This window comes from Maniola jurtina, chromosome 13 (genome assembly GCF_905333055.1).
Source record: "Maniola jurtina chromosome 13, ilManJurt1.1, whole genome shotgun sequence".
Lineage (NCBI taxonomy): Eukaryota > Metazoa > Arthropoda > Insecta > Lepidoptera > Nymphalidae > Maniola > Maniola jurtina.
The window spans coordinates 8,715,009-8,859,187 of NC_060041.1; the positions used below are offsets into that span (position 1 = coordinate 8,715,009).

The 144,179-nt window shown below is 37.3% G+C and overlaps 3 protein-coding genes and 2 long non-coding RNA genes across 5 annotated transcripts; 2 read left to right on the top strand and 3 right to left on the bottom strand.

Annotated features, from left to right (window-relative positions):
• Positions 1 to 4,349: 4,349 nt before the first annotated feature.
• LOC123870838 (TWiK family of potassium channels protein 7-like) lies at positions 4,350 to 82,692 on the top strand. The gene is made up of 3 exons (XM_045914296.1): positions 4,350 to 4,685; positions 80,423 to 81,074; positions 81,486 to 82,692. The coding sequence occupies exons 2-3, from the start codon at positions 80,543 to 80,545 to the stop codon at positions 82,223 to 82,225; spliced, it is 1,272 nt and encodes a 423-aa protein (XP_045770252.1). The 5' UTR covers positions 4,350 to 4,685; positions 80,423 to 80,542; the 3' UTR covers positions 82,226 to 82,692.
• On the top strand, positions 27,003 to 31,141 carry LOC123870994. The gene is made up of 2 exons (XM_045914511.1): positions 27,003 to 28,552; positions 31,138 to 31,141. The coding sequence occupies exons 1-2, from the start codon at positions 27,003 to 27,005 to the stop codon at positions 31,139 to 31,141; spliced, it is 1,554 nt and encodes a 517-aa protein (XP_045770467.1).
• LOC123870995 lies at positions 34,244 to 35,687 on the bottom strand. The gene has a single exon (XM_045914512.1). The coding sequence runs from the start codon at positions 35,685 to 35,687 to the stop codon at positions 34,629 to 34,631; it is 1,059 nt and encodes a 352-aa protein (XP_045770468.1). The 3' UTR covers positions 34,244 to 34,628.
• On the bottom strand, positions 80,095 to 110,589 carry LOC123870840. Its single transcript, XR_006797162.1, has 3 exons — positions 110,574 to 110,589; positions 108,878 to 108,883; positions 80,095 to 80,144 (listed from the first exon to the last, which is right to left on the bottom strand). It is a non-coding gene; the product is annotated as an uncharacterized LOC123870840 (long non-coding RNA).
• Positions 87,838 to 105,981, bottom strand: LOC123870839. Its single transcript, XR_006797161.1, has 3 exons — positions 105,970 to 105,981; positions 102,149 to 102,152; positions 87,838 to 87,935 (listed from the first exon to the last, which is right to left on the bottom strand). It is a non-coding gene; the product is annotated as an uncharacterized LOC123870839 (long non-coding RNA).
• Positions 110,590 to 144,179: the final 33,590 nt, after the last annotated feature.

Genomic DNA, 144,179 nt, shown 5'->3' on the forward strand with positions numbered 1-144,179 from the left:
ACTTTTGTGCAAATTATCTTTCGTACAAACGACCAGTCGAACTTTCGAAGCTTAGCTCGTATAGTTTGAAGTATATAGCGTAGACTTCATTATTGCGTCTGCCTTTATTTATAGGTAAAAGTATTCCCATTTGCCGACACGTAAATATTACCTACTCTAAATAATTATTGAATTTGACGTATTAATATTTCGAAAATCCATACTCAATACTGAGAAGTCAATTTTTCATTTCGATAAGAGGAAGCGACGAGCGGCGGCAGATGGACGAGAGGTTTGTGCAAAAGGGGCGGTGAGGTGGTGGGTGGAGGGGGAGGCTTACAGTATTGGCTTCGACGGATGGCTTGGATTCCCGTGAAACAAACTGAGGATTGCTTTTTTTGTTCGCGTTCTGCCCCGGAACGAGGAAACGGAACGGAGAGGCGCAGTGGAGCGCAGTTTATTGCATTTCGCCGGCAAGTTTGTAAGTGTAAGATAAACAGGTAGCGTTGGTGTTTGCGCTTACCATTTTTACTGCTATTGTAACTGCTTCATACGTCTAGTGGCAAGCTTATTCAGTTGCAGGTCATAGATTAAGCCAAAAAGCTAAGGTTTCTGTCACGGAATTCTTTAGGTATTTATTATTGGGAGCGTACATTATTATTCTAACAATATACCCTTTTTTTTTTTTTTTTTTTTTTTTTTTCCGCTGGTAATATACCCTGAAAATTACGTGCTTGATAAAAGGGTTTTTAAAATTAAGGGTTGAAACATTCAGCAATGAAAATATGACGCCGAGAAAGTTAACTTCATATTCAGTGCAACTATACTTTCTTGCATTTTTTTCAACGATAAAATATAATAACGAATGGCGATATTATAATTTTTTATGTCAAAATTTAAAAAAACTCTGTGAGAGAGCATAAAAAGAAATTACCACATAGTACATAGGTACAAATATAAAATATATATATCCGCTGAAATAAACCGCTGTCTGTACGTTTCACATGTAAAAACCGCGTTTTAACTTCGGCTGAGTTTGTGAAAAAAAACCCGTTAAATCGAAAGCATCGGCGAAAATTTTGCAGGCCGAACAAAATGACCCTTATTTATCTTTGATAATTGCTTTGCGTTTGTTTGTTTGTGAAAACCCCGCAGGCATAACATCGTGGCCCGAGAGTCCGAAGTAAATGAGGAGGTGTTTGATTGAATGTAAATTATTTATTTATTTGCAGTAACATTATACACAGGTATATACTATTGGTTCACCCTGAACCGAGATTTCGCGATCCATACTAATATTATAAATGCGAAGGTGTGTCTGTCTGTCTGTCTCTCTGTCTATCTGTCTGTCTGTCTGCTACGTTTTCATAACCCAACCGCTTAATCGATTTTAATGGGTTCAGACTTTGGATACATCCCGGAGAAGGACATAGGCTACTTTTTATCCCGGAAAATCAAAGAGTTCCTACGGGATTTAAAAAAACCGAAATCCACGCGGGCATCCCCTAGTATTCCATAATTGTCATAAGATATTGTACTAATAGTTAACTTTTAACGTAAGATGCAAAAAGAGAGATGATGAAGAGAGATTGGAGATGGTTGAATTTTGTAATAATGCTTCACAATAATGTTAAAAGCACCATCCATTGACTGAAGTTATGTTAAAAATTCATCAAAAATGAAATAATTTCGTTTCTTTTTACAATAATATTTATTTAATTTAGTATAATTATTGTTCAAGTACGGGATATAATTGAAATTATACACAAGTTTCCGTTTCTAATATGTGGCCGTTTTTGACACAATACAGGGTTGATTTCAATCTCCACTAGAAGGCCGATTTGCACCGGGCGACACGTGCGTAGTGACGCGCGTAAACCCCCAATACACCGGGTTACGCATATGTCCACAGTTTATGCAAGCGGTGTGCCATGTTTCATACAGTTCCATACATTACAACGCACGCTACGTCTACGCTTACGCAGCCTGTGTGAATCAGCTATAGCCCCATTTCCATTTTCACAGAACCACCTTTCCATTTTTATTATGAGCTCTTGGATCTTGCCGGAGGCAACGATAAGGATTATAAAATATGGGTGTTTTATAATAATTAATTATTTACAAAATATTAGGGGGTTTCCCGCATTATTATGCGTTGTAAAGTGAATTTCCATGAGGAATTGGTATTGAATGAAAGTTATTTAGTAAATAGTTGTGTATCTCGGAGGATATGTGCAGGTGTGACTATCGGTACAGTAGGTATATCGTGATGGTGGTATTTACGTGCTTGCTTTTCTTGAATGTGTATTAGTGGCAGCACATAAATGCATGTTATGGCGTCACAGATTTGTCTCGTTTAGCGTGTTATTTCTTGTGTTCTAGAAAATATACAAAATATGAAGGCAGTAGGTAAGGTTGAACAGTTACCGTCAAAAGAGACGTGGTGTGGAAACAACTGATACCAAGTTTCACCGTGAGCTGAGAGCAAGTTCTACAGCTGGTGTCATGTAACACGATGCATTGAAAAGACATTATCTATTGTCGTTACCTAAGTTCTCAGTTGATGATGTAGGTACTTATGCAATTATGCATGTGAGCGAGAACATATAAACATTAGATATTCTTTTTAACCCCCGACCCATAAAGAGGGGTAAGTTTGACGTGTGTATCTGTGTGTCTGTCTGTGGCATCGTAGCTCCTAAGAGAGTGTTCTTAGCTATAATCGAAGAAAATCGGTTCAGCCGTTTGAAAGTTATCAGCTCTTCTCTAGTTTTCTTATAGAGGTTTTCGTGTCGGTGGTTTTTTTTAAATTTTGAGTTATAATAAAAGGAGTACTTGACTGACTGACATAATATAAATGTGCAGCTGCTGATATTGCTGGGTCTTGAAACTTATGTAGGTATACAAACCGTATTTTGTATAGTACATTTGATACCGAAGATACTAAATAAGAATTGAATTTCAGCTTCTAAGACGGGACGGTCATTACTACCCATATTACAAATGCGAACTTGTGTTTGTTTATTGGTTTGTCCTTCAATCACGCCACTACGAGGCAACGTTTCGATATGATTTTTTTGCATGAATATAGTTTAAGACCTGGAGAATGACATAGTCTACTCTACTTTTGCCCCTAAAATGAAGAGTTCCACGGGATAATTATAAGTCTGAAAGTTGTTGGTTTGTGGATTTGTTGCAATGCAATGAAAGAAACTTAAATCCACGCAAATGAAGTCGCGAGTATCAGCTAGTCTAGTAATAATTATAAATTCATACAGCATTTGTAGTTATTATGCGAATAGTTAAGCTCGTGCAACGTTAAGCTCTGAATAAATATAACGAGTCCACAAATAAACAACGGAGCGTAGTTTGCAGTGGTGCAATTTACCACTTGAATCTTTAAGCGGCTAGACTTGAGCAAAGCTTAGTTGTATCTTAGTGTTTCCAAAGGATCTATGATAACAGTTACTTGCCGAAATACACCGAAGTAGGTAGTAGGCATCACACGATGGGTAAATCATATACGATTGTTATACTTAGGTAACAACAGATCTACTCACACAGAACTGTAAGGAGATGGTGAACAAGTCATGTACCTATTAATATTTGCACGAATAAAATTTACACCAGGAGCAAGACTAAGGAGCAAGTAATTGTACTGTTTTGAGCAAAATCACGAAGGTTGGACTCTATTATAGCACAATTTTAGGCCAATTTTAATAACTAAACTACTTTATTGAAAAATCTGGAAAATTCTAAAAATTAGTAATGGTCTTAGTATGAATGGAGTTATAAATAAAAATATCACGACAATTCTGATCATTATCTAACTAGATAAAAGATAATGCAGTCGGTGTGGTTAAAATTTCGAATATTCAGTGAGTAGGTAGGTACTGTAAGAGAAAAGTTCACAACAAAAATAACTTTGCTTTATTCTGCTTTTTAATTTACGGTAAGACTTTGACATTTATAACTTTAGTATGTTCGTACTTAACGCGAGTTCTCTTGTCTAGTAGAGTCTTTGGCCGTGGCTAGTTACCACCCTACCGGCAAAGACGTGGGGCCAAGCGAATTAACGTTCCAGTAAGATGCCGTGTAGAAACCGATCAGAGGCACGGATTTAATGAAATGTCATACACCCCTTCCAAGTTAGCCCGCTTCCATCTTAGACTGCATCATCACTAACCACCGGGTAAGATCGCAGTCAAGGGCTATCTTGTGTCGGGATAGAAAAGTTATTTAAAAAAAAATATTACTTGTCATTTTTCTTACACTCTGATGATAGTATATAAAGAATTATTCGTATACCAGGGCAGTAGGATATGCGCGCGCATACTTCTATAGATACAGTACTGCCAAAGCTCACGCGGTCGTCCCCTGCAGCGAACGTTCGCTGTCTCAGATACACCATTTCCAACTATAAGTCGCGTTCATGCTATGAATCCGAATTTCAGACTCAACTTTTAATGAACTCAAACTTACAAAACAGCAGAGAACTTCGTAAAAAGTGATGTTTATTTTTCTTAATAGTAACGTGTGTGTAAAATATTAAAAAAATATTAATTTTATTTGTGTAAGAGACTGTAATACTGTAGTTTTTAATGCTCCTAATATTGGATGACTATACTATGTTGTGAGAATATTAGTTTAGTTTAGTGTGTTTTAGAGGAGTGAAGTATTTAGCTGCCGTGGCGATTGATGGTCGTGTAAGTTTAATGTTTTTAAATTAACACTTTTTTATGATTACTTGTAGTATACGTAAGTTAAGCATGTAAGCACATATTAAATAAACTAAGGTAGTGAAACACAGTGGCTACTATACGAGTACGTGTGTCATCTCTTGGTCTCTCGTCCGCTAACAGCTAAATTAAAAGCTAAAGGTTCATTAGGTATAAAATGGTCAATTCTATTTGGACACTAATTGAGCCAACATCGGGCGTCTTGATGGAAGCCGGCTACATACTTAACTTATATTTTTTAAACTTCTGAGAGTAAAATACAGCTTACGTCACAATATAGAACAATTCACGAGTAAAGTTTACATGTATAACGTATTTACACTTAGTTTAAATAGCATAGATAAAAATAATAACCAGCAAACAAATCTCGGATTCGTATACCACAACTGGCAACACCTACTGTCCGAGGAATTTATGGTCTTCAGGCACTGAGGAATTTCGGATGAAACGACCGACAAATGGTAGTATAACTATTTCGAATTGGCTCAACTACGTAACGCCCATGTCGGATAACGGCGATGACGTGGTGCGATCAGCGTAGGCTTGCTTGCCTTATAGGTCTTATGTGCCTTGTAGGTGGTGATTAATAGCTTTGTACCTTCAAGTCAAGAGTGAATAGGCAACTTCTAGGCAAGCGCGCTCCATCTTAGGCTGCATCATCACTTGCTAGCAGGTCTGATTGCAGCCAAGCGCTAGTCTATATAAAAAAAAAATACGCCCAGCGTGGTAGTTACGGGAAAAACGTTGTATGGAGAAAGAAACAAGGCCAACAAGGACCTTGAAGATAGGATGGCCGGAGAAGGAATTCAAAAACGGAGTTGAGACTTTGTAGATAAAACTGAAAAAATCGACCGTTAAGGGAAGAGGAATACCTTAAGAATTGTAAGACGTTAATCGAACAAACCGACCTGGTTTGAGTGTGGCCCCGAATAAAAGCGTGGCAATTCCCGAGGGACCGGGGCCGATAGCGCTACCTGTCGCACTCCATTATGGTTTGATAACTTATTTATTGGCTGTCCAACTGCTTGCTATTGAGACGTCTTCAAATATCGAGCGGCTTTGGGGAATTTTACCTCTACAGTGGGTATTACTCGTGATACTTCCACACCAATAAAAGTGCGGTGAGTTGCAGCATAGCTATTTATTTTCGCCGCATATTCAGTTAAGCCTAGTACTTAAGATGTTTTACACGGAAGGTCAGGCGTTCGATCCCGAGCACGCACCTGTAACTTTTCGGAGTTATATTATGCCTTTTAAGCAATTTAATATGACTTGCTTTAACGGTGAAGGCAAAGACCGCGAGGAAATTAATGTGTCTGAGACGTTGAAGTTTGCCAATTTGCACTGCGCCAGCGTGGCGGACTGACCTAAAACCCTTCTCATTCTGAAAGGAGACTCGTGTTCAGTAGTGGGCCGGTGATGGGTTAATCATAATGTTAATGAAATTCAGTTTATGTAAAAATGTCTATACTCCATATTTTCGCCTAAAACGACGGATGTGCAAATTTCGATATTGGTGTCGACGCGGTTAGTATGAAAATATAACTTTGCCTTATTTGCTCCAAAAACAATAAAATGTTCATGAATTAATTGAAACTGAAAGAATGACTAAAGTATTATTATTATTTACCACATTCAAATGTAAATGAAAATTTTGTGGAATTGAATTCAAAATCAAACACAATAAAGTTTTGTTTAATTGGAAATTCATGAAATATTGTTTCCCTGAAATGACGACACCTAAAGTATCACACTATGAATTGCTTGTTATTAAATTCTGAATGTGGTTTTGCTATTATTAATTGGATTAGTGAAACTATGCAGGCCAAACCGCGGATAAATTCAGTGAACAATAAATGGCTATAATGTTTTTATTTTTGTACCTACTTACATCAAAGCAGATATTCATGACTTTTTACGTGATCTGATTATGGGTTTACTTAAGTCATTTACAGTTTTATTTAACTTCGCTTTAGTAACATACGTTTTTAGTAGCAGTTACTAAAAGTAGAAGTACCTTATCATCATGTACCCATTGTCATGTAGGTACCCATTGCCGGCTCATTGCAGAGCACTGGTCTCCTCTCAGTATGAAAAGGGTTTGACCAGACTTCACACTACTTTGAGAACATTATGAAGAACTCTCAAGCATGCATGTTTCTCACGATGTTTCCCTTCGTCGCTAAAGCGTGTATTAATTTAATTTCTTAAAGCGCACATAATTCCGAAAAGCTAGAGGTGTGTGCCCGGGGTCGAACCCCCGAGCTCCCGAATCGAAGGCGGACGTTTTAACCACTACACTATCACGGCTCTTGTGTATGACCTACCTTGAAGTACCTGCTTAGCTAAAAATCCATTGGCTACTTCTACTAAGTAACCGATTCTTTTGAAACTTCTCAAATATTTGTTCCAATGGGAACAAAACTCCTTTGCGATTCTCGGAGTTATTTTACATATTGATTTAAACTTTGGGTGTCATTTGTAATGAAATGCATGTTTTAAGTAATGCCGCTCACGAATATTTGGTGCACCAGAGGAACTACAAATACATTGACAGCTTAGGTTTTTATTGATCCTTTGATAACCTCATGTAAAAATCTAGTGGGAACACCGTTGAAGGGAGTCAGATGGTTCTACAATTTGCATGCACGTATCGCAAGAGTCTTCATTCAAAGTAAACGTGTTTTTTTTAAAAGAATATTAGCCTTGCTAATCATGACTAATACTCCCCTTTCTCCTCCAATTAAGCGTAAAGCTTGTGCCAGGAGTGGGTACGACAATAGTGCAACGGGTGGGGTTTGAACCGCCAACCTTTCGGAATTCAGTCCGCTCCTCAACCGTTGAGCTATCGAGGCTCTGTTGAAGGAATATTATGCAAAGCAAGTCGTATGCATCACGAAAGCAATAACATACGACATAATCTAAAGAATAACTTGCGTGCGAGGCTGAGTACAAAGTTATTGTTTTACGCCAGGCGGTTTCAAGTTTAGGAATTGTATGTGGGGAGAACGAAAAATTGTTGGATGTTGGAAGTAATTTTAAGGAAATCTTTTCTTTATGCGAAGTTGGAAACAATTTGTTTCATATTGTAGCGGAAGTGTGGAATGCGATGTTGTATAAAGCCGTGTTGTTCAACGATATTTAAGTACCTACGTTGGGTATTTAATCTGGTTTCAATTTGCGCTGTTTTTAAACGACTTCAAAAAAGGAGAAGGGTTTTTTTTAAATTTCTTTATGTATGTTCCTCGATTACTCAAAGACGCCTGGACCGATTTGGATTTTTTTGTTTGAAAGGGTGTCATACTTCGCAGGTAGTCCTATAAAAATTTGGTGAAGATCTGATGAGTATCTTCGGAGATGGAGAACAGAACTCCTCAATGGATAAGAGTAAATTGCTCGAAATCAGTGTAATAACTTAGTAAACAGTAGGTTTTTAACTAGGCATAACATATTTTTATACAGTGGGGCCGTAAAAAATGTGAAAAGGTTCAATAGTTTAGGAGCTACGATGCCACAGATAGATACACAGATACACACGTCAAACTTATAACACCCCTCTTTTTGGGTCGGAGATAAAAAATTTAACTTTTCGAATAAAAAATAGATTATAGCTGCTGGGAATAGGGATTAGGTATGTTACTTTCTAGTTTCAGTCTCAATCTATCTATCACTAAGCTTTTGGTTCACGTTTAAAAATTGGAACTGTATCTATACCAGAACTGTTAAATATTATCCTTAAAATTTATTAAAACAATGAACCTAAAACTAAAAACCTTAAAATATATAATATAATAACTAAAATAAATTATTAAAAGAAGTCCCTTTAGGCAAGGTTCCGAAGATACTGGCAGCGTTCCCCCTTTGAATGGCTAGACTAATTCTTTATCCGAGGCAGCTGCCAGCTCTTCGGTCTCCTGTGATGTCGACTAACCTTTTTTAACTGTAAAATTATATTATAAAATATCAATCCCTCCTGCTGTTATTACTAATTAAATATTCTATATGGATTCAATTTTAAAATTTATAATGAATTATTGGATAGTAATCCAATCACCGTTAATGAAATATGAGCAATGCTCATAGTATAATAATAATTAATCCGCTTGGTAAATTAAAAGCACGCATTGCTTTACCATCCATATTAAAAATATATTCTTTTTAACCCCCGACCCAAAAAGAGGGCTGTTATAAGTTTGACGTGTATATCTGTGTATCTGTCTGTGGCATCGTAGCTCCTAAACTAATGAACCGATTTTAACTTAGTTTTTTTTTGTCTGAAAGGTGGCTTGATCAAGAGAGTTCTTAGCTATAATTCAAGAAAATCGGCTCAGCCGTTTGAAAGTTATCAGCTCTTTTGTAGATACTGTAACCTTCACTTGTCGGGGGTGAACATTTTTGCTTTTTTTGTGATGTAACCACAAATTCACAGTTTTCGGATTTGTCCTTTAACTCTTGTGCTATAATGACATTGTACCTTATAGGTTTTTATTTCCTCAACGGGTCTTGACTGACATGACAGACAGACAGACAATAATCCCATAAGGGATCCTTTTTCTATGGAGATACGGATCCCTAAAAAGCCATTTATAAATAAATGATTGCCAACATTATTATATGGGAGATAAGCATGAATGATAAGGAATGCGTGCCCCTACATTACTCATTCGAATTTATCGCTACATGGATAAAGGTATGCGCCATGGACCCCGAATATCTACGGTTGCTGTTATTATGGTTATAACAATTTGTAACAATAGTTTGTACCTAATATCACATAACAAAATATTGAAGCTGTGATAGCCTAGTGGTAAGAACGTCCGGCTCCTAATCGGAAGTCGGGGGGTTCGATCCCGGACACACACCTCTTACTTTTCAGTTATTGCTTAAAGCAATTAAATATCACTTGACTTAACGGTGAAGGAAAACATCGTGAGGAAACCTGCAAGCTTGAGAGTTCTCCATTGTGTTCCTGACTAAAAAGATTTTTTAAATGCAAGTTAGGCTTGCGTTTAATGCCAATCATTTTTGGTATATGATGGTACGCGCTAGCCTATATACTGTACACGGAAAGATGTTAGTATAGCGCTCTCTCTGTTACGTAATCCCATACAAATGACAGAGACAAAAATATCAGTGGGTGCTAAGCATTTTGAGACATCAACCAATCACAAACGAAACTATGTTTTCAAATTAAATTTCAAATGTTTTTTAACATGTTTGTGGTTGGTTGGTCAAACGCAATTGCTACACCAACTCACACGGAAATGAACCCAGAATTTCGTCATCTGCAGTCAAACACCGCTAGACCAGAGAGGCAGTTGGCTCTACGAAAATATTGCTTGGCTGGCGCAGTCACTAAGTAATATAGATCAGAAGATTATATACTGTATTGGGTATACAATGAAATCAGTGAGCATGAGCAATGGAGCGTGCGGTCCTTTATTGCGTATGGTCCTGTATAAACATCCACTTGTAGGTATAAGTACATACTAAACCTACTTGTTCAATGGAATGATGTGTCTCTTCATTCTAGAAAGCGCAAGACTGCGGCTATAATCTGCTCGTATTTAGAAAAGATCAATTTGTAAGAGTAAATCCACATGTTGCGTTAGCGGTGCGGCACCTAAGCGATACCGCTACGTCATCTTACATAGAAATCGCTGTACCATGCCACACGATGCGTTACGACGTCGTGCGGACCGCACCGCGCGCGCAACGGGCTTGGGACCAGAGAGACGAGGCGGGGAGGGGTGGTGCGTTGCAACGCCATACATTTTGCCGGATCGGCAACGCATTGCCCATGTGCCACCCAATACTCGAATGCACAGCGCAGAAACGCATCGTGTGGCCGCAGTCTAAGATGACCCATTCTGAAAAATTAATCCTAATAAGCTATTTAAAGACCTTCTGTTCCTCCACGATATATATTGTTTGTGAGTGATATTTACGTTTAAGTTCTTAGACCAAATGGTTTGTGCTGGGTCCAATAAAATAATATAGTCAGGATGGGTAGGAATTAGTTTCCAATCCTTTATTAAAACTGAAACATTTCTTTTGAGTAATAAGAGGTCGAATACTTGAGGCACAATGATCTTAATGGCTTCTGACCCTCGGGCAGAATGCTCTACTATAATGTTCACGTCATTACCGCCTAAATGTTTCCGTTGTGGGTAGGTAGCTACTTTGTGGACATCCTTCCTCATTTCTTAAATTAATTTCTCCCTACTCGAATTCGAAATTGTTACTGAATGATTGCTGTCGTATCGATTTAGTGGGATTTAACAGTGCGTGACTGCGAGGAGGTTTTGTGTGTGTTGAAAATTGTCGCTTAACTCTAGTCAACTGAGGGCCTACAATACCGATGAAACCAACATGCTTGAATCTTAGATTCGGGGATTTAAAAAAATCGGAGTAGGAGTTGGTTCACACGTTCACTAAACACTGACACATTTTTTTAAATAATAACTAGCCGATGCCCGCGACTTCGCCCGCGTGGATTTAGGTTTTTTGAAATCCCGTGGGAACTCTTTGATTTTCCGGGATAAAAAGTAGCCTATGTGCTAATCCAGGATATTATCTATCTTCATTCCAAATTTCAGCCAAATCTGTCCAGTAGTTTTTGCGTGAAGGAGTAACAAACACACACACACACACACACACACACACACACACACACACACACACACACACACACACACACACACACACACACACACACACACACACACACACATACAAACTTTCGCCTTTATAATATTAGTGTGATTAGTGTGATAGGAGGTCAGATACTTGAAATGCAATGATCTTAATGGATTCTGACACTCAGGCTGAATGCTGTACGAGTATATATAATGTTGACGTCATTACCGCCTAAACGTTTCCGTTGCGGGAAGATTCTTTGTGGACGTCCTATCCCCATTTTTTAAATTAATTTCACCGTAATCGAACTCGAACTTGAAACTGAAGGAATTGCTGTCGTGTCGATCTATTGGAATTCAATACTTCGTGACTGTGAGGAAAAAGTATCGGTTTTATTTTATGCGAGAGGAAAATTGACACTCAAGCCTAAAGAAATTGCATATAAATGGCCTTTCTTGAATGTGCCATCATGTTGCTATCTGGGATTAAACAATTTTGGCCAAACATTTTATAAATTTCTAAAAGATTTGCTAAAAAATATTAATTTACTTACTTACCTACAGTACCTAAGGTCCGCATTATCAGACAAACTTTTTGCAATAATAATTCTCAACCTCAAGCTATTCCGCGTCTATAGGACCGGCTAGTGTTAAAATTTACCTACTCGTAGTTTTTTAAACTATTTTAACCAGTGGATAGAATGTCTCCAAAAGGAATTCTCTCATACACTTAACTACCAATTTCAGACACCTACTTTGCGTTACCTATATTTTCCTCATACTTAAGCTAGATTTAAATTAAATATCTCAGACGTTTGACTGTGATGGGCGAAAGTGCGAGAGGTGTACCTACTTATATCTCAGCAAAAGAGCGAGAGGCGTCATTAATAAAATGATGAATCAAATGAGTGAGTCCAATTATATTATTGGCAGGGACAAATTCTACATTATCGCAAAAATGGGCAAATAGAGATAGCTATTTAACACAGTTAAATTATTCTTGGCTAGGATCTTACCAAGACCTTGATCTACAGCAATGATGAAATGTCTAGACAAAAGGGACACCAAAAGCCACCCATGCGAAGCAGAGGCGGGTCCTCTAGTTAATATAATTTGGCTGGATCATTTGTGATTACATAAGCTGCCCAGCGCGCCAACAAAACAAAATCCATTCTTTGTTTGTTCCATAAATCCCCACGTCAGAATGACGGACGTTAATAAAATTAACGTAGTTCGCCCATGTTCACGTAATATAAATAATAGAATACAAGTCATATCTTATCAAAAACCAACATGTTACGTCCGCTGGCAAACAGCTAGGTGTATAAATACTGTCAGGCGAAGTAACGTAATTGAATTTACTGGATTACTATTACTCTCTGTGTTTATTACTAGCGACTGTTCGCGGCTTCGCTCCCGAGGGAATTTCAAAATCGGCCTTATTCCTTGTTTACACTATAAAAGGACCGTTTGTGGAAAATTTCAGCATTTTCGGTTCGAGGGCTTAGGTTGGGTAGTGGGTAATAAGGTCATAGCTTACTTACACGACACAGCTCCCGCATAGTAAAAGAATAACTATTAAATCCTATGAAAGAAAACCCTGTTCACCCCTTAATGCATCCTAACAAAAATAAAAAATTGTTTATCTTAGATTTATCTCTCTTCTCTTTTATTATAATTTTGTTTAGATTTTAATTCAAGAGTGCCGATCTCAGTATAAACAAGAGAGAGGAAATCGTATTCATTTATTCAACGGAGAGCCAGTGGTTTCCTTACTCGCCAATAAAATGCGTTTCCTAAAATTCACGAAGGAAGCCTTTTCACTTCGGATTTTATTTGACTGAAACGAGACTATGTAAATCAAATACATTTAATATTATGTAAATCTTTTTTTAGGAGGAACAAACGATAACTCGTAATGCTTAATATAAAGAACTTGTGAGCAAATTTTTTTAAAATAAACTTTTCAAAATTTCTGAGAGTTCTCCATGAAATTTTCAAAGGTGTGTGAGGTCTGCCAATCCACACTGTGGCAGCGTGGTAGACTAGGCTAAACTCTTCTCCTTTTGAGAGGAGACCCGTGCTCAGTAGTGAGCCGATGATGGGTTAAATATTAAGTGTCAAGGATTTTTTTAGGTAAAGAAATTGACTTAGTTTTCCCCATATATCTTAGCGTCAAAAATTGCCAAGGAAAGATTGCGCAGGTATATTTTCATAGACGAGACGCATAAAAGCTTTTCAGTGGAAATACACATGATAGTTGTCCACAATACCTACCCCTAATCGCTTTAAGCTGCGCACATTCGCGGGACTCGCTATTATGTTGACGTCATTACCGTCCAAGTGCTTCCGTCAAGGGATCGTTCTTTGTAACCTCTCGACCATCATACTTCCCATCCTTCCTTTGTCAGTTCCCACTATTTATAACTTCTGTATCATTGTAGAGGAGTTGTTAGAGAAAGTAGCCTCAGAATAATATGCTAACATATTTAGGGAAAAATATTTTGCCCCCCCTGGCTTTTCACAAAAGTGGAAGTCCATGTACAATCAATTGCAAGCGAAGTGAATGGGAAGTTTTATCTCAATCACAAAATCAATCTCAAAGCATTTATTCAAAGCGGGTTCCAAACGCGTCCTGGTCGAAGAGAAGCCCACAACAAACTCAATCTTCTAAGAATATAATTAATTCCTGGAAGAATGCTTACAGATTTCTAGTTTGGAAGAATGAAACCCCATTGTTCGAAAAAGTGAAAAAGTCATTTAAATAACAATAGAAAGATGTTATTATTCAAATAGACTTTTAAAAAGTATTTTTGAATACACTTGCAAGCAAAACCTGTTATACAAATAAAAGTTAGAACCAGACAATATTTAGAATAGGCTCTCTACTTACAAATGAGTCGATACTTCTACCCACTTAGGTTTCAACATCCAATAAGAGAAAATTGATTTCTGATTCATGTCGCTAATGCTCATAATATTTCTTTATCTGCCCCGTCATTTGGTCACGTTTTATTACCCTATTTTAATTCAAGAGGACGGTCGTGAGATTACGAGAGAAGGAATAAATCGAATTCATTTATTCAGCAAACAGGGCAATGGTTGCTTTAGTCGCCGATAAAAATCGTTCCATAAATGACTTCGGCTCAAAGGAACTCGGGGTCTTTTCCCGTCGATTTTTATTTGACTTAAATTACGTAAATGTAAATCATTTTCAATGGATGTGGCGACTGTTGAGTAGAAAATGTCTCTTAAAAAAGAAATAAAAATTTTATGATCTATTGCTGGTGTTCTTATGTTGAGGTTTTTAAGGTTTTAATGTGTGTCTGATGGTAAAAATCTATCATATTATCAAGGATTTTTTCAGTACCTAATCGTAGCTTTAATTTATTCTTCATCTAATAAACCGTCAATTGGTTTGTTCTTCAATCACGTCGCAACGAAGCAATGGATCGACGTGATTGGGTATAGTCAAAGAGAGTGACATAGGCTAGTTTTTATCCCGGAAAATCAAAGAGTTCCCACGAGATTTTTCCACACGGATAAAGTCACGGGCATCAGCTAGGAAAATATAAGTTACAGTTAAATGGTATTGTTAATTATCCTACGTCTAGTATCTGTCTAAAGGTAACGGGGTGCTACCAAAGAGTGTTCAAGAGTTGAGTAAGGCCTTTGAAGTCTTTGATGTATTTCATTTGTCAGTTATTGATAACTTTACCATTCCCGTAGTAAAATCATCGATGTATATGGATGGGCCCTTCGAAGATAAAAAACGCGCTCAAAAAGTCAATAGAATTTGCAAAAGTCTCTTGACTTTGTCAATGCCGATGACGTAAGATTCAAGCGTATTTTTGCGGACGGAATTGTATGGGAAAGGCTAATCCATATACATCGATGAGTAAAACAGTTTGCGTTTGTACAATTTCTCTGTTCAATTAGTTGAAGGATTCCTTTAAAACATACTGTTTTCTTTATAGTAGGTATTATTATTGTTGGTTGTCATAACTAAGCATTAGCTGATCATCGCTACGCAAAATCACAAGATGTTCACGTCAAACTATTTACTGGTATTTTATAGTTTAGGTATCATCCTAGTTAATGGGCCGCCATGTTTTGAAGCATGCTCGTAGGTGTCGTTATACCCAAAGGTTTGTAAACAGCGCATCAATGTATTATATTGTAGTCTGTGTTGCTACGCCGTAGCGGTCAGACATACTCGTAGATACAGACGCGCGCGTAGCTGCTACGTATATTCGTGTCACTCAATAAGCGTACATACATTGTAAACACTTTTTACCCGACTACGGCAAAGCCGAAAGGAAGGGTTATGATTTTTTAACTTAATGTTTTTTTGCTATCTGGAGTTTTATAATATCTTTTTTTTTTTTTTTTTTTTTCTTTAAATCTGGCTTTACTCTGATTAGCCAATGTCAAGTTTGTGATATTTTCAAGTTATTGAATTTATACAAGTATGGACTCCGTCTGCGCCGGCGCCTGCCGACATACGCGCGGCGCCCCTTTAGAGCGCTTCCCAGTCAGTTCCACCACCAAAAAACACAAAAACCAGCCACTCTTAACAAAAAAAAACACTCCAAACAAGCACAGCACGCGCGCCAGCAAGCGCCATCACAGACGAAGTCCTTATAATATCTTTGTGTAAATATATATTTTTAGTAAACCTTTGCTATTTGGCTTCATTATAATTCTACTCATACAAACTAGTTTGAATAGCGTCAATTATTGTTTTACCTAATTAATCAACCCGTGTTTAGTACCTAACAGTTTGAGTTTGAACATAACAATAACTAAACTTACCTTGTCTTAACTAATTTAAGTTCAAACTTATATTATTAACTATGAATTGATATTATAAAGTTTCCGACCGACATTGAGGTGGTTAGAAATGCAAAGTGGCAATTTTCACTGAGAATATTTCTTGATAAAGCAGGCAATGATTCATGATTTATAAAGTGCCTTAAAACTACGACACTTAGATCATGTTTGTAGAGCGATGTCTATTTTAATCTTGTGCGTTTTTAACCCCCGACCCAAAAAGAGGGGTGTTATAGATTTGACGTGTGTATCTGTGTATCTGTCTGTGGCATCGTAGCTCTTAACTAATGAACCGATTTTAATTTAGTTTTTTGTTGTTTGAAAGGTGGCTTGATCGAGCGTGTTCTTAGCTATAATCCAAGAAAATCGGTTTCGCCGTTTGAAAGTTATTAGCTCTTTTCAAGTTACTGTAACCTTCACTTGTCGGGGGTGTTATAAATTTTTAATTTACACTTGGATTATGTATCTTCTGTCTTACTCACGCAATATAAACCGTGAATATACCACACCGTGTGCACTATAATATCTCCCGTGCAAAAGGCTAATCTATGTGAAGATTGGCCGCCATGGTTAAAATTTGGTCGAGAAGAGATAATTATTAGTTCAAGCTTAAAAGTTCATGAATTGAGCATGTCGGTTAATTTATCGCTAACAAGTGTTACATGTGGTTTCCGGCTCTTAAACAATGTAAAGTGAATTAGGTAGGTACGTCCTCTGTTTATCTATCAACACCTACTTTGTTTACGTTAATAAAGCTTTACTTGCAAACTGTTTCTAATTCAATTCTCTTAAAATTCAGGCGTTTTAAGCCCCCAGGGTAAAACGACTTGATGTTATTTAAGACTGGCGTTTTCTGAATTAGAATTTAATTAAAAATATTATAATTTCTGAAGTGAAGCTTTATTTTGGAAGGTCTGTCCGCGAGCTTGATTTCGTAAGTACAGATTTATGATTTCAAAATTGTGTATAACCGTAACTTGGAAATATGGAAGACTAGCCGATGCCTGTGACTTCGTCCGCGTGGATTTAGGTTTTTCGAAATCCCGTGGGATCTCTTTGATTTTCCTGGATATAAAGTAGCCTATATGCTAATCCAGGATATTATCTATCTCCATTTCAAATTTCAGCCAAATCCGTTCAGTAGTTTTTGCGTGAAGGAGTAACAAACATACACACACAAACTTTTGCCTTTGTAACCTGCTTGATAATGAGTTTAGACTTGCATGATAATAAGTTGAGGTGCAAGTTTATAGGTATTATCTGCAAAAATTATATCAAAGGTACCTATAATATCTCAACCGGTAAAAGGAGTGGACTGAAAACCGAAAGGTCGACGGTTCAAACCCCGCCCGTTGCACTATTGTTATACCTACTCCTAGCACAAGCCTGACGCTTAGGGGGAGTGTTAAGAGGGCTCTCTCCTTCACTCGTTTCATACAAACGTAGTTCCAACTTCATTTGAATATTAAACAACCAAAGTCCATGAAATTTTGCAGACATATTCTAGAAACTAATATCTATGTCTGTGGTTTTCCATATTTCTGTTAAAATATTCGGTTTCAAAGTTACGCGGTTTTAAAAATTTTCATACAAATCTTTGAGCCCCTGTAATTTTAAAACTACATATTTTTATAAAAATCTAAAACACCACAGACACAGATATTAGTTTCTAGAATATGTCTCCAAAATTTCATGGACTTTGGTTGCTTAATATTCAAATGAAATTGGAACTACGATTGTATGAAACGAGTGACGGAGAGAGCCTTGTTAAAGGGGAATATTAGTCATTTAACATGGCTAATATACCTACTTAGAGTATAAAAAAAAATATGAGGAGCTCTCCTAATTCGTAATTGCTCGCACGAACATGCAATGCGAATTGATCATACGAATAAACTGTTCGAAGAAAACTAAATGAATGGTCTGTAGTTGCATTATACTCACATCATCGTAGGCTTATGATAAAGTAAGCATAAGATCTATGAGAATGTGGTTACATCAAAAATAAAAACATTAATTTTATTATTATGAAATTAAACTTTGTTCATTGATAAAGTCAAATATCAATTTAAAATTAATGGTGCTATAAATTCATCGTGGATATTACAATGAGACTACGAACGTTGTGTGAATAATTAGTGCCATCAAGTAATTAAAATGAATATAATGCAAACGAAATTTTCGAATTAAAATGTTATACTATCTTTTTGCAGTTTGATGATTAACTACGTGGAATTGCCAGCAAAACATTAGTACGAAACTCACTCATACCCGTATTCACAAATCATTGATATGCTCATAGTGCTCTTAAATGCATAGTGAAGGTTCCACCATTCAAATTACTGTGTCGCGTTAATTTACAACGATCAGCTGATTGGTGGAACCTATATTATGCTTTTCAGTACACCTCATAGTAATGATTGTGAATACGGAATAATTAATTGTATGTGGGGGATGTTTGGCCGCTACAAATTTGTATAGGGCCTTATAAAAAATTTAAACAGTTCTCTGAGTATCATTTATATAACAAGTGTAAATTAAAAATTTATATCACCCTCGACAAGTGAAGGTTACAGTAACTAGAAAGACACGTCAATCTTATAACACCCCTCTTTTTGGGTCGGGGGTTAAAAATACGAGTGAGATATGACTAAGTTTGTAAATATATTATTTTTTGCGAGTTTTAAAGCGTTTTGCGGAAATAACCGTTGACGGGAAATGTCTGGCATGTAGATTATAATGCGTTAACAATAATAATTTACAAGAGTAAATTAAAAATTTATAACACCCCCGACAAGTGAAGGTTACAGTAACTAGAAAAGAGCTGATAACTTTCAAACGGCTGAACCGATTTTCTTGGATCTAAGAACACTCTCGATCAAGCCACCTTTCAAACAAAAAAAAACTAAATTAAAATCAGTAAATTAGTTTAGGAGCTACGTTGCCACAGACAGATACACCGATACACACGACAAACTTATAACACCCCTCTTTCTGGGTTGGGGGTTAAAAATCGGCACTCAGACTTTAAGAAAAGGGAGTACCTTCTACCTACCTTTAGCACCTGACACTCATAAATCTGCCGTCGCAGCGTACGTTCAAAGTACATACTAACACCAGTCTACTCTATTCCACACATTTTGTTACTCAGAAAAAACCGGTCAAGTGTGAGTTTGACTTGCACGCGAAGGGTTCCTTAACATCGTACAATACATATCACTATGTACTTTTTTAATTTGCATGGTGGTAATTTTGAAATTTTACATCTGAGTTATTTATTATTTGTTGTTATGGCGGCAATAGCAATATATAATGTGAAAATTTCAAATCTCTACATAATATTACGGTTCATGAGATAAAACCCAGTGACAGACAGGCAGTCAGGATGGATACCGCAGTAAAGGGTCCTGTTGGCACCTTTCGGCTACGGATCCCTAAAAAATAACGTCTGAGACCCTCGGATCTTGGACTGTAAGTACAAACACAATGGCGTCAGTCTACGGGGCTTTTTGTAATGCCGTGGAAATGTCAGGGTGATAGACGTTAATAAAATTAGCGTAAGTAATTTGAAATTTAGATGGCGGTGGAAGTATTTCAGCTTGAGAGATGCTTGTATCTTATTAGCATAATTACTCTACACAGCCAACTCTCTCTCTTTCGGGTTACGGTCAAAGCATATTGCACTTTGCATATCAAGTTCATGGTGCGTTTTATATTATATAAGTATAGGTTGTTACGGCCATACTCTCGTATATAGGTACATTTTTAATCCATACTAATATTATAAATACGAAAGGGTGTCTGTCTGTCTGTCTGCTATCTTTTCACGGTCCAACAGTTAACCGATTGTGATGTTTGGTACAGAGTTAGCTTACATCCCGGGGAAGGACATAGGCTACTTTTTATTCCGGAAAATCAAAGAGTTCCCACGGGATTCTTAAAAGCCCATCTTTTTAACCGATTTATGTGAAATTTGGTACAGAAATAGCTTGCATTCCGGCAATTGACAGTAGCAAAGGAAAATCAAAGAGTTCCCACAGGATTAAAAAAAAACTAAATCCACGCAATCGAAGTCGCGGACATCATCTAGTTTTTTAATAAACGAAAATTAGAGGTGCGTGCCCGGATCGAACCCTATATGAATAGGATGTGGACGTTTAACCACTAGGCTATCAAGGCTTGGAAATATATGTTACTATACTATTTACTATAGTAATATTGCTTAGCAAGCGCAGACTTTGTAACTCTATAGTGCATACTTGACCTTATTTTAAAGTTGAACGTGTTATTCATACAAAAGTGCTGCGTAAATAACGTGTGTTATTTTATATGAGCACAATATGAAACCTACATTTTGCCTTTCTGTTATTTTAAAGGTTTTAATAAACAAAATAAATTTCAGATAGCATTTAAAAAAAACTGTAGTCGTATGTTGTATTTTATAATGTTGAAAGTACCTTTATTTTGGCGGGTACATTAAAAATATTGTTGAAATAAATAAAGTATTTACTAAATTGATGTAAAAGGCAACGTTGAGCTTCCAATTCGATTGGATCCCTTTGTTTGTTTATTCACATCACTACCCATATTATTGTAAAGCGAAAATGTGTTTGTTTGTTAGACTGCTAGTTTGTCCTTCAATCACACTGATACTGATATAGTTACCTGGAGAGTGACATAGATTTTTTATTTCGGAAAGTCAAAGAGTTCCCACGGGATTTTTTAAAGCCTATATCTACGCGGGTAGTACTGAAATAAAAATGCTTAAGTATCCATTTAAATATAGGTGTTGTTTTCGAGCCGTTCTAAAGACAAAATTGAAATTTATAATTTTTGCTACTCTAAATTATTGCTAGAACTCTTCAAGTTTTCAAAAAAATTAATAAAGGTCTTTCCACCTGGAAAGTTTGCTAATAATAATTTTACTAAATATTCTAAGGCGTGTTTTGTACAAGAAGTTAAGTCTAATAAAAATGTTTTCGTAAATCTTCCATCTAAAATGTGAAATCCCTCGTAAGGAATCGCTTCAATATACTAGGAACTTCAAAGACACGGGATGATTGATCTTCGGAGGGCTGAGATGTACCAATTAGGTATTGTCGGGGCTTCGACGCTCCCATCTGATTGTGGGGCGGGGGATAATTAATGGTGCCGAACAATGCGCGGAGCGACATCACTAGTCTTTTCATGCGTCTTTCTGTACCTCTATCGAGCTATATCGTGCCTTTGTTCAAAAACCGATTTAGCTAATGGAGCTCTTTTGGAAATTTGGATTTTCACTGCTGTCTTTGTTTCGAATTTGTTAATTTGAATTTTTGGGGATAGCCTCAATTGATAACATTTAATACATTTTTTTACTGTTACAGAAATAAGGATATTAATATTTTAGGCATAAGTTGGGTAGTAAGCTGGACAGGCCTCTCTGAAGGTGATGGGATGGTGCACACGTCATTACTAGAAGGACCCACCGAGTGTTATATTCTAACTTTTAGGTGTTAAATAGGATACTAACATAAAATGGGATGCATCTAATAAGGACTTATTTATATTTTATAAGTAGGCGGCTACAATTTTACCCACTTTCCGATGCAAGGTCGTCATCTATTCATCGTCTATAGTTTTTTGAACTATTTTTCGTGTCCATTACGCTTTGCAATCCATTTAGTTATGTCAGTTACTAAGGTCTTCATAGGGAACTCCTCATTTATGATTCACGTAGAGAGTCTCCAAGCATAGCTCTCTTCATCGCCGACTGGGTGACTCTGAGCTTTCTTATATCGCCCATAGTTTGCGACTATGTTTCGTATCATATTGTCCTTACTGACAACACGCACATTTTTTTTATTTTATTTTGTTTATTCCGATACAAGTAAGCCCTTGATTGCAATCTCACTTGGAGGTAAGTGATGATTCAATCTAAGATGGAAGCTCAAATCCCTTATTGGTTTCTACGCGGAATCTTACCGGAACGCAATCACTTGGCGGTCACTAGGGAGGTAACAAGCCACGGCCAAAGCCTCCCACTAGGCCGAACAATTCAATGACACAAACCATCCAAACATAGTTAAAGCTACGCAAAAATACCACGTCAGAGTGACGAGCGCCAACAAAGTAAGCTACTGCGCCATTGAAATGGCAGTAGTTATAATTTAGTTTGGGCACATTTACATAATGGCTCTACGTTGCCAATTCTATCTTATTTTACATACTATTGTACAACAAAGTGATGAGTAAGGACGGTAGTAATAATTACGCTTTGATGAGATTCCAGTTTGCAACATAAACATTAGTCACGTCTTAGGGTGAACACATACAGACAGTGTGGAGTAAAAGCGATTCGTTCTTTTTTCTTAATCGCAAAGTCCTAGCAGCAGTACTGTACTAAGATTACAATCTAGCCTATGAGTGAAGCTAATAAGTAATATTACATTAACCTAAACTTATAAACGTACTTATACCTAAAAATCGGTGAGTTTCTATTGTTCTTGTGTTCTTGTTCTCATCTTTTTGATGATATAAAAATTAAAGTCATCTTTATTTACCACCAGATGATGCTTGCGACTACTTCCGAGTGGATTTGGATTTTTAAAAATCCTATAGGAAAATCTTTGAATTTTCCGGACAAAAAGTTAGGTTATGCCCAATTCGGAGGATGCAAGTTATGTAATATAATATAATAAATCCTGTCCGATATTGGACCAATATTGCAATATGGTAGGCGTGTATCGCGGCCTCCGCAAAGTAACTAAAGTTAGTTTGAGTTTTTATAACGAAAGTCGCCTCGTCTCGGCTCCACTCCAATTTACCGGTGTGCGCTGCGCCTTCAGGCTTGAATACACAACACGCTACGTTAACGCTTCAATACGGAAACTGGTGGGTCTTCGTGTAGTCATTTTTGTGGTTTATTTGTTAGGTGTTTTGCCAATACAATAAAACATTATTTATAACATTGAACCTAACCTAACCTAAATTATAAATTTCAGGTAAGTATTAAAAATACCTAAAATATTGCATAATATTATGTGAAACTGAAATATTTTTATATATCAGTATATTTTTCCGTGTGTTATAATATACATTACTTTTAATCCGGAAAATCGATGTTTGCAAGAGATTTTCAAAAACATAAATTCACTAGGGCGAACTCGCGGGCATTATCTAGATTCTTAATAAACCAGTAGGCATAATAGATCAATGACTAAGTAAGTTCAATTATGCATATGAATCCGTTTTGCCGGCATAATTAACGGCTTTGCTTTAATCACTAGGTACCGCACTTTATGATTGCTTGAATTAACAGATCGTTCATAGGAATGTTCGGAACGTGAATAATTGGTTGGTTATTTAGGGGTTGTATTTTTGGCATTTTCAGAAATTTGAATTATTCCCAATACGAAGGTGAAACGTAACTGATAAAAACGGAATCTTGATAGGAACGCTTGGGCATTACGCCTCATGCCGTCAGTATAACAGAATACCAGCGCTCAGGTTTTATTTTTAAAACCTGCAGCATTAATGCTGTGCCGGGGCCTTTTCATCTTGTGCCATATGGGTGCAAGAAGTAATTATTAAGTACTCATTAAAAACTACTACTTACCCATTACTAACCTAAGTTTGTTTAAACTCGTTGTTGTTAACTCATTCAAAGTTTTGCTATTTTGTTTTGTTTTATTGTACTCATTTATTGCATAAGATGAATAAATAAGTTTTCTACCTTTCTTTCTCTCTTTCTAATTTTTTCTACAACCGCCTTTCCTTTTTAACCGACTTTAAAAAAGGCGGATGTTCTGAATTCGTCTGAATCTTTTTTTTATATATGTTCCCCGATTACTCAAAATGCCAGGACCGATTTGGAAAATTTTTGTGATTAAATTCCTCGAAAATCCACAATTTAAGTTTACTAAATAAATACATCACTGAAAATGAGAACATGCCTAATTGATTTTACATGCCGTTCTCATGTTCCGCGAATAATTTTCACATCCGTGCCAACCGAGCGAGCGGAGACTGACGAGCGATAAAATACATAATTCATGACTCCAACGCTACCTGACACCCAAGGCTGATCGATTTGCATTGTGGAATGACTCTATCTCTTTTGGCCGGGTAACTTCCTTTAGATGAAATCAGTGGCTAGGAATCTTTGATGTATTGCCAATTGCCATTTGATTTCGTCTAGGGTAAGTAATATAGTCAGCGAGAACCGATCTTTGATGCATTGCTGCTGCACTTGAAATACGTTTGCTCCTTTATACAGAGTAATAATTGGAAATTATGGATGATGAAATTAAATTAATAGGTACCAGTAGCACCGATACTACCTGACGCCCAAAGCTGACAGATTTGCATTGTGGAATGACAAATTTTTTGGCCAGGTAACTTGCATTAGATGAAATCAGTGGCTAAGTATCTTTTATGTATTGCCAATTGCCATTTGATATCGTCTAGCGTAAGTAATGTAGTTAGAGAGAACCAGTCCTGATGCATCGATGCTGCGCTTGAAATGCGCTTCCTCCTTTATACTGTGTAATAATTGGAAATTATGGATGATGAAATTAAATTTATAGCTACCATGGTACCGAAACTACCTGATACTCAAGGCTGAACGATTTGCATTGCGGAATGACTCTATCTCTATTGGCCGGGTAGCTTTCTTTAGACGAAATCAGTGGCTATAGGTATCTTTGATGTATTGCCAATTGATTTCAGCGCAAGTAGTATAGCCAGAGAGAACCGATCTTTGATGCATTGCTACCGCGCTTGAAATACACTTCCTCCTCTAAACTGAGTAATAATAATTGGATATTATGGATGATGAAATAATTAAATTAATAACAAACATGGTGTTAACACCACCTGACACCCACTGTTGATCGGTTTGCTTTGATTTGCATTGTAGGGTAACTCTCTGTCATTGAAATATACGCCCTTGATTTACTTACGCTTCTTCTTATAAACGAGGGTAGTTGAAAATGATAGAGAATGAAAATAGCTGACAACATAGCACCAACGCTACTTGATACTCAGGCTGATCGATTTAACTCCATTAATTAACTTTAATAATAATAATAATAATAATAATAATAACAACATTAAGCCATCCAACATTAAGACCCTCTCTGAAGCTGAGTCATACCGGTATCTGGGCATGTCACAATCCCTAGGTGTAAAAGAGGCGGACATGAAACAGTCTGTTTGCGAGGCCTTTTTTGGCCGTCTGACAAAAGTCTGTAAAAGTTATTTGTCAGGCGCCAATAAGGTCCGAGCTTATAACGGCTGGGTTATGCCCGTCCTCATGTACACCTTTGGCGTGCTCAGTTGGACTCAGACCGAACTTGACGCCCTGGACAGAAAAGTCCGCACGACTATGACTCTCTATCGCATGCACCATCCAAAATCGTCTGTGATGAGATTGTATATCCCCCGGAAGTGTGGAGGTCGAGGCGTATTAAGCGTCAAGACCATGCATAACCGGGAGATATCCAACCTCAGAACCTACTTTGAGACGATGAGGGGGTCCCCCATGCATAGAGAGGTCATAGAATGTGATAAAGGACTCACTCCACTATCCTTAGCCAAAACCGAGTGGCAGAAACCGGTGGTACTTAGCACCTCTGACCGGGAGACCGTATGGAAGGAGAGGGAGTTGCACGGACGCTTTTTTAAAGCTCTTAATGAGCCACACGTAGATAAAAAAGCGTCCGTGCAATGGCTGCGCTTTGGTGACCTCTTCGGGGAAACCGAAGGGTTTGTCTGTGCGATACAAGATCAGGTGGTTAAGACGCGGAACTACCGAAGGTACATTCTGAAGGATGGCACTCACGACATCTGTCGAGCTTGTCGCCATCCCGGCGAGTCACTCAGACATGTGCTTTCGGGATGTTCGGCGCTTGCCAACACTGAGTATCTGCATAGACACAACCAAGCAGCCAAAATCCTTCACCAAGAGCTTGCTCTGAAGTACGGTCTCCTGGATGAGAGGTTGCCGTATTACAAGTACACACCGGTGCCGGTACTCGAGCGCGACGGAGTCCGGCTCTATTGGGACCGGTCCATCATCACGGACAGGACTATTCTAGCGAATAAGCCTGACATCGTGGTGATGGACCGGGCACAGTCGAGGGTGTTTTTGGTGGACATCACCATTCCATATGACGAGAACCTCGTGAGAGCTGAGACGGAGAAAAAACGCAAGTATCTTGATCTGGCTCACGAGGTTTCCGACATGTGGCATGTGGAGTCCACCGAAATCATCCCAATCGTCATATCTGCAAACGGGTTGATCCCAGTCAGCCTCGCTCACCATCTGAGGCGACTGGGGTTCCGTGGCAGCTCGCTCGCAGCCAGGATGCAAAAAGCGGTCTTGCTAGACTCGGCTAGGATAGTCCGCCGCTTTCTCAGCCTGTCGCCCTGACCCCCGGCCGTTTGGTCTCCCCTGCCGGGGCGTAATCCTCCGCCCGGTACAAATATGTATTTATGTAAATGTGTATGTAGGTTTATTTATTTTTATGTATGTAAGTATATTATATTCCCTTTGGCTTTTATATATATCTATTTTGTAACCGGGCGTGAGAGTAAGTTATATGAATAATAATAATAATAATGGCCGTGTGGCACCGGCAGAGTAGAATGTTGCCACCCCCTCTCATCCCGTGGGTGTCGTAAGAGGCGACTAAGGGAACTGGGGAACTGATTAACATCTAAGTTCCCCAAAGCTCGGCGCGCTGGCCGCAAACAGCCTCCTCGGGGACCTGAGTGGACCCCGAGTGATGTAACCACCACTCACCCCCCCCCCCCCCCCCCCTTTTATATGATGGATAACAAAATAAGGAATGAGCGAATAGGGCCGCTGCCTGGGGGTCGCCAGGGCGCGCCTGGAGCTGGCGCTGGGCGTAGCAGCATGCGGGCCGCCAGTGCCACCAGTCGACCGGCGCTGCCACCTAGCCGGTCGACATATCCATCATCCCCACCAGATGGCTTGGCTCCGACAGGGTCCACCAGGGCCCAATCTTCGGCGCCCGCCGCTGGTGGTGTACGCCGCATGCGCTGGACTTCTCTCATGAACGAGAATGTCATGCGTGCGTACTACAGGGCGACAGGAGGGGAAACCGGACGGACTGGCTACCGAGCGGCAATGTACCGCGAGTTCCTGCTGCTCGAGCCGAACTTAACTGTCACGGAACAAAACCTGGCAGACCGGGCTCGGTATATTCAGCGTTCTAACATCTTCAACGCTACCGAGCTCGAACGATTACGACGTGAGGCTGTTCCGGAAGTCTCAGCACCTACCGCAGAGCAAATCGTCTCCCAGGCGGCGCCTGTCCGCGAGGAGACAATTACCACGTCACAAGATTTGCCTGTGGAGGAAGACACTGAGGGAACAGTCTCCCTTGATATAGAGCGGATGAGAGGGATTCTAGAAGAGGCGATTTCTGAAATCCGGAGCGCTCCTCTAGAGAATCGTCCGCGGCTCTCCCGACTTACACTAAATGTAGCGACGAGGGATGTCATTGAGGCCATAAACAAAATGCTGCCACAACATCTGGAGAGCAGCACTGGCCTGGGTGATACGGCTTCTATTATCTTCGGTGCGGCGCTAGCCGTGCACCGATTCATCGGTGCCAAGACTCCGGGACCGGGGCGTGCTGCTGCCACAAGGCGCAGCGCGGAACCGGCCTGGAAGAAGAGAATAAAACACCGTATCACTCTGGCCAGAGTCCTCATTGGCAGACTGCAAAGCTTCAGGTCGGGCAACACTAGGCCAAGGATTGTGCGCTCTGTTAGAGTTGCGTTTAACGGGTGTGGGGTCAGGTTGGACCAGCCTGACATTGCGCAAAAGCTAACAGAGCGCATCGACGACCTGAAGCAGAAAATCGCTGCATGGGGGAACCGCATCCGACGATACTCGGCAAGAGTCGAGCGATTTCAGCAAAATCGTCTCTTCTCGAGTGATCAGAAAAGGTTCTACAAAAGACTGGAGTGCCCAGCAGTCTGCTCTACCTCTCAACGACCGGACCCGGCTGACCTAGTCGCTTTCTGGCGGGGGGTGTGGTCGAGAGAGGTGGAGCATGAGGAGGGGCCTTGGATTGCGGCGGTAGAGGAAGCATGTGCCAGAATAGAACCGATGAACCCGGTCGCCATCTCTGCGGAGGATGTAGCTGGTGCAGTAAGGCGGGCTCCGAACTGGAAAAGCCCGGGACCCGACGGACTGCATCACTACTGGCTGAAAGGTTTTTCGGTTTGCCATGCGACCTTGGCTCGACAATTCCAAGAGGCTCTCGAGCAGAGGGCACTCCCGAGCCTTTTCACTACCGGGATCACTCACCTAACTCCAAAGTCCACCGATGCCGCCGACCCGGCTAAGTATCGTCCCATTACGTGTCTTACTACCATCTATAAGACACTGACATCCGTTCTGAGCCTCAAGATCTCCCGTCACATAGACGGGAATAACATCATGTCTGGGGCTCAGAACGGATGTCGGGGCGGTGGTCGTGGTACTAAGGAGCTCCTTCTCATCGACTCCGTTGCGGGCCAACTGGTCAAACGCAACCGTCGGAATTTCTCCGCCGCCTGGATCGACTACAAAAAGGCATTCGACTCGGTGCCCCATTCATGGCTCTTAAGGGTCCTTGAGCTGTACAAAGTTGACAGTGCAGTTCGAGACTTCCTTGAGGCATGCATGGGGCAATGGAGCACGATCCTGTGTCTCCATGGTGAGCGGTTGGCGGCTGCCGATGACCGGATAAGGATAGGACGGGGTATCTTCCAGGGTGATTGTCTGAGCCCGCTATGGTTTTGCCTGTCTCTGAACCCACTTAGCACCCTGCTGGAGGGCTCGGGGACAGGCTTTCAGTTTCGGAGAGGAGGTACAAAAGTACCTCACCTTCTGTACATGGATGACCTCAAACTGCTGGCACCCAATGCCACCCGCCTGAGGGAGCTGCTGAACATCACCACTGAGTTCAGCAATTCCATCAGGATGGAGCTTGGACTGGACAAGTGTGCGGTCATACATGTGGAGAGGGGACAGGTTACTCATTCGGCCGAGATTAGTCTCGAGCCATCCAACATTAAGACCCTCTCCGAAGCTGAGTCATACCGGTATCTGGGCATGTCACAATCTCTGGGTGTAAAAGAGGCGGACATGAAACAGTCTGTTTGCGAGGCCTTTTTTGGCCGTCTGACAAAAATCTGTAAAAGTTATTTGTCAGGCGCCAATAAGGTCCGAGCTTATAACGGCTGGGTTATGCCCGTCCTCATGTACACCTTTGGCGTGCTCAGTTGGACTCAGACCGAACTTGACGCCCTGGACAGAAAAGTCCGCACGAATATGACTCTCTATCGCATGCACCATCCAAAATCGTCTGTGATGAGATTGTATATCCCCCGGAAGTGTGGAGGTCGAGGCGGATTAAGCGTCAAGACCATGCATAACCGGGAGATATCCAATCTCAGAACCTACTTTGAGACGATGAGGGGGTCCCCCATGCATAGAGAGGTCATGGAATGTGATAAAGGACTCACTCCACTATCCTTAGCCAAAACCGAGTGGCAGAAACCGGTGGTACTTAGCACCTCTCACCGGGAGACCGTATGGAAGGAGAAGGAGTTGCACGGACGCTTTTTTAAAGCTCTTAATGAGCCGCACGTAGATAAAAAAGCGTCCGTGCAATGGCTGCGCTTTGGTGACCTCTTCGGGGAAACCGAAGGGTTTGTCTGTGCGATACAAGATCAGGTGGTTAAGACGCGGAACTACCGAAAGTACATTCTGAAGGATGGCACTCACGACATCTGTCGAGCTTGTCGCCATCCCGGCGAGTCACTCAGACATGTGCTTTCGGGATGTTCGGCGCTTGCCAACACTGAGTATCTGCACAGACACAACCAAGCAGCCAAAATCCTTCACCAAGAGCTTGCTCTGAAGTACGGTCTCCTGGATGAGAGGTTGCCGTATTACAGGTACACACCGGTGCCGGTACTCGAGCGCGACGGAGTCCGGCTCTATTGGGACCGGTCCATCATCACAGACAGGACTATTCTAGCGAATAAGCCTGACATTGTGGTGGTGGACCGGGCACAGTCGAGGGTGTTTTTGGTGGACATCACCATTCCATATGACGAGAACCTCGTGAGAGCTGAGACGGAGAAAAAACGCAAGTATCTTGATCTGGCTCACGAGGTTTCCGACATGTGGCATGTGGAGTCCACCGAAATCATCCCAATCGTCATATCTGCAAACGGGTTGATCCCAGTCAGCCTCGCTCACCATCTGAGGCGACTGGGGTTCCGTGGCAGTTCGCTCGCAGCCAGGATGCAAAAAGCGGTCTTGCTAGACTCGGCTAGGATGGTCCGCCGCTTTCTCAACCTGTCGCCCTGACCCCCGGCCGTTTGGTCTCCCCTGCCGGGGCGTAATCCTCCGCCCGGTACAAATATGTATTTATGTAAATGTGTATGTAGGTTTATTTATTTTTATATATGTAAGTATATTATATTATCTTTGGCTTTTATATATATCTATTTTGTAACCGGGCGTGAGAGTAAGTTATATCTATAATAATAATAATAATAGGCTTTATTGCTTACTTATTGCTAGTGACAAACATACATATGTTATAAGTAAATTAAATCTATAAAAAAAAAACTAACAATAGCAATAGGCCGCAAACTCAGCATGGCCGAGCATTGATGACAATGCTCAGCGCTGGTTTTCAGTTTGCTCCAAAAAATATTGATTAATAAAATAAAAACGCACCGCGCCCGTTGCGTTCCCTGCTTATTGATCAATATTAAAATGAATACAGTACAACCCAAAAAGAACCTTAAAAACCGTACAGTAGAAAGAAAAATGAAAAGGAGAAAAAAGCACACACATACACATAACAAGCAAAAAAAAATGAAAATAAAAACTAAACAAGATAAGATCTAAACAAGATGTCCCTTCCCAGCTAGGCCTAACGAATAATATTATTAATAACTTAAATAGTAGTATTATAGACAACAATAATAATAGTATGGTTCCAATTAATCAAGTATCTATGTATTATATAACTAAAATTATTTACATTATGCACTAGTCAGATATATGTATATAAATAAGGCTAGGATAGAATATTTAGCATATCTAGCCTTAATTTCATTATTAAGACGTGTAAATAAGTAAGTTAGGTGTAAATAAATTTAGCTGCCTCGATCTGGTCATTTAAATAAAAATTCCTTAATTTCTTTTTTATTGTGATCTCGCTAGTAGGATAATTCCATTCCCGAAGCGGAGGCGGGAGATCGTTCCAAACCTTAGCTGCAGCAAAACGGAAACAGCCCCTGAATCCTGCCTTTTTATGAGTGGGTATAGCCAGCTTCTTTTTTTGCTGAAATCGAGTCGTGCCTCTGTCAACTCGCCAGTGTAGTCTGTCATATAAGTACGGCGGTCGCTTGTTAAATATTACTCTGTGAATCAACATTGCAATGTGTAAGTTCCTACGTGACTTCATACTAAGGATTTTATGGCTATTGATAACAGGTGTAATATGGCCTCTCCTTGGAACATCAAAGCAGAATCTAATGCATGCATTCTGTATGCGTTGAACGGCCTTTTCAGTCTTTTTGAGCAGTCTAGGTCCGTATATAGTATCACAATAATTAAAAGCTGACAAAATAAGAGATTCCACGAGTATCCGCCGGACTCCGACCGTCAAAAAACGCCTTACACCGTATAGTACTTTTAGCTTGTAGAAAGCGTTCCTTATCTTAGTGTTAAGATGTTCAATGAATCTTAGGTCTTCATCCATATATAGCCCTAAGTTTCTTGCGATAGCCACATTATCAATAGGCTCGCCTTTTATAGCTATATTTGGTTTTCTCCCTTTTATGATAGCTCTCTGATGCTTACTTCCCAACACCATAAAATTCGTCTTTTTGGCGTTAAGAACTAGTCTATTTTCCTCCGACCATTTAGAAATATAATCCAAGTCCTTATTTATTAATTCTGCCGCTTCTGCTGTGCGTTCCGGGTTAAAATGGTAGTAAATTTGAGTGTCATCAGCATATAGGTGGGCATGGCAGTGTCGTATATTCTGGATAATATCGGCAGTATAAATTATAAATAGTAAAGGGCTAAGGCTCGACCCTTGTGGAGTACCCCGTGGAACAGTGTTTACCTGAGATAACAACGGTACTTTCACGTCTTCGTCAACTACCACATACTGTTTCCTGCCACGGAGGAACGAGCTAAACCAAGTACATGCATTCGAATCGACACCATAATATCGCAACTTGGCTAACATAAGTTCAACATCTATACAATCAAATGCTCTAGAGAAATCTAGCAGTATTAGTATGGTACCCTCCCCTCTGTCAGATGCAGATAGTATGTCGTCTGTGACTGATGTTAAAGCCGTTGCCGTCCCGTGGCCCTTTCTAAACCCTGATTGTACCGCTGGAAGCAAGTTGTTTGTTTCTAGATACCTAGAGAGTTGGCTACATACCAGTTTTTCAATGATCTTTGACATAACTGGTAGTATACTAATTGGTCTTAGATCTTTGTAGTCTGAAACAGTTGCAGATTTTGGGAGCGGTACAACCTTGGCTAGTTTCCACCGATCAGGAAAAACATTTTTGGAAATAGAGGTATTTAGTATGTAAGTGATTATTGGCAGAGTCCGCGGTAAAGTTAATTTGAGCATGCTAACCGAGATGTCATCATGACCTGCCGAATTAGTTGTTATGCCTTTAATTATCTTAAGAACTTCCTTTTGCGAGCATACCTGTAAAGAGAACACATTGTCCGTACACCTATTTTCTGTAAATTTCTTTACTATCTCTGGTGGGACTGTAGTGCCACCAGGTAATGTTAAAAAGTGATCATTTATTCTATTAGGAATTTTTAAGTGTTCTGGTATATGAGATGGGGTTTTATGACCAAACGGGGAGATCTTTTTAAAGTGATACCACATTTTATTCGGCTTTTTTAAATTATTATTGACATAAAATGTGAAATAGGCAGTTTGCTCCCTTTTAATGCTCGCGTTTGTGTAATTTCTAAGGTTTCTATAATATGACCAGTTCGATTCCTCATTGTATTTGTGCGCTTTTTTTAATGCGTCATCTCTCAAATTCATCATAATTTTAATAACGTCTGTTATCCAAGGGTGAGGCTTCTCCTTAGTTTTAATGCACACTACAGGTGCATGTTTGTCAAAAAGCTCTAATATGTGATTGTTAAACTGTTCGACCATTGCATTTACATCATCCAAACACATTATATCATCCCACGGTATGGCGTTAAGGTCTTTCTCAAAAAGTTCCACGTTAATTTTATTTAAGCACCTCCTCCTCACGTACTGTGCCTGTACCTTTGGTTTTTTTATATTAAATTCTGCAGTCACGAGGGCATGATCACTCAGGCAAGTATTATGAATAACCTTTACATTTTTACAGCGTGTTGGAGCATCTGTTATAATTAGATCTATAAGCGATGAAGTCGTTTCAGTAACTCTTGTTGGCTCTTGGACTAGTTGAGAGTAATTTTGTTGTTCCAGGAAACTCAAGAACTCTTGGGCATTTTTGCTGTCTTTATCTTTCAGGTTTACATTGAAATCCATCAGCAGACACTGAAAACTGTAGGCAGATAAGGCACTCAGTGTCTTGCTAAGCTCTTCTATGGATTTATTTACAAACTGATATTCAGGTCTATAGGCGGTTCCAACAGCTATATGACTTCCTTTTATTCTTACTTCTATCCACAACTGTTCAAGTTCTGTCTGTGGCTGCTGAATCACCCGTACCTTAATTCCTTTTCTTATGTAAAAACCAACTCCGCCTCCTCTTTTCCCAGTCGTTCTAGGAACATGCTTAAATGTGTACCCCGGGATATGGAATGCATCCGTATTTTCTCCGCATCGTAACCAAGTTTCATTTAGTGCTAAGATATCAGGCTCATATTTCTGCATAGATTCTAATAATTCAGCCCTCCCCGTGTTAAGTGATCGTACATTCAACAAACCTAGCTTTAGATATTTCTCAGTACCCATGAGTGGTTAAAGAAAAACAACCAAAAATAAAAAACAATATGTATTGAGAACCTGATACTAAAAAGAATAACCATTTAGTATGAGCCTGCGATACCTGTATTAGTACTATACAGTTATAGACCGTATGAGGTGTAATTTTATTGGCACCTATTGAACTATGGCAGCCTCGCTCTGGACGGATTGAGTAATTAGAATTCCTACTAAAACTCACAACAATGGACTTAATATAATTACTGCAAGCTGGAAGGGAAACATATAAAATTACAATTACTTTCATTATATTATTATAACCTTTAGCATATATACACGTAACCATTTCCTTACTTATTCTATTAGCGCATTTTTCTTGATATACACTTAATCGTTTGCTGTAGTTTTTTTGTGGCATGACACTATCACAAATACACTGATTAAACATTTGGACCAATATTTTCTGAACCAAAAATACGCAAAATGTCCTGATCTGACCTAATCCGCACTCCAGATTGTCCTTCGTTTTTTCTCGCGTAGATACGTCCGTCTCGACTCCATATAAATTTCCATTTACAACTCTTAGCTGCAGCTCGCGCTTTATTAAACAGTTGTCTATTATTTTTCGTCAGGCGTTCATTGATGTAAAAACGTCGCACAGGACCGGGGAGGCTCAAGTCAGCTGTGGTGGCCTCTCTGCGCACTCGGGCCGCTCGCAGCAAGTCATCACGCAGCGCGCGCCTCGCCAGTCGCACGACGATCGGGCGCGCGTCGCGGCCTGCACGCACGGGGCCCACCCGCTCAGCTCGTACTATGTCACTTTCCTTTAGTGTGATACCTATTTTGGCCGCGACCAGCGTTGTGACATGGAGCACGTTCTCCCCCTTCTCCTCTGGGATACCCGTGATATCAACATCGTTCAGCAGAAGTTCCTGGTCGCGGTCGTTGAGCTCAGCTTTTAATTGTCCAATCATTACCTCCACAGCCGTAGAATCGGTGCCGTTTCGCTCTTTTGGTTGGCTTTCTACCGAGACAATTCTGGACTCCAGGTCATCAATTCGCTTGCTAAATTGCTTTTCCACACGAGTAACGCTGGATTCTAAGTCGTCAATTCGCTTATTAGATTGCAGCAATGAGGATGAGACATTAGATAGTTCCCGCTTGATCCCCTGCATCTCATTACGCAAGCTACTCAATTCCTCCCTAAGTACATCACGGAACAACTTTAATTCTTCGGCCACCGAGAAATCAGCCGTAATGTCATGCGCGGTGTCATTAGGCGACATGCATGGACTTTGGTCGGCCGCACAAGCCAAATCACGCTCCGAGCTGATTTTAATCGGTGTGTCATCGTTATTTTTCCTTGGAACTTTAGCTTTACACTCGGGGCATGCCCAACCTGCTACGATCTTATTCTTATCTTGTATACCAACGCATGCTAGGTGATATGAGCTCTGGCATCCTATACAAGCGGCACAAATTTCCCACAAGCGGCACATTTCAAGACCATTTTTGAGCAAGATGAAAAAGTCTTTACACAGCAACAGTTGTTAGTTCAAGATTGTGTCGATTCTAGTGGCCGCGTGCGTAGTAGTGTGCGTGTGTCTCGCTTTGTCGACTCACCCTTCGAAGTACTATTTTTTATTTTTCCCTCTACGGAAGGACGCGCCAGGAACCACACATCAAAAATAGTGGCACTTTCCAGCAAAAAAATGACACCAAAACAGCATTAGCTATGATACTATGCACTTGTTCAGAATGCGGGTGTCTGTAAAAACACTCGTGTTTGTACTCGTACGTCGGCACATGCGCCCCGGGCGGCGGTGAGCGGCGGACTGTCTGCGGACTTCTGCGGACTTTATTAGTTGGGTAGCTTCCTTAATACGAAATCATTGGCTAGGTCTCTTTGATGTATTGCCATTTGACTTCATCTAGGGTAGAGTACATAAGTAATACCAGAGAGAATCGATCTCGGATACATTCCTGCTGCACTTGAAATACGCTTCCTCCTTTATACTGAGTAATAATAATTAGAAATTATGAAACAGATGCCTACGACTTCACCCGCGAGGATTAGGTTGTTAAAAAAACTCTTTAATTACCAAGTATTTTTATTAAGAAAAAACCGGCCAAGTGCCAGTCAGACTCGCGCACCGAGGGTTCCGTATTCGGGTATTTTTTCTGACATTTTGCATGATAAATCAAATACTATTATGCATAAAAATAAATAAAAATCTGTTTCAGAATGTACAGGTAAATCCCTTATGATACTCCACTACTTGGTATAGTTATCTTACTTTGAAAATTAAAACACAATTTAATTTATTAATATATTAATGTAACCATAAATTCACGGTTTTCGGATTTATTCCTTTACTTGTGCTATAAACCTACTTAACCCTATAGGTTAAATAAGGTAAAGTACCCTATAGGTTTTCTTGACAGGCACGACGGACGGACGGACGGACAGACAGACAACAAAGTGATCCTATAAGGGTTCCGTTTTTCCTTTTGAGGTACGGAACCCTAATAATATTACCTTAACTATCATATTATTATACACGTGTGTACTCGTACATATCGTGTTATTTGCTTGTTTGAGCTGAATTTCCAGCAGTACCAACCGAGCGAGCATAGACTGATGAGTGAGTAAATAAATAGGAAATGCATGCTTGATTGACACCTAAACCTGATCCGCTGAGTCAACTCGACGATCGCGATAATTCAATATATAATAAATAAATAACAAGTATAAATTAAAAATTTATAACACCCCCGACAAGTGAAGATTACAGTAACTAGAAAAGAGCTGATAAATTTTAAACGGCTGAACCGATTTTCTTGGATTATAGCTAAGAACACTCTCGATCAAGCCACTTTTCAAACAAAAAAAACTAAATTAAAATCGGTTCAATAGTCTAGGAGCTACGATGCCACAGACAGATACACAGATACACACGTCAAACTTATAACACCCCTCTTTTTGGGTCGGGGGTTAATAAAACGAAATCCATACTAATATCAGCTCTTTTCACTTTTCGATTTGTATGTAAATCTTTGAGCCCGTGTAACTTTGTAACTAAATATTTTAACGGAAATCTGACACAAACATACCAGATATTATATCCTACAGTGTATGTCTGTATGAATTAATGAATATACTTATATTGTAAAAGCTGTTGAGCACAGATGTTTTCTTTATAAAATTCATATTTTCGCCAAGCAAAGTCACGGGTGGTCACTAGTATATCTATAACAGTAGTAAATTAAATGTCTGTGACAGACAGACAGACGTCAAAACCGAGGATATTCCATTTAAGTACTCAACTTTATTACTTTTGAGTATGGTACAAAGGTTCCTCAAAGAAAATTAAAGTGTAGTAAACTCCAATAATAAAACTTTAATAAAAACGCCCGCGGAAGAATATGAAAAAGCTCCCGTTGCGGTTTGCCCTGAGTTCGCTTTTGTGCCATTTATGAGACTTTTCTTTAAGCGAAAGTCAAGTTGAGAGCACAGCTAACGAATGAAGAGGGTATATGAGTAGATACATGTATATCTTGATACTATAATAATTATTATCTTTAATGTTTGTATCAAGATATCATCTGCACGTCTTTATCCTGACTACAATACCAGCTATACTAATACTATTACTAATATAATATTATAAATGTGAAAGTGTGGATGTTTGTTACTCAATCACACAAAAAGTACTGGACGGATTTGGCTCAAATTTGGAATGCAGATAGATTATACCCTAGATTAACGCATAGGCTACTTTTTATCCCGAAAAATCAAACAGTTTCCACGGGATCATTATAAACCTAAATCCAAGCGGACAAAGTCGCGGGCACCTTCTAGTATTATTATAAATATGAAAGTGTCTGTCTGTCTATCTGCTAGCTTTTGAAAGCCCATCCGTTTGACGGGTTTTGGTGAAATTCGATACATAGAGAGCGCTTGTATTCCAGGAAAGGATACTTTATCCCGGACTAACTTGTTAGTACGGAAAGACAAAGAGTTCTCAGGATCCTTCAAAAAAGATATAGATATATTAAGTAGTTTATATTATTATCCTGGAGACAGACATAGACTATTTTCATCCCGTTAAATTAAAGAGCTCAGCTATGGAATTAAAAAAAACTATATCCACGCGGACGAATACATCTATAGTTGTTAATTTATTAATATTAACGAAAATAATTACATCGCCGTTTGACTTGCAGTTGAGTACCTCGTTCAACAGAACGAACAAACAGATTAACAAATCGTTTCACTTTTTTCGATTTAGGTCCCAATCCTAAAGTCCAATAAGAAGTTTCACTTCGAAAATATAGATTTAGGTAGTTTCAAAATAGTACATAAAATTTCAACAAACAATGTCAGCTTAAAAATATACGAAAGTACAACCGTTGCGGTTTGCCCCGAGCTCGCTTTTGTTACTTTTGATACTTTTCTTGAAGCGTATTTCAAATGGAGCCCGTAACTTCCGAATAAATAAACGTTTTTAATATCAAATAAGTTTATTGTTGGGGCAACATCCCAATTTCTATAATGCTTGTTTGTGTTACTTCAGGTCAAAATAAATGAACGTTTATTTTAAGTAACTTTACTTATAACTAAATAGTCCGCCGTGAGTTCATTCGGGTAGAGTAAAGTCATAATCAAAATCAAAATATTTTTATTCAATTAACTTTTACAAGTAAGTATTTTTGGATGGCCGAAGGCACCTACCACTGGTTCGGAATGCCTTTCCTACCCAATAAACAAGCAATAAACTCCTATTTATATAGGGTGCCTGTCAATTGAAGCGGAACGTAGCGGAGATGTGTACAGTCTACCAATCAAATTTTTGAGTAATGACGATCATTTATGACGTCACCTTTTCAATAATTTGATCTTTGTTAGCTATGAAAGCCTAATGGTTAAGACTTTCAGTCTTTTAGTCGACGGGCTGGGGTTCGATCGTCTAACTTTTCAGAGCTATGTGCGTTACACTTTGATTTAACGGCAAAGAAAAACATCGTAAGGAAAACCGTGATGTCCTCAAAGGTGTGTGAGATCAGCCAATCTGCACTAACCCAGCGTGATGGACATTGGCTTAAGTCCTTCTTATTTTGGGAGACTCCTGCGCTCAATAGATAGTTGGCCGGTTGAGATGATGATGATGATTGCTATCATGCCTCTAAGACTGTTGGCTCTGGCCAACACATAGCTTTTATGTATTTTTACTAGTACAAACTATATAAAATATAATATAAAATAATACAAGGTATATAAAAGTAACCAAGTAAACAGTATTCTGGGAACTTGAACAGAAAACGTCTGTTAATAATACGAAAGAGCTCTCGCCGCGCTTGCTTCCAGTTCATTTTAGCTCCATTTTTAAGACATACCCAAAAGCGAATGTCATCTTGAGAGCCCAGCTAACGAATGAACCCATTTCACAAATATTTTATGCGCAAACATTTTTTATTAACTAAATATGTTTTTTTTTAAAGGAGTAGGTACGACAATCGGAAGAGGTGGTTACATGTTGTAAGAATGGTGGGGTTTGAACAGCCAACCATTCCGAATTCATTCCGCTCCTTAACCTTTGAATTACCGAGGCTTTAGTTGAGTTATGGAGGCTTTATTACTCTTTTATTAGTAAGACGTCAAACTAATTGTTCTCTACCATAACAAAACTTGAAAGAGCTATCGGTTTATTAATATTTGCGAGCATCTCGCCTAATCAATTAAGACGGGACTTCCACAGTTTCGAAAGCATTCTAGCTGATCCTGTATTAGTTTGATCAAAATTCGTGGAATAGAACTTGAGATATAGCTCAACCTGAATTCCATGGGAGTGAATTTAAAACTTACTTTGGAATTCAAATAAAATCTAATTAATCTAATACGTATATAACTTGTGCAATTACAGAAAAAAATAAAGAATAAAAAAAGGTAGTGAATGCCTTCGAATGAATGAGTGCGTGGTGGCGCTTCGTTATTTTATTGGTAGGAGCATGGTACGAGTTAAAGGTATCTGTCTATTTTTGTAACACCTGCCATTTATTTATCCCCGACCCAAAAAGAGGGGTGTTATAAGTTTGACGTGTGTATCTGTGTATCTGTCTGTGGGATCGTAGCTCCTTAACGAATGAACTGATTTTAATTTAGTTTTTTCACCTTTTTTCACCTTTCAAACAAAGGTGGCTTGATCGAGAGTGTTCTTAGCTATAATCGAAGAAAATCGGTTCAGCCATTTGAAAGTTATCAGCTCTTTTCTAGTTTTCTTATAGAGGTTTTTGTGTCGGGGTTATTAAATTTTGATGGTTATTAAGCTTAGATTTTATCATTTCATTGAATATTACTCAACTAGCTGATGCCTGCGACTTCGTCCGCGTGGATTTAGGTTTTCCAAAATCCTGTGAGAACTCTTTGATTTTCCGGGATAAAAAGTAGCCTATGTGCTAATCCAGGCATTTGCTATTATCTATCTCCATTTCAAATTTCAGCCAAATCCGTTCGGTAGTTTTTGCGTGAAAGAGTAACAAACATGCACACACACATACATACCCACATACACACAAACTTGTGTGTATGTGGGTATGTATGTGATGATGATGATGATGATGAATCACAATGGCTCTTTTCTGGAAACGATTCAAACAGACAATTAAAATGTAATCATGATCGCGAATTGAATAGGAATGAATTTAAAATAGGTTGCTAACGTCAGCCGTGTCGGAAAGGTAAGAGAAGGAGATTGAGAGGGGCCCTATAAAGTACCTTGTACAATGTTGGGAAACATTTTTCCAACTAAAGGCTGATTTTTCAATCGTCAAAAAAGCTATTAATATTAATTTCAGTACAATCTACACTATTTCACACTAATATTATAAAGGTGAAAGTTTGTGTGTATGTACTGCTTGTGTGTGTGTGTGTGTGTGTGTGTGTGTGTGCGTGTGTGTGTGTGTGTGTGTGTGTGTGTGTGTGTGTGTGTGTGTGTGTGTGTGTGTGTGTGTGTGTGTGTGTGTGTTTGTTACAGATTCACGCAAAAACTACTGGACGGATTTGGCTGAAAAATAGAGATGGATAATATCCTGGATTAGCACATAGGCTACTTTTTATGCCAGAAAATCCAAGAGTTCCCACGGGATTTTGAAAAACCTAAATCCACCCGGGCGAAGTCGCGGGCATCGGCTAGTAATAAATAAAGTTGAAGTGTCTGTCTGTAATTTCGAAACAACTACCTCATATTAAGCTCTAAATATAAGGTAGAGGCTCTAGGTTTTACTTAAAAATTGGTTCGTTCTGATTACAAACAATTTTTTTATGCTATTTTCTTCTCAACATATAAATTACTATTGTAAGAGAAAAGTGAAACAAAATTGCAGGAATGCATAAACACTAAGTACCTTAAGCCTTTTGCGTAGCCAAATTTGAAAGCAAGGCCAGTGTTTTCACAATTTGGTAATATAAATTAATTAAGTACCTAGTAAGTATTCAAATAGTCATGTAAAGGGCCCTTTACAGTTCACAAGAGTCCATTAGTCGCCGCGAAACGGTCAGATAATTATACATGGGTCCCCACACAAAAGTCCTAACAATCCGACTAGCTTCCGTTTAATGTTGTTTTGTTCTCCTTGCTCAGATTACATTGAACCCGACGGTCTGGAATTTCAATGAAGATATCATTTAAGTTTTTACTTATATAAATTGTTTTGGTTCAATGTAACGTATGACCCGTATGTATTTTTGGAAGAATATTATGTACCTGGGTTTAGAGTACCTGTTCATAGAAGCGTAGTGGAGCGAAGTAGAGCGCAAGTGATTGGAAACATGCGTGCTTCGAGCAATCAGATTATTGAGAGCTGACATGATCAAATTATCACGGAATCTATTAGTCATCTATTCAATCCACTAACCACGTCTTCGCTCCGCTCCACTTCATTTTAGTGGGCAGGCAGCCTTATGTTCAATATTCAGCTCGTCAGTTAAAAAAAATCATGATGTAGCGTCATGTAAGTTTTGTTTATCGTCATTGGACTAGATAAAAACTTAAACATTCTACTAAGTTAGTAACTAAATCGAATTGTACCGAACAAATTTCCGCTCAATAATTGCGATCAGGAAACGTAACCCCCGCAAATATCGAGAGTCAATTGTGAAAAGAAAACCTGACCTACATTTTGTCGTAGCAGTGAAAGATAAGTCTCTGGTATCTGACAGTTCGTTATTACTTATTACCCGCGGACGTGCGTCTGACAGCACATCGGCGTCTTTCTAAGAATGTGATCACGCGATCGTCGTGATAAGCGATGCGACTAACGCATGTTTACGGGATGCCAACACTGGTCCATTGTGCAAATGTTTAGTGTGCGTACATACTAAAGGCCAATTCACACCAAGCTACATATCTATGCACCAAGCACGTACACGTGGCACGTGCGTAGCGACGCGCGTGAATCCGTAGACATAACTGCACGCATTACGTCTACGCGAACGTTCACGCCACGCAAGCGGTATGCCATGTCTCATACGGTTCCATACATTACAACGCAATGGTACACGCTACGTCTACGCTTACGCAACGCTTACGCAGCCTGTGTGAACGAGCTGTTAATTTATTGGTAGCCACCGATTGTGAGCGATCCTTTCCATATACCTATGTTTGACTTTTTGTTTACGCCAAATCGACAATACGCTATTACACTATACGTTGTTGCCGATGATAGCTACTATGCCTCTACTACTTTGCGGACGCAGATTAGCTATGTCGAGTACGAGTATACGTGCGAGTCCTTTCTTTATCGGAATCCATATGTATTACCAGTAACTGACTCATTGCTGGTTCAAGCGAACATGCCGGAATGAGCGCATGTACTCACGTTCGATTATGGGCCGGCGCACATACATTTTCTAATCGCGTGACACTTTACGCAAATTTCTAGCAGAGAATGCGTGAGCACGCGCGGGACTGAGCGCGGATGCGCGAGTATCCACACGGATGCACAATTGATTCAATATTATTTCAATGAGGACAATATCCATAATATTTTGACTGCGAAAAATGCTCTGCGCTGCGCTCCGCCATTATGTGCGCCGGCCCTAAGTGCGTATGCCAAAATGAGCGTTAAAAAACGCTAGTCTATAACCGCCCTTAAGCAGCCAGTAATCAATTCCAGCGTCGAAACTTCGCCTTAATACCACTAACATCTTAATCGGAAGTATTAAGTCTAGTCTATCTTTAGGAGTTTGCCATGCTACGACGAGGCCATAAGGAGGGATTAGGAGTATAGTTTATACAGATGTTCCTTGGTTTAGTTGTTCAGGGGAACACTTGTGTTCTAGTGTAACAAGTAGGTACATACAAGTAGGTAATTTAAGTAGCTGGTGTAATGTTATTTATTTCAATTATTTATATACTACTTGACTTACATTGTCTATTTGCTACCACTCGAAGCAGTTAGACAATGTACAGAATTCTTTCATCACTTTTGATATTGCTTTTATACGTAACTAGCCGATGCCCGCGACTTCGCCCGCGTGGATTTAGGTTTTTTGAAATCCCGCGGGAACTCTTTGATTTTCCGGGATAAAAAGTAGCCTATGTGCTAATCCAGGATATTATCTATCTCCATTCTCAATTTCAGCCAAATCCGTCTAGTAGTTTTTGCGTGAAGGAGTAACAAACATACACACACACACACACACACACACACATACAAACTTTCGCCTTCATAATATTAGTGGGATAACAGATCAGCATAGCGCTGCATGCAGACTTTATACTAAGTATTAACCAGTAAATTCTTAAATTACTATATATGTATACTTATTTTTAAAAAATTACGTTTTTTTCTATTTTTATTTTTTAAATGAAAAAGGAAACAGTGGCTGACTCTGTTGTATCACATCGCTAAACTACAAATGAATTACCTAAATTGCTAAAATTCTCGTAATGTTCCCAACGGAAAATGGATATACAATAGATTTATGCAACATAGTTTGGAGATTCTTAACAACGGAATTATTAGTATTGTATATCAAATCTTTGAAAAGCGCAACCGCCGAGTTTCTTGCTGGTTCTTCTCGGTAGGAAAGGCATTCCGAACCAGTGGTAAATGCTCTTGACGATTCAAAAGTACTTATAAAAGTCTAATTGAATAAAAATATTTTGAATTTCAATTTGAATTTGACGTTTACGCTTACGTCTTTGACGTTTTTTCTATGCGTTTTTTACGTCTTGATACTGTGTGCTATTGCTGTTTAGAATAACCACCCGTATTTGTGCTTCAGTAATAATATTATAATTACTGCGATTTAATTAATTAATTAACCTTATTTGGCAATTTGACCAGATTTATTTATTGACTTCTTTGAAATCCATCTTTCTATTCTTGGCTAATATAATTGTACCTAATTGTGTTCTTTGTAAGGGCACGCTGAAAAGAGCCCCTAGGATTTCACTCTGTTGTCCCTCAAACAAAATACACTTATTCCTGATTGCTAGCTCCATTGTTTCATAAGGTTGCTCGGATAAAGCCAAACTTTCTTTGTGCTTTGTTTTCATATATATTGCGGTGAGACCTTTTTTGATTTGGTTAAAATGTTGGATTTATAGACTTTTGGACGTTAGAGCTTTTTTCTACATCTTCAAAACGGTTCCATCCACGTTGGTAACAATTTTTTCGCAAGTGAATTTACCTAAAAGATTTAATAATGCGTACATATTTTGAGGTGTCACACGCCATTTTAGTCTATGTGCCAACTATCATGTCAAAAGTGCGGTTCACCTATATAATTAATGAATATATATAATTAATGACTAAAATCATACTTATGAGATGACAGTCGACACATAGACCTACAATCGCGAGTGAGATCTCGAAAATAATCTTGTTGTTAATCTTGTTTTCATTAATCGAAAGAATGGGAACTAAACAATAAGTTTTTTCTCTTTTCCCAACATAATAAAAACATAAAATTACAGAGATATTATTATCAAGGAAGTGAAATTTTATATACGGTAACATAAGACGTAAGGTTGAGAGCACATTTTATTACGCGTACATAAAATGGTTTATAGCGCAAATTTGAGTAACTTATAAAGTATTTTCCTTGTGCGTGCACAAATTTTATATATTCATACGATAAGTGGTTCGGCCTCTTTTGACCCCGGATCTATACCTACTCCCGCCTGTACTTTTCCCGAAAGGCTTCGTGTTCGTTTTAGCGAGCGGAGGTGACTTCGTCATTCAGCATTACCTGTCCGCAGCAGTCCCCGTTTATAATGTTTGCCATACAGTGATCTCGATCTTTTTCGATCTCATAAGACAGAGCGAGACATAAGAGAAAAGAGTTTACGCGATACAAAGAAAGGTATTTATTAAACTTGAAACCACAGTACTGTGTAAGTTGAATTGCACTTTACTGCGACGTAACAAGAATCGCTATCTATTTAAACGTTTTTGCGGAGTGAGCCTTCTGTACCGGTAAGGCATTCTGTGCTGAGGGCATAGAATACTCATGCTCTCGTGTCACAATCAAAGAGATTATAAAACTCCCACAGGATTTTCAAAACCCATGGGAACTCTTGGATTTTCAGGGCTAAAAGTAACCTATGTCACTCTTCAGATCTTCAACTATATCCTTGTAAAAATTACGGTAATCCGTGCTCCGTTGCGGTGTGATTGAAGGACAAACAACTGGTTGTAACTAAATCAGGAGGTGCATATCGTTGTGGCAAATCCAAACGACCTGAAATTGAATGAAACTGCGGTTCAAGCATAACCAAGCTCGAGCCCAACCATTATGAAGCTGGCTTTATGTAGTCTCGGCTTTAATGAGCCGTCACTCGCACGCCCGGAAATGCCGCGTTCTCAGCCACCAACTTACCTCATTCTCTACGAAATCTGTTCAGGAAATATCACTTTAATCTGATTTTGTTTGACAAAGATGTTCTTGGGAAAAGTCTGCCAGCGACACGCAGATCATTGTCAAAATTCTTAATTCATTATTTAAACGTTGAAAAGTCTGCAGGTCTTCTAAGTAATTTCATTCACTTTCACTTTCATTCACTTTTTGTCTTGCTAACTTGGGCATATTGCAACCTATTGTACCTAATATATTATTACACTTTTCAGTTTTATTTACAGTGTTTATGTAGTTTGGCCGTTATTTGAATATTAACCAATCAAACTCAATGAAAATTAAAAGATACATCTGTAAGTGGTTTGCTAGACATCCGTAAAAAAATGAGTTTCAAAGGATTTACATGTTTCACCAAAATAAATATAAAAGATGTTTCGTTTCGGTTATCCTATACTTTACTGAGAACCAGAGAGGTAAAATATCTACATATTTATAATAACTACTTATATGCAGTTTAGGTTGATTAAACGTATCTATGACGTCACCTAAGTCAGACAAGGCACAGTAATGGATCCATGGATCCCTTTGTGATCCGACCTCCGCTTTGTTCGCAGATTATTATTATCGGCGATAAATGGCAATGTGCATAGACAGGATATTACATTACTATGATTAAATTGTTTACTTATTTACTCGTGCCTGATTATAAGACGTTAGATGATGCTACTCGTAGCGACTTCGTCAGTTCAAAATGTTTATGGGGACTCTTTAACAGGGCTCTCTCCGTCACTCCATACAATCGTAGTTCCAATTTCATTTGAATATATATTAGTTTCTAGAATATGTCTGTAAAATTTCATGGACTTTGGTTGCTTAATATTCAAATGAAATTGGTTGTATGGAGCGAGTGACGGAGAGACCTTACTACTTAGCTTATATGTCACTCTTCTGATCTTTAACTAAGTATTCGTTCAAACAATCATTCATGTCGATCAGTTGCTCCATTGTGGCGTGATTGAAGGACAAACAAGCACGCATTTGCGTTTTTAATAGTGATGAATATTTATAGTTTTTTTTTAACAATTTTAGTTTCACAAGCTACTCGTATAACTGTAGCTTTGAAACTTTACGCGTGAGAACACATTTTTTACGCATTACACTCAATATTAATAATAATTAATAGGTATTACTTTTGATCTAACATTACCTACATTACATACACCTAGTATGATGAGGCATACTAGGTACCATTATAATTAATTTATTGATATCCACTACAGACTAAACACCTTTTGACTTATTTATCACATAATTTTGCGATATTAAATGTAGTAAATCAAGGGGAAAATCCATTTACGAAGAGCTAATACAGCGAGAAACAATGTTCTATTACTGGAACGTAATAAACATGTCTTCTGAATATAATTGTTATAGTTTTCCCTATCAGTTGAAGTAGGTACAGCCTCGCTACTATCAACAGAAAATCAATTTGAATGAACAAATACGAATGTATTGAGATTTCCTTTTGCCTTTTCTTTTTTTCTATTTTGTACAGAATAAGTGTACACGATGTAAGAGCAAAGGTACACAAATGTATAATAAGCTTTATAACTTGTTCTGTTTTCACTTTGTAGAATATGCAGTAGTTGTTTTAGTAGTATCCAAAAACATAAGTATTTTTGAACGTCCTTTGCAATCCTTTTCCTTTTTACGTTAGAAAGGGATTGCAACCAACTCTGTATTTAGTACGTAAGCATGACGCACTAGTCATCACGAACAAAAATTTTTGTGGCTGAAACTTGTTTATGCTATAACCTGTTTGATCTTCAGATTAATTTTGACAACTTCTAAAAACACGATATTTGTCTAATCTCTAGTTATTAATTTAGTTCAATGATTGTGACTTTATTATTATTCAAATACCATTTAGAGATTTGATGTCCTAAAATGAAAACAATAATATTTTATGAGGATAAATTACTAATATTTCATTAGAATTTACGAGTTTAATCATTAAGGCGGTTTCAAAATACAGACTAGTTAATTTACACGGAGTAATGAGCCAATAGTGGGTTCGTCCCAGCCACTATATTACAGTAATATATCACGTTTAAGCCTATTTGGCGCTGCTAACGAAATAAGGCCTAAGGGCGTTGATAACAAACACTATTTAGTTAATGATAATTTTATGATACCTAACTTCACTGAGCGGCGGGCTTGGAAATGATGTTGTTGCCAAAATAAACTTACCATAATGTGTTATAACAAAAATAAATATTGTAGAACAAATTCTAGGAAATTACCAATTGGGCGTGGGTGATGGGATCATTTACCTAACTCCCCATTGCTTGAAAATCAATGTCTTCGAACAGTGTGTTGCCAATGATGCCATATGGATCCGAGACACGGTCGCTAGCTTAATAGGCCTCATCAAAAGCTTAGAGTCAGAAATGAGGAGGTCCCTAGGAGAGCCGTTGAGCTATGTCGTTTACTCTGGAACCGACATAGACTGTTCGCGAAGTTGAACTGGTAATTGGCAAGGCACATAGTTCGAAAAACCGATAGACACCAGGTGTGAAAAAAGCAGCGTTCAATACCCTCCACTAAGTGGATAGTCAACATCAAACAAGTTCCCGGAGCCGCTGGATTCAGGCGGCGCAAGACGTATGGAAGTTTCTACAAGAGACCTCTGTCCAGCAGTGGACTCTATTGGTTGACGATAATGAAGATGATGTGGTAATTTTCACTTAATCTCTCCCAGGAAACCATATCTTTATTTAGGCTGACATCTATAGACCGTACTTTGACTTGCACAAGACATATTTATATTTGAGGTAAATCCTAAAGTCTGAGTAAATTCAAAGTATGCTTTTATATTCATACAGCTTACTTTGAACTTACTTTAGGATTTATCTAGAAATTCTTAAAAGAGAAAAAGTTCAGATATTTTCATAAGCTTTTGCCATTTATATTATCACATCTACGCAATCAACTTCGTGTTAAACATAAAACAATAAAGATATAATATTTCTGAGGCGTATGAAGAAAATAAAGCTGAAATTCATCAAAATAATGTTTAAGATGGAATACGAATATTATTTTCGTCAGACCTTAATGTTTACTTAAAGCTTTTGTAAACAACTCACTTCGTATAACTTGGTTATCTCTCTTGACATTCATTAGTCTAGAAGTCTTGTGCGACAACGATTAATGCAATTATTTAGTAAACGGGGGCTAGGAGAGTATTGTTGTTTGCTAAGCATTCCGGCATGGTACCTACCGCGTAGCAACTGATAAAGGTTCGTGTTTAATGCAACAACCATAGCGCATATACCTAATGCATAGACCTTTTCGTGGGTCAGGGCTTTAATTCCGGGCATGCACCTCTATTTTTTTGGAATTATGTGCGTTTTAAGCATTTAAATATTACAGCTATAACTGTGAAGGAAAGCATCGTAAGGAAACCCATATCCATAATATTCTCAAAGGTGTCTGAAATCTACGAATCCGCAGCCAAGCCAACTTGGCCAGCGTGGTTGACTATGGCCAAAACGCTTCTCATCCTGAGAGTCGACCCATGCTCAGTTTAGTGGGCCGGTGATCGGGATTAGTTTTGTTCCTTTTTAGATCCTCCGCCTTTCTCCTTTCAGGAGCCCATAGCCCGGGCCGACCTCTCCACAAAGAGATAGGATATGTTAAGTTTTATTTCCCCTTGTCCACAAAAAGTTCTTCAGCACATTTTGTTCAAGCCTTTTTGGAGTGCAGTTCTCTTTCAGCTTCCATCCTTCCTTCCATCCTTCGTCTTTCTCCATTCATGAGTTCATGAATTTTCTCATTCTCCTCAGGCCATTGCCACATTGCCTTTTTGCAACATAGTGTCTACATTCTTCTAGGTAATAATTCGAAGTCAATATTATAAAGAACAAGATGATGCCCGCGACTTCATCTGCGTGGATTTAGTTTTTTTTTAATCCTGTGGGAACTCTTTAATTTTCTAGGATAAAAAGTTTGCTAATGTCAATTTCCGGAATGCAAGCTATCTCTGTACCAAACACATAACTCGGTTAAATAGATGGGATTTTAATAATCCCGTAGGAACTCTTTGATTTTCCGGGATAAAAAGCCTATGTCCTTCCTTGGGATGTAAGGTTACTCTGTACAAAATTTCATCAAAATCGGTTAAACCATTGGACCGGGATTGACAGATATACAGACACTTTCGCATTTTTAATATTAAGCATGGATATAGATTTTCCCTTAAAAAGTACCTACCTTACATACCAGCATGTTTCCAGCTTGCTGTGTTTCAATACAATCAGTGTTTTAAGCCTTTCTCGAGTACGGCATACTTCAATTATAGAGCTTAAAATAACGCCATTGAAAACCGACCCCGCTTCAAAGTTCAGGCCATTGAATGTAGCTGCATCAATAACTATTGTGAAAAGTTTTCAACTGTAAAATTTTCTTCCCGTGTCGAATTTTATTTTTGCATATTGAGTGCGAAGTATTGCATCGTCTCCTAAAATATTAAAAGCACATTTGAGTAAAAGATGCAGTATTTTGAAGTTAGTTTTCTTATACTAGCTTTGCTTAACGATCTCACCGAGTTCTAAGATTTTATATGATATAATCTTACAACTCGGATATAATTTATATCACTTGTCTATAACTGTGATGATGTCCAGGTAGAACGCATATATATAGATGGATGGAGTCCAACCAAATCTAGTGATAATAGCTTTATGTTTTTTGCATAATGTTGAACTTGGTATACTACAATCAAAACACGGAAACGCGCAACGCTATCAGAACTTTTTGCTAAAGTCAATAAAGCTTAATTCAGTTGTTATCAAGAAAGATGTTACGCCGTTGTTTCTTTCCATTCTGTTGGTGTGCTTTGCACCTAAGATGGAAGCGGGAATGGTGGAAAATCTCCAAAGGGATATTGCAGTTTATTTTAAGAAATCTCATCCCCTCATTTTCTACCCTTTGGAAGCGGACCGCCAAATCGCGTAGGTTTTGTCGTTATAGTGGTAACTAGCCAAAGCTGAAGTCACCTATAATCTATTAAACCAGACTTAAACTTAAATTAGCTTAGGTCTGGTTTCATGGGTGAACTTCCGAAGTGAATTCTAGTCGGTACCTCTGTCTTTTAAAACCAAAGTGCTCATCACTACACCAAGAAAGTCGTCATGCAAAATTCATCTTACGTGCAGTTCCTACTCGGTATATTAAGTAGTATATCAAAGGTTTACAAGTGATTTCGGGTTGATGCGTGAGTAAGCAGCATAAATTTGACTTAATAATATGTCCATATAAAGTTTTCTACAGGTAAGTATTGTGTAAGTATAAGGTATCAAAACTTTCTGGCATTAGTGATAAGTTTATGTTACCCCTAAGAGCCTGTTACTTTACTCTATTTTCAACCGTATTCTAAAGGATATAAGCTTCTGTTTGTTAAAAAACAGATGTATGATATATTTTCACCTAGTGTACCTACTCAGAATGTTTTATCAACGACCTTTGTAAACAGTCTGCCTTATATAAGTTTGCTGTCACTCTTGACATACAATTGGAATTTTGGCACAGTATCGCAACAATTCGTAGGCACTTTCTAGACACACACACACACACAACACACAAACACTTTTATTTATTTATATCAACTTAATCATAATTTCTTTATTTTTACTTAATCTTACCTTATTTTAACTCAAATAAGAGCAAATTGAACAGGGAAGGCACTAACTCCCATGACATAGTTTTTACTTTTTTGTAAATAAACACTTTTTTGTAAATAAAAACTTTTTTGTAAATAAAAACTTTTTTGTAAAATAAATATTATGTTGTTTGCAAATAAATATTTATTATTATTATACGTAATGAGTAATGACCGACTTTTTTTCTATAAAGAACTTGTTTATATTTTCATTCTACCTACTTATAATTAACTAGCCGATGCCCGCGACTTCGCCCGCGTGGATTTAGGTTTTTTGAAATCCCGTGGGAACTCTTTGATTTTCCGGGATAAAAAGTAGCCTATGTGCTAATCCAGGATATTATCTATCTCCATTCCAAATTTCAGCCAAATCCGTCCAGTAGTTTTTGCGTGAAGGAGTAACAAACATACACACACACACACACACACACACATACAAACTTTCGCCTTTATAATATTAGTGTGATGTGATTATATTTAATAAACATTCAGTAATTCATTATGAGGAAACAAAACGATGATAAAAGATTATTTTGATACAGCATAGTTTGAATATGCTCTCATTAATTGCAATCGAAATTGAGGAATTATTTCGGAATGTAGTTGAACTATTTGCATTTGCAGCGGCTATATTATTAATTGATGAATGCGAACGCTACTTTAGTGTGATAATTAAAATTTAAAACCTATTCGCTAGTTCCATACAAAAACAAGTAGTTATCACACTTTAATCTTTAATGATTTACCCACAAGTATGTTGTCGATCTCTTGTTAAACTTTAAGGGTGTATTTGCATATATCTGCTAACGAAAGAGATTTATTAGAAGAATAAAATCGGTAGTAAACGGAGAAAAAAAGCCTCTAAACTTGACCCTTAATTGTTAATTTTGTGTAAAGAGACAACGAAAAATCGTTGTTATAGTATCGAAAATAATGATTTTCATCAAAACCTTTTCATTCGCTTGGAGATAAAGGACCGAGCCATGTTTCGAAATCTGTAGTCCCATTATATTTTGTAAATTTTAGCCATAAAACATAACGAAATACTCTCATATTTGTAACATATTTGCCAAGCAATGAACGCACTCTTAACAGGGCTCTCTCCGTCACTCGTTTCCACTCGTTTCATACAATCGTAGTTCCAATTTCATTTGAATGTTAAGCAACCAAAGTCCATGAAATTTTGCAGACATATTCTAGAAACTAATATCTGTGTCTGTGGTGTTTTAGATTTTTCTAAAAATATGTAGTTTTAAAGTTACAGGGGCTCAAAGATTTGTATGAAAATTTTAAGACCGCGTAACTTTGAAACCGAATATTTTAACAGAAATCTGGAAAACCACAGACATAGATATTAGTTTCTAGAATATATGTGCAAAATTTCATGGACTTTGGTTGCTTAATATTCAAATGAAATTGGAACTACGATTGTATGAAACGAGTGGAAACGAGTGACGGAGGGAGCCCTCTTAAATACCCCTAAAGGGGATTGAAACTAGCAACCATCTTTTCGTAAAAACTAGAGGTGCGCCTTTGTCCACGTGAATATTATAGTTTTATATCAGGCGGAAACTTTTTGATTTTCCGAGACAAAACGTAGCCTAAGTTAAAAATAGATTATAATTCATCTGTTCCCAGCCAAATCGGTTCAGTCATTGTGGCAAGAAGGCAAAAACATCCAAATATCCAATATTTCACATTTATTTGTAATATTATATCAGGATTAGGAATAGGATTACTGCTTTTGTTCGAATTTACACTAATAATAATGTAAATAACCTACTCTTTTGTTTTCAAAAGGCCCTCTTATGTTTTTAGAAATTGGGGAGTCATGATATTCTTGTGCTAAAAATAATAAGTAATGAAGACTCCTCTTGCGGACGGAAAGTAGTCTTTCTTTTTACCCGACTACAGCAAAATCAAAAGGAAGGGTTATAATTTTAGTTATCAAAAGTGGTGAGTTGGAAAGTTTCATAGTTCCACAGAAAAACAAATGGACGCAATTTCTACAAATATGTAGTACTTACTAAGCCATAGTTTTGAATCTGAATTGGAATATCAGTTTCAAATACAAGGGTCTGGCGTATATTTCTACTTTGAATTATCGTTACAGAAGACGTCCCTCTGACATCTGGGGCATCTGTTACAAGTTTAAGTACATGATAGCTGTACGAGTATAATTTATAAGCCTTTGTTTCTCTCATTCTAATTTCAACCTTATCACGAACGATATAAATCCTAATGTGAAACATTATACTAATATAAGTTTTGTTAAGTATATCCGTTGTCTACTCTATAATGAAATCGCCATCTTCATTAAATTAATTAAACTATAAAGCAAACATCTTATTGTATAATTGGCGTCGATTCCGGTGTCTTTCTCTAAACGAAATTAAGAGTATCTGAATATTTTTTCTTTGTGTCCTGTCCTTTTCTTGAAACATTGATAAGAAAAAGATAGATACAAATATTCTAAAATATATTGCCATCAGAATCAGTACCATTTTGCTTTACTGAACATTATCCTAATTCAGTATTCCAGGAATCTGACTGGAATGGATAGCATCCGCAAAATTAGTCCAGGCATTTATAGATCGTTTTATTTGCTGAACGTTGTGTGTCTGTATTGGAATAAAAAAGTTTTCACACCATGCATCCCAGTGGCGGACTGGGACTAGTTAGAATAGCTGGACTAGATTGGAATAATTCTAACAGTGCTTTTCAAGTATTTCCATGCGGTATTTTCATATTTATTCACTCATCTATCCAATGGGATTTCAGAAAAACTAATGTTTCTATAAAAATTAAAAACTGAAAACTAACTAAAACCTTTTTCCTATATAGCATACTTTTTAAATACCGTTTTTTGAAAATAACCTTATTTTTTACCAATAACTCCAAAAACTCTTTTTTTTCAGATAACGGTTTTTTAGTTAAAGGACGGCAGAATTGTCGAGCGCTATCTTTTCTGCTCTCGCGCGTTTTGTATCTTCTGACTTACTCATTACTGAGCGCGAAGAACGTTTAGGTACATGTCTAACTGTCTATGGTATGATGTGTTATCGAATCTCTCGCAAAAAGGTCTTTTTTTCTTTGCAAACTCGAGACTATATCGCATTAAAAGTAAAATACTCTACTTTTTCCTAAAATGAGGTTTTCCCTTTATCGCCGCTTCATTACGTTAACGAGCGTTAAGTCCGCCTTTATTGTTAGCTACATCTTTGCGTACGTGCCTCAAATGAGACTTTTATTTCAAATTTAGTTCATTTTCACGATTTTTGTGCCGTTATTCAGGGCAGTTGTACTAAATTGAAGCATTAATTTAATTAAGAATGGTTCTAGTAATTTTCCTGTACGTTGCAGCTGTTGAGAGTTGACGTTTTTAATAAACCTTATATAAACAACTTTTGTTCCTGGCTTTATTAAGTTCCAATCAGGAAGAAATCTTTATGAACTCCCTGAGAATGTAGGCCATGATATAATACATGATCAGAATACTTTTTACTCCAAGATAGTAGCATTTGTGTCTTGGGCAAGGAGTTGGTGTGAACGTTTGATTTAGAACCACTAGGATATGGAACGCCCTTCTGGCGGCGTCAGTTTTCCCTTCCGCCTATAATATGGGTACCTTCAAGTCAAGAGTGAATAGGCAACTTCTAGGCAAGCGCGCTCCATCTTAGGCTGCATCATCACTTGCTAGCAGGTCTGATTGCAGCCAAGCACTAGTGTATATAATTAAAAAAAAAACGTTGAGCTGAAGCTTCTAATTTATTATTCATGGTAGTCATCATCATTGAAACCGATACAGGTCCTCTGCTATAGATATATTAACATGCTAGGCTCCCTTGGTCACTCACGTAGCTCGAGAGATGAAAGTTTACTCGATAAAAAGAGAGATGTTCACTAAGCCGCATCGCTGTGGGAGCTGAATTGCACCATATTGGTCGTCACAAGAGCCGCTATTTATTTAATCGTTTTCGTGGCGTGATCCTTCTGAACCTGGAAGGAATTATTATGTTATTCTGTAATAAAATACTTATTATATCACAGTCGCAAAGATTTTCAAAGAACAAGGTTTTACCGCTACCTCCGATAGCTCTCTTGAGATCATCCGTCCACCTAATGGGCCAACCCCGACCCCTTATTTTCCGTTACGGGGTTCCCACAACAGCATTTTATTGGTAACCCAACTTATATTGGTTCTTCAAGCTATCACTACCCGTAATTCACACTATTATCATAAAGGCGAAAGTTTGTGTGTATGTGTGTGTGTGTGTGTGTGTGTGTTTGTTTCTCCTTCACAGAAAAACAACTTGACAGATTTGACTAAAATTTTGAATGGAGATAGATAATATCCTGGATTAGCACATATGCTACTTTTTATCCTGGAAAATCAAAGAGTTCCAACGGGATTTTGAAAAACCTAAATCTACGCGGGCAAAGTCGCGGGCATCGGCTAGTATAAAATATGTGAAAGTGTGTTTGTCGTTGATTTGTCCTTTAATCACGTCACAACGTAGCAACGGATCGACGTGATTTGTTGTACACGTGGAGAACTGATTAGGGTACTTTTTCCGAAAATCAAAGACTTCCCATGAGATTTTTAAAAACCTAAATGCACGCTGATGAAATACATAGGTAATAATTATACTATGTTCGCATAATTATTAGGAAACTAAATGAGCAGTGTTTAGTAGTTTAGTAATTACAAGCGTCAACACATAATTTGTTAATTAACATACGAGTGAAATAGACTCATTAAAGTTTTGGAACATTCTCATTAATTAGCTATCAAAATAGTTGGTTATTATGCGGTTTCAAAGCAATCTAGAACATTTAAACTATCGTGAATGATTTCTATTATAAGTATAGTGAGTATAGCCGTAACAATCTCTACTTATTGTATATAGAAGCAGGCGTTTCTTTGCGGAAGTCCATGATATACAAAGAATCAAAAGCTTAATTTGCTATAATCCGCTAAAAAAAGGCTAATCTGTATGGTACAACATGCAGCATGCGACATGCACCACCCGCCCTCCCACTGCTAAGCATGTTGGAAAAGCCAGCCACCAAGCACCACCACACAAATCCACCAGAACACACTCGATGCACGTTTCGCTCCGACACCGTAGCATCCTCAAGAGATGTAGACCTTACAATGCAATATTGCAAAGTGACAAAGTGACGTCACTTTGCAATCACTGCTGTAACAGAATTAGCTACTTACATTAAGTTTAAAATTCCAATTGTTAAATTTTCAGTTTTTTATGTCTCTTTGTTTGACAATAACAGACACATTTCACATGCATTACACACTTTTCATTAGTTTACAATCCACAAATCTCTAACTTATTCCCCAAAACTGCAAACGCTTGAATTGCTTGTAAATAGGCGCGCGTTTGATTCGAGCCTTTTTCGTATCTTACCTTCGAGTGAACTGCCACTCAATCCAATCCAATGCTTAGCAATCAGGATCGACCCCATTTCGTTACATCGCGCAATCTACTTGTATGTCGGTTAGTTTATTTGGATACTGAAACAGAGAAATGTAAGCAACGTTTCTGTTTGGTTCAATGGTTTCAGCTACACGTTTCTCGTGATGCATTGTGTTGATGGGTGTGATTGTAGCTATTGTTATATGCGAGTATATTATAAAACACTATTTAAGCCCAGACTGATAGGCATTGATTTATCAACTACCTAAATTTTAATGGAAATAAAGGACGGCCAAAAACCTAGGTTTTATAATTTATACCTATATGTAACACGGTGAGTTTTTTAAGAGGTTATAGTAACCATGACCCCCAGATTTTCAAATTGCCACCCGAGCGAAGCCAGACTTAAGTCTGATAGTTTTATAGTAATTGTGAACTAAAAACTAATAAAAATCACAACTGTTTTAAATTGTAGGTATATTTTTTCACCGGCTGCTTTTTATTTTTGTTATTCAACTAACGAGTGAAGTAAACATCGAAAATTGCCTGATTGAATTACAGCGTACGAACTAGAGATGGTAATTCGATTGTATTTATAGCGGAAACTCTAGTTTTAATTGGGGTGTCCATCAAAAAGTACTCTATTTTCATAGAAAAAACCGAAGCGAAAATTGTATGTCTATGGAAAAAACATAGCATGCATTGAAAGCATTGAAGAAAAACCATCATGTTTTTTACCTAAATTTATCTAAATACTTACCAACGCGAGTTGGATTGGGCCCTTGTTAGGGTTCTGTTTCTTTGACATATTCCCAATAAAAACTATTAAAAACAGTAAAACGTTTTATTCGCCAGTTAAGCAGTGAAACAGGCCCTTAGTAAAAAAAACAAAAATAGTTATTGTCGACTTGTTATCCACAGCTCAGAGTGAATAATTTATCGAAAATTTCTGTCCTTGTCTACTAATACTTTTTTTTTTTTGTTGACGCTGGGGAATGCACTTACGCATCCCCCCCGGAGGGAGGGTATGTGGGACTCGCCGGCCGAGAGGCGACCGGAATACCCACTAAACCCCAGCGGCGCTACTGCGCGTCGCCTGGCGACTGGGTCACGGGAACGGCCGAAGCAAACAACCGCAACCCAGCCAGCGACGTCTGCCGAGGCAGACCCTCCACTGGGGACCTGCTCGGTCCCCACCACCGCACCTCCGGGACGCACCAACGAAGTGCGTCCCCCGACCCTGGGACGCGCACGTCGTCCGTGTCCCGTCCTACGCTTCGTCCACTGTGCCCTCTGCTAGTCAGAGGGACACGCGGAGAAACCTCCCCCCCTGCCAGGTCATTAGCCATAGCCAACAATATCTCCGAAGATAAATTATTAGCCATGTTACCGGGGCGCACCAGCCCGAACACTGCTCTTCCCCTCGGACGCATCCAAAAGGGACCAGCAGCATCCAGGCACACTGGGAGGTTACCTGGCTGGCGCCCCGTCTACTAATACTTACGTTAATCTCACCTCCACGAAGGAATACCTTAGGGTGGTAGTCATCTCTTTTAAATGTTTCTTCCTCTGCTTGTAGTATTCCTCATTGCTGAGGGTCGTAACCCTCTACTAGTCTATTAATTACGGAATGGTACGAGTTTTTAGTATAATATTGAGCTATAATATTGAGCTTGAGCCTTCGGCATAATTTGTTATTATAATCACCAGCAACCCATCGTCGGGCATAGGCATAGACTGACTGGCCATTGAAAACATTATGGAGTACCTTAAGGCATGCAGATTTCATTCTAATGTTTTCCTTCACCGTTAAAGCAAGACCTTTAATTGTTATTAATGCACACAATTCCGAAGTCATAGTTCCGTATAAAATAGGCATTATTTATTTCCTATTTGAATATTTCTAAGTGAGTTTTACAGGAAAGCCAGTTTCAACAGAAATATTAGGTACTTTATATTTTAATGTGACGCAAGAGACGGTCATTTGCGTCAAAGTTCAAAGCCGGCGCTGTAATGACATTCATTAAGTGGGCTTGCGGTCAGCTGCAAGGCTAGCGTGCATGTGCCAGGGACGTATTGTTACGCCCAAATTGCTACTTTGCTTCGTAAAATTGTCGACTCTATTTAATATTAATTTTCAGGAATATTAAACCCGCAATTACGGAGTAAGGTGTATATATCAGTTCCGGCATCAGTTTTCTCCTCCACTTTTTAATATAGGTATCTTCAAGACAAGAGCGAAAAGGCATCTTCTAGGCAAGCGTGCTTCATCTTAGGCTGCATCATCACTTGCCAGCAGTTCTGATGGAAATAAAATGAAAATAAAAGCCGATTTTGTAACAAGTATTTATTAGTATAGATAATATTACTCTATGATATGATTAGGCTCAAGATACATTATAGCAGAACCCAGAAGCGATGCGTCATTCTTTTTCAATAATTTAAGATGTAAATTGAATTTTTATCTCTGCTATGTACGAGTTCAAAAAAACTTTAAATATGGTATAGAAACTAAATGAAAATAAAACTGCCTCAAATAACAGACATTGTTGAATAAAAATGAAATTGTATCAGGCAAAAAGAATATCTTCATTTTTAGGGTTTCGTATCTGATTGGTGCAAACGGGACTCAATTACAACGCCTCCGCTGTCCGTTCGTCTGGCTGTCAGCGGGATGGATCTCATCAGTAATAGGTAGAGAGTTGAAATTTTCAACTGCAGTGTTTAAAACTCTTTTGCTGCTTTAACAACAAATAACAAAAAAATCAAAATGGCCGCCATGTCTAAACAAATCAAAAAGTACCTATGTACATAATTATGTACGATGGTACGGAACCCTACGTGTGTGAGTCCAGCTCGCACTTGACCGGCTTTTATACACAACGAGCTACATTTCTACTCAGAACATTACCTAACGTTCTTTATCATAGAAAATGTCTCATTCGTTTCGCTGTAGCATTCCATGTAGAAAGTGTTTCACATTTCCCTTATTTTTCTTATATTCATCTGTCTTTTCGCTGAGAACTTGCCTCGCAAGTACTATGTCAACAAAGGACATTGTAGGAGAGCGGCGCGGCGCCTAGTCTGCTTTTTTACTGGATGACATGACACGAGGCACCAACAAATTGTGTCATCTATACAAAGTCTGATACTGCATTGCAGTTAAGAAGAAATGTAATCTGACCATGATAGTAAAATTTTATTGAGTGAGATGGTTTTGAATTTGAAGAATTAGTTATTGCCTTAAAATACCTGGAGAAACTCTATTTTTATACCGATTTAAAAAGTTATATTCTTCCAACATTAATGGGCATCAGATGGGCATCCTCATATTATGCTCGTCTTTTTTTTCGGTGTTGGGCGAGTTTCGACTTCTCAGACAAAACTGAGAGATGAGTGGGCTCAAGATTTTTGATTTATGTCCCGTGAGAAGTTATTGACTTGTTGTTATGTAAGGTTAAAGTATAGTTCGCGACAGGTCAACATGGCAATCGGCATATGAGGCGCGGGCGCACCGGGTTAGCGCGGGGACTGGGCGGGTGTACAGGGCATTCCCACCCCGATTACGTCGATTACGATAGTAGATAGTCGTATCGCCGTCGTGCAGTAGAAAGGTACTTGATATTTCTTTTTCTTGTGTAGGCGCTATTTGCTAAACGGCCCATTCCAACGTCATCGGGAAATTGCGTACGTCGGTTAGTATCACGCACACATACACATCATAAACTTACACCCTCGGTTTACGAGGCGTTAGCATGTCTTATGGAGATGACTGCTGAAGGAAACTGCTGTGACGGGATACTTTTGGGACGAAAAAGGATTCACTTTGTATATAAAGCGTATAAGATCTTGTTTACTCTGTACACTTCTTAAAAAAATATTATGTCTTAAGTATATTTTTCTATGCCGAGAAGATCTCTGCAGCTTACTTCAAAGACAAACAAGTTTTGCAAGCTAAGAAAATATACTTAAGTATAGTATTTATACTATGTAGAATCTGTGTATAATATGGAAGCATACGACCAGAAACACACCCGTCATAGAAATCCTACTATTCAATTTGACTCAACAACAGGCATCGTGATGACATCTTGCTTTTTGAGTGCGGGACACCAGCTCATTAATAAAATCAACCGCACAATATGGAAAAATCAGCAACAACTAAGCACCGGTCTCTTCTCGGAATGAGCAGGTTTTGCCAGCGCGGTCCACAACGCTGGCCAAGTGCGGATTGGCAGACTTCACACACGCTTGAGAACATTATGGAAAATTCTTAGGCAAGCAGGTTTTCTGATGTTTTCCTTCACCGTTAAAGCGAGTGATATTTATTTAAAACACACATAGCTCTAAATTCCAATCACCGAATCCTCCAAAAAGAGTCCAATATCTTAATTATCCTCATAGTCGTAGCTATACTTATAAACTAGACATAGAATTCATAAAAACATCTCTATAAAACCCCGAGACTTCAGTGTTTTAAGACACACACCACGCACACACCACACACACACACACACACACACACACACACACACACACACACACACACACACACACACACACACACACACGAACACACAGCTATCCACACAGCCAGTATCCTAGGGAGATCATCCCCAATTTGTGTTGTCAAAATTTAATTCCTTTTGCCTGCAAAGCTAAGAATAATTCACTTTTCATTTAGTCTAACATTCTCGACAAGGTAATTGACAAGATTGGATTATTCAAAGCACGGATTCAAAGAGCATTTAAACGTCGAAATCTTTGACGGAATTTGCTCCAGCTATATAATAATGGGAACGTCATTACTGTAACGTAGGCAAAATTACTTTGTTCTTACTCGAAGACATCACTAAATATTATATGATAATAAGCCTGCAGGGAATGATAATACAGAAACGTTAAAACTTTTGTGCTTTCTAAGCTTCTGCTTATATGATTATTTTCACATCTCTAAGATGTCAAAATAATTAAATTATATTTATGTAAAAACGTTTTTACTAAACTATTATATAGTCAGTTATCACAAGATTTGTTTATAGCAATGAAGTTATCAACTAAGCGACTCGGTGTCTTCCGGAATCTTGTGATATGCCTAGGAAGTTCGCAAAATAGCCTCATTCCTCTGCGGCATATTTTATTAATCAAAATATTATCAATACGTTATGTAAGTTAAATTATTTGTAGACTCCGTTCTAGAAAGTGAGATCTGTCTGTGGTTTGCCACTAAAAATAACTGGTATAAAATTACACGGGCTTAAAAAATCTAAATTATTCAGACCATGTACCTAACTTTGAAACTGAATATTTTAACGGAATTCTGGCAAACCACAGAGAGACTGATATTCCAAGAACGTATGAACAAAATTTTATTGAGTTTGATTTGTTAGTATTCAAATGAGGCCCAACTGCGTTTATTGGAGCGCACTATGAATAAATCCAAAAAGTTCTACGCAAATCTAAATAATTTACCTACCTATAAAAGTCCTGACTTATTGATTGACTCATCAACGTCCAGTTCAAACCCTTGCACCTTTAAAGTTGAAGTTTTGCTTAGCACGGGATAGGGATAAGGAAGGTTTATATTTTTCTCGAGTGAAGCCGCGAGCGGTCGCTAGTACGTATTAAAAAGGTGTTATAAATATCCATGTGTAATCATTGGAGCGAATACCTGCCCAACCATAGTCCTTTCCTTCCCATAAAGCCCGCTAAATGTGAATCGGAAGTTAACAACGATGAGTCCATACGATAACAGAAAATAATTTATTGTTGCGCAAATATAAAACCCATTATTTATATTTTCCACGAAAGAATAACAGGATTGTTATCTGTTGTAACTAATATTGCCAAGCTAAGCGTGAAACTGTTTCAGGATTTATAGTAGGCATGTAGATACCAAAATAGTTAGTATAAGTAGGTACACCGCAACGCCGTCAGCTTGTACGTAGGTTTTATAAAAACCCGTGGCAAGTTTTTGGGGCAAAAAGTAGCCTACGCTCTCGGGATATTTCAAGCTAACTTTGTATAAAATTTCATCACGGTTGAGCCGCGAAAAGTTTACAGACAGACAAACATAATTTTGAATTTATAAAATTAAAAAAAATTTATATGGAGTTTGATACCTAAAGATGCACTTCGAGCTTGACAAGCCTGTACGATAAATCATTTTGTGCTTGCATGCTTGAGCAGGTATCTAACTTTATGATGATTTTGTGCAAGCATGCTGTGCTTGTGAAAGCAACATTTTTGCTAGCTTTATGAAATTCGTTCTGTAGAATTTACCCTTTGCCCGCAGCAGTAGGAACATAGTTTAAACTCAACTAACGTGTGGAATCCTTCAGCTGATCTCAAAAGTAGCATATTACTATAAGCATTTTTCACTCTTCACTGACATTCTGTCTACATAAATTGCTTGTTCATGTCTTGAAACGCTGTGTGGAAATTCCTGTAAGAAAACGAATTGCGCGTGTATACGAGTAGGGTGTTGTGTATAAAAGTTTATTCAGTTATTTTTAACCCCCGACCCAAAAAGAGGGGTGTTACAAGTTTGACGTGTGTATCTGTGTATCTGTCTGTGGCATCGTAGCTCCTTAACTACTAAACCGATTTTAATTTAGTTTTTTTTGTTTGAACGGTGGCTTGATCGAGTGTTCTTAGCTATAATCCAAGAAAATCGGTTCAGCCGTTTGAAAGTTATCAGCTCTTTTTTAGTTACTGTAACCTTCACTTGTCGGGGTTGTTATAATTTTTTAATTTACACTTGTCTGTTGAGTCTTTCAGGAGATGGAATATAAAAATGTGACAAAAACCTTATCACGTGATGAAAGCTTATGGAATTTTTTTAAAAGTACACGTATGTACTATTTGTATAGATGAAGTCTTTTCTTCTTTATCTTGTGTTTGTTTTCCGTACTCAGAGGTAGTTGTCCATTATATTCATTCGTGAGATCGCTGCTGGTGCGCCTGCGGCTCCCCGCCAGATCACTCCAGCCAACCGAGCTCACTCCAGAATCCAAGTAGGCCACTTAGGTCCGGTCGGTGAGAACTTCAGCTGGGAGCTGGGAGTTGCTGGGAAACCTATGTAGACTTTTCGTTAGGCTGCATTTAAGCAGTTAGTACAAACAGCGAAATAGATAGATTTACACTCGCCAGTGTTCAAGCCTAGCTTTGTCGTTGACACACTCTCCATGCATGCTCTACAGAGAGGGCTGTCGGTTATACCTGAAATGGAAAGTTATATTTTCATTAACGAAAAGTCTCCTGTCATGGTGCCTCCAACTGCCCCAAGTGTTCCTCAGTAGTTTCTTAGTAAAATGTTGGATGGGGCTGGATATAGCTTCTTTGATTAGAGATCTAATATCAAATCCTATAGTCTCAAGGCAAAAGGAAGCCTATGAGGACTTCAACCATTTTATATATGATACTCAGATTCTTTGTTGCTAAGGAAACGATTATTTCTGAACTGGGTCAATTGTTTCTCCAACGTCATCCTATATCATGAAATTCCGCTATATTCCTTTCTTTTTTCATTACGTTATTTCCGCCTGTCGTCATCTCTAAAAAGCTTTATTGCGCTTCCTTAAGGGGCCAGATTCACACAATAAAGAAAGTATAGATTTATTCAAGTGAAGTGTAACAAAAAAGATGGCAATAAAACAACCCTAGCCGTCACGGGATTAAAAATCAAATTATAGCATCTTGACGAACAAGTGTAAATTAAAAATTTATAACACCCCCAACAAGTTAAGGTTACAGTAACTAGAAAAAAGCTGATAACTTTCAAACGGCTGAACTGATTTTCTTGGATTATAGCTCTCTCACTCTCGATCAAGCCACCTTTCATACAAAAAAAAAAAAAAAACTAAATTAAAATCGGTTCATTAGTTTAAGAGCTACGATACCACAGACAGATACACACGTCAAACTTATAACACCCCTCTTTTTGGGTTGGGGGTTAAAAATAGACATAGAGAAATAGATCTTGTACCCTGAAAATTTACATAGCTAGTTTTTTCCAGAAAATCAAAGAGCTACCATAGAATTTTTAAAGACCTAAATCCAAGCGGAAGAATTTGCGAGCGTCAACTACTTAGTAATATAATATTATTCTTACATAATATTTTATCCTTCAATTTCGATTTCTCATAGGTATGGTTACGACAGTAATAGAGTAGTACGAAATTAATCACACGGCTCGGTAATCTTTGTGCTTCAAGTATTAGGTATATCCGAGCAAATACTGTTATTTAACTTTAGACCTTAACAAAACAATCCAAGCAAATTATTATTTACCTATCACACAACAGATTTATATAGAAGCATCTAGATTCTAGATGTTATTATAAATGATCTGAATGAGATATGTCTTACGCGTTTCTCCGAAAAGGTTTAGTCTGCGATTTTATCTAAATCTAATTTTATTTCAATAAATATCTATATCTTTATCTTTTAAGCAAACTAAAGATAACTCAAAATTTAAAAAGACCCCCGACACAAAAACCTTGTATAAGAAAATTAGAAAAGAGCTGATAACTTTCAATTGGCTCAACCGATTTTCTTTGATTATAGCTAAGAACACTCTCGATCAAGCCACCTTTCAAACAAAAAAATAACTAAATTAAAATCGGTTCTTTCGTTTAGGAGCTACGATGCCACAGACAGATGCACAGACACACAGATAAAAACTTATTAAATCCCTCTTTTTGGGTCGGGGTTAAAAACTAAAGACAGTATAACGCACAAGTCCTCTGGACGGCGTGCTCGCGACAGTATGTAACCGGGATAACATGATTTCAATTGCAAAGTGGACGTTTGCAACGTATTTCTAGCTCGTTACGTCTTCGTTGTCTTCGCATTTTGCGCTTTGCTATTGAAATTTTAAAAAGCTATTGTTTTATTTATTTTCTCTAGCTGTTATAATTTCAATTGCAAATTGAACTTTATTTTATGCATTGGTACGCAAACGTAGTTTCAAAAGCTCCATCATATTTTGCCGTTGAAGTGCTATTGACATTTGAAGTGCATTTGGATTTTGTGGCTTTTATTTATCCTTTATTTGTATTGAACACTAAATCCGGCGAAAAACTCAATGCCTATCCATGTATTTCTATATGTACGTTAGTTAGCGGCAGTCTTTCTGTCACTCGCTTTATACAAACGTAGTTTCCTTCTCATTAGAAAATTAACAAAACTCAATAAAATTTTGTAGATATGTTTTAAAAAACTAATATAGCTGTGTATTGTCTGTGGTTTTGTGTAGCCAGATTTCCGTAAAAATGTCTAAGTAAGTAGTAAGTAATCTAAGTAAGTAGTAAGTATAAGTATAATTTTAATCAATACACAAATGAGATTCAAACTACGTTTGTAAGCATCGTACTACGAATAAACCCCGCTTAACTATTGTAGTCTACTATTTATCACTTCTAGTCTGCAGCTGAAATGAAAAATATAAAACGTCACCCACTTCTTTAAACTAATTACTTTTCAATAAACGCGGCAAAAGTTACTCGTAAAAAATGACTATTACTAGCTGCCCCATTTGTCGCCAGACTCCCCCTCGGGGTATAAAACCGCAATTTGGAGGGGGGAGGGCAATACCGAGAGGGTGACCTCCCTCTGGTCTTCTTCATTTTAATCAACTTGAGATTGATTAACGAGCTATTAATCTCTATAGGTAATAGAGGTTACTGTGACATAGTTTCGAAATTCGACAGAGTGTATGAATGGATTGCATTACTTTAGCAAAGTTAATCTAATCTAGTAATATCAAATCAAATCATTTATGTGTCAAATAAGTGTATAAACAACCAATACAAGGTAGTCTACATAATAGTCTGGGGATTAACATTGACGTATAATAAAGTTTCGTATAAGCTACTTGCGGGTGTTAAATGTTTAAGTATACACATTTTATTTTTATTCTGATACAAGTCAGCCCTTGATCGTGATCTCACCTGATGGTAAATGATGATGCAGTCTAAGATGGAAGCGGGAAATGTTTGAAATAAGTACCTAGTGTATATTAATATTAGTGCGAAAAACTTGCATTATTAATTATTGGACTACTCAAGAATAACTTAAAAAGTAAACAAATAAGGCTTATATTCAAACCAGCGACAAATTAACTGTAATTTTAGAACAAGTGGTTCCAAAAATTAATAAGTTGGCGAATAATGTCCAGCAATTAAAAACAAACACATAGAAATCCGATAGTAATATAATTGTAACTATCTTTTTAAGTATATCTGGCATCGAGAATTGTTTGTTAACAAGTGAATTAAATTACGGGTGGAAAATTAATACTAACGGATACTAATTAAAATAAGGGCATGGCATATCTATAAGTTTTCATACCTGTCTGAGGTCATCATTGATCTGACACTTAAAGTAATCCCAAAAGAGGCAACCACACTTCCGAGAGATACAATATTCAGTTGCCTTTGTCAATCTTTGCAGAGAGGGATTCCAGACAATTTCCATGAATTTTCACATTTCTAAAGAGCAGCTCCATCGTAAAATCCCGATTTTTGCCCGATAATAAACAAAAGCGCCGCCGCGAGCGACTTCTTAATTCGAGATTGTCACAAAGCTTCACTGGACTGTAATATCGGCCGGCTTTTGTTGGTCGGTTGACTTTTTGCAAACACTCCTACTTCCTAGACTACTTTTTATTTTTTACCCGACTGCAGCAAAGCCATGCCATGTATGTATGTATGTATGTTGTATGTATCTATGTACGTAATTATGTATACATATATGTTACCAGATTCTGTGTGTTCCAATTGTTCCACCGTAGCGCCTAAACTACTTGGCCGATTTTGATGAATGAGGTGTCAATTGATTCGTTGTAAAGGTTCGGGTGACATAGGCTATATTTTATATGAAAAAATGACCTAACGGATTTTACGTCAAAAAAACTGGGGGTCTCCAAAAACTTTTTTTGCTTGAGTAGGATATCAAATAAAAGAGGAGAAAATTCTGAGTTCATGAGTATTAATGTATACAACAACATCAAAATATAGCAAAAATATCGCAGCTGGGTATTAGCTTTCAATTCATTCGTAGAATACTTTCAATAGATTCGAAGTAAATGTCAAAGTTTGGTGGCTATCATTCAGTGTTAGACACAGAGTTAGCCAATCAGTAGGCTACCACGACGCGCTACCATCCCACGTTCTTTGTGTTTCGGGCTTTAGCATTTTACATTACCGTTCACTCTGATCACACTTACCGTATTGAAAACGCAGGCCAAGGGGCAACTGCCATACCTTTTTCAAAACACCGCGCCCCTTTTCTGTTTACGTTAAAAAAAGAGCCAGTAAATTACAGGTTACGTTCTGACGAGGGATGATAAATGGTACCCAATTAAATTTTAACCCCGTTATTTTGTTAACGCAAAATTTCAAGCCTACATTTTAATATAAAATCATTATTTTGTTCAGACGCGGTTTATGAATACAGTATAATACACAAAATGGTACCCTAAATATGGCCTAACAAGCATTTTACGCCAGTGAATGAAGTTTTTACCTATCTTGCTAACTAGACCACGACGCTTGCATAAAAAACTTTTAATACTTGGGTTTTTATAACTACTACAACATTTACCTGATCCATTTACTTAGCATCTTGTTGAAATTACCTTATAAACGCTTCTCAGGAGGTATTCTCCTGTGCTTTTGAACAAAGTCTTGTACGTCAGTGCAGGTGACTCTAACTATAGTTTAAAAACCTCTAACTATAGTTCAAAACTCTCTAACTATAGTTTAAAAACCTTCTTCCTCTTGGCACCTTACTGTTGGTAGTTTTTCTCTTCTTTCCTGTACATCTACATGCTGGTTAAATCAAAATCAGAATACTTTTAACCCCCGACCCAAAAAGAGGGGTGTTATAAGTTTGACGTGTGTATCTGTGTATTTGTGTATCTGTGTGTCTGTCTGTGACTCGTAAACTAATGAACCGATTTTCATTTAGTTTTATTTGTTTTAACAGTGGCTTGATCGAGAGTGTTCTTAGCTATAATCCAAGAAAATCGGTTCAGCCGTTTGAAAGTTATCAGCTCTTATCTAGTTACTGTAACCTTCACTTGTCGGCGATGTTATAAATTTTTAATTTACACTTGTTTCTTCAATTAAACTTTTACTAGTACTTTTGAATAATCAAAAGCATCCATCACTGGTTCGGAATGCCTTTCCTAGCATCATCCTTCCTTTCGTTATCATTATAATCATTCAAGGTATACTGCGTGACACAATACAGCCGAAAAATGAGAGTTGCTTAGAATAGCAGAGATATGTTAGGGTTCAGTGCAGTAGAAAGATAAGATAAGATAATTTATTTTGGCACAATAACAAATATAACATAAACATAACAATACATTGCCTTAAATTAATTATATCTAATAACAAACATCCTGTATCCCGAACTAGTAACAACTGTGTCTCGGGAAAAATGGAGAGACGGGGTTGCTTCTTCAGCATCATCATCATATTTTATATACAGGATCTACATATTTTGTGCTAAGTGCAGTTCATGGGATGCTAAGATCTTGCGCCAACGCCATATTCCCGAATGCATCAATTCCGGAGAGAATGCCTTGTTTTAGGGTACAGATTTCAAATGCGTTAATGATGTTTATGATTGGGAATATTGGAAGTTAGACTAAAATAAAAACTACAAACAGTTAGTAGATAACTTGCTAATCATTAAAAAAAGAAAAAATAGTAGGTACAATGTGTAGAAATAAACGAGCCGCATAAATATACTTACTTTTTTTTAAATAAATGAGTAAAAATTAAAACAGGTAAAAAATATTCTGTAAGGTATGTTTTATATTATTTTCATAAAATGTGTTCATTTTTGTTAAAATTGTATTTGCAGTCTGAATTTCCGACATTGTACGTTTTGTATCGAAGTAATTATTTGTTCGTTAGCGGCGACTATACAATTTCTCTGAAATACGCAATAAATAAATGTTTGATTTTTCAGTTTTGGGTTTTTGAAACGTCTCTTCATTAACATAGTTATTGGGACGATGTAATATTAATTATTTTTCAATATAAGCTCCCGATGCAAAAAAGATGGATTTTATCAGTTCCGCGCCTTCGTGCGTTGGTCTGTGTATATACTTAGCAATTTAGCATTTAAACTTACAAACAACATAATATATTACCCGTAGTTCTTACGGAATACTATCATTATGTCTACTGAAAAGCTGTTTAGCTCAGTTTATTTATATCAATGTACGTGTACAGTTTATCTAAAGACTAGCTGATGCCCGCGACTTCGTTCGCGTGGATGTAGGTTTTTTAAATTCCCGTGGGAACTCTTTGATTTTCCGGGATGAAAAGTAGCCTATGTGCTAATCCAGGGTATAATCTATCTCCATTCTAAATTTCAGCCCAATCCGTCCAGTAGTTTTTGCGTGAAGGAGTAACAAACACACACACACACACACACACACACACACATACAAACTTTCTCCTTTATAATATTAGTGTGATATTAGCTCTTACAATTGTGTTTTTAAAAATGAAGACAAATTCGTAGGCCTCTACGCACGACGCTGAGCGATACAGATTAGGTATATAGATTGGCGTGGGGTTTACGCACCTTTCGACATCTTCGAGCGTGCTTCAAAAATTGGTGGCGCCGTTTTACCAGGGTTGTAAGCATCTATAAGCTAATTCTGTACCAAATTTCGTCTGAATCGGTTACACTGTTGGGTCATGAAAAGGTAGCACACAGACACTTTCGCATTTATTTTGGATGTAGGTATTATAAAGGACTATAATCGTGAAAGCATTTAGCAAACGATATCATTTATGTGGAAAAGGTAGGTGCGGCACCCTTTAAAACTTATTAGAATTCAATACGACCGGACAAAAGTTAGGTGTAACAAATGTTCGGAATTACTGTCGGACTGAGTTCACCTGCCGCCTAATCTCTTCGCCCTCCCACTTTTCCCCCCACCTACAAAGGAGCAAAATCGCCGCTGTAGCAAATAGGCACGTGACTCCCCGAGGGTTACATCTTCGCGCAGCCTTTCTGATTAATCTGATCAATTGTGTAGATTTATCGCACTACCACCAACGACTTCATCTGTTTAAAACTGTAGTTATGTCAGCTAGTAAAATTTGTGTACCTACTCAAATGGTTATTAATCCATACTAATATTATAAATGCGAAAGTGTGTCTGTCTGTCTGTCTGCTACCTTTTCACGGCCAAACAGTTTAATCGATTCTGACGAAAGGTACAGAGTTAGCTTATATCCCGGGGATGGACATAGGCTACTTTTTATCCCGGAAAATCAAAGAATTCCCACGGAATTCCTAAAGACCCATCCGCTCAACAGATTTACATGAAATTTGGTACTGAGGTAGCTTGCGTCCATGTTATTGATATAGACAACTTTTTATCCTGGAAAACCAAACAGTTCCCACGGGATCTTCAAAACCTAAATCCACGCGGACGAAGTCGCGGGAATCCTCTAGTATAATATTATTACAAATAGTAGTAAAGTTTGTAAAGTTTATAGGAAGTAATTTCTGGAACTACTGAATCGATTTTGGTAATTCTTTTACCAGTAGAAAGCTACATTATTCCTAAGTGATATGGGCTATCTTTTATTTTCAAAAGAGATCCCTGCCAAAATTGTAATAAGCTGCCCGTGCGAAGCCTGACCGGGTCGCTAGTTTCTAATATATTTATAAACACAATCCTAAATACATACATAAAAAGAAAAGTCCTGACTCACTCATCAACGCCCAGCCCAAAACTTTCCTTTCCCTGATAATGCAAACAGGGAATAAGGCCAGAATTTTGAAATTCCCACGAGACAGGAAATAAAGAGGATTCATATTAGTTTAGGTACCTTATTTCCTAAATTAAAGACTTCAAATTCATAAAAAGTAGGTATGACTTAATTTACAATCACACTAATATTTATATTTCCAGGACTTTTCAAAATTCCTCTGGGTTAGGATTAAAAGCGTTGCTTTAAAGTTGTAAAATTGAAATTTTGGTTCCGTTGCTATTGTTAGATTTTAGGACTAGTTTTTTTCGCTATTTCATCCAACGTTAGATTTTAGCAATCCCTCAAATTCCACTCGAGCTAAGCCAGGCGAAAGCTTTGCTTACAGTCCCTATTCCTGTATAGGGATTAAGTTAACGTCGACCTTTGGTCTATTATTTTCACGGGTCACTAAAAGCGGCCCATAAAAACCTTTTGGAATACACTTTGTTTTAAAAGTTACGAAAGGGATAACAATAAGAGCCGTTTGGGGATTATCGGGGATTGTAAAATTGTTTTTGGTTTACATAGGTTTCATTATTGGGGCGGAACAAGTTACGGTTTTTACTTTATTGAATAAGGGTCTAAAGTGTAATGTTTGATTCAGGAAAAAATTGATGTTTTGACAGCTCTTGTATTGATAATCGGTCAAAACGTCAAAATATGATTTAAAAATCGGCCCTAAAAGCTTATTAATTGCCTAGGTCACTATCTAATATATTAATTAAGGCTTCATTCATACGAGAGCTTTTTTAACGGACGTTAAAAATAGAACAAATGCATTCACACGTCAACGTTTTTTTATCGTGCACTGTTGTATTTTCAGCGCAACGCCGGGTTTTAACGCAACGCTTTTTTAACGCTCGTCTGAATTAGGGGTAAAGGCATTTAGGAAAGAGATTGGATTAACTTGGTATGATTAAAATAACTGAGTGATTCTTACGGTTGCCTTATGGACAAACCTACACAATGCATGAGGCTTCTAGAAGTTATAATACAAGTAACAGCTGTAATGTAGAACATAGGTATACCCCAGTCGCCCTAAGTTGCGCTCACGTTCAGTGCTTCTGGCAGTACGTACGAATATCTATTGGTAAAAACCCATTGAAAACCTTGTTGAAAACTTGATTTAAATATTTTTCACACATTTTGAAATTAGTACTTATAATCTTCTAATATTATAACAAGTGTAAATTAAAAATTTATAACACCCCCGACAAGTGAAGGTTACAGTAACTAGAAAGGAGATGATAACTTTCAAACGGCTGAACCGATTTTCTTGAATTATAGCTAAGAACACTCTCGATCAAGGTACCTTTCAAACAAAAAAAAACTAAATTAAAATTGGTTCATTAGTTTAGGAGCTACGAAGCCACAGGCAGATACACAGATACTCACGTCAAACTTATAACACCCGTCTTTTTGGGTCGGGGGTTAAAAACTTAAAGTACCTACTAACAGTGGAAGAAGCAGGAAGGTAACGAGAATCGCTGTCTTTTATGAATCAAATAAAAGTATTGCCTTTGTCTCGTGTTTTATTAATATTTTGTCTCTTGACTCCACGAAATAATATATCAAAGAATGTTACAACACTGTAAAGTATAAACGTGACATGGTTTATACAGTAGAATTTCATAAGTGCTCTCAGACAGCAATAAACTAGCAACTTCGCTATAAGGGACTTGAGCTGATCTCATGGAATTGCCGCGCACAAATTCGCGTGTATCTAAAATATGTGCCTTGTTTCGTACAAATCCTGATTTGTTTTTTGTTTGCGACGGTAGAAAATTGGTTTACATATTACAGGAAGGTATTATTTGATATGAAATTTTCGTGAAATTGATATGTTTTTATTGTGATAAAGCTCAAAGTAATATTATGCTTGGATAAAAAATAAATTTAAATATTAGAGCTGTTTGATCCTCATATTTTCTTTTGCACATATTTTTCTTGATATTGTGTGGTCTAAAATTCAGTAGGTTTTCATAGACTATTTAATAGATGCATACCGTTACTTATCAACGTTTATTCAAAACTGGATGGTTGACCGAATTTGGGGATCCGTCTCGATCTTTTATTCAGGCCTGGACTCGATGCGTACCTACGTACCTACTAGTAAATGATCTCCTTCGTGTTTACTTTTCCGTATACCAATTTCAACCGTATCTTAAAGTTCATGAAGCCAAGTTTAAGTTGCAATCAAAAAACTCAGCTCTACTCCAGTCTGTCTGTATGTATCGGCTCTAAGGCGAAGGACAGACTAGGTGGAAATTGTACTCGAGTAAAAACGCGAAGGATAGATTAGGTGGACAGACGATATCAAACGAGTTAGGTATGGGGAGCCGCTGGGTGCAAGCGGCGCAAGACTATGGTGCGTGGAAGTCCCTATAAGAGATCTATGTCTAGTTTGATAATGATGATGGTGAAAAAGGCAAAAAATATCACCAATATGAGCAGATTTGTAGGATATAATAGATTCTTCAAGTAAAATAATAAATAGAAGCCACGACGACGCACGAATACCTCTGTATAATAGGTCAGATTTCAGAGCTTAGGTATATTAAACTAGGAACTAGGATCTCAGAGTATCGCAGATCTCGAAACAAAGCAATACCTAAGTTAGAATAAGGATAACTTTTGTTTGAATTGTCTTGTGAATTATTGCAGCTTATTTATTTGCCTTACTAGTTGATGCCCGCGACTTCGTTCGCGTGATTTATTTTTTTTAAATCCCGAGGAAATTCATTGATCAAAGTAGGCTATGTTACTCTCTGTCCTTTCAACTATCTGTATGCTAAAAATCAAGTCGATTCGTTGCTTAGTTAGGGCGTGAAGAAGTAAAAAACATACACACGCACATACAAACTGTGTGTGTATGTATGTATGATTGTTACTCTTTCACGCAAAAACTATTGGACGGATTCGGCTGAAATTTAGAATAGGGATAGATTATACCCTGGATTAACGCATAGGCTACTTTTTACCCTGGAAAGTTAAAGAGTTTCTACGGGATTTTAAAAAAAACCTATAGGATCCACGCGAACGAAGTCGCGGGCATCAGCTAGTAAAAGTATAGATTTTTCTCGATTGCTGCTTTACTACTTGCTTCTTTACTGGCAATCTTTCTACATTTTATCGAGCTGAATGCGCGCTATCTTTTAAGAGTCTGTTTATCATTATAATAATAGCAAGAACGATTTGGCAAACTTCCAAATTTTATAAAATATAAGTTTTCCTTATTTTGATGATCTCTCTGGTGCAGCGATGTGCGTTGTGGCTTTGAAGTGGTAGGTCTCGGGTTTAACAGGGCTCTCTCCGTCACATACTCCATACAATCGTAGACCCAATTTCATTTGAATATTAAGCAACCAAAGTCCATGAAATTTTGCAGACATATTCTAGAAACTAATATCTGTGCCTGTGGTGTTTTAGATTTTTCTAAAAATATGTAGTTTTAAAATTACAGTGGAATTTTTAAGACCGCGTAACTTTGAAACCGAATATTTTAACGGAAATCTGGAAAACCACAGGCATAGATATTAGTTCCCAGAACGTTTCTACATGATTGGTTAGTTTTCCAATGAGAAACGACCTACGTTTGTATGGAGCGAGTGACGTTTCAGTGAGCGGTTTCATACATTTTTATGCCGCGGCACGTGCGTAAAATCGAAATTAATATAATTTAGTACAATTAGTTTCGCTTATGCTTATATCTGTGAGTCTAGCACCGGTTCGGAAAGCAGGTTCTACTGAGAGAAGCCAGCAGTACCTCATTTCAAATCATAAAAAGTTGCAATATTATCAATCTAGCAATTTACTACACCATAATGTAGGCTAAAAGCACAGCTGGTTGCTTCCAAGAAATTTTATCATTAAAGAATTCATCAATTGTATTGTAGTCTCGACTCAATAAGTGTATATATTTATTTATACACTTTTAAAGTATAAGTTTTGTAACCATCCGTAACGATTGTCAGTCGCTTCGTCAATGACCCACGGAAGTCTACCGAATAAAAAGCTACGTCAAAACTTGATAAAAGTGCCCGACGACTTTTTTTTTAATTTTTAGACTAGCGCTTTGCTGCAATCAGACCTGCTAGCAAGTCATGATAAATAAATAATAAATAAATCTTTATTATCTTAACAAAACAGTGTTTAGGTACAAACTTTAGTGTGAGGCCCAGCCTCCTGATGAAGTGAAAATTGTGTTTCAGGAGGCAAAATGATGCAGCCTAAGATGGAGCGCGCTTGCCTAGAAGTTGCCTTTTTACTCTTGACTTGACATCAAACAAACGAAGTGCAATGCACAGGTAGACTCGAAGATCTCGCTACCGTCGATCAATTATTGCATACACAATATTTCTGTTCTCAGTTCTTTCAAAGACAAAAGAGTTTCACTTATTGGTATTCAGGTAGTGGATAAAAAATCAGAGTCAGAGAGCGCGTGACATGCCTCCCAAGGAAACCTTTTCATCTTTGATTATTTGCCCGAAGGCGCAGCCTTTCAAATGTTCACCACTGAATAAAAGTGTAGCTAAAAGCTGAAACATGTTGATGGCTGCTGTTTTCAAAATTCAGTGCGCATTAACATTCTTTACATCAACACACATTGCCATGAAAGTTTCATCAATATTAAATTTTGATTTAAAACTGGTTGATTTCACTTCTCGTTATACTGATAGTGTCCTTCATCCATTTATTTTTAACCCCCGACCCAAAAAGAGGGGTGTTATAAGTTTGACGTGTGTATCTGTGTATCTGTCTGTGGCATCGTAGCTCCTAAACTAATAAACCGATTTTAATTTAATTTTTTTTTTGTTTGAAAGGCTTGTTGAAAGGTGGCTTGATCGAGAGTGGTTTTAGTTTCTTAGCTATCCCAGAAAATCGGTTCAGGCGTTTGAAAGTTATCAGCTCTTTTCTAGTTACTGTAACCTTCACTTGTCGGGGGTGCTATAAATTTTTAATTTACACTTGTTTGTTACTAGCTGCCCTATTGCTGTTAATTATTATTATGTAAATTGAGTATGCACTAACATGAAATTTGTCAGCGTAGGTACATTGCCATTAAAATTACATCGACGACTAGATTTAGGTTTTTTAAAAATCCCGTGGGAACTCTTTGCTTCTCCGGGATAAAAAGTTGCCAAATTCAATTTCCGGGGAGTAAGCTACCTCTGTGCCAAAATTCATTAAAATCGGTTCAGTGGTTGAGCCGTGACAACGTAGCAAACAGACAGACAGATAGACACATTTTCGTATTTACGAGTACTATCGATGGAGGCATGGATTCAGTTTATTTTATTTCTTGTTATACTTATCTCGATAAAATTCACTGTTTAATATAACGACTGTCTGATCAAGATGGTAGGTATATATTTTGAATCCAGATTACGTTATTGTATGAGAAGGAATCCCTTTCTATTATGTTATTTCCTTTTATATCATTAAATGCGCATAAAATCTCGGTTACAACAACGGAGATACAGATTTATCTATTCAATAAAAAAGTACATATTTCTTTTTCCTGTACCATTTTCGTAAAATAACTCATAAAATATATCCTACTATAAAATGAAACGATTCATAAATTGTCTAAGAGCAAGTGCACTGTTGTTTGAAACAGTTTTACACCAATCCAAACATCATCATCATCATCATTATCAACCAATAGACGTCCACTGCTGGCTGTCCACTGTCTCTTGTAGGGACTGTTTTTGAAAAAGTGGTGAACAAAAAACGCTCATAACACATAAACACATATTCAAACATAACTTCTATATAATAAAAAATCCGGATATTTAATCAAAAATCTGGTTTAGCACTCTTCATATTCAAAGTCATACATAGTCTAGTCCTATTACACATATTTTTAAATTGGCCTGTAGCAATGCGAGCCCAATAAAGGTACGTGTTAGATAAAGACTCTATTTTTTATAACTCGTATTTTAATATTTGTAGGAACTCGTATAATAAATTCATTCGTACATAAACATAATGTACCATTTACTTAAATAACTATTGCTATAAAATATTGATATCTAGCTGAAAAAATGCAAAAAAAAAACAAGTTTTATAAATTATACATTTTAGAGAACCCATGACTGCATCAGCAAAAATACATAGCAAGAAATCTAAGAATCTGTTTTGAGGTATCCATATTATGTCGTATTGAATAAAAAAACATCGGTCCAATCTTTAAAAAAGTGATAAATAAAAATAATACGCTTATAACTAGTAAACACATACCTAAAAGAGTATGCCGTCTCGTTCAGTAATGGCTAAAAAAACTGTCCACTGGCTCTCGGCGCATGATATTGTGAGGTCTTTGCTATATAACTCGGAATATATTTTCCGCGCAGATGTCCCGCATGAAACGAATTATTAAAAAGTTTGCTCCAGCTGCTTACAATGGGCTGTATTCATGCAGAACAATAACGATTTATAATGCAAGTTTCGATTTACTCCCGTGTACGTGTATCGGGTTTGAAGTAGTCGAAAGCGCCCGAGATCTCTAGAGATATAACTTTTTCCATCAACTGGTTCCAATTTGAGTTTGTTGTATTTTATGGCTAATATATTTTGGGAGATTTTCAAATTGATTTCATGTTTTTAAGTCCAAAAGTTTAGCTTTAAATCTTCATTGATATCATGGAACTAGGATAAGTTTAGCTTAGCATGAAATTAACTAAATATGTGAGTTTAGCCTAACAATCTATACCTACTTATAATTTTAGCCTAATCCAATTTTCTTGTTTACTTAAGCTATACTTAATGTTTTTTAATTAAATTAAATGTTAAAAGGCTTATTTAGGTTATCCAACCTACAAGTGTAAATTAAAAATTTATAACACCCCCGACGATCCAAAGTATCAGAGTTTTCCAAAACATCATTTTCAAATAAATAATTATGTATCAAGGCAACGTCCATCTTGACAGCTTGACATTTTGTCAATTGACATAATATTATGAACCTAACGGTTATGTAACCTTCTTTTCTACAAGAAAACTAGAAAAGAGCTGATAACTCTTAAACGGCTGCACCAATTTTTTTGGATTATAGCTAAGAACACTCTCGATCAAGCCACCTTTCAAACAAAAAAAAACTAAATTAAAATCGGTTCATTCGTTTAGGCGCTACGATGCCACAGACAGATACACAGATACACAGATACACAGACACACAGATACACAGATACACACGTCAAACTTATAACACCCCTCTTTTTGGGTCGGGGGTTAATAACACCCCTCTTTTTGGGTCGGGGGTTAAAAATAGCCACTCCACATGTATACTTGGAAACGTGTGTCCACTCCAAACGGCGAATTTGTATACTATCTTTAACCCTCGACCCAAAAAGAGGGGTGTTATAAGTTTGACGTGTGTATCTGTGTATCTGTCTGTGGCATCGTAGCTCCTAAACTAATGAACCGATTTTAATTTTTTTTTTTTGTTTGAAAGGTACCTTGATCGAGAGTGTTCTTAGCTATAATCCAAGAAAATCGGTTCAGCCGTTTGAAAGTTATCAGCTCTTTTCTAGTTACTGTAACCTTCACTGTTCGGGGGTGTTATAAATTTTTAATTTACACTTTAGTCCGGGGTGGATAAACGGACCGCATTTCCGAATATAGGACGGGTGTGTTAGGGTGAATAAACGGGCTAAACTGAAAAACAGCTCTTGTAGCAGAAAATCGAAGGTTCCCCTAACCTAAATCCACGTGGACGAAGTCGCGTTATATTATTATTTACGCATAACATAATATGTTTCCATCAATTGATGTAAAGCTTTGTATTGATAAATCCTAAACGCTTTACAACTAGGTAGATGAAAGCTCGTAATATGCTCGACCACTTCAAAAGGAAATCTTCCTTTCAGGCGTTAATGTATAGTGCCTGGGGAGCTAGCCGGTCCGACACAAATACTCGCTTATGTTGGAAATTCTGTGCGCTTAGTATGAGATTTTACATCACTCTAACGTGAGCGTCGAAACACTTTAGCGTTAAAGTAAAATAAACCTTATTGGCTTCTCTTAAATCTCAAGTTGGTCCGTGGTACAGCTAAGCGGAAACGTTACAAAACTAAAATCAGTAGAATGATTTTTAATTTTAAATCAAGGATTTTAGATCCATTTGACTCTGACGTTATTGTCTTTTGACACTCAAATTCCGTTAACATTGGTGAAATTTAAAATCACATCATCAATCATCATCAATCGTCTGTTTAGTTTTGGTTTGGTTTTCAAAGACCAGCTTTAGAAAAACCAAAACTGGTATTTACTGATGTAGCGCGATTATTTTTGGTACGGCGATTGTTGGATATTGCCTTACTTCATTTACAAAGAATTTTACATAAATACCCATTTTTTGTTACATTAAAAGTTAAATTATTTTTTATTGAATATTAATTTTTCTTTTTCTTTGTTACAGAATACCATCGACTTACATCCCACTTCTGATACCGCAAATATAATTGAGAATGTTAAGAACTAAGAAGAGAATACACCACAAAAAGTATAAGGTTCGTTAAAGTATGAGCCACTGATCATCATGATAGAAGACGGTGGACGTGTAACGTCGAAGCGCACTACACGAACTGATCCACCGTTGATAGAAGAAGGCAACTGCTGTTTCATATCTCGTAGAGACGATACAAGACTGTTCTGCTGCCGATGTGCTCATAAACGCCGCGCATCGCCTCTGACTTGCCTAGCAATATGCTTCCTCGTTCTAACGTACAACCTCATTGGCGGGTTTTTATTCCTCGCTCTAGAAGGCAACTCAATCCCAGAAGAAACATCAGTCGCTGCATCTAAACCAAACTTGAGCCAATCCCAAAGTGGTGATCTTAGATCTAAAACAGTAGAACGTCTTTGGTCAATAACTGAGGATTTAAACATACTTTACAAGGAGAACTGGACCAAGCTAGCAGCAAAAGAGTTGATGGATTTCCAGAAAATTCTGATAAAGTCAATGCAAACTGGAGAGATACCTAATATTTCGACGCACTACGACTCAATAGATTATCGTTGGACGTTTGCTGGCAGTTTTCTATATGCACTCACTCTTATCACTACTATTGGTAAGTTTAATTTATTAAATCTATTCCATACTTAGTTTGATACAAAAAGGCTCTCTAATCTGTTGAATTTATTAATCTAGAATAAGGTCTCAATGATATCTTACTCATAAATACAATATAAAGGTTTCATTTTAGAAATAAGTCTTATATTATTTTGCAGGAGGGAGCTACTTGTAATTGTGTTCTGGCTCACCCTTTGTCTAAGGTGACTAGAGCGCTGTACGAGCTATGTAGTGTTATGATATGTTAATCGTAGGCTATAGCTAATGATTCCAATGAGTGTGACATGTTCAATTTGTGAATAAGCCCTCTATAAAATTTTAGAATTAAAAAACAAGTTTATCACCTAATAGACACATACCATACATAAAGGTACATAACATAGATGACAAGGAATTTCCTTGTCCACAGGTCACGGGAGCGTTACACCTAAATCATCTACGGGAAAGCTGGTGGCAGTAGCGTACGCCTGTATCGGGATCCCGCTCATAATGCTGTACTTGTCAACGATTGGCGAAGCCCTTGCGAGAAACTTTCGAGCCCTCTACTCCAAACTTTGCCCAGCGAGATTAAAAAGGGGAGACTTTCATACAAAAGCCGATTGTCTTAGTCGATACTCGCTACCCGGTGTTGAGTGCAGGCAATTTGTAGACTGTGATAGGAAAGACAAAATATACGAACGTCAAAAACGAACGCCGTTCCAAGCTGCTTTAAACCTTGACAGTTTTAGCGGAGGCTATCATTGGACATGTCGGGACCATACGCGAGTGCCAATTGTTCTAAGTTTACTTCTCATCGTCCTTTATATCGCTTTAGGTACGTTCGTATTCCATACAACGGAAAGGTGGACTTTTATAGATGGATGTTACTTTTCATTTTCAAGTCTTGCAACAATAGGCTTTGGAAACTTGAAGCCTGGATTGTATGCCAGCACTGTGTCAGCGAAAGCGGAAGATATCGCTGTTGGAGTGTGCTGTATATATATTTTAGTGGGAATAGTAGTAGTAGCTATGTGTTTTAATCTAATTCAGGAGGACATGAGTTCAGTGTTGCGCGGCTTTACAGCACTCTGTACAGGCAGTTCTAAAACTCGCGCAGTTCACAATGTGGAGCAATGTGATGATAAGATTTCAATGGCCGTCGTATCTTGACATAGGGAGGCGGCTGAAGGGCCGCCTGTGAGTTGCCAGGAGAAAAGGGCACAAGTGACTTTTAAGATCGATAGTTCGAATCCGACAAAGTTCAACAGTTTGCCCCGACGGAAGTCATCGGCTTATGGAGAAGAGAGTTTCCAAAGGAATACTCCGGCACGTCGATCAGCGGGGCATGCCGAGCGCTGTGTTGAGTACTTTGTACCGCGCAGTTTAAGTGAATTTAATCTAAGTGGTGCTGGTGTAGGTGCGAGCGAGTTGATGTCGGTTGGCGTTAGTTCGTTTAGTGAACGGGCGCGGGCTCGGCGCGACAAAATGGTGACATTTGAGGACGAAAGTGCTGCCTCCGAGAATCGTGTGCTCGCGGATGACGTGTTCATGTAATAGACACGTCACCTTTGTAACTAAATAAAAAGTTGTTGGTTTGGACACGATTTGTTATATATTAATAAAGTTTTACAATTAACTTAAAATGAGTTTTGTCTGCCCAATTGCCCAAGCGTAGCCCTTATGCTTAATAGCTTTAGAAACAAAATCGCATTGGTCTAGGCTTCCAAGTAAGTATACACTATTTTATTCAAGTCAAGTTGGGATTATGTACCAGGTCAATGCAAGAGTCAACTGAGCAACATCGATAGCAATTGCAACTATTCACTTAAAATAGCGGCAGGTATAGTGCGTTTCATCGGATAGTACCTATGGCGTTATGTTGGCTCCCCTGTCTGTTAGGTGGTCATTGGCACATATTGGCATGAGAAGACGCAGATTTTGTTTATTTTCATTTGATTTTCATTTCATTCATTCAGGAAAATCAAATGAAAATAAACAAAATCTGCGTCTTCTTATGCAAATATCGTGCCAATGACTTGGACAGACAGGGGAACCAACATAACGCCATAGGTACTATTCGGTAAACCCCCTATATACTTACGGCACAAAAAGTTTAGATCCAAACTAATATTTTATGCATGAGCTACACGTTGATAGTATGCCAATATTGCATTACCAGGGACCAGAGATTCAACATCGTTACTAGCCCGCATATAAACAGTGTAGCTACATGATTTACTGGAGTTATATTCATCAGAGCTTATGGCTAGAGGCAGTTTAATTGGAGGATTAAGTGCGATGATTTGCTTTGCCCGTCGGTCGTTTGCGATGACAAACTCGTCATCTGCCTACACACACACATACATACAATTTATGTAGGCTGGAAATATCTGTAGAAGATATTAATGAGGTGCACTAAAAACCTTATAAGTATCAGTTAGAGGGATTACCTATAAAATATTTATACTATAAAGATTGAGGAGATTTTTGAATAAAAACCTCCTCAATTAACTAATTTTATGAAAGAAAACTAACTCTTCTGAAGGAACTGTCTATTATGGAGGAAAATTAAGATAACCAGGTAAAGAGTTAATACCTTATTATATTATTATATTGATTAGGTATATCATTGGTAAGTATTTTATTATCGCGAATCGATATCAAGGAGCGAGAATGAATTTCACACGCCATGTGAACGTAATATGAACGTAACATTGTCTTAGTTTGTTAAAAGTTATTGTTTCATACAAAAGTTTTGATCTTTTTTGCCGCTGATGGTACAAGTTTGACACGTTTTACCTATTAGAACTACCAAGGTGGAAGGTTATCTTGGTTGAAAGTCGTCTGTTTTATTTCTTCGATACGAGTTTCTGTTTTGAATCTTCTGTGCACTATGGTATTATTAATGTGGTTAGCAAATAAAAGAGTCTTGGCATATTCATTTATTTTATAATAAATTGTATACTATTTCAGTACTAATAGTTGCTGGATACGGCAAAATATTTAGTTCATGTAAAGATTTATGTACTCCTTTCGGCGGGTACTTACGATACGAAACTGATGATAAAAGGTTCTTATTGAAAGTTGTACCACGATCTGATACCTCCTTGCATTTTCTCTTAACTGGATTTCAAAAATATTTACTCTCTTTACAATATGATTTCGTGGAACAAAACTTTTATTCCTTAGCTACATTCAATAATTCAATAGCTAAGATAGAGCTTAGACAATATTTTCTCTATCGGTAGCATTTTTATTTTCGTCTTGCGAAATTCTTAAACCTAAAGCTGTCTGAACCAACAAATCGATACAAAAGTAGGTTAATCTTTGAACGTTCTGGATTTACTGGGTTCTTTTTGATAGGAATTAAAATTGAAAATATTGCTCTAGATTTGACCTATGTCAGAAAGAGCTGGGAGGATCGTTATATTTCGTTTACTCCTATGGATTCCCTTGCATATAGTGAATTAGGGTTTCTACTTGCTATACATATACCTAGTGGCATAGCTGGATGCAGAATTGGGTATGTCTAGATGAATATGCGACAGGAAAGCCGCTTCGCCTGACTACATGTGCACAATATAGGTACTCAATTCGGTTTTAAACAGCGCAACCGGGCAAGGACCAATCCGACGAAGATGTAAACGTTAAAAGCTGAATGAATCTGGAATTAGGGATGATTTATACTCACCCGTGCCGGGCACAAGTCGTGTCTCATCCTAGTCACTAGCTTGGCAATTTGTATGAGGTTACATCAAACCGTGCCATGTCCGACTCTTCGGAGACTTGTCCATGTTACGTTTCTTCAATTGCGATCCATGGATCGTCTGCGTGTTGGACGTGCCTCGGATGAGGTATGGCTCGGGCCCGGCACAGTCTAGCATATTAAATCACATCCCTTAACGGATCTGCCGATCGCGTCGAGTGGACTGTAAAGTAAAACAGCTATACTTGCCCAAAGAAATGCAGATCTTAGGTATATACGAGTATCCTAGTCGTCGACATTATTATTATTATATATAAACTAAAATATTAAACTTATGTGTTATGAGTTGGTAGGTTCCTATACGATGACAAAAATCACTCCCGGTTTATAGGTTCACCTGACAAGTTGGAGCCGTTTTGGAGGGGCAGCACTATTTTTAGTAAGTATATGGCACTTCTCTGCTTGTGTGGTTCCACTTATCCCTTATTGTGTAGAACGAGAAGATGACACCAACAAAAACCCTATTTACAATTATTCATCCCGTACCTACTTCAAGAGAGATATCAGAACAATCATTTTGTATTTCTGTATGTATCTAGTTGTATATTTTATGCACTTATAGTTTCCTTACTTTACCTGGGTGTCATAGTGTAGGCCATGATATTATTTGATTGTTGAAATAAACGTTAAATCCACTTCTACATTTATTAAACTTACACCTACTCCAGCAACAAAAATAATATTATTTAAATACTATTGTAATTTTTAAATAAAATCATTAAAATATTATACGAATTGAGAATAAACAAGTAAAGTTATAATGAAATCTCGAGAAAGCACAAGTTTGACATTGTATTTCATATAATATAGCCACATATAGCTTAGTATTCTTATTCTTTTACCAAAAAGTGGCACTTACAAAATAAAACAAAATTACTTATTGTTTTATTACACTTTGATCTTATTACTAAACTGCCATAACATAAAACATTTTATTGGAATAGCAATCGGTCTATTTAATGAGTCAGCAATCAGCGTAGTATTAATTTAGGCCAGGTGATGCCAGCTCCGGCTATAACCAGACGGGAGCCAAATCGTCCCGTAAATTATGCCTAACGACTAACAAGACGCCTCTAGAATTCTGCGGGATTCTTTTCTTATTTAACAAAGATATTATAAAACTCTGGTCGGTCGTTACCTCAAACTTTTCGAAGTATGCGTTTTAAGTAATTGAAATATAACTTGCTTTATCGGTGAAGGAAAACATCGTGCATCGTGCAACGTGTAGGCCCGATTAACTATTTCCTTATGTTCCTTATGGTACCTATTCACGAGATTGCTAAACTGGCAGTCATGAGCATGTCCTTTTTTTTCGTGAGGAAAATCCGTCATGGATACTTCTGGCCACGTTGAACACAGGGGTTATGTCGGACTCCTAACGACTAAAAACCCCACAAAGTACCATCCCACTACTGACGACGGAGCACAAGGGACTTGCAACACCTCGTTACTCCGAAAGCAGATGTCTGCCGCAGCAGACCCACCACTGGGACACTACGTGCCCCTAAATACCGTTGGAGGCATGCCGGAACCACAGCACGCCAACCAAGCATGTTCTGAGCTAACTTGTCATCGAAATAACTTAAAATTTAAAAAACCCCTGACAAAAAAACCTCTATAAGAAAACTAGAAAAGAGCTGATAACTTTCAAACGGCTAAACCGATTTTCTTCGGTTATAGCTAAGAACACTCTCGATCAAGCCACCTTTCAAACAAAAAAAAAAAAAAACTAAATTAAAATCGGTCCATTCGTTTAGGAGCTACCATGCCACAGACAGATACACACGTCAAACTTATAACACCCCTCTTTTTGGGTTGGGGGTTAAAAAATATATATAAAAAATCGTCAGAAACCTTCATCGGGCTACAACAATACAGAGAAAATATTATATAGTTACGTGTTACGACAATGGCCCTATTAAAAAGCATTTTTTCAGCGTGACACTTTCGACCACCACGCAACGCGCAGCTTTCACGATCTCGGCAGTTTCAATTTAATCGGTGTCACGCTCGTTCCGACATAAATCGGAGCAATTTGCTGCAGTAATGAACACGCTCGCTGCAATCCGCTGGTCTTTAATTACACATAATAATATGATTTGCTTGCTTTCTGTATCTGTTTGAATACTAACCTATACGCACACACCCACACAAACAAACACAAGTGCACACACACTCAAACACACAATATACACAGTCATCTATAATTTTAGCCTAGTTTGAATATTAGAAATTTATTAAGAAAACTTTAAACTTTGTACTCCTACCTTCTGTAATACAGGTATTTCCTAGTGCAGAAGTTAGGAATCTCAATCTTGCTATGTAACCCATGTATGTATAAGTATCAATAAATTATTATTATTATTAAAATTATTATAACCTGTGACTAAGTACATAGCCGTAGGTTGTACGAATCGACTCCTATGCGATTTTTTTTTTACAGTACACTAGAGTACACTTTGTAAGGGTGGGCTTTAATGGTACAGAGCCCGTTTTCATTTAAGATAGCATTGTAACTTATATCCAGATAAGATGGTAGGCATAAACAATAAACATATACTAAGCTAACTTGAAAAGAAAACTGACTATAAAATCGGTACAATTTGCTAAGAATAATGAACAAGCTTGTTGTCAACATAATCCGCTGGTCTTTGATTACACATACTTTATATAATTTGCTTGCTTTCTGTATCTAGCTGGAAACTATGTTTCAATACCAACCTTTATCTTGGCTAAGGAAATCCTAGATCATAGACTCCTACGCGAATTTTATTTATAGTGCACTAGTTTCTAAGGGTGGGCTTACCTATTCTGTAGACTAAACATGAATGTGTTATTCATAGAAACCATCCTTGTAAAATATCCTACACAAATGGTAGGTATAAATACCTATCATTGAAATCCACTAAAAAGTTTATAAGTCATTAGCAGTATTAGTTGTTTATTGTTAGTAAAGTAAACCTGTGCTGATGGCATATCAGGCTCTCCAAGGAAAACAAAAGGCCAAATACGGATATCCAAAGTCGGTCACCCATCCAGTCACCGACATGAGTCAACGTTGCTTAACAATCGCAATCGATTAATATTGCGTTGCCACAACTAGGCCACATGCCCCTCTAGCAATAATCTAACACGGTACCAATTGCAATCAGCATGCCGCTGATGAATGTTTGAGCATACGCCATACAGCAATTTTCACGATGCAATGTCGGCAGTTTCAATTAGTTGCAACGTCAAGTGTTATCGCTTTGTGTCATGGTGTCAATTTACTGGCGTAATGAACACGCAAATTGTAATGTGGCACGCCCATGGCACGTCATTTAAACCAAAGTCACCGTGTAGTTTGTGTTAGTTTTTAGGGTTCCGTACCTCAAAAGGAAAAACGGAACCCTTATAGGATCACTTCGTTGTCTGTCTGTCTGTCTGTCCGTCTGTCCGTCGTGTCTGTCAAGAAACCTATGGGGTACGTCTTCCCGTTGGCCTAGAATTATGAAAGGCAGGTAGGTAGGTCTTATAGCACAAGTACAGGAATAAATCTGAAAACCGCGAATTTGTGATTACATCATTATAAAAAAAATTAAAACATGTAAATTAATTAATTTTCAAAGTAAGATAACTATACCAAGTGGGGTATCGTCATATGAAAGGGCTTTACCTGTACATTCTAAAAAAGATTTCATTTTCGTTTCTAAGTATAATAGTTTTTGATTTATCGTGCAAAATGTTGGAAAAATACCCGAGTACGGAACCCTCAGTGCGCGAGTCTAACTCGCACTTGGCCGGTTTTTTAAAAATCATGGACTTTTTATGACACCTGGGTGGAGATAATATAGATATAGCGTCAGTTGTTAGTACTGAAAACTGGTAATATAAAGCGAATTTATCCATATACATACTGATATTATTACAAATGTGAAAGTGTGCCTGTCTGTCTGCTAGCTTTTCACGGCCTAACAGTTCAATGGGTTTTGATGAAATTCGGTATAACGGATATTGATTATGCAACTTTTTATCCCGGAAAATCAAAGAGTTCCCACGGGAATTTTCAAAAATCTTAATCCACGCGGATGAAGTCAACGCATCATCTAGTTTGAAAATATTTTTTTAAGAATGAAATAAAATAGGAAAACTTTTAAACGTTGTTGGTACGATTTGAAATGGAACCGTACAAACTTTGCCTTACTGATTGTAGGTAGAGCCTATATTTTTTTTAACTTTTAACGTAATTATTACCCTTATCATCATCGTCAGCCAATAGTCCCTACAAGAAAACAGTGAAAGTACTTGTTCTCTTGAAGGGATTTCCATAAGCCACGTTTTTAAACTTTTGGGAACCCCGGCATGGAATTAAACGATGCAGAGTGAGAGAGTGCAGAACTTTTAATTCTGCCAACGTTACCTCTACTTTTACTCAGGAGTACCTACTCACCCGACTTTGATAAAATTATGGTCAGTAGTCAGTATAAAATGTCCGACTTTCGTTAAAAATGAGTCTGGAAATAATAGAATTTGAAATTTTATCTACGCAGGTACCTACCAACTGAATAAAAAATAATAGAAAAGATAAGGTTTCCTTTATTTCCAGTGAACATGAAATATGAATAAAAGCGTGACATTAGAGCAAGCTCTCGCAGTTTGTTTTTTAGAAATAACAGACTCGTAATGCTCGTAATGTGGTTTTGACAAGTTTCAGCCATTTTTAGTATGTAGTTTTCAGAGCTTTTATATTACAAATTTAATATTAATTTATGAGAAGACACAGGCATATCAGATGACTCACTTAAGTTTCAATTCGGACCTCGTCATATATTCGTTGGTTAAGCAAAGTTGACCCCAAGATGGTAACTAGATGGGTTATCTAGTTACCAACTTGGATCAACGTTCTCACCTCCCACTCTGACACATCAATTTTAAGGTGCGTTTTCACTGAAGCGGAGCGGAGTGGAGTGGAGACATGTGTTTTCGACCAACAAAGATTATAGAGTAGTAATAAAATTATCATTTTCAATAGAATAGTAGGTATATGTATTTATTAGATTGCGTGATAATAAATATTAGCACGTCTCTCAACATACGTCTTTGCTTCGATCTGATTCAGTGGAAATGTAGCCTTAATGTATGTAAATAGTATTTATTATGTTCCCTTCTATTTTTACAGGTAAAGAGGTCGTCCGAATAAATATTTCATGATGCAAGATTTCGGTGAAACACCGCCGACTTCGCCACATGAATCGGCAATGTTCAACTATTTGTTTGCGCCGTATTCGAATATTGACTCACAAACACTTCATTCTGTTTTCATAAATTGTGCAAACAGCCTCTCGTGATATCGGGGTGTTTGTATTTGCGTTCGTATATATTATTGTTTTTTTTTTCAAATTCAAAGTTGCTCAGCAAGCTATGGAGAGGACTATGTTAGGAGTTTCCCTGAGGGATAAGATCCAACGATGAGGACATCCGCAGGAAAACCAAGTTCGCTAATAAGTATAGCCTAAACTATTAGCAAGCTGAAGTGGCAGTGGGCAGGCCATGCCTATCGTAGAGGCGATAGCCATTGGAGCCGGAAAGTCCTTGAGTGGAGACTGCGTATAAGCAAGCGTAGTGTGGGCTGGCGGGACTGGCTGGATGAAGAAGGCTGAGGACCGGGTGTGGTGGCGCTTTTTAGGGAAGGCCTGTCCAACAATGGATGTTCACAGGCTGATGATGATGATGATTATTCACGGAAAATTTTAATAATTCTAGAAATAAGACACTTAGATAAGAAATTATTATAAACTAGCTTTTAAGTTAGCTCTTTATTAGTGAAAGAATTTTTGGAATCGAATCATTAGCTCCAAAGATTACTCACCCCATCTTAGACATCCAATCTTAGAAAGCTCTTTAATTATTTAATTGATTAATGTAGATAATCTTAGCTTAATTAGAACCATAAAAAGTTATGTTTTGTGTTTTTCATTTACCGTAGTTACCTACTTATAAGTCAACTGCAACTTTGCAAATGCAGGTATTTTTATAGAAGCGCCACTTTTACAATAATTAGTGCACTGTTCACGTTCTATATTTCTCCTTGTGCTTTCTTTGAAACAAAATTTGGCGATCATCATCCGAAAAGCTTCTCTATCTAAAGCTGTTTTTTTCAACATTGGTTTTGGGTTTGGTGGGTCGGTAACTAAGCCTTGCCTTCTATATTCACGAGCTTGTATTTCAATGCGGAAATACGTGTTTCCTGAAAATTTTAATAAGATAAGGAAAATATATAAAGAAAGACGTAAGGGTTCTTTAGCTTAAAAAAATGTACTCTTACCTACCTAATTGACATTCCACAAACGGGCGCACGAAGCTCTTCGTTTTCTCGTTTCTAATTTATACGCACTGAAAAGGCGTGGAATTTTCCGGCGTCTGTCTTCCCTTGCCATCTTAAATATCCTTTAACCGAAGTAAAACAATTAGTAAGGCTTTAAGCAAATGTACTCTAAATATTATCGTTTTCAAAGAAACGCAAGAAGGTAAAGTAAAACCTTTTATAGATTCGACCTATCATATCAATGCTATTAAGCATGTAAAGACTTGGTCATACAGGAAGAGTCGCGGCATCGACCTGCGACAGTACAGTAAGTTTACTTTACTATCACTTTTATAAATTCCAGAGAAACAGCATGTAGTATCGTAGGTTAATATCCTCTTTAAATCACAGAGTAGCGAAGAAATGTGATGCTTAGAGTAAAGTGAAAATTATGAAACAAAAAAGCACTAATTCACAGACATCAAAAAAGTAAATTGGGTCAGCATGACTTTCTAATTAAAGTGCAGACATGTGATATGAGCGGGAATGAAAAATGTTTTTAGCTCTCTCCAATTTGAGTGAGAGTAGTTTTAGCTGGAAGTGGGAAATAAATAATATAATGGTCTAGTAAGTTGTAGCAATTTAATTTTATTTGTATTTGTAAAGAAATAGGTTTAAAATTTAAAGTCATTTTTGGATGCATTAGGCGCACTTATACAAAACTGGCGTAGGTATGGTAGAGTCGTATGTCTGTGTATCCCCAATAAAGCACCTAACACTTTTGTATAAACTTGTACGACCTCCTCCTATTCGGGGGCTCTTAAATTACGGGCACACACCTCTTACTTTTCGGAGCTATGTGCGTTTTGAGCAATCACACTAATATTATAAAGGCGAAAGTTTGTATGTGTGTGTGTGTGTGTATGTTTGTTACTCCTTCACGCAAAAACTACTGGACTTTTTGGAATAAAGATAGATAATATCCTGGATTAGCACATAGGCTACTTTTTATCCCAGAAAATCAAAGAGTTCCCACGGGATTTCGAAAAACCTTAATCCACGCGGGCGAAGTCGCGGGCATCAGCTAGTTAAATATTATATTTGTGTTACTTTAACGGTGAAGGAAAACATCGTGAGGAAACCTGCATGCTTGAGAGTTCTCCATTATGTTCTCAATAGTGTATAAAGTCAGCCAAACCGCACTTGGCCAGCGTGGTGGGCTATTGACCAGATCCTTCGCATTCTGAGAGTAGACCTGTACTCAGTAATGAGCCGGTAATGCGTTGATGATGATGATAATTAAGGTTAGGATGCATAGGTACTATCATTAGCTATCTTTTGTTAGGCGCTTACCTAAAAAAATACACAACCATTTTCATTTGGAGGTTCATCCGTTTACCATTTTTAACCGTAAGTGGATTTTTATTTTAAAATGCTGTAATTCTTCACTTACACCGAAAGCCAAACAAACCATTATCGCGTCGCTTCTCACACCATGTTGGATTAAAAAGCAGACTCTGAATTCTAAATTAGGTATTTTTTCCTTTACTTGTGTTATAAGACCTAATTTCATGCCAAACATGATTGTAGGTCAACGAGAAATACCCTATACGTTTTCTTGACAGACACGATAGACGGACAGACGGGTAAACAGTCAACAAAGTGATCCTATGAGGGTTCCGTTTTTCCTTTTAAGGTACGGAAGCCTAAAAACAGAATTTATCTAGCATCATTTTTGTCTCAATTTCTTATTCCCAAGGGTGAGAGAGTTTCCTGAACCAAGTGGCGGAACGTCAGAGTGGCTCCATGCAAGCGAGACAAGTTGTCAAGTCCTCAATACGAGTCAACGACTTTTATGTAGTAAGTACTGTGCACTAGACGGGCCATTCCAAGCAAAAAATTTTGTAAACTGCAATTCGTTTATTACAAACTAGATGATGCCCACGACTTCGTCCACATGGATTTAGGTTACTTAAAAATCCTGTGGAAACTCTTTGATTTTCCGGGATAAAAAGTAGCCTGTGGCGCCGGGATGTAGGCTAACTCTGTACCAAATTTTATCAAAATCAGTTATAATAAGGCGCTCCTCTTAACTCATCCAAAAAGAGGGGTGTTATAAGTTTGACGTGTGTATCTGTGTATCTGTCTGTGGCATCGTAGCTCCTTAACTACTAAACCGATTTTAATTTAGTTTTTTTGTTTGAAAGGTGGCTTGATCGAGAGTGTTCTTACCTATAATCCAAGAAAATCGGTTCAGCCGTTTGAAAGTTATTAGCTGTTTTCTAGTTACTGTAACCTTCACTTGTCGGGGCTGTAATACATTTTTAATTTACACTTGTTACTTCTGTGTAAAAGATAAACACAATATTAAACTCTGAACTGTTGGGCCGTTAAAAGCGAGCAGACAAATAGACACTTTAACATTAATAAGACTTAATTATTAAGTATTGAGTATGGATTGATGTCCATTGTTCAGTGTCATACTAATTTTGACAGTATCGTGAAACACGATTTTGGTCAGAATAGCCGATCCATACAGTCATTTAATTCAGTAACACGAGTAAGTACCTATTATTATTTCGTGCAGCTTTTATCCGAGTATGCGGGTGGATTATGATTTTAGCAATCTATGCATGCTTGTGTGTAACCTACTTTTCCTATTTTGATATTTTTAATTTTTACAGGTTGTTTAGTTGGTACCTATTTTTAACCCCCAACCCAAAAAGAGGGGTGTTATAAGTTTGACGTGTGTATCTGTGTATCTGTCTGTGGCATGGTAGCTCCTAAACTAATGAACCGATTTTAATTTAGTTTTTTTTGTTGGAAAGGTGGCTTGATCGAGAGTGTTCTTACCTATAATCCAAGAAAATCGGTTCAGCCGTTTGAAAGTTATCAGCTCTTTTCTAGTTCTTACTGTAACCTTCACTTGTCGGGGGTGTTATAAATTTTTAATTTACACTTGTATTTTTTGTTAAATATTTTTTCTATGTTCATAAACTTCTTGTACATAGGTATGTCTTAGTATATTTTTTATTTCTATTTATGTTAAAGTATGCCCCGATATTATACGAATATATTTAGATTCAAAATATGCTTCTAATAGATCTCTCGGTCCGTCAGTTTGAACTACACTCTAGCAACGGAATATACCCTCAGAATGTTGTTATTGTAAGTGCAATATTCTACGTGACAATGTTGCAGTACTTACTCAGTGGGAGAACTGCACGAGTGAACACTTGCTTACCTTTGAACTGGATTTGTAAATAAGAATTCAATGCTATTTGTACCATTTTCGATATCATACGTTTTGAGTTTTACTTAGCCGGTTTCTTTTATTTTTTACTATCATCATAAATAAATAATTATTATTAACAAGTCTCGTTTATGACACACCGGAAACACACTAAGGTTGTATTTGTTGTATTGTTTTGGGACAGGACTGTACGACTGATGAGTGTTGTTAGAAACAGTAAGTATTTAAAATCTGATGTCTTCAATCAGGCTCACTTTACTAAAATGGTAAGCCAGCCACTTACCTACTGTTGCTAATTATGTTGTATACCATCTCTAAACGAAACTAAAATGACAGGCCTAACATAAAACTATTGATAGAATAATAGGATTTTAAAAAAAATTGGTCATGTTATACCTATATACAATGTACATATAATTAATGTCCGATGATAGTAATATAATGCTAAAAGCTTCCGCTAGGAGTAAATATAACAATATGGGTTTGAACTGTAGACCTTTCAGGTTTCAAGCCCTTGACTATTTGGGCTGTTCTGATTGTGATTGAAAGTGCTCAATAAATCGGATCTACTCAATTATAAAATAAACTTAGTACCTTGTTTTTAAATGCCAAAAGCAAATTAAGATCCTCTACGTGTTTGTAAACATTTGTACTGCTGCATTAGTGATTAGCAAAAAGTTACCAAGAGGAAAAATTTAGTGGTTAGCGTGCATTTTGAGAATTTTAATGCCTTTCTGTAGAATGTAGATAAACCTCGCCGTAATGAGCCAGTTAGTTAGAAATGAATTGAAAAAGTAAAAGAGCCAAGTAAAAGCTAATTTACTTAAAGTTTAATGTGAGCCATAAATAAGCTTATTGCAGTTAAGTTAAAATAAGTTTTAGCAAAACAACTGAGAAAAGCTCTGAAAGCTGCGCTATTGAAAAAGTAAGAACGAAAGAAAATTATGACGTACCTATATTTTCAATTATCGTAATGTTGCAAAACAAAATCAATTCGTTTGATATAACTATTCATATTGTAAATGCGCGAGTACCTATGTTCGTTTGTTCGTTTCTTGATGTTTGGCACACAAATAAGTATAGACACCAAGAGAGCAAAAAGGCTACCTTTTATACCGGAAAATAAATGCTCCCAGATATTTTAGTAAACCTACTTATAACCACGCGAACGAGGCACATTTGGAACCCTAGTAGCTTTAGTTTTAGTTTACGTAATTAATTATCACCATTACCTACCTAAAATGTGTGTGTGTGTGTGTGTGTGTGTGTGTGTGTGTGTGTGTGTGTGTATGTTTGTTACTCCTTCACGCAAAAACTACTGGACGGATTTGGTTGAAATTTGGAATGGAGATAGATAATATCCTGGATTAGCACATAGGCTACTTTTTATCCCGGAAAATCAAAGAGTTCCCACGGGATTTCAAAAAACCTAAATCCACGCGGGCGAAGTCGCGGGCATCGGCTAGTCTTACATATTTTTCAACATTTACAATCAAAAAGTGTTGAATAAATGACTTTGACTTTAACTTGGAAGTCGCGAGCATCAGTTGGTACAGAATAATTATATGTAGTAGGTAATAATGCGCTTACCATGGTGTAAAAGCTTCGTTAGTGACTTACCTATACTAATAAAAATACCTAGTTTCAAAGGATAAACTGACTGACTGACATATCGACCTATTAGAGTTTGGGTTTGATAGAGTTTGATTTTGAGACGAGGTTTTCTTTATAGCATTATGTTAACCGTTGACCCCTTACTAAGAAAGCTTTCACCCCGAACGAACCGAAGAGGGTCAGGCTAGTTTACCATTTATTATTATTTCTAACCTCAGCTTGAAAGTTAAAGGTGCAGTGCCCTAGCAAGGTAAGTGGTATTATCTCTCTTAGGAAAAGCACAATGGACATTGTAAACCATTGTAAACATAAGGCACTAAAACACTATTTGTCTTAGGTATTTTAGAATCTCGAAACTTGTGTATGAAGTCTGCAGGTTTTATGACCTTCTTTATCTACCGCCGAATATTTTTTCTTTATTTAAGGCGATCTGTTTCCTATAATATTAGGCACTTTCATGAGATTTAACTATAGTAAATATAAAAAGTTAAAATTATCAGTTTCTTCTGCACTACTGATAAACAAGTGTAAATTAAAAAATTATAACACCCCCGACAAGTGAAGGTTACAGTAATTAGAAAAGAGCTGATAATAACTTTCAAACGGCTGAACCGATTTAAGAACACTCGATCAAGCAACCTTTCAAACAAAAAAAACTAAATTAAAATCGGTTCATTAGTTTAGGAGCTACGATGCCACAGACAGATACACAGATACACACGTCAAACTTATAACACCCCTCTTTTTGGGTCGGGGGTTAAAAACCGAACGTAAACACCTAGCTTGCGTCTAAAACCCTATTAACTTTTTAGGCAAATTAAAAAGATTATAAATTATTACAAGAAGGTAAGAATCCTCAAAGTTGCTTCGAGTGAAATCAAGATTACTAATTTATTTCTTGCTACAAAGCTTTTCAATTGACTCAAGGTTAATGGAGTAGACGGCAACCTAATGAAAATTAAATAAAAATATGAAAACAAGTAAAATGAATAATTCCTTCGCTTTTTCTTTAATCTGGTAAGTCAAAGCGAGGTTACTTACCTACCTATAAAAATGTTTCCACTGGGCGAAACGAATTTTATAAATTTAGTTACCTAGCGAAATCTAAGAAAATATATTATTTGAGGCGATGGCGATGGGTCGGCCATATTTTGCGAAGAGAGGAAGGATACCTAGTCAACCCATTAACATCTGGATAAGGAAGAGAGGCAGATTTTAAGAGAGTGGGATTCTCGTGGAACCATCTCAAGTAGCCAAAGACAGAGGGATATGGAAAACAATTGCTGTAGCCCTAAGTTCCACATGGAAATACAAGGGCTAAAACGTCATCAAGCGAATTTCAAGTAAAAGTTACGTAGGTACGAATAGCTAGCTAGCTAGTAGTAGGTAGATACGTAATTTTTACTTGAGATTCGCTTAGAACCCCTTAGATAATTTTTTTATTGCCTGTGGCGCGACTTATATAAAAATGCCCAATAGAATGTTGAAATTGGTTTAGGAATACGGGAATGAAAACAAATAACAATTCAAAGTAATCAAATTTTAGTACCCTAATCTAAATGGATAAGCTGTTTAATTTGGAGCGGATCGTAAACAGAATGGTATGGTTTATTATTGCTTCATTATAATACTTAATAATATTATTACAGGTGTTATGCAGGCATAGTCAGGCCGCAATGCTAGGTGTGCCTGCTTAGCGTTCCCGCAGTCGCCGCGGAAAATGACACCGGACGCAGCTGAATTGGGATGATGTCTATGTCAAAAATAAATTATTTCTTAGGACCTATTAAATAGAGGGTCTTCCGAAATTCGTGAAATCCACGTTCAGGTTCACTGTTAGTTTTAAGTTTTCTAACCATTTTAAATAATCGATTTAACTAAAAAAGTATGTCAAATATCTATATGACGTCACATCTGTGAATTTAGTAAGCGATTTTTTTTTCTTTTCTATTTACACGCTGGGCACGGACACGCATCACAATTAGCTTTGGAAGCCTCCGCCATAAATAAATATAAATAAATGCTGTTTCCTTTCGCACCCCCTGCAGTCGCCCCTAAATAGTCTGAATCTTCTGGTTCAAAAAAATTGTTTTGTGGGTAGGTACCAATTCAAAGATGCTAGGAACATGCCAGGGTCTGTTTGGGTGTGCGGAGCGTCCCCACCCCGGTGGCCATCTCAACCTGTCGCGCACTATACTTATATTTACTTTGAATTATAAATACATTTTCTTTCCAGAAAATCCAAGAGTTCTCACATAAAAACTACGTTTGTATGGAGCATCTGACGAAGATACCGCCATTAACACGGGAGCTGCCGATCATATAATTAAAAAAAAATATTAGCCATGTTTATTATTCCCCTATCCCCTGCAACTTAGCGTACAAATTGTGTTAGGAGTAGATAGCTACGACAGTGATAGTGCAACGGGTGGCGTTCGCACTGCCGACCTTTCGTATTTCAGTCCGCTCCTATAACCGTTGAGCTATTGAGGCTCTCTGTTTGTAGAGAACTAGACAAGTTGAGTTAGTGGGTGCGATTTATTGCATAGTGTTCATAGTCGACGCAACTTGCAACAGTTTAGAGTGCGCCAGCGTGCAGCGGTAGCGCACAAATCAACAGCGTTCGTTTATTTGCTAACTGCTAGTTCATGTTGACTCGCTAACGCAAACAAACAGTTTTCATAAGTAGTGCAAACCGACCCTTGTGAACTGCAGCGGACAATCGCAATAAAACTGTAACACTTTTTACATATGAAAAAAGTACAGCTGTAAAAGGCTACGCTGGCCAAGTTTTTACGTGGAAGCTTATATTTTAATTATTCTTTGCTGTCCGGGTATTTTTTAAAAAAAATAACACCTAAAAGTCAAGTTTTTACACTGAAGTACCTTGTTACATCTTGATGTGGTTAAAGCAAACATTAGCCTTTTTACTTTTATGGGCGGTCGTCAAAACTCTGACGTTATTGTATTTCGAAGCTCGAATTCTATCAAAGTTGGTGAGATGTAAAATCTCATACTATGCACACAGTCTATTAGTATTGGAAATCGATAACACCAAGGGAAAATAATATTATAGATAGGAACAAGCCGCGATGGAAACAATCTGTGTGGCTATTTGCAGTGAATAGTCCCGTGGGAACCGACATTGTATCCCGGCGTTAAATCCTTGGGATGGGAATTCTTGAGGATAGTTAAGTAGAGCGTTGCTTTATTATCCCTTCTTCCTTTTAGGTACTGATACTTATATAACTTTCTCGTAAGTCTAGTGGTTAGAATGTTCGACTGGAGATTACGAGGTCATGGTTTCGATTTCCGGGTCGCCTCAGTCGGGTTAAAAAAAAATATTCAGTCATTGGATTTTCAGTTAAGAAATTATCTGCACCTACGAGGCTAGTAGGAACAGATAACTTCTTAACAGAAAATACTAATTAGGAAGTTGGCGATGTTGCACTTCCGTGCCTCGGAGAGTACGTAAAGCCGTCGGCCCTACCCTCTTTCCGGGAGTGTCAGATTTTCGTCCCATCAGGTGGTAAGATCTGGATCTATTTGGATCTGGAGGAATAAAATGTCTTCAAAGAGTTTGTTACACCGGGTAAAAAACTCTGAAGACATATTTTTATTCTTTCGCCTAGAGACAAATGGATATAGTAATGAGCATCGATCTAACGGCCATTGGTCTATAGGTATACGAGTAAGTTCAGATTTGCGTTCCGCTTGTTAGATACGTTGGATGCGTTACAGCGAAAGCGGAACGACACACATAAAGTTACATATGTATATAATATGTCCTTAAACTTTGTCTCTTTAACTGTAACATCGAACTAATGGACCTAGTTCGCTGGAAGCCAGCCTGGGTGGAATTGCTTAAGATACTTTTTACTGAGGGGGGTATACACCAGGTTACCCTGCGGTTTGAATTTTACGTCAGATTAATAAATATTTTTGCCAAAAATACCGAATTTTGCAGATATATTTTCTCTTTGATGTTGTTTGAACTGAAATTCCAATAATATTTCTCGTATTTCTGCCGTAGCTGCTTCTTGTTTGCACTCTACTCGGACATCGCTGTGGCGCTCCAATTTGTTTCCTGCTTCCTTCCTCGCTTTAAGAGATTGCAATAGTTTGAAGGTATCTATAGTTATATATTTTTTTAAACATAAATAGCGAGCAAACGAGCAGGTGGGTCACCTGATGTTAAGTGATTAACGCTTCTATGAACAGTTGCAGCACCAGAGGAACCGCCAATGCGTTGCTGGCCTTTAAGGATTTTGTTAGTCCACCCCTTGAATAATCCCATATTGACACCGCAGAAGGGAGTCGATTTCACAATTTGCAAAATATTTACCTACATAATATTATTATATTCTGTTTTCACGCTAAGGTTTCCATTATAAAACATAAAATTTCTGTAGGTACCTTTACTCAAAAATGGTTAAAAAGATGGGCCGTGAAAAGATAGCAAATAATTTATTTATTACTAGATGATGTCCGTGACTTTGTCCGCGTGAAATTTGGGTTTTTAAAATATCCCGTGGGAACTCTTTGCTTTTCCGGGATAAAAAAATGCCGAAGTCAATTTCCAAGGCGTAAGCTACCCCTGTACCAAATTTAATTAAAATCGGTTCTGCAGTTAGGCCGTGAAAACGTAGCAGACGGACAGACAGACACACTTTCGCATTTATAATATTAAAATAAAAAGTATGAAATTATGGATACGCAGTGAGACGCGACATTTATAGATTTCCTCTTACGCTCCTTTACCACTTCTATAGCTATTCTAAATTCTGTAATCGGGACAGTGTCCACACAAAAGCATTCTTCAAGGCGATCCTAAAACCTAATTCCGTTTTTCAGTTGTAAATAACACCAGTGATGCAGCGTTTTCTATGCCAAGAGACAAGTGGAACGTCAAGCGATAACAAAGTAACGCAAACAGCCAGCGTAAATATCGTCACGAAACTCCGGGACCCAAAGCCCAATCCCGGGGCTCTCTCGACTGTAAACAATCCCGGTGACGCGGCGTTTTCGGTAATATTTGTTTTCGATCGCGTGAAAAGGAATATATTTTATCTGGACTTACTTTAAATTTTTTTTAGTTTTATTCCCAATGCAACCAATTAGCTCTAGTATCGACTATAACTCACAAAACACGGGCAGACCCGTCGCTTGCCCCTTAAGGAAAAACCGCCAATATTTTGTCAGTTGCCATGAAGAGAACACTTGTGGTTTGGATCGTTAAGTCATCATCATCAATAACCCATTCGCCGGCTCACTACTGAGCACCAGCCAGAGAAGAGCTTGGCCACAGTCCACCACGCTGGTCAAATGCAGATTGGCAGACTTCACACACTTTTAAGAACATTAAGAAGAACTCTCAGGTATGCAGGTTTCCTTCACCGATAAGTATGTATTTCTAATACCTTAATAGCCGATTCACACCAATTGCGTATGCAGCCCGTACACGTGACACGTGCGTAGTGACGCGCGTGAACCCACAGACGTAACTGCACGCATTACGTCTACGTGAACGTTCACGCCACGCAAGCGGTATGCCATGTTTTATACAGTTCCATACATAGCAACGCAATGGTATGCGCCACGTCTGCTTACGCAACGCTTACGTGGCCTGTGTCAACGAGCTCTTAAACGTAGATATCTAACTCCGAATATTTAGAGGTCCGGGATCGGACCTCCGACCATCTGAATAGGAGACAGATATCTTAACCACTAGATATCATGATGGTTAAATCATAGCCGCCATGTAGCTTGAAAGCTACAATAGAATGTGTTGAGCTGAAAATAGACGTACCTAGGTAAAGTATGTTGGCAAACAATGCCTTTAATAGATAGGTAATAGGTATATCTAATTGGACAAGATGTTATGCCGGAAGGTACTTACCTTGACAGTACTTTGCTGATAACTTTACAATTAATGAGACATGAACCGATGTCTCCAATTAGAGTAATCACTGGTCTAGAAATATGTAACGTAGATTTTCAGAATTTTCTTAAGTAATTTTTTTTTTCTACTAACTTTTGCCCACGATAACTTTGCCGTGGATTTAGGTTTTTAACACTCTCACCGCCATACTTATTTAAGATTTTTCTAGTGCAACACGCCATGTGGGCGGCACGGCAGTTAAAATTTAAAAACCGGCCAAGTGCGAGTCAGACTACCGCACTGAGTGTTCCGTACTCGGGTATTTTTCCGTCATTTTGCACGATAAATGAAAACTATTATGCATAAAAATAAATAAAAATCTGTTTTAGAATATACAGATAGAGTATAAAACTCTTTCATATGATACGTAGGGTACGTATCATATGAAAGAGATTTGGTTTATCTTGCTTTGAAAATTGAAACATATTTTAATTTTTTTTTCTGTTATGTACCTAATCACAAATTCACAGTTTTTGGATTTACTCCTTTACTTGTGCTATAAGACCTACTTATCTGCCTAATTTCATGATTAGACCTAGTCAACGGAAGTACCCTATAAGTTTTATTGACAGACACGACGGACGGACAGACAGACAGGCAACAAAATGATCCTATAAGGGTTTCGTTTTCCTTATGAGGTACGGAACCCTAAAAAATCAATATTGACTCGCAGCACTCGAATTTACATGGGCGGTCAGCAGCCCACGTGGCGGTTTGAGTGTCCTATGGAAACTCTTTGATTTTTTCGAGATAAAAATGTACTTAGTACGGGACAACGGAATAGGCTTTACCACTAGGCTCGCTTCGTAATAAATAATAAGGGCTTATTACATAAATGCAAACTAAGTTTACGCAGTCACCAATTTTGAAAATTCTCTCAGCAACAATTTAGATGGGACCAAAGTCCGAACCTTTGTAACTTCGTAAGCCACGTCTGATTTATGACTTTGTTTATTGAAGTGTTGTTTATTATTAAATTTTAGCGTAAAATATTCCGAATCATTTTGTAATTCGTTACCGAGGTGAAAGAGCATCAGCCTAATTTCATTTAAGTGATAAATTATTTAAATATTAATATTTAGTTACGATTTACGGTGTTGGAATTTTAAGATTTTACTTCGAAATACTTTTAAATTTTCATCAATCTTGGGAATATTTCTGACAAAACGTCTGTTCATTTCGCAGAAAATTTTATAACCTACACGGAATTTATTTAAATTTTTAATGCTGAATAACATGTGTACCTACACGTTTTCTTTCAATGGTTTTTCGAAAATTTAGATGTAATAAATAATTATAATATTTGTACTAATATTATAAATCAAAAATTATGTCTGGCTGTCTCTTTGTCAGCTAACTTTTCACGATTCATCCGTTTAACCAATTTTGATGAAATGAAGTACAGAGATAGCTCGTGGGGCTATTTTTTATCCCAGAATAGTTCATTATAACCGTAGGTACTTATCTCGATACTTATGAGCGATCTAGTAACATAGATATTACTAGCCTGGATCACTGTTTAACAGTCCGGTTGTTACGAACAAAAGGTATAATCAACGAGCCACTTCAACCGTACTATTATACTGAAGTTAATCATAGCTTTAATCTACGCTTAACCTAAGCATATAATCAATAAAATGACATGTGACATAAATAGAAACTATTTACTAATTGCAGCGTAGTACCGCAATATACGCATATTGACCGCTTTCAAAGCTAAGTGCTGAGCGATTGGAATTTATTCAACCGGCTTCATTGAAATATACGGTTCTCTGTTTTCTGTAAAAAAAAATTGTGAAGCCAAAGAAAATGAACAAACAGAATGCTTCGCTTTTCAATTTACTTGTACATTATAGTTCACAATTCACGGCCATTAACATTAAAGTTTTGTACATCACTACCCATCACTAGTACATCAGTCTGGGCGAAACGTGCGTCGAATGGTGTTGGGATTTTTGTGGTGCTGCGTGGTGGTGGTGCATGCTTGCTGGCTGGCTTTTCCTGCGTGTTTATCAGTGGGAGGGCGGGCGGTGCATGTCGCATGCTGCATGTTGCACTCAAGATTGCACTATACAGATTTCTTTGGTTTGGCGGATTATAGCAAATCAAGCATTCGGTTCATAGTAGCAATGGATTGTCGCGACAAAATTATAGATCTGCACTTTGCAGAGTAATGTTGTGCATGAATGATTAATTAAATTATTGGTCTATAGGGTTGTTGGTATGTCCTTCAATCACGTCGAACAACGGATCGGTGTGATTAAATGCATGGGTATAGTTGAAAATCTGGAGAGTGACAAAGACTACTTTTTATCCCGGAAAATCAAAGAGTTCCTACAAATTTTTGAAACTTAAATCGACCTGGATGAGGACGCGGGTATCAGCTAGTATAATATATTTAATCTTTATTTGTGCGAAGAAAGGTTGCACTTGCACGAAATCTATGCTAATATTATAAAGAGATAAAGTTTGGAAGTTTGTTTGTAGGGAGTAATCTCCGGAACTACTGAATTTCTTTCACCAGTAGAAAGCTTTATTATTTATTATTTTAACATAGGCTATAATGTTTTATTTTCAAAAAATCAGAGATCCCTTCGAAAGTTGTAAAAGCTACCTAGTTAGTTATATTAGGGGTTAGAAAAAGGAGTTTCCATATACTTATGTCTATTTTCTGAGTCAGCATTAAAGGCCTCTGAGTCATAACATGGAGACAATAGCATTACGTAATGCCACCACTCTCTTACACGTAAAGCCGCTTACGCAAATTTTGACTAAGATGTCAGAGTCGTCTTATATCATTGTTCTTGTACATATAATGCGACTAAAATATACAATTCAACGAGTATAATATCATTATTTTTAAGATTATTATAAAATACTTAACGCAAGTGACCAAAGGCGGTGTCGAGTGAAACTTAATAGGTACCTTAGCTTAGTTTAGGTCATTCGTTTTTGCAAGTCCCACTCGGTAGATCTTGGTTAAATTATAAACGCAAAGAAAATTAGAAACGAAATGGGACTCTAAATGAGAAATGAAAAACAATAAACTGGTCGCTGCCGGTTTTAATCAGCTTTAAATCCGTTGAACGTAGTCTTTATTTCCATTGCTTTTCATGCTTTAACTGCTTTAAGAGTGGAACGTGCTTTATAACGAATATCCCTCATCCTTGTAATTTTAGTTATTTATGAAGACTAAAATTTTAAAACCTCAAGATATTTAGTGTCTAATTTCTTATTACTATAAAGTTTCCTCACATTAATCACAATTTCATGCTGGGGAATTTATTAAGGCAATACCGCAGTGAGCATCCACTTCTGCTGAATGGAATGGGTAAAGGGGCAATGAATTTTCAGTGTTCCGTACCTGAATGGTGCCAACGAAACCCTATCACTAAGCCTCCGCTGTTCATCCGTCCGTCTTTCTGTCAGCGAGCCGTAATAAGTAGGAAATTCCACCCCATTGAAGCTGAGGCGTGTCAACTAGCAGATAAAGCTCTAGAAAGTTTACAACTAAGCAAATTTTTAAAAAGAGTTCGAAAGTAACAAGTGATAAAGTACACTGACGTAGAAGGTATTAAGAGTGACAAGTAAGCTATATAAAATCAGTCGCAAAAGTGGTTTACAGTCGACTGAGTCTGTGGGCTTGGGCGTTCGATCTCAAATGTTGAATCAGCTTTTTCCAAAGATATTTGCTCAAGCAGCTTGCGTTCATTGTTTTCATTTGGCTCTCTAGCGTTGTTCAAAATTACCAATCAGCAAATTTCGATAGAAATAAAAAATCTTTTATCTCTTATCTAATAATACTGCATTAGTTATTCCTTATTTTGTATGACTCAAGTACTTAAAATCTATACTTACTTAAATCTATACTTACAGCAATTTATCAGGTCGTTTACCTATCACTTAGTTCGTTGGTATCACCATAAACTTATATAGATTAATTTTTGACGATCCAAAAGAAGTTATTAAAAAAAAAACTATTTATATTTTGTTCTATTTGTTATATTAGTCGTTTTCAGGGCTCCGTACCAAAATGGTAAAAATAGTTCCTTTTCACATTCGATTATAATTTATAAATTCAAATAATATAATCGTTCTATAAAAATCGGTAATTTAAAAACCGCATTATATTTTTTTAATTACTCAATAAAAACGGTTTCGTTCAAAAGTAAACGAATTTCGAAGGACTTTTGGGCTGAATATAGTGTTCGAACTTTATAAGGAATATACTGACTTACATGGTTTTTATTCAGGTTTTTACATCTATCTTTGATGAAGCATTCAAAGCATGTTTCAGAAAAATTTGACTTATGTGATTTTTGAAATGACCGATTCAATTTAATCTTTCCTGTGCATAAAATTAAAAGCCGGTTACTCGAAAGAGATCGCTTTTTTGTGATGAGGTTGCATTGTTCCTTTTGATTCAAATAATTTGCAGTTCACAGATCAGTTACGCATCAACGTGATTTTTTGCGTTAGCTGCACTTCTGCAGTCAGGTACCGATCGCGACACGCCCCACAAAACGAAATGCTCTATTATCATCATCATTATCAACCAATAGACTTCCACTGCGGACATACCTAGTTCGCACGCCACGGTCTTGCGCCGCCTGAATTCAGCGTCTCCCTGCGACTCGCCTGATGTCGTCCATTCACCTAGTGGAGGGTCTTCCAACGATGCACTTTTTGGTGCGAGGTCGCTATTCCAGCACGTTGGGACCCCAACGTGTTCCGGTTTTTCGAACTATGTGCCCTGCCCATTGCCATTGCTTCGCCACCCACTCTTTTATAGTTCCTTGTTAACCCCCGACCCAAAAAGAGGGGTGTTAGAAGTTTGACGTGTGTATTTGTGTATCTGTCTGTGGCATTGTAGCTCCTTTGACTAATGAACCAATTTTAATTTAGTTTTCTTTTTGTTTGAAAGGTGGCTTTATCGAGACTGTTCTTAGCTATAATCCAAGAAAATCGGTTCAGCCGTTTAAAAGTTATCAGCTCTTTTCTAGTTACTGTAACTTTCACCTTGTCGGGGGGTGTTATAAATTTTTAATTTACACTTGTTTTACAAAATGTAAACATGTAAAACTCGGTCAAGCTAGTTTGCACCTCGCGTCGATTACGTCACACTGACGCTGTACGGTATGCGAACCGTACTGACGCGACAAGACGACCGCGGGGAGGTGAGCGGGGAAGTGGGAGAGGCGCCGCATTCCAGCGAGATGCAAACTTAGAGCGACCGAGTTATACTTACGCATGCAGTGCAGTTTCTGATGGACCGGGTCTGCCTCACGCTGTTTTTCAGGCTTATGTACTTACATATTTAGTGAATAATATTTTCATGTGTACATTTATTTGGTTTTGCCTAAGGGAACAATGGTGTTATAAGGAACACTCACAGCCAAATCTCTCGTAAGCGGCTTTACGTGTTAGGGAATGAGACTCTGCATTTGTGTAACAGCGTATGCCTTGTTGCCGTAATGTGCCTATGTAATATTCTCTCTCATTTCTTATAAGTCATGACCAGACGAAAACTTAAGATAGAAACTGTGATATTATAAGTGTTAGCCCGAAAATCAGTAGACGATGAGGACTTTGAGGCTAAATTACGGTAAAATGACAGCTGTAATGACGCAATTACCTCTGCTTGGCCGATATCTTCTCGCTATTGGCTAAAATGCATTGCTGCAGCAAAATTGACATAAATTCAGCCAATCACAACAGTTGAGATTGTTACAGGTTGAGATTGAGGTTGTAATTGTGCAGTTTTTTAGTAATCCGCCGCGGCGTGTTTGGAACCCTCGCAGCTTATTTTTAAGTTTTTGTAATTATTCATCACAGTTGATTTTGATTAACCGTCAAAAAGGGTACCTACAATGATACCCAACTTGAATAAAAGGTTAAACTTTGCTTAGCCAGCAGATTAGTCGATACGAATGGTTTTTTTTATTCCGGTTCCTTTAAAATAATATTATTATATTTATTGAAACAATTGTAGCTTTATATTTAGTACAATAAAAACATGAAATGAATGTGCTAAACTAATGAATAATTAACACGCTGCTTTGTACCTTCTATCATACTTAATATCCCAGGAAACTGGGAAAAATAAGTCGAAGTGCTTTTGTTTGATAAAGATTTTGGAATTTATAACATAGAGAAAAAGTTTACGTAAGTTTAGTAGGTAGGTATTGTACATTATATAATTCATTCATTCACTCTGTTACCTACATACCATCATACACACATCGTACTATCACATACCTAATGCCTCTTCCATATTATACTGAAGACAAAATGATTAGCTAATTTTCTTTTGGATTAACCTTAAGCCTAAAGTACCCTCAAGTTGCCTTCATTTAAAACATAAACAGTAATTTTGCTTAAGCCTAGGTAAACACATTATCCTGAAGCTGGATTTAATTAAAACTACTAGTTTTAAGATTATTGTGGGTATGTATAAATTAACCACCCACTATAAATTAACGTGTTAAGATTGGGAATCACAATCTCTATTGAGATTAATTTATCTCGTTGTGAAGGGTTATTTTTGAAATCAAGCACGTAGAGTCATCAAAATGTGATCGTAGCAAATTTTTATTTTATAGTTGTAATACCTAGGGTACCTTTCGTGTAGTAGGTAAACATTTGCTTCTGTAGACTATATTTAAGAAAAACCTGATCAGATCAGGGGTGAAACAAAGAAATAAAAATCACTAGGTAGCACCAATACATATTATTTTAATTTCAAATAATAATAAATCAACGCACGTCCGTTCCGCACCGAGTCCCTTTAACGCAGTGAATTCTGGACCAACTCGAAGTCCTGTTCCAGCCAACCCGATGAAATGTGAAGTTGGCATAGCTAGGCTTATTCTCAGAGCTCTCTTCTCACATAAGTATATAGGTAATATAGAGAAGTTTTGATCGTAAACGTTTTATCGCTCAAATATTTTCGGCCGAGGCGTAACATTAACCTTATAACCTACTAACCTATATTGGTGTATACATGTAGAGGCTGTATGCTCCAATTAGGTTAAGTAACAAGGTCTGTGACAGATGAAATGACATGAGCCTAGTCGGTTCTAAAACTCTGGACTTATTGGATAAGTTTCCCTAGCGCACTTCATACAAAAGTAGTTTGACTAAACTATTCAATCTTTATTGAAATTTTGTAGATACATTTTAGAAATTGATATCAATATCTGCGTACAAGATTTCTGTAAAAATGTAGTTTAGTCACATGATCTTAAATATTTATCCCTACATGTAAATTTTTGAGCCTGTGTTACATTAAAACTACAAATATCCTGCAGACCTTGAAACTTGTATTTACAAAATTTGAATTAACGCAATATTCTTCACTGTATACCATTATATTAAAAAAATCATTAAAGTGCTTAGCAAAAAATAGAACTACAAATTAGCGGCCTTAGCGCTTTGAAGCGATCTCTACCAGATAACTAGGTTGAGGGGGAAATTTCAAAAATCAAGAAGTACATAAATTTTGACCAGTCAATGCGTTACAATTAAGTACTTGCATATATTTCATGATCAAATAAAGCTCTGTTGGTAATGGATACACCAATAAACAGCTGCATATAGCAATAACTAATCACCAGATATGGCTATTCGTAGCAAATCAATCGATTGCTCTCGTTGCAATCTGTTTCAATGGATTATAACAAGATGTATGGCACTTGCGTTTTGAATACATACTGTGCGCGAATGCAGAATTACGCGCAACGTAAACTTTACTAAGTGACCCCTAGAAAACGTGATCTTACGCGTCTAAAAGTCCAAAACGCATTTGCGTTGCGCTGCGCGACGATATGCGATGCGGCAGGTAGCATCTCTCTTTATACAAACTCATATACCACCACATTTTGTCGCGCCGCATCGCTCAAATGCGCTTTGCTTTATACGATTTCGTATAAACTATAGGTGTTTGCCATATCGCGTCGCGCCGCGCCGTTTCACGCAGCGCAACTCAGTCTTTAAACCATAAAGACCATTGACCTCCGTAACTCTTGTAGTTGCAACAATTTTTTTTCACTTGGTTTGTATTTTATACAAAAAAAAAGTTTCATTTTAAATGGGCTGGTGATCTTTACATTCGACATGCATAGAACGAAGAACAGTAAGAAATCTTAGTAAGTGTTCTCACTGCAAAACGCGCAGGAGCCACTATGCTGTCATTGCACACCCATCGTGCTCTTATAGTGTGAGTGCCTACTTCATACAGTTTATTGTAAAATATAGTAAATCTGTACACTCACTTTCACATTGAGCTTTGTGTGCGCAAGCCTTTATTATCGCTCCATAAATCTTGAATAGTAGGGTTAGTATGTGATTCTACATGTCGCCAACTTTGATAGAATTCGAGCGTCGAAATACTTTTGTGTCAAAGTAAAATGGACCTAAATATCTCGTTTTAAAGTTCATCTATAAATTTGCAGCCAACGACCCAAGTAAACACCTTGCGACACAAAAATCGTCGGTCTTATAGATTAGCATATAATAATTCAATGTATAGCATATTAATAATATAATAATCTTAGATTCTTAGGATTGGTGCTTCGCAACCTAACAAATCCTTAATCAACTTTATTTTAAAAAAAAGGATTTATTGATCCATTTTAACTCGTTACGTTAAAGTGTTTCGACACTCGAATTCTATCAAAGTTGGTAAGATGCAAAATCTTGTACTAACTCTTCAGTTCAATAGAATCTATTTCAAATGAATGTAGTTTTATTTTTAGCGCTTTGTGGTAGAAGGCTTCAGAAATAAAACTGCTATTCCAATCTATTCGTGAGTGGAAATGGTTTTATATTTTGAAAAGATTTTTTTACCACTATTGAAGCGGGTTGGGGTGAAAGGCACGAACGTGATGTTGTAAGGTGTGACAAATTTTTTTTTATTACTAGCTGCTCACCTCGGCTTCGTCATCATCATCATTATCAACTGATAGGTGTCCACCGCTGGACATAGGTCTCTTGTAGGTCTCTCACATACCACGATCTTGTGCCGCCTGAATACAGCAGCTCCCTGCGACTGGTTGATGTGATGAGAGAGTATGGAGCGCGCTACGAATAAACTCCTCTTAATTGTAATTATTAGAATTGCAAAGCAAAGTGCAAAAGTATAGCAGATAAATATTCAAAGGCATTAACCCGTACAAATGCAATATCCTCTCTGACACCAATAAAGTGCTCGCATTGATTTACTAAATAAGCCTTAAGCCTCAATCGCTCAACAGGCTGAGGAGCCGACTGAATTCTAAAAGGTCGGCGGTTCGAACCCATACCACGATCTTGTGCCGCCTGAATACAGCAGCTCCCTGCGACTGGTTTGATGTGATGAGAGAGTATGGAGCGCGCTACGAATAAACTCCTCTTAATTGTAATTATTAAAAGTGCAAAAGTATAGCAGATAAATATTCAAAGGCATTAACCCGTACAAATTCAATATCCTCTCTGACACCAATAAAGTGCTCGCATTGTGATATTAAAGCGTTGTAAAGTAACTCCTGAAACAATCCTAGCCAGCTCACTTTTAATTATAAAAACGCAGCAAAATTTACATTCCAATAAAGCTGGTTGAATGGATTTCAATCGTTGAATATTTAACTTTAATAACCATCGTTACACTGCAGCTCCAACGGGAATTGATAAAGAGTTGAGATCAAATAGCTTCATTGGGGATGTTTTTTTTTTTTGCATTTATTATTTCGGGAAATTTAAACTTTATATTAAAAGTACTTACCTTAATTATTTTTAAAATGTTTAAATGTTTTAGAATTTGTACTGGCTTCAGTGGTACTGATAAGGAGAATCAGCTTATCTAAGGGGGGTCAAAATATAGGTATGAGTATGTTCATGTGACTTCATGAAAACGTATTTAATGAGTTGGGCGCGTTTGGAACCCTCGTAGTTTTAAGTTAACGTAATTAATTATCACAACTATATCATCTTACATCATCCTATCATCTAACAATTCAGACGATTAAAAGGCGTACAATAGTACCTCCTTTGGATAAATTATTTTGACTTTGTTTTGATTTACAACCCCCCCCCCCCCCCCCCCCCATTGCCATGCAGGGCCTGAACCCCCCCCCCCCCCCTGGACTGTTGACCTAGCAGCGGGGTAAGGCCCAAACCGCCCGTGGCTAGGGTTTCAGAGAACCTTATCACAATGTATGCCGTCTCAAACGTACCGCCTTCTGTACTTTGCCCTAGGTCCAACAGTCAAGCGAAATTGTTTTGTAAAATCTCTGAAGTCACAAGCATCTGGATTCTGAAACTTCACATCTTTATTAAAATAATAGGATGTTATTGTTAACACTGAACCGAGCGACTGAAGCAATCGCCTAAGATTCACGGCACAGTAGGCGAGTCACGTTTCCGTACTGAAAGCAGATTACATCGGTGCTCGAGCTGAGTGAACGGTTATTGGCACGATACTGCAAAGTAGTGTGGATAATATTAACACAAGGAAAACGAAGATAAGCTATCGCACCTATTAAAAAACACCCGTCTATAACATATTAGAATAACGCCCCGACGCGCGGCGTGGCGACAAATGAGCCAATTATACAGGACACGCAAGTGTGTAAACATGGGGCGCCAGCCAGGTAACCTCCCAGTGTGCCTGGATGCTGCTGGTCCCTATTGGATGCGTCCGAGGGGAAGAGCAGTGTTCGGGCCGGTGCGCCCCGGTAACATGGCTAATAATTTCTCTTCGAAGAAATTGTTGGCTATGGCTAATGACCTGGCAGGGGGGGGGGGGGGGGGTTTCTCCGCGTGTCCCTCTGACTAGCAGAGGGCACAGTGGACGAAGCGGAAGGATGGGATGCGGGCGATGTGCGCGTCCCGGGGTCAGGGGACGCACTTCGTTGGTGCGTCCCGGAGGTGCGGTGGTGGGGACCGAGTAGGTCCCCGGTGGAGGGTCTGCCTCGGCAGACGTCGCTGGATGGGTCGCGGTTGTTTGCTTCGGCGTTCCCGTGACCCAGTCGCCAGGCGACGCGCAGTAGCGCCGCTGGGGTTTAGTGGGTGTTCCGGTCGCCTCTCGGCTGGCGAGTCCCACATACCCTCCCTCAGCTGGCTGGCTGGCTAGCTTCCGGGGGGGATGCGTAAATGCACTCCCCAGCGTCAACAAAAAAAAAAAGTGTGTAGGTACATATATACATAGGTGCACTCTATTTTCTTGACGGGACGGCAATTCTATGCGACTGAGGAGAGACCAGGCATAAGGTCAACGTCTTTACTCACTCTTCGGGGCACGGGGTTGTAAGTTGCAACACTGCCAACTCCGCAACTCAGGGCTATTACGTACTCAGAATTCCTCAACAAAAACCCAATATTTTTTGCCCGACCAAGGACTTGAACTCAGTCCCTCATACTTACTTTAAAGCGAATAAGTTAGCTACTGAAGCAAATAACTAGTTTTGACCATAAGCAAAATATAAAGAACGTTTTAACAAATCGTCGCTTTTAATATTTTTAATGTGACCAATATGTTCCGATACTCCCAGTATACGCTAACACGAAACGTGAGGCAATCCGGAGATTAACCTTTCCACTCCACTACTTGACCACTAGAGCACGTGCGCATTGCGGTAAATTGTACACAATACAATGCCCCTCGAGTGGGCAGAAAAGATTCCAGCTAAGCGATCCCGTGTACTTAACAAGGAATAGAGTGTGCTCGTTATTGTTTCAACAACCGGAGGGAGGCTAGGATGTGCTATCATCTACCAATACTTGTATGTAATATAATAAAAATATACTTAGTAGAAGTTGTATCCACAGGATGATAAAAAGATTATAACAGCGGTCAATGTTTTACCGTGCGGCGCAGCAGTTCTATTTTCCAAGCGCATGAATGTTGATTACATATTGATTGCATACGAATCGATTTTTGTTTTTGACAAAATCATAATTTAAATCTATTTATGTGCTTTGAGGGCAACCCTAACGAGAAATTGACGAGTTACTAAAAAAACGTAAGAACCGTTAGAGCATTATTTTATTTATTTTTATTTTTCATATAGGTACTTACCAAAATTTTTGTTATAAAGTAATAATAAATTTTGCATTGGAAATGCTTACATCTAAACAGAGTTTGTATATCAAAATATTTTCGGTAGTTTTTACATCGTACAGCTGCAAGCAAGGCTTTAATAAAACATTCCTATTTAAACGGCAAGAAAATGTAAATTTAAATTAAACGGTACACATCAGATTTCCCGCAAATGTAACACAAAAAGTGCAAAACAGAACAGAATCTCGAATGAATTATACATATTATTTCGGCGCAAAGAAGCGCAAATTCTGTAGGCTTAATTTCACAAAATAAATTTTCCATATAATTAGTGGGTGTAGGCGTCATAATAGGACCGTAGAGGCCGGTCTTATGTAATTAATTATTGAAATAAACTGCCTCTGGGTTTATAATATTTCTATTATAATTTAACATTGGGCTGCGGTGAATTTGAACACGTTTTAACTGTCAGAATATCGTGTTTGTCACAATTTAATAATATTCATTGAATATCTGATGCTTACCACAGAAAATGCATGATGACTTTACATTAGGCGTCAAAAAGCACCTCAACTATGTTTACAAGTATGGCAGTTTTTAATAATCCCATACCCCTTTGGTTTCTACACGGCATCGTACCGGTACGCTAAATCGCTTGGCGGTACGGCTTTGCCGGTAGGGTGGTAGCTAGCCACGGCCGAAGCCTCTCATCATACCACTACTTACCAGAACATAACGAGCGTCCACTACCTCTTAAAGTCCTACGATCATCCTCACCATACATGGCGATTCGCAGGTAAAGATAGCGACGAAGAAGAGCGCGAGCATTGCTGGACTAGATGCCACCCCCCCGCTAGCTGGCGAGCTTATACGTACAGCATGGAGAATCTGGATTTGACACCCAATTTTAAGCCTCTAAGCTATGATGGCAGGCTTTCGACGATTTTACAAGTCCTTGCCTGCAGGCACAACTGGAAACATAAAGAGACATCGCCTCGAAGCTCGAGAAAACTTGAGAAGACCCCCGCTGCTTAGCTAAAGTATGCCCCGTTTGAGGACAGCGCTTTTTTTGAGGCTTTTTCATACACAAAGCGCCGCAAACTACGAATACTAATAGTTATCTAAGCCACGAGAGAGATGAGGTCTACTGATTGTACTCGAACTGCTGGTGTCGACTTGAATGACGGATGCGTCCAGAGAGCATTCTCTGTTTCAGAATTCATTGCATGTTAACGCTTCACGTCATGTGTGATACATATCGTGTGTGTATCTCATCGATCCCTCAAGAACATTGCTGCAACGTGTTTCAATTAATTATATGTTTGATTAAGGTATTCATTTTATGGTTGACATTCATAAGTATATACCGAGTAGTACACCATGTGGTCTTATAATATAGCTTTACTCCGGGAAGCCTTCCGCAATCTGGGCAGTTTATTTGACTTCTGGAGTGAGCTTGGATGTCCAGAGCGACGACTCCGAATGGGAGGGGCACTGCTCGCACAATAGACTGAAACGTGTACGTAGCCTGCCCAGATAGAAGAAAGAAGTAGCCCTATTATAAGTAGGAGGTCAATTTAGATATTTTTGGCTTCGCTCGGTAGTTGGTTAGTTCTAGCTTTAGTCAAAAATACATACCTACAATTAAACTCTTTCCAAATCTGACCACATTAAAGGGAACCTCTGTGTGAAACTTTAGCTTTCAATATCAAGGGTATGAATTTCGGAAAATCAATGGTTGATTAATTATGAAAACTGCCATACATGTCTGGTCAGCACGCCACCTCTTACCCGTACTTTAAGGTTAGATGGCAGATAAGTCAACTTATGAGAAATAACTATAATTATTTTTTGTCAGGTCAGAAAATATGTTATAATTTTGATTTCGGATGACTTCAGGATAACACACAAAACAATGGGATAAAAGAATCGTTAGCCTCTTTAATCGTTTAAAATAAAATCACTTACACCTGCAGTTACAGTGCTGTTCGATTCGATAAAAGCAAATATGCTTTACCGAATCAAATCAGGGGCGGCAAAGGCATCGAATCACAGACTCTAATGGATTATAAATATCTCTATCTCGTTCAACACTTTCACGTCTCACAATTTGTTTACACGAGGCTGTTACCTATTTGTAGAAGAAGATGTAAATATTATTTTCTCCCCGATTCCTTTTCTGCTAGCTAAAATATACACAAAACTACGTCAGTTTTACTGCCGCCAGTGGCATTGGCCTAATGAAATGAATAAATACTTTAACTTTTATTTCGTGCAACAGTGACTCATTTCATTAGTACCTGCCTAGTAAAAACTTTAAACTTATCATTAATGAAGATGATAGTCATCGCTTCGCTATTCCGTTAGAATTAGCAGAGCAATTAATATAATCTATGAAGATTGTCTAACAATAAACTACGTATCAAAGTTCAATGTATCGATTTCTTCAAATTAATCAATAGATTCCCCCAACAGAGTGACCAGTAGGCTGGGTACGCTGTAGCGTCATGAATCATGACTGAAGAGTTGGAACAAGAAGTTCGAAAACAAATGAAATTGGTTCATAATTAAAGGAACTATTTTCTTAACAAGATTAGAAAACTATATGATTGAAAAAGAGACGCTAAATGAAACTGTTTAAATTTAATGCTGTTGGAATAACAAGGAGCTTCAGCATAGTACCTACCAAGCGAACCAAGCGATTGTTGACAAAAATTAAACGAACGAAAGAACGCAGCAAAGAAACGCACCTCATTGACTGGGTCCATTATGGATTAAGCGAGAAGACTCCAGCTTCCTTCTGTGGGGTATCCTACGACACCTTGAGACTTTATTTTCTATTCTTTCTTTGGTCAGATTTTTCTTAGCACAGACAAGTTTCCAAGTAAGTATATAAATTTTATCCCACAAGCTTAGGAAGCATGCCTGACAGTAACTTAGCTGGTGCTCTACACTTAGAGACACTAACTTCAGACAAAGTTGCACAACTTATCACAATAATTTATGTTACCGACCAAATGTGCGAGATGGTCAGAATCATCACGAACTGAAGAGTACTAGCTATGTTGCGTTGGATAACATGTGGATCACGGAGATATCCATACTATACATAATCCATACTACTTAATATTATAAATGCAAAATTGTGTCTGTCAATTCTGTTAGCTTTTCACGGCCTATAATCGATTGTAATGCTTGTTACATCCAAGGGACGAATATAGGCACTTTTATAGGCACACGTGAAAAAAATAAGTTCACGAAAAAATTAAATTATTAAATCACATATAGGTGGCGCAGTCCATCATTAACTGGCAGTGTTTTACATAAAAGTGTTAGGTATATCTTATGCGATGGTACGGAACCCTTCATGTGCAAGTCTGACTCGCACTTGACTGGCAATCTGTAGACGACCGCTGTTTGTACTGCATCCAAAGCCTTCAGGCAAAATCGAATCATATTCTGGTAATAAATCTTCACGTCCACGCCAATTGTGACCTTGTTGCGTTACTGATAAGATTAATTTTGTCATGACATGCTTGATGTGCCTTCGGAAGATAACAAGCTATATACAAACTGAGTCTTGTTTTGCAGGAATAAAGTTGAATGTCTATTGATCGTCTCCAACTTTAAAGTAATTAGTTAAGACATGTTGAGAACTGGTATCAAGCATTGATTATGTAGAATTGACGTTTAGTAACACCGTAGGAAATATAGGTATGAGGTTTCAGCAGCATTCAGCGAGGGATATTCACTGTCCCACTTCCTTCGGTGGTATGAATGATTTTAACCATTGACTTATTTTGTCAAAAGATACAGAGAAAACTCTATATTTAGTCTATCCCGAAGAAGAAATTGTCCAGCTTATTATTATTTTCTTAAATTCAAATTCAAAAGACCTCAATTCATGAAGAATTCATGTAAGAAAAATTGTGTCAGTCATACACTTATGCCACGTCAAGATTCTACCGCGTGTTTGGAAAGCAGATTCTAGTAGAAAAGGTTGGCAAGAAACTCAAAAGTTACTCTTTTTCAAAGTTTTCAAAACGCAAAATGTTACAAAAATTAAGTAAAGTAAAAGTAAAATATACTTTATTGTACACCATAAAAAGATACGTTATGTAATAAAGTTATGTATATGAGTGTAACGGGCAGCTTTATGGCTAAGTATATCAATGTATAGCTTAGTATATCAAGGATTGCTGAATGCTCTAAGCAAATCACTCTTGAGTAGTTAATACAAATTTACCTAAGTTACATAATCTGATCAATATTATACCTTTTATATTTACAGATTTATTGCACTGGCCAATACTGCCGTGCAAGGAAAGAAGGACGTATCTGTCAATTTAGGAATATTGAGTTTTAAAAATATACCACCGACCTACAGAGTCGGGGAATAACACACGTGGTTCCCCGATGCGGTTATCAAATTAGGACACAAAATTGCTATGCCTCCCAAAAATGTGACTGACATAATATTTTCCTCGAAACATCAAGCTACAAGTAGGTACAAGGCACAAAGTAGCAAATTGAGTCTGTACTTGCAATTAAGTTGTTGCAAATTAAAAAGATAGATACTACATACATACTAATTTTAATAAATAGACGGGTAAAGGGACTAAAGTGATGATGTCATTCGGAAAATAGGTAATAATGGTATAGGTTTAGGAAGCAAGGCAGCGTATACGCCTTCTTAGTAAACTACTTATGATAGCCGATATGACTTTAATACAGTAACTAGATAAGGCTTGTAAACGTTTCAATAAAAACAGAACTTCTCAATTAGGCTTATTTTATTCTCCGGTTTGGTTCGACGCGTCCATTTCCCTTACACGTGGTGGATGGCTGTATAAATTCCCAGAATAAGCCGAATAAACGCTAAATCGCCTAAGTAATTTTCGAAGTAAGTAAGCCTAGGCCTGAATTTTATTTATGTGGCAATATTTTATTTATATGAGAGATTTTACGCGGCTTACGCAATTTAAGTGATGAATAAACCTATTACGAGCACACTGCAAAAACTGAGAACAATTGGGAATGAAATATGACTTTATTGTGCACTAAAAAAATTAGAGCTCATTATTATTCTATTGCTTCTGAGTTTGCTTATTAGGGTTCCCTACCTCAAAAAGAAAAACGGAACCCTTATAGGTTTACTTTGTTGTCTGTCTGTCTGTCTGTCTGTCCGACTGTCGTGTCTGCCATGAGACCTATATGTTTTCCCCGTTGACCTAGAATCGTGAAATTTGGCAGGTAGGTAGATGTTATAGGCATATCACAAGGGAAAATCCGAAAACCGTGAATTTGTAGTTACATCACAAAAAAAATTAAAATGTATTTCAATTTCCAAAGTAAGAAAACTATATAAAATGGGGTATCTATCATATGAAAGGGCTTTACCTGTACATTCTAAAACAGATTTTTATTTATTTTTATGCATAATAGTTTTTGATTTCTCTCTTTAACAGTAAAGGAAAACATCGTGAGGCAACCTGCATACCTGAGAGTTCTCCCATAAGGTTCTCAAAGGTGTGTGAACCGCACTTACCTAACGTGGTGGAATATGGTCTAACCCTGCTCAGTGCTCATACTGAGAGGAGACTCTTGCTGATGATGGGTTGATCATCATCACTGTACATTACGCAATTGCTTGTCTCTGGTAATTTTATGAGATTTACAGTTTGTACTCTTAGAAGAATAGTATTTGGAAGGATACGGGAGATCATTGCAAAAGTCTCTCCAACTTATCACTATACTAGTTTATATAGTTTTATTACATAACTATAATAAAACGCATTGCTCGGTAAAACCAACTGTGGATTTCGTAGCACTGAATGTAATAATGTACATTCTTTAAGTTAAACTCAACTCAGTATCTATTAACTTTTTGCAATACTTTAACCTAGCGCTAAAAATTGCGAGAAGAAGAAACCAACACTGAGCACCGCGTAAATAATCCTTATCAGCACAGCAAGAATAATGCCTGTCTGGCCGCAACAATGTTATCAGCGCTGTTTACTCTTAAATTATTATTTTCTTATAGCCCTCTTTATTTTTCAGTAGAGAGAGTACCAAATGTTTCCGAATAGACTCCAGATAGAAATCTATGAAACGCTTAATTTATTGGTGATAAAGAAAGTCGGTTTCTTTCTAATGTTTCCTGTAATTCTGTGCCTTTAAAGAGTGAGTTGGGATAGTTCGTACAAACAGACTTTTCACGCGTCATTTTAACTCTATGGGTCAACTGTTATGTCAAAAGTAAGTATGGTTCACCTTTAAAACAAGTGTGAATTAAAAATTTGAAACGGCTGAACCGATTTTCTTGGATTATAGCTAAGAACACTCTCGATCCAGCCACCTTTCAAACAAATAAAAACTAAATTAGAATCGGTTCATTAGTTTAGGAGCTACGATGCCACAGACAGATACACAGAAACACACGTCAAACTTATAACACCCCTTCTTTGGGTCGGGATTTAATAAGGATTAAAATCGTACTTTTGACATGATATTAAGTTAAAATAGCGTAAGAAGTTATTTTTACACATTATTCAAAGTTTGCGTTTACATTTAATTTGTATTGTGATCTAAGCAGGTATCTCAAAAAATCCTTACCCACGCAAATAGTCTCTCCGCTCGAGGCATTCTAAAAATTTGTTAACAAATATTGGAATACATTTAAAAAAAAATTATAAATAGACATTCTCAAGGCAACTTCAAAGTAGGGAGGTTATTAATTAATTCGATGTTTATTTTTATCGTAAAGTCTCAGAGAATAATAAAAATTCTGGGAATAATGCAAGAGTCTGTATCCAATTACCGAAAATTGGACAACCCAATATCACGTAGACAACGTGACTGCGCATAAAGGCACAACACTTGAAGTAAATAGACGATGCCAGAATAAATAAGATGTCTATAATAAAAATTAAATTAAAAATTTAAAAAACCCCCGACACATAAACCTCTAAAAAGTAAAAAAATAATAGGTAAGTATGTATGGGCCCTTTAAGAATAGTATAAATAGTAAAGTTTTTATCCAAGCGCTCGTTGCGCCAGGGGACCGCTACCTATCATAAACTATGAAAGTCATCTGTTGTAGAAAGAATAGTCTTTAGCGGTCCCCCGACGCAACGAACGCTTGGATAAAAACTTTACTATTTATACTATTCTTAAAGGGCCCATACATACTTACCTATTATTTTTTTACTTTTTAGAGGTTTATGTGTCGGGGGTTTTTTAAATTTTTAATTTAATTTTTATTTCACGCTTTTTAAACTTTTATTCATAAATTACCGTTTATTTGTGCCATTCTAAAACCCAATTTCTATAATAATATAAATCCAATAAGGCAGCTAATATCTCTTCAAAAGTAACATCAATGTTATGTTAATTATACGTTCCATGAAATATTTTTGACCGAACATCACTAAATCAAGAATTATCTGAATGACTCACATAGTTTAACATGACCAAAACGAAATATCTCTTTCTAACATGTCGTTGCTTTAAAAATGTACCCATTTTACGTAGTCGTATAATAGTTCGCTTTTCAAGATATACCTACGATTAAATTGAAATCGACTTTCACCCGATGAAATAAGGAATAAAGTGGCTTGTATTTCATTTTGTTTGTTATTGCATGTAAAATTTTTATTTGACATAACTTTCAAAAACCGGTCAAGTGCGAGTCTGCGTCACACATGAAGAGTTCCGTACAAGTTTTTTTTTTATGTAATGACAATTCAGTTGTCGGATTTTTCTGTTTACTTAGGCCACAGGAGTAGAGTGCTTGGGCTATAAGATATTGCTACCTGCCTTTCATGATTCTACGTAAACGAGAAGTACCCAATTTATAAGTTTTGATTCTCTTGAAAGATGACACACAGACAGACAACGAAGTGGTGAAGGAAAACACCGTCAGGAAACCTGCATGCTTAAGAGTTGGCCATAATGCTCCCTCAAAGGTGCGTGAGGTGTGCCAATACGTGCTTGGCCAGTGTGGTAGCTTCTCATTCTGAGAGGAGACTTGTGCTCAGTAGTGAGCCGGCGATGGGTTGATCCTGATGATGATGAATTTTTAACGTATTTTGTCAAAATAAATAAGCTGAGTTCAAGCAGATAAAATATAAAGAAGGTGCGCCTAATGCATCATCCAAACCTGCGCGACAAAGCGACTACGATGCGGGAACCTCAGCCACGGTAATTTTTTTCTACAGATACCTACTTAACCCTAAAAATAGTTTGACTATGGTTTGGGTTTGGGTTGATTGTTCGTGGCCTTTGGTTGACTGTTGGATATTATAATTGAATTGATGTTTTCTCGTTTAACTGTGATTATAATATTTTATAAATTAGAAACTTCGCGCCTACGATCCAAAGTATCGGAGTTTTCCAAAACATTATTTTCAAATAAATAATTATGTGTCTAAGCAACGTCCATCTTGACAGCTTGACATTTGCCAATTGACATAATATTATGAACCTCTGTTACAATAGTGAAAGATCCCAGGGCCACCAGCCGTCACGTATTTTCTGACGAACGAAATGTGGACGATTGAGTAGTGTTAGTATGTACTAAGAACGCATGCCTACAGACCTGCTAGCTTGCTTAGACGGCCAATTTTCAGGTATCAGGTAATCAAGGTACATAAAAACATTACTTACCTCACGTGAATTCTCCAATTTTTTTAATTTTTAGCTGTTTTTTTTAATATTAATAATTAATTGACATAAGTAAACTATAAGAGAGTGAGAGAGAAGTCAATATATCCTAATACATGTCTTACTCAGTCTCATGCGCGTAGATAATGATGCCCTCGCGCTCAAACCCACAGGCATTAAAATTGAATTTAGGGGATGATTGGCCCTCTGGATCGGTCTGTCTTCTTGTAAAAGGTTTTAAAATAGTTGTCTGGTGGACATATATAAAAATGGAGCATCAGAATTTACGTGCAGTTAAGTAATTACTTATTTTGGGAGCTTTAAAGCGTCTGCAAAGTAATACGGCCGACGCGGGAAGTGTCTGGGAGTATTGGCGACATATTTTTAAGGATATTGCCTAAAATATACGTAAAAATCAGTTTGGAGAATTTACGTGAGGTAAGTAATGGTTTTATGTACCTTGATTATCAGATACCTGAAAATTGGCCGTCTAAGCAAGCTAGCACGTAGGCTAGGCATGCTCTCTTAGTACTTACTAACACTACTCAATCGTACATATTTCCTGTGTCAGAAAATACGTAACCTCTGGTGGTCCTGGGATAAAAGTAATAAGAAAACCAGAAAAGAGCTGATAACTTCCAAACGGCTGAACCAATTTTTTTGGATTATAGCTAAGAACACTCTCGATCAAGCCACCTTTCAAACAAAAAAAACTAAATTAAAATCGGTCCATTCGTTTAGGCGCTACGAGGCCACAGACAGATACACAGATACACAGATACACAGATACACAGATACACAGATACACAGATACACAGATACACAGATACACACGTCAAACTTATAACACCCCTCTTTTTGGGTCGGGGGTTAATAAAAAGAATGTTTTGTCAAGTATTTTTTGCATGAGCTAAATTCAATCTAAGTTGGATATATGAGTTTACTAGCGATCGCCCGCAACTATGCTCCCGTGGGAGAAAAACTGGCCTTATTCCTGGACTACATAATAAGCGAAATTTCTGTGCAAAATTTCAGCTTTCTAGGTGCCAGAGTTAGGGCTAGGTGTGGAAGAGTCAGTCAATCTTCATACTCACTCAGAGTTCGGATTTTTTTTACTGTGTGAAAATTTCGAATCATATTACATACTGGATGATGACCGTACTTCATCTGCGTGGATTTAAAGTTTATTAAAATCCCGTGCGAACTTTTGATTTTTCACAGTAAAAAGTAGTAGGGATAGGTCCGTCTTATGGGATGCAAGCATCTTAGTTCCAATATTCGGGATGGGCCGTGAGAAGTTAGCAGGCAGACAGGCAGACTCGCTTACGCTTTTTTAATATTATATCTAGTATAGATTATTGTTGTGCTTAAAAGAGTAGTCTTCGAAAAACATACTTAAGTCTTAAAGGTCTATGAACCAACCACGGAGAAAATTGATTTACCCACGTTTCTTCGACACGATACACAATAACTCATTTTATGCCAATTTGTTCCCGTTTGTGACGCGTGCGGGCAACCATATAATGAAAAAAATACATTTCAACTTCGGTTAACGTAAGTTAACGATTGATCGTTGGATATTCAGATATTTTCTGTGTATAGCCAATTTCCGAATTTGTTAGTGTTAATTAGCGTTTATTTTTAACCCCCGACCCAAAAAGAGGGGTGTTATAAGTTTGACGTGTGTATCTGTGTATCTGTCTGTGGAATCGTAGCTCCTAAACTAATGAACCGATTTTAATTTAGTTTTTTTTGTTTGAAAGGTGGTTTGATCGAGAGTATTCTTAGCTATAATTCAAGAAAATCGGTTCAGCCGTTTGAAAGTTATCAGCTCTTTTCTAGTTACTGTAACCTTCACTTGTCGGGGGTGTTATAAATTTTTAATTTACACTTGTGTTAGTTAGGTAACTATGTAGGTATAGGTACTTTATTTAGGTAGGTGCTTAATAGAAAAGGTCAACAATGAATAAGCAAGACATTCTATAGCTGGGTTAAATAGGTAATTTCATCTAATAGACAATTGTTCACAAATCTGTCGTTTACTAAACAAAGGCAAAAATCCTATGAATAAAAATCCTTACTCACTGATTCTGTGTAAACTCTTGGACCTAGAAAGCTGAAAGGGCATTGAACCTAGTTGGCATACGTACCTACAAGACCGCCACTTTGAAAACCTTCGGCAGCCAAAATGCTAAAACATAATATGTCAATCGATAAGTTAAGTAATTACAATCAAAAAGTGTTCATTGCTGAAATGTTGTAAGTGCTATATACATACATAATATACTTTCTGATACATTTAAGTACAAAGTTGTTGATGCTTTATTTTTCTACGGTTAAACCTTAGGTTAAACTTAGCTATCTCAGAAAGTAGGTATGTCACTTACGTCACTTTTTAACTTTTTTTTTTAAATTAATTAATTTTTTAAAATTAATTGTGGTAAATTAGTCTATCGACACATGATTTATCATTGACAGCCAAAACGAGGTTTTTCAAAGTAAGTAGGTATGCCAGGTCCCATATAACAATGTTCAAACCCTTTTTGCACAGGATTTTCTATTAAGTACACATTATTGTAGACTAGCTGACGCCCGCGACTTCGTCCGCGTGGATTTAGGTTTTTCGAAATCCCGTGGGAACTCTTTGATTTTCCGGGATAAAAAGTAACCTATGTGCTAATCCAGGATATTATCTATCTCCATTCTGAATTTCAGCCAAATCCGTACAGTGGTTTTTGCGTGAAAGAGTAACAAACATACACACACACACACACACACACACACACACACACACACACACACACACACACACACACACACACACACACACACACACACACACATACACACACACACACACATACAAACAAACTTTCGCCTTTATAATATTATAGTGTGACAAGGAATAAGCTAATATTCCTTGTCTTTTCAAACAACTTGTCCAGGAAATTGCTAACAAGTAAATACACAAAGTACAAACTCACACAATCTCTAACATCGTTGCTCTAACCCCAAACCTATTTTAGTATCTCCATTCCGTCTTAGGTAAATATGTACGACAAATAGACAAACTTCTTCTCTATGTGGTACTCATGTCTGTATAGTTAAAGGCCGTAAGTTGTTTTGCACCTTAGTGATCATATTCGCGTGGAACGATTATACACATGCGTTAGGTGTGTGTGGCGTGTTTATAGAAAAAATTCATAAGTGCGACAGGTTTTTGATCCAATAGTTTCGGAATTGCTACTCGAATTCTGAGGCCGACCGTAGTTTTATCTGTTAAAAAGATGCTCCTGACGCTACATTAACTTAGTGTGTAGGTATATCAATATCTACATGACAAGATATAATGATACAATCTTTTTGACTTCGCCATCACTAGCTTGATATAAAGTGTCTTAAACTTATCTCAGCGTTCTTAAAATTGGCCAATGGGGAGAGTTTTAGCTCGCTTTGGTTTTATAAAGCAATAAAAATGTCCTCGCTCGCCATCGGCTTTTCCGCTCTTTTTTCACTCCCCCTCCGCCAGATTCAATTATGTTCCCATTTTCACCCGATGGTTTACTGAAATTAATTTTTTTACTGTTGTCTATAAAATTTGTGCCAATTTTCATTTTAAAGTCCACAAGCCTGAAATATACATAGTTTGTAACTGCAACGTTTCCAACACATTTCCTAGAAACTCTAGGAAATGTGTTGGAAACAGGGACAGCGCTTTCTTGTGGCTTTTCGCCGATAAAGCATTATAAAAACTGGAGGGAGCTCAGTAGCTCTCGCCAGTTTTTGCTCTGGTTAGCTCAATCAGTGCAGTCACTGATTGAGCTAACACAGTATGATATCTTTTCTATACTAAAATATACTTTGCGGCTCCTCTCGTAATGTGCAGTTAAGCTGAACATAAATCTGTTAAGTCTATTATGGATACATTCCAGAAAAAGAACAATATACAAGTACAAAGCAGCTGAATAGTTGTTCCATGTACTAATAGTTTACTGTGAAAGATTTTTCTTTCAAGAATATATTTTTTCGAGTACTTTGTTTGGACAGAATTAAGTAGCAGCCGATACTTTATTATTCAATCTATTTGACTACGTCAATTTAAAAGGCAAATATCTCGATATTCAAAAGATATTAGATTTCTTTATTGGAAAATGAAAGGATGATAAGTAGAAAAAAATAAATGAGAATTTTGTGATTACGATTGATTCCGAGTAATATAGACAGTCGAATTGTTTTCACGGGGAAAATAGTTTGTAATTAAGGTAATAATATTATGAAGATTAAAAAAACGAAATTGGTTTCTAGAGTAGGAGGTATTGCTAGTTTTGTAATGACCTCAGTATAAAATAGGAGTGTAAAATCACTATGAATATTATAAATGCGAAAGTGTGTTGGTTTGATTGTTGGTTTATTCGTCTGTACTTCAACGCCAAAATGAAACAATGGATCACAGCGCGTTTTTCTGCGTGAATTGCTGCGCGTGATTCAGCTAGTATTTTGACATGAAACAACAGGCTTTTGTATCCTCTGCCTTAAGGTTGCCTGAAATGGTCTTTTAGCGAAAAGGCTGCCTATTTACAACTTACTTACTTTTTGTACAATTACTTTATTTACTGTAGTGTACGATATAATTTTTTTTTTCACTGGATGATGCCCGTGACTTCGTCCCCGAGTATTTAGATTTTATTTATCCCTTGGTAATTTAAAAATAAGACCAAAAGTCCATCTCCTTGACCTTGCCACAAGCTGCTAACTCCAAAAAATAGTTTTTGAGTTATCGCCAAAAATGTTGAAAAAAGCTGAGCTGATGTTGATGAAAATCTACTCCCTACCAGGTTTTTATTTAGTGCTATATAGAAAACTAAGTACATAGCACTAAATAAAAGCTGCTGTTTTTTTAGAAACATCAGGTTTTTTAAATTCCTATGTCCCAATATACAGAAAAACTCGGATTGAAAATTTGTGCGATACTTTTTAGTAAAGAATACCTAAATGAGGTTATAAAAGATTTTGATGAAATGCAGTAGCTTATATTCAAAAAGTCTCAAAACTATCGAGACTTTTCAAAACAAGCCGGAATGGGACAAAACCAATTTGCAAGCTGTGCATGAATGCAAAGCACCCTATCAAAGTTTTTGAATACTATTTTTATCGTCTACTGAATGCATACGAGAATTTTTATGATTGGCAAACTACATTCTTCTAGTTTTAATAAGTTTAATTTAGAATGAAAATGTACTTAATTAAGTGTAGAAATGTATAAGACAAGATTTTAGAAAATCCCTATTTGATACCATAAGTCTATCTTTTTAGGATTCCGTAACGAAAGGATGCTAATGGGACCCTCTTACTAAGCTTCCGTTGTCCGTCCGTAAATCTGTCTGTCAGAAAGCCTGTATCCTATGATCCGTAAGAGAGAATAGAAACCACAACCTCGAACTGAAGTTTCCCTTTTATGTGATGAACGTTCAGGATCAAAATTCGCCGACTTTTGCGTCGGTGTCATGACAGCAGTGGCGAGAACAAACAAATAGATACTATGATTGTATAAAGTAATAAATAAATGAACTATGAAAGGTTAAAAGAAAATTTAGTAAATAGTTTAATTCTTCGACACTCAAGGACCTTGAAACATAAATATTACTGGGGGTTTACTGATTTAAGAAAATAGTTTGAATTTTCATAGAGTGTACTCCTATTACCGCTTTAAGAAACAAATAATAAAAAAATCGAAACTGCAAACATACAAATTCAAAAATAAATAAAAAGTACATAGTGTTCCATCTTGTACGAGGGTAAAAAGAGGAAAAGGTAAAAAGAGGGTATCAAGAAAGATAAAATTATGCACAGTATGAAAAACTTTTATTTAGTATTTTATTCCTTTACTGTATTCACTAAAGTCTAGTATCCTTTAAACGGGAAATATCAATACCAAAATTGAGCTTCGTCGGTGCCGCTCTGTAATAACAAATCTACATATTGATTACCACAATTAGTGAAACATGGCGTTCATTACGAAAATTATCAAAGAAATTTGATTGTATTAGGCTTAGAACTTTTTTAGGGACGAATCCAAACCAATTTGCGAGCACTTGTGAATACAAAGCGTCCTATCTAACTTTTTGATGACATTTTTCATATACCTAAATATATTTTTTGAGAAAAACTTTTTAATGGAACGCTAATTTCAGAACCAAAGTACCTATGTTTTCATAAGTCATTTTTAAAATTATGGCCCTGTGAGGAAAGTTTTGTTTAATTATTATTCACTCAGTATTATTTATTTGTTTATTTTAGTCTAAACTCAGACTCAGGCTATGGAGATAACCTGTACTCAGAGTTCCTCTAAGTGATAACAGAAAAGAAAAAATCCGTAGATGACTCACATGACTAATACTTAAAAAAGTCATCCTCAAAATATTGCAGCATAAACCATTAAAAGGATATGACGTATCGTATTAATAGATGCCAGCAACGTTGTACGCAAAAGGGATACGAAAATCCTTTCAACGAAATACCTCCACAATAAAAAATAGTTTGATCCGACGTCCGGGCAGTGTGACAAGTTTTCGTGCATGTTAGACAGCGGACGACAATGTAAGCTGATTTTAACGTTATAAACGAGAGGGATGTGTGAGCCATGTCCTACCATGTGGCGCGCATAAATAATAATATGAAAACTCTTTGTATATTTCGCCGTACTAGGCAGTATTCTGCGTGCTCTACCTATAAAGTAGCCTACACAGTCAGACGAGGGTTTAGTGCTTGCAGTATTTAAAAAATCTTATTACCACACTGTGTGTGTGTGTGTGTGTATGTTCGTTACTCCTTCACGCAAAAACTACTGGACGGATTTGCCTGAAATACGGAATGGAGATAGATAATATCCTGGATTAGCACATAAGCTACTTTTTATCTCGGAAAACCAAAGAGTTCCCACGGGATTTCGAAAAACCTAAATCCACGTGGACGAAGTCGCGGGCATCAGCTAGTACTTAATAAAAGTATGTATAAATACTTAAAATGAAATGTATTGCGCACAAAATTATTTGAGTAATGTCGTCTTAATCTATACATATAATAAAATTGTAGAAAAGTGGTGTCTGTACAATGGAAATATATAAAAAAAAGTAGCAGGGGTTGTTATTATATCGATGCCGAACCCGAAATTGTAATTTTTTTTTTGTCTGTTTGTCTGTTTGTCTGTTTGTCTGTTTGTCTGTGTGTTTGTGCACGCTAATCTCAGAAACGGCTTATTCGATTTAGATACGGTTTTCACTAATATATTGTAGTAAGCTTCACTTAGGATTTAGTGTTTATTTCATGTCAATCGGTTCATAAATAAAAAAGTTATGTCAATTTAAAGAATCACGGCGCCTCGCGCCTGAGCGTCCGTGGCTATATAAAGCGCGAAAAGTCACTATTCCACGCGAACGAAGTCGCGGGCACAGCTAGTACTTAATATTTTTTATTTTGTCTACTAGCTTTTCAGGACCCATCCGTTTAACCGATTCTGACGAAAAGTCTTCAGGTCTTCAACTATACCTATACAAAAACACGTCAATCGGTTTCTCCGTTGCGACGTGATTGAAGGACAAACCAAAACTACAACAAACAAACATACTTTCACATTTATAATATGGGTAGTGATTAAATATATGTATATTCCTCTTTCTTAAAGGGTATTGCCCAGCTGTGGAAATATTATGAGGCAACTCTGAGTTCTAAGTATAGACAATTTCAAATTGATAGCAACCCGTTACTCTAAAATGTGTTTTCGAAGGTAGTTGAAGGAGTAATTAAAGGAAAATTAAAAGGAGTTCTTAATCACCTCCCAGGTAGTTACAGCAACGTGAGTTTAAATTAACTTTAATAACTTCGGAAACTCCAATACGCTCGAATAAAGGTACTTAGGACATTAGGTAAAGCTGTTTCGAAAGTCTTATCTCAGTGATCGCTTCTGTCAGAGACAACTTAGATTGCAGTCCATGGAACATTCTCAGCAATACTTATTACAGTTATTTCGATTATTCAGTAGACTTTAACATAGTTTGAGTACCTACTTACTTTGAAAGTATACAACCACATATTATATTATGTGATAACCTATAGAATTGATATATATAGTATTCTTATCCTCAAATGCGAAAAACAAGGAAATTGTATTTTTGAATTGAACACGCTTTTATCCCAAATTAATCCACGTAAAGGGAAAAATTCTCAAATAAATCCTACGTCGGCAAAATAAACCAATCTTCCTATATCACTTAAGTCAACATAAAACAAATATCTTCCATATTGAAAAAAAAAGTGAACGCTGTGAACGATACATGGGATAAAATAATACCAATAAAATCCTATCTGTCGTATTGTTTTTATTTTCAGGATACGGTTAAAGAGGGTGGAACATCGACGCCGGAAAGAAGCAGCGATAAACGTCGGATTTGCCGAACTAACTAACGGGCAAAATAATATAGGCAGTAAGCTGGGATTCGAAAATTGTATTTATGTTACTACCCTGTACCTCATTATTAAGTCAGGAAGTAGAAAGAGGGAATTGAGAATAATTACACTCAATACAATATGATTCTATTCGATTTTACCCGTGACATATCGTCTGTGCGCATACTGAGCATTTTTTCTCGATAAAAGTTACACAGTATTAACCGAAGAGTGACCCTTCCTTTTTCAACCCCCGACCCAAAAAGAGGGGTGTTATAAGTTTGGCGTGTGTATCTGTGTATCTGTCTGTGGCATCGTAGCTCCTAAACTAATGAACCGATTTTAATTTAGTTTTTTTTGTTTGAAAGGTGGCTTGATCGAGTGTTCTTAGCAGCTATAATCCAAGAAAATCGGTTCATCCGTTTGTAAGTTAACAGCTCTTTTCTAGTTACTGTAACCTTCACTTGTCAGGTGTTATAAATTTTTAATTAACACTTGTTTGCTTTATCCTTATCCATAGAAAAATCCAACTGATAGATTGGGTGAAAGAAGTGGACAGAAAACAGCAAACCAGTCGTAATTCGCAGGGAGCCGCAGGATTCAGGCGGCGCAAGACTATGGCGTATGGAAGTCCCAACAAGAGCCCTATGTCCAGCTGTGGACATCGATCGGTTGATAATGATGATGACAAGTAGACATTTAGTGAATAATGATCAAGTTTAAATTACTTTGGATCCAATGAGCGGTCTAATTTGTACCAATATGTTTGTGTCGCTTACTTGATACAGTAGTGCCTAGGGATTGCAATGCTGGATCCGCAATCCAGCAATCCAGCTGGATCCAGCACGTTTTAAGGGCTTTCTGGATCCAGCATCTGACGCTGGATCCAGCGGTGCGGATCCGCAATCAGCTAAAAACAAGTAACTAACTTTATTTTCGCGTAAAAACCATCGAATGTATTTCAGAAAAGTAAAAAAAACTGTAACAGGATTGGCGTCTCAAATCTGGAATTATATTATAACTTCAACTTCTATTAAAATTTTAGTGGGGATTAGGATAAAAGTGGGAATTGGGGTTGGGTATGCAATTTTATATCGAAAATTAGAATCGAGACTGAGAAACTGAATGGCCTACAAAGTTAGCAAAATAGGTACTTAAATGAATAGCTACTTCAGATAAATGTTGTGTATGAAGCAAGCTATAACTTTAAAAGAAAGCACGGTACGTTTTTGGGTCCAACGTTTTCCTTCTGGAAATTATTTTGACCTACAAAACAAACTCCGTGGACAGCCGGAGATCCTAGTTGACAGTGAAGAATTAAAGTTTATGGTCGAAGCGGATTCATCCCAAACCACGTCAGAGTTAGTGGTACATTAACCACTTGTAAATGATAAAACGAGTTTAATTCACTAAAAACAAATTGGTAAAGTGAAAAAGCTCGAAAAACGGGTAGGTACCGCATGAGTTGAGTAAAGCATAATAAACCAACAAACACGCTATGGGTTACATGCTGCGTTTACATTACTCAAAACCATCGATTTTGGAGCGCCACCTCTACTCAAAACCGTCACAATAACGTTAACGTTAAACAACTGAGACTGGTCAATTGCTGTAGCCCACTGCTGCTTCAGCATAACGTAAGACCTCATATTTCACGACAGACGGTCGTTAAATTAAGGAGCTGTGGTTGGAAACACCCACCATACTCCTCGAACCTTGCTTCAAACAACACTTTTTCCGCAATTTAGACAATTTCTTGCAAGGACAAAAATTCTATTTCGATTCAATCCAAAGATTCTATTGTCTTCAAAGATTTTATTGATTCTCGCTCTCACAATTTTTTCAGCAATGGAATCCCTACCTATAAAATGGCAAAAGTGTAAAGATAATAATGAATGTTACGATACTTCAATTGATTAAATACATACCTAATTTCATTCAAAAAAGTTTTTAAAAGTTCATATAAAACGCTTTTTAATAGGTAAAAAGCTCATATTATAACTACAAATAAATATAAAGTAGTTAGTTATTAAAGTTTCTACAGTAAAAACATAAAAATATATTGCATTTCTTTGAAAAATCTAAAAATGCTGGATCCGCGCTGGATCCAGCTGGATTTGCTTCGATCCAGCAAAAATCCAGCTGGATTGAAAATGCCGCTGGATTGCAATCCCTAGTAGTGCCCTATAAATTATGCTCAGTGCAACGGTAGCCTGCCATGATTTAGGTCCAGATGATGTTGAACTATAGCAGAACTGAACTCTGATTTAGACTGATGATGAGCCTTGGGCTACTAAGAGCGGTAGATAGTGTGGCTAATACACAATCCCTTAGTAAATTATAATGATAGTTCTAAATGTATTGTTATTCATACTAAAATATAATAAATGCGAAAGTGTGTCTGTCTGTTTGTCTGCTAGCTTTTACCGGCCTAACAGCTTCACCAATTTTGATGAAATGGTAGTTAGCTTACATCCAGGGGAAGAATATAGGTTACTTTTATCCCGGAAAATCAAATAGTTCTCACGGGATTCTACAAGACCCACCTTTTTAGCCAATTTAAATGAAATATGGTACAGAAGTAGCTTGCATCCCGTAAACTGTATAGGCAACTTCCTATCTCGAAAAATCAAAGAGTTCCCACGGGATTTTAAAAAAACCTAAATCCACGCCGACGAAGTCGCAGGCATCATCTACGAGTAGTTCCTAATAAATTGCACCCTGCAGAAAAATATAGCACCTAGCGATTTATACGTATCTATGGTTCCATTTCCAAAATGTGAAAAAATAGCTCAATTTTTTTTCATTTATAAACACCATGACAGACATGAGTCAGCAGTGCAAACCTAAATCGGGGTATTTTTACTTTTAAAATTACTTGATAGGTACCGTAAAAGCTTGAATACAATCAATCCTGAAATTTTTCAGTAAAGCCTAAGGTGTACTGCGTCTTAACGGTAAAATTCTGAACTGTTTTGTAATAATCATTAGTTTTGGACTTAAGCCAGTATTCACTCAGTAAATTTTAGATTTCATATACGAGTACTAATAATAATAAAAGCAAATTTTATAAAATGTAATATTAAGAAGCTTTATTCAAAAGAAAACCTCTAGACTTTTGAGCTTTATTCGAAGTATATTTGAATAGAAGTATGTTTACGCATATCTCTCTTAAAATAAAAAGCTTTATGAGCACTTTTTGCCTTAAATAATCCATACTTTTAGGGATAAGCTCGTCTTCATTCAACTCAGTTTTATACCTATTGAACCTTTTAATCTTACGAAACAAATCTTTTTACGGGTCCGTATATGTACTTATCTTAAAAGCTACGTTTCTGACAGTAACTTGCTATCTTTTATGTGCTCTATATTATTTTCGACTCTTTTTCTCATTATTTTATTGTTTGGTACATTCTTAACTAAATAGCATCGTGGGTAAATGATGATCAATATCTCCGTTTATAACTCAAAATTTAAAAAAACCCGACAAAAACCTCTATATGAAAACTAGAAAAGAGCTGATAACTTTCAAACAGCTGAACGGATTTTCTTCGATTATAGCTAAGAACACTCTCGATCAAGCAACCTTTTAAACAAAAAAAACTAAATTAAAATTGGTTCATTCGTTGAGAAGCTACGATGCCACAGACAGTTACACAGATACACACGTCAAACTTATAACACCCCTCTTTTTGGGTCGAGGGTTAAAAATGTGTGAGGTTCTTTTAAAGATATAGGTAAGATAATATGTTATACTGATTGACTCTTCCATTGGAGACGCAAACATAATATTATGTTAATATGACTGTGGCTCCACCAAGTACTCAACACGCAATAGGTAAACGTTTGCGGTACGTCAAAGCGAACCTTCGTTAACAACTCAAATATCAAATAAATCGCTTTTACAACCAAAATGGAAATGCTCGTATATTTACTACCTAAAAGTATATTTTTTATAGACATGTTCACGACAGTTCGACACGCTAGTTGATAACTTTGTGCAGGAAAATATAAGTGCTTTCTGTTTTTTTTTTTTCTCAATGTAATACGAGTATTTCTCTTCTCGATTATTAGGAGTTTTTATGCCCATCCTATCCAGGAAAACTTGATCAAGAAAAATTACAATGTGTCATCTATGTTTTTAACTAGCTACGGAAAACTTAAGATGGGTAATGTGTTTAACAGATTATGAAGTCGTATATGTTTGTATTTGTGGATATTCAAGCCTATGGTTGGATTATCACCCCGAAAAATCGGTCGATAGCTACTCGACATTGATAAAAGCAATGTTCTCGATTTACTCCGCGTTACAAATACGCCATAACAACCCTAATATTGCGGATATAATGCACTATAATATCCAAAAACATAGTTTTTAAAGGAGTAGATACCTTAATGGATTTTATTTTTAAGTTTTTTGTACTTTTTTTATTGAAAATATTACAATAAAACTTTTCGCTACTCTTATCTAATTACTTTACAAATCATGCCCACGTAAAATGGTGCCAAGAATACTGGCTGCATTTCCGCGTTAGACAGCCAGGCCGATTCAGCCCTTTTGTCACCAATCGAGGTGAAAAGTCTCGTAAAAGTTTTTAGTACTTTATTAACCCCCGACCAAAAAAGAGTTTGACGTGTGTATCTGTGTATCTGTCTGTGGCATCGTAGCTACTAAACTAATGCACCGATTTTAGTTTAGTTGTTTGAAAGGTGGCTTGGCTTGATCGAGAGTGTTCATAGCTATAATCCAAGTCGGTTCAGCCGTTTTAAAGTTATCAGCTCTTTTCTAGTTACTGTAACCTTCACTTGTCGGGGGTGTTATAAATTTTTAATTTATATTTGTTTGTTATCATAAATTCCCACATATTATTTTGCAACCACAAATGAAGCAAAAAAAACTTTCAACAATTTGTTATCGGCAATTATCGGCGCTTGTCGTTGTCACTCGCAATTTTTCGGTCACCGCCATCGCCCGACAAAGATTAAACTGTAATTAATTCGCTAGACGACGATAAATTGAGTTTTGATCGATCCGACCTTCATAAGTGACTATTGGTAAAGTCTAGGATGGGATTTCGTTCCATATTATTACCTATGATGCGATACTCGTAGGTACAGTCAGTAACAAAGCTAGGTTTCCACCCGCCATCCAGTACAAGCGACTATGGACGGGTGCAAACACTGTTTTGTTGCTGACTGTACCTAGTTACAATATGTAACTACTAGGTACCTATCTATATTTTTTAGCATTTTTGAGTTTTTATAATTTAGTAACTCAAGAAATAATGTACAATCTATATTATCTTAAGCGAACACTCCATCCTCACATTAAAATCAAGATTTCCTGATGTAATTGAACGGTAAAAATATTGGGCTTGTAAAAATACGTGGTTGTACCTGCCTCATCCACGTATATCTGTTTGGTTTAATATACAGTATATCCCTGTATATTGATATTGATTGTATATTTACAGGGATATCAATGCGGTTTTCACCACAATTTAAGTTAGACCTTTTTGAGGAAAGTTTATAGTACCTATTTATTTATTTACACATACTTTTGCAAAGTCGAAGTAGGTAAGTTTATTAGTAGTTATATAGGTACCTAATTAGTTATAGTATGCAAAATTTTCTGGGCCAATTGCGTGAGTAATGTGTGAATATTAGATATATCATTCAATGATATATGTTGGTGTATTATAATATATTTGATATTAAGTATTAATATTAAAATACCGCGTGTGAAAACTGAAAGGGAAATCAGATTGAAACTGAAGGGGAAGATTGTCAGCAGATTTTCAGTCAGATATAACGATGTAACTTTGAAGTTGTATACATACGAGTTACAAGTATCAAAACGGGTGCAATTTACACTGTAATTCTGTGGTCGGAAGGAAAAGGGGCACAAGTCGCATTTTTCACTAAAATTACAAAAACTCACTAATGAAATATATTATTTCAAGCTTCAAGGGAAAAATACATATTTTACGAAAACTTTGTTTATTCCAGAATAAAAACTAAACAAAAATTGGGCACAAGTCGATTATCGTCTGTCTTAACCACTTCTTAACAAAGAATAGGGGCACAACTTAAATCATGCCTACTTGAAACAAGGTTTCGCAAAATTTTTGGTTTGGAATAATATGGCATCATGTCTACTTAGTTCTCAAATCGTTGCGTTTCAGAACAAAAAAAGCTCATGATAAATTACCGAAGTTGCACTGTTTAATTGTTTTGGTGTTTTTTTGGGCCAATTATTACTATCGAACCGTTAGGTAACCGATCCCATTATAGGACAACACTGTTTGTTAGGCACCTGGACCTTTGCGCAAGATTCCACCACCATTGTTTCATTTAAGTCAGTTATGGATTCTTTTGTACCACTTCGGAAGTACCTAAGTAGGTAATAAGTTTTCTAATTTATTATTACTTACTTAACGGTTTAGTTATAACTTATTTGTTATTTTTTGTTGTCAAAACGTGTCCGTAGTCCTACGCCCTACTCCTATAATTTTGTTGTATAATTTGTATATTACCGGTAAATTCAGAAATATATTTCTTATTCTAGATTCATCTTACTCACAACGAAAGAAAGAGGAAGACAACAATATAAGGTCCATTATAAAACTTAAAAGAAACAGAGGATACATTATATAAACCAAAAAGGAAGAATAGTTAGTGCAAGTAAAGTAAAACACATATCTATGAGTAAAACATTAATCAGACTGCAGGAAGAAATCTGCTTATAAAATTTACCTTTGAGCAGCAAAGTCAGATATTTCAAGAATACTGAAACCATAGTGATTTCAATAAGAGAGTTTTATATTAGGCACAACTAGCATGGTCCTAAAAAGATTGTAGGTCCGTTTAACGATCAGTGGACAAAATTTATTTTTGGAAGAAATGTCAATTACATTAACCAATTGACCATGTATTTCGGGATTAGATTGTCTGGAGTTTAGAAGTCTTAGTTGAAATAAGAATCTTTCAAACAGACATTTTGTGAGACAGACAAATTTATGCGAACAGTTATTAAAAATCCTTCTTTGGAATATCCGGCATTATTACAAGTAATGACAAAACTAGATCTTACAACTCCACCTTCTAAAATTTCGGAAGAAAAGAATAACTAATTCTTGACCACATAAGCTACTTGATTTATGACTTACCTAACTTATAGATCTCATTATTCACGACGACACACAGGTAAAACCTATCTTCTATTAGGCTTGCACTTAACAATTTATGTGGGTACGTAATGTATAAAGAAGACATATCCAGTTTCCAGATTACACTTTGGCAAAATATTTAAGAGCACTGGTCTTAAATTCAAAAGTCAGTTCTAGACACGTGTAATACCTATGACGCGCAACATATGATAATTAAATTAGTAGAGCCCATTTAAAAAGAGACACCAACTTGACAGTCATCAAATAAAAGCAGATTTTGCTAATCTAGAAAATTGAAGAAACAAAGAAACCTTCAGCAATGAAAGATTTGGTTTGCAGCAATTCTTGTTAACATCACTTTTAAAAATAATTTACAGACATACAAAAATTAAATATAATATAAATCTAAATCTAATATAATATAATATTTAATATAATATCAAAATCACATTTACATAAACATAGAATCATCTAAAAATCTGTGTCCATAACACAAATACTTCCAATTATTGAGATTTGAACCAGCCACATCGGTGATCTAAGATTATAAGTATTTTTATCGAATAAATGAATAGTATAACAAACAAATTATCTTAATTTGTTCGTTTTTATTAATAACTACTTACTAAAAAAATGGCCTAAGTTAGTATAACGTAAGGTTGGCAGCCGAAGTTGGGTTTAGAAAAGAGGCACAAGTCACATTAATTTAAAATATATAATAATAAAATTAAAAAAATTGGATTATATATTATATGAGCTCATTTACAAAAGAAAACTATAAATTAAATCACAATATAATGTATATTTCAAAGTGTATCTTGATTTTAAGAAACGGTGTCTTGACTAATTTCTTTCTTTGGTCCGTACTGGCGAAACGAGCTGTAGCCGCGTATCAGACTTATGCCCCTTTTCCTTACGACCACAGAATTTACAGTTACCTGTTATATTATTTAAACACAACGTGTTCGAGTTAGGAGCGTTAAACTGTTAATACCACAAGCGTTTGAGAGCCCGCGGTCTTTGAGTGTCATCTGTGTGGGTAATCTCACTTCAAGCTACTAATTTAATATTAACAGTTTTCCAGTGGAGAAGGTAAGCACATACATGACATTTCACTGTATAGTAGATTACAAAACAGTATTAGGTGCAAAGCTAAAGTGGCAATGGGCAAGGTACATAGTCCGAAACACCGATGAACGTTGGGGTCCCAAGGTGACCTTGCACCGGAAAGTGCAGCGTTAGAAGATTACCCATTCAGTAGGTGAACAGAAGACAATATCAAACAAGTTGCAGGGAACTCCTTTTTTTTTGTTTTTTTTCCGCTGGTAAAAATGCAATAACGCATGCCGCTCAAAAGCGGGTATGTGGGGCTCACTAGCAATGCATTTGATGCTGCATTCATATAGCATACCCACTAAAAAACCCAGCGGTGCCGTCTACGTCAGGTTAGAGGCGTCTCAGGATGAACTCCTGGATTCAGGAGGCACAAGTCCGTGGTGTGTGGAAATTCCTACGAGAGACCTGTATGTCCAGCAGAAGTCTATCGTTTGATAATCATGATGATGAATAGATTAATTAAATATTATTTTAATCACTGGATTAATTGAACAGGAGATTTTGCAATTCAAACCCGTATATATATAGTCATAGTTATAATATACTTCACCAAGTTTGACCGCCCTAATAAAATGATTCCAATAACATTTGGGCAAAAAAAATTGTGGGCGAAAGTATTAAAAAGCATGTTTATTATAAAGTCAACGTCAAAAAATATATATTAGGTACTTTAGGTAGTATAATATGTGAACGTCTTTGTCGGAAATAATTAAGAGGGCTCTCTCCGTCACTCGTTTTATACCATTTCATACAATCGTAGTTCCAATTTCATTTGAATATTAAGCAACCAAAGTCCATGAAATTTTGCAGACATATTCTAGAAACTAATATCTATGTCTGTGGTTTTCCAGATTTCTGTTAAAATATTCGGTTTCAAAGTTACGCGGTCTTAAAATTTTCATACAAATCTTTGAGCCCCTGTAATTTTAAAACTACATACAGTGTAAACTCCATGTAACGTCACTCTATTTAACGACAAACTCCCTTAAGCGTCGAAATCAATTGGCTTCGGTTGGTTTAGCTTGTCTTTCATACCATGTTTCACTCTACATAGCATTACACCCACTCTCAATAACGACAACAATTGAGTAATAAAAAGTACCTTTTAAGTTGCTAAAATTAGTAAAAACTGCGCAGCTGTGTACGATCTATTGTCGCTTTATTATCCTAGCCCGCAATAAACTCGACTGTCGGCATCATGCATACGGAACATTCTAAGAAATTCGTTCTTTTGTTTACAAATTGGGATTGCTTGTACGTGTACACTGTTGTTGACCATGACTCATGAGTAGGAGTCATGGATTATCTATACCTTATCATATTCTTAGTTGCTCACAAACTTTCTAGCGTTCAAATAACATTCTTTTTTATGCACATAAATATACTTTTTCTTTTTCTAATTCTGATGTTTCTTCTCTCCATTTAACGACAACTCTCTATAACGCCATAAAATGCACAGTCCCTTCGGTGTCGTTATATAGAGTTTATACTGTATTTTTAGAAAAATCTAAAACACCACAGACACAGATATTAGTTTCTAGAATATGTCTGCAAAATTTCATGGACTTTGGTTGCTTATTATTCAAATGAAATTGGAACTACGATTGTATGAAATGGTATAAAACGAGTGACGGAGAGAGCCCTGTTAACCTAGCACAAATGGAACATGCGATCGGCGTAACTGCTTTAAGGTTAAGAAATTCTCAATTTAGGCTATACCATCACTTATTCGTACTCTCAAATCTCTCATCTTAAGAAATAACATTGCAAGAATTTCGCAGAGGTCACACAGGTTAAGAGTATGCATACAGAGTGTTAGGTACCATCATAGGGTATCGGAGATTCATTCGTTGTCTCAGCTAAGTACTTGACAAACGTTCAAACGGTTCTTCGAGTTCACGAAGGTTTTACGAGTTCATTTCCGCAATCAGCTGTTTACAGGGTTGTTACATTGGAATTTAAAAAAATCTTTATGACCTCATAATTATCTCCCCTGGGTATCACGCTATGAAGCTCATTATTTCTTTGTAGGTAGGTATGCACATCTACAAATCGGTCCTAAACTCAGCCGGATTGTTATGGATATTATGCAACAAATTGTATAACTGGAGCAAATGTATAGAGTTTGTTGAAATAAGCGTAATCTTTTATACCGATGAGCGTACTTTTAGTAACATAATTCCGTAATAAATTTTAGACTTGCCTTTAGATAAGTTTCAAAAATCTATTAAAGGTATTCTTCTACAAGTGTCGCGAAGTTACCCATTCGCGAAGTAATCAGAACAAAGGTAAATATTATGGCAACATTCGTCTATGGCAGAGAAGTTAATTTGTCTATGGTATACCGGAAGGATACAGTTGTAAAATTACATTTCAACTTCATTTAGTTACTCAAAATGGCGGCGACGGTGCGAAATGGCGAGGCACCGAGCACGTGGATTAAACCCGTTCCAGTGTTCGTGTGGATGGTGAAGTCAAAGCTAAGTACCTAGGCTATTTCATATTTAGACCATTTTCTATGTGTTAGATATTCCCGGTTAACTTGTAGATATAAAAGTCCCACGTGTAATGGTTGCGCACCCATTGTTAGTTTGTTAGTGGATATATGTGTGTACCTCTCATCACAAGCCATTGGGACCGATTATACAGCATACGCTAAGAGAAGAGTGGTACAGACATCCTGGAGTATACAGCATACGCTATGAGACGGATGGTACCGACATCCTTGAATATACAGCGTACGCTATGAGGGGGACGGTACAGACATCCTGGAGTATACAGCATACGCTATGAGACGGATGGTACCGACATCCTTGAATATACAGCGTACGCTATGAGGGGGACGGTACAGACATCCTGGAGTATACAGCATACGCTATGAGACGGATGGTACCGACATCATTGAATATACAGCATACGCTATGAGACGGATGGTACCGACATCCTTGAATATACAGCGTACGCTATGAGGGGGACGGTACAGACATCCTGGAGTATACAGCATACGCTATGAGACGGATGGTACCGACATCATTGAATATACAGCATACGCTATGAGACGGATGGTACCGACATCCTTGAATATACAGCATACGCTATGAGAAGGACGGTACAAGCAAGGTAGACAGAGAGGGCGTTAGACTCGCTCAGTAGCGCGAGGTCAGCCGGGCATTCTGTCACCAGCTATGGTTCCGAGGAACCATAGCCAGCCGAAGTAACCTTTAAATCAGTGAATAGAATATATATTGGAGGGTCCCAATCGCTGGGTGGAAGAGAGATGCACACATTCCTAACCTATAGATACCAAGATAGAGAATTGCCCCATGGTCTAGGTCTTAGAGATTTCACCTACGGTGAAATCATAGTTTGTGTAACCCTACAGGTCACTGAGAGACGAGCTGGAACAGTCTGAACGATGCAAGGAATAGAAAGGACGTACGGGGGTCGACAGTGAACGACCGACCTACAAAGAAACAGATAAAGGTGAGCGTGACTCCTATAATATGTACGAATTCGGTAACCCCTCTCACTCCTGACGAATAGTATGGTTCATATAAAAGAGAAATAAAAGGCGAAGCAGATGAAGTGGAAGTTAGGGGGGTTCCCGACAACAAGTGTAAATTAAAAATTTATAACACCCCCGAAGAACACAAGTGAAGGTTACAGTAACTAGAAAAGAGCTGATAACTTTCAAACGGCTGAATCAATTTTCTTGGATTATAGCTAAAAACACTCTCGATCAAGCCAAGGTGGCTTGATCGAGAGTAGAGAGAGAGAGAGTTCAAACAAAAAAAAAAACTAAATTAAAATCGGTTCATTAGTTTAGGAGCTACGATGCCACAGATAGATACACACAGATACACACGTCAAAGTTATAACACCCCTCTTTTTGGATCGGGGGTTAAAATAAGCATAATATTATCAACTCCCAACTCGATCCAGCAATGCGCTAGATTGCGATTACTTTTATACCTATATGGCATAATTGAATAAAAGAGCAACCATCGAGTTTCTGCTGGCTTTTCTCGGTAAAAAAGTCATTCGAACCAGTGGTGGTCCATTGACAATTCGAAAGTATCTACTTAATTTTTTTTGATTAAAAATCCTTCTATTTCTATTTCATAAACCTACTCATAATATTTTATTTAAGGTACAATGTTCTCATAAAGAGATATGACACCTACCATAAAATATTAAGTTATGTGGATTAACACCCTACCTTAATTTGTCACCCCTGCCGATTTTACACCGCGCCTAATCCAAGGTGTCACGCGCGCTTAAAGCGGCAGGAGGCTTTACTGGGTAAAAAGTACCACAGAGGTGTTAAATCTCATTAACTATAACTTTTTCCCCTTAAGAGCGTTAACGCATGAGCCTGCTTGGCAAGTTTAGGTATTTACCCGAGGTTCTTTGTTTGTTTCCGTGAACGGACGTACCGAGTTCAGTTTAGTTTATAACAAACCGTTTTGATCCTAGACGATTTTCAAACGGATTATTTTTTCAATATTTTTAAGTATGTGGTGTTAGTTTGTCGTTTTTTTTAAAACAGTGATGTTTTTTAAAACAGTGTATTGTCTTTATAGATTAAGTACGAGTGAATAAAACTTATAATTGTAGTCAGTACTTAATACTAATCTTTTATATACTTGTGTAAGTATAAGAGAGTCAAGAAATTATACAAAATTCAACTTTCCTTATACATATTTACGAAAATATGGTTCCTTTATCATGCACAGTATAAATAATTACACCTACTATATTAATTTTCACATATATATTTATAAAGGCTGGTAAAATAAATGTGAAATCCGTCTAAAATTTAAAAAGTCTTAAATATTA

Excerpts from the sequence above, each read along its gene's own strand:
- LOC123870838 (XM_045914296.1), top strand. The coding sequence starts at position 80,543 with ATGATAGAAGACGGTGGACGTGTAACGTCGAAGCGCACTACACGAACT. Across the intron at positions 81,075-81,485 it reads CACTCTTATCACTACTATTG|GTCACGGGAGCGTTACACCT; the intron begins GTAAGTTTAATT and ends CCTTGTCCACAG.
- LOC123870995 (XM_045914512.1), bottom strand. The coding sequence starts at position 35,687 with ATGTGCCGCTTGTGGGAAATTTGTGCCGCTTGTATAGGATGCCAGAGC.
- LOC123870994 (XM_045914511.1), top strand. The coding sequence starts at position 27,003 with ATGGATAACAAAATAAGGAATGAGCGAATAGGGCCGCTGCCTGGGGGT.